The sequence below is a fragment of the Zalophus californianus genome, chromosome 12, assembly GCF_009762305.2.
Source record: "Zalophus californianus isolate mZalCal1 chromosome 12, mZalCal1.pri.v2, whole genome shotgun sequence".
NCBI lineage: Eukaryota > Metazoa > Chordata > Mammalia > Carnivora > Otariidae > Zalophus > Zalophus californianus.
In genome coordinates, this window is record NC_045606.1 from 39,344,430 (window position 1) to 39,488,608 (window position 144,179).

Below are 144,179 nucleotides of genomic sequence, written 5' to 3' on the forward strand. Positions count from 1 at the left end.
GAAATACCCCTTTACCCTCATGGTCCCAGCAAAATTGGGTAGTGGGTTCTATGCTTTTGGTGACTATTGTAGTTGTCTAGGGTGTGTAACAAACTACCCCAAAACTTAGTGGTTTAAAATAACAATATATTTTATAGTATTTCTTTTTTTTTTTTTTTTATGGTATAGCAATTTAAGAAGGGCTCAGCTGGGTAGTTCTGGCTCTGAATTTCTCATCTGATTGTAGTCAGACAGTGGTTGGAGCTGGAATAGTAGATGGCTAGAACATCTGAGAGCTGGCTAGTCATCCCTCTCTTTATATAGTATCCCAGGCCTCTCCCTGTGGATTCTCTCTATAGGTTTAATTTGGGCTTCCTCACAGCATGGCAGCCCTAGGGTAGGACTTCTTAACGTGGTATCTGAGGGCTCCAGCACAAGTGTTTCAGCAAATTAGGTGGAAGTTGTGTCTGAGATTGAGAGTTAAGAGGTATGCAGCTTCTGGCTTCTCTGATTGGAACCCTCCTTCTAGGACTCCAGTTTTTAGACATAATGTATTCCTGGCGAATATGCCATATGGTAGAGTTCTTCCTTGGACTACTAGGGCATTGTTGAAAAACCTCAAATGCATGCATTCATGTAACAAAAAGTTGACACTTAAGTCTGTGTTTGGCAAAAGAAAGACAAAATGAGAAAAGGCCAAAATTTGGTGGACTCATCCTAGAAAAACCACACTCTGTAACTCAAATAAAGCAATAGTTGGTAAAGGTGATGTGCCATGTCTCTATTATATTCTTAAATAGGTTTGTATATTGAAATCAATCCAGCCGGAAGCCAGATCCTGTACATAAGCTTCTGGAAAATGAAGTATGTGGTATAATCAAGGGACAGAGGTTTATTTTAACAAGTCTTATTTATCTGGAAAAGTATCTATATTAATTAGGGTAAAGGCTAAGTGACTCTCATAAAGAGATTTGAAAATACCATGGTTCAAATGAGATAGAATATTATATTTCCTTTATATATCAGTCTAGAATTAATTGGCAATTTAGGGTATGTGGGTTATTAAGCTTCATGAAGTAACTTAGGGACTCAGGGTTCCTTCTGTCTTGTTAGGCCATCCTTTTGTGTGTTGGTATGTTCAAAATTGGTTCATTAGTTTTATGCTCTGCATTTGAGCCTGGGCAAGGGAAGGGGAAATAAATTAGATAGAAAAGAATTCAATTCTTTTTTGATGAATCTGACTCAGAATATGCACACATCACTTTTGTTCGCACCCCACAGGTTAGGACTGAGTCATATGTCTCTGCCTAGATACAAGGAAGACCGGACAATATGATGTCAGCTTGGCAGCCATGTGTTTAGTTAAAATGTGAGATTTCTGTCTCTAAAAGGAAGAAGTGGGAATACTATTAGGGAACCATGAACAATCTCTGCCACAAAATTATCATGGAGTTACAGAGCCTACATGGAATTGTTAGTAGAAGAGATAATTATGCTGAAGACATTATGCTCTGTTCATTCCCACTTTTCTCCTCGGAACCACTGCAACCATATCTAGTTTGAGTATTGTTGAAGAATACTCAGTCTATAAAAGGGGTCTGGCTGAGGGTCCAAAAGGAATGGAGCCAGATAGCTCATCAGCTCCAGACTACAAGGCAAGTTTGTTTACTTGTGGTATTTCTATGGGGCCATTTTGGCATTGATAGTGTTGAATAAGAAATCAAGAAACACATATCTGTTGAGCACCTAACATATGCACAGTATTGTTTTGGGAGCTCTATTAGGTAAAAGGAGTATGAGATGATCCTTGCCTCCACAGAGCACAACATCTACTTGGGTAGACTCAATCTTGAAAAGTTGAAGAGCAATGAGATCATAAATAATAGTTTAACATTTCTTTGATTACTCATTGTGTGCTCTATAACCCAAAAGGACCCTATGGCCTGTTAAAGATCCATCTAAGCTCTCGGTTAGGTGGGCTGCCTTATGCAGGCAAAAGACAAAACAACATTACTGAATGGTAAGGAGCTAGAGAGAGAAGGTACTCCAGGAGTGGACTGGGGATTGACAGTGCCATTCAACCCAAACCATCTGCCCCCTTATACCAACTCATGGCCTAAGTAGCACAATGGAGTCTGAGGATGAAGGGCGTTCTTGGAGTTGAAGTTCTCTTAGGGAATTTCCTGAAGAAGTAAATGTCACCTATCCCTGGAGAATGGATAAAATGGAGAAAAGAAAGGGGATCTTTGAGGATAAAGAGACAAAAATGGGAAAGGAAGAGGCATGTCCTAGAACTAGCCAGTTACGCCAATTGCCTGGACTGAAAGGTTACACAGAAACAGACTGGGAGGAACAAGGGCTGGGATCAGTTTATGAAGGACTGTAAATGCCTAGTGAAGAAATCTTTTTAATGTGCTGTCTATTGTGGAAAGCAACAGGGTGGGCTTGGTGGCAGATGTTTTTATTTTTTATTTTAAAGATTTTATTTATTTTTCAACAGAGAGGGAGAGAGACAGCGAGAGAGGGAACACAAGCAGGGGGAGTGGGAGAGGGAGAAGCAGGCTTCCCGCTGAGCAGGGAGCCCCATGCAGGACTCGATCCCAGGACCCTGGAAACATGACCTGAGCCAAAGGCAGACGCTTAACGACTGAGCCACCCAGGCGCCCAGCAGCAGATGTTTTTAAATAACATGCTACACCTAGACAGTGAAGGAACATGACTTAGCTACATTAGAATTTAAATGTTAGCTGGAAGTTGCTAATCACAGTGGTTTCTTCTGGAACCTGGAGCAAACACAAAAGTTCCATTTTGGAGATCTATATTTAACTAGCTAAGCATCTTTTGCAGACTTTGGTCTTTGAGTGTTTGATCAGTTTTTGTTTATTGTGTTTCATGAGCCTGGTCTCACACAGCCTCCTTTGGGGCTTCCTAAATATGAGCGTCTTCAGGGGGAGAGGAGCAGGGGTTCACTGAGGCCTCCCCAGGCCTCCCCCTCCCTCAGAGGAGTGTGGAGGTTGTGATATCATTACTGGTTGTTGGCACAAAGACATGAAAAGACAGACGCAGGGCCTATACATGTGTGCTTTCATGGCCAAAGTCAGGTACTCCTGTAACATCTGGTGACATCACCTTAAAGATCCAAACGAAGTGATAAAAAAGCTTGCTTGGAGTAATTCAACTCTGCTGACATTACAGAAAGGTGGAAAATAAGGAGAAATTTAGTAGAGGAGCAGGTGTAACCTGGTGCCTGCCTTTCTAGCACCTTTCCATAGGTCAATGAAGAGCATTTGGCTGGACATTTGTTTGAGAAAAACATGTAATGTGTGTATATTAGCACATTCCCAATGCCAAGCACAGTGCCTGGCACATAGGAGATTCTTAATGAATTATGGTGGATGATTGAATTAGTGATCATGTAAAATAGTTGAGGGACAAATATCAACAAGAAAAATCATTGATTATGTGCCTGCTTGTGGAATAGCCTTTTTGTTTGTTTTGTTTTAAAAGGCTCAGAAAGTTTGGGGGGAGGGAGAAGTAAAGCATAAAGAAAAATATGAAAAATTACTTCTCATTTCACTTTTCCAAGATAATCACTTTTAACATTTAGGTGTATTTCTTCCATTCTTCTTTCTTTGTATGTCTTTGTTCATATATAAATTTTAGCTAATTTAAACCAAGTACGTAACCTGGAAAACAGAGGCATAGGTTAGAGAATACTGCATGGACTTACTAAGTTTTTTTCTCTGCTGCCATAAGACATAAAAAAGATATGCAAATATATACCTATGTCTTATTTGAGTCATGAAATTAGCATTTTTTGTGAAATGAATTTTATCAAAAATCATTTAAACATTAATTACTATTTAAACAATGATTGACATTTTTACACCCTTTTTACATTTTATTGTGTTAGGTCTGAGATATCTGATGTGTGCAATTGATCCTTGAACGACATGGGCTTGAACGGCGTGGGTCCACTTGTATGCAGATTCTTTTCGATAAACACAGTACAGGATTATAAATATATTTTCTCTTCCTTATAATTTTCTTCATAACATTTTCTTTTCTCTAGCTTTACTTTATTATAAAAATACAGATATAATACATATAACATACAAAATATGTGTTAAAATCAACTGTTTATGTTATCGGTATGGTCAACAGTAGGCTGTTATTGGTTAAGTTTTGGGGAAGTCAAAAGTTATACATGAATTTTTGACTGCTCAAGGGTTTGGCACCCCAACCCCTGTGTTGTTCAAGGCTCAACTATATTTGATTTTACATTTTTTTAAAGATTTTATTTATTTATTTGACAGAGAGAGACACAGCGAGAGAGGGAACACAAGCAGGGGGAGTGGCAGAGGGAGAAGCAGGCTTCCCGCGGAGCAGGGAGCCCGATGCGGGGCTGGATCCCAGGACGCCGGGATCATGACCTGAGCCGAAGGCAGACGCATAACGACTGAGCCACCCAAGCGCCCTGATTTTACATTTAATTCAGACCTGCCACATCCATATTTCAAAGTGCTCCAAAACTGTGCGTGTCACCATTAGCTTCATTCCACATGTTTGGAGCCCTACTGTATCAAAACACATACTTCACGATGTGCATATGCTTCTTTTTCCTCTAGATTTTTAGCAGCATTCAATTAAGGTCTAATTGATATTAAACTAAAAGAAAGCAAAATCCAAGAAAAAAAAGCAGACAAAAATTTAAAAGGTTTTGAAGCCACTCAGTAGTGTGTGTGCATTAGTCAAACTTGACTTTCTTTGCCGAAACTTTAACAAAATGAAGAGGGACGTTAGAGGCGTGTATCCTGATTGCCCCCATACTGGTTATTTTGCTAGGACATGATTGCAGCCTCTAAAAATTGGCTTCTAGAGGAGCCTTCAGTCCAGAGATCTATGGTGAAGATAGCACTCAGGCCAGCAAAGTGTTTGAATACATTGGCATTATATAAATTGGATGCTATTCTTGTTTTCCGTAAGCCCTGGAAGGCTGTCCACATACTTGAAGTTCAATGTTTTGAGTGTCCTCTGCTCTATCAGTATGCCAGGAAAATAATGGGCTTTTCTTAAGTACGATATAAGGCGGCTTCTGTGAAAGGCATTTATTGTGCAGTTGGGATGTTTTCCCCCTCTTCTTTCTTCGGCTTTCCTATCTACTGCACAGGAGGTACGATTAGGCGCCTGGGAGGCACGGGGGAGGCTGGTATGTGCTCTCCCAAACCTTCACCACAAACCCGGGCTGCCTAAGCTGAAGCAGCCACACAGAGAGCTAAGGAAACTTTAAAAACTTAATTAAGGGAAAAAAGGCAAACAAAATAATACTATAGTGGATTTACTTAGTGCTGTAGCCTTGCCAGGGAAACCGCAGAGCCTGCATTTATATGTTTCTTATATAAGACATATTTAATTAAAACAGGAGACGAGACAACAAGCTTTCTTCTAAGTTCATTTAAATACATGTTTATGTTTGTGTTTAAATTCCCTGTGGGGTAAAGTAACGCTGATCCAAAGGCATAAAAGCAATTTGATTAGGCAACTGTAGGCCGTCCCGAATACTTTTAGCCTTAAGTACTTAAGACTTAATCCCTCCCATACCCCACACAAAAGCTATCTACTGAGGCTGGGCAAGCCCCAGACCTGAAGATAATACTTCCCGGTTTGGACTGATTCACCTTCACCTTCGTAGTATCCTTTCTCTCCTGCCTTGGCCTTATTAACTCAAAGATTATACCTGAGCCTTATTTTTGTTCGTTTTTTTGCTCTCAATTATTTATGTTACCCTTTCAGATGAGGCTTTTCTTTAAAAAAAGATTATTTCTCTTTTCTTTTTCTTCTCTCTTTCTCTTTTTAAAGATTTTATTTATTTATTTGTCAGAGAGAGATAGCACGAGCAGGGGGAAGGACAGAAGGAGAGAGAGAGGCAGACTCCCCACTGAGCAGGGAGCCCGATGCGGGACTCTATCCCAAGACCCTGGGATCATGACCTGAGCCAAAGGCAGATGCTTAACGACTAAGCCACCCAGGGGCCCCTTCTTTTTCTTCTCATACCACTTTTTTTTTTTTTTTGAGAGCGATGAAAATATTTTAAATTGGACTTCAGTTTGGAAAAATTTTAGATAATGGCAAGTCATCCAAAATATCCACATTATACATATCTGAATAAGAAGATGCAGTTTGGGGGAGTAAGATGTCATTCTCTATTAGCTGAAGTTATGGATTATGTTTTAGGACCTCACTTCTTCAAGTGTGGTCCGTGGTCCAGCAACATCGTCATCACCTGTCATCATCATCATCGCTTGTTAGAGATGCAGAATCTCAGGATCCTCCCCAGACCAACTGGATCAGAATGTGCATCTTAGTAAGTTACCCAGATGATTAGTGAGCACATTATAGTTTGAGAAGCACCAGTGTAGGGTAAATGTTCTTTCTGGACAAATCATTCTTCCCGCAGGCTCATCTTCTTGAGACATTATATAGGTTCTTCAGTAAGAGGACTATGGAAAACATTGTGTGTGCTCAGATTAGGCATCTCAAGTGGCCTTTTATGGACCCATTAGGAGCCTGTTAAATAGAGTAAAAAATGAAAAAATTCCTGCGTAAGTTTTTAAGTCTTCCCTTTAATTATGTCTTAATTTATAATGGTGCTGGACTATAATTAGGTATCTTAAAAACTGATTTATTTTACATTTGTGAACACATTTAAATTGGGTACTTGTGAACAAATAAATTTCTTTATTTTTATTTTTATTTATTTATTTTTAAAAGATTTTATTTTTAAGTAATCTCTTCAGCCCATGTGGGGCTCAAACTTACAACCCCGAGATCAAGAGTCTCATGCTCTACCACCTGAGCAAGCCAGGTGCACCCCACAAACTTTTCTTTAATATCATGCATGTATACATAGCAAAGTAGATTCTCTATAAAATGTTTCTTCTGCCACAGTACTTGAGAGAGGCTGTAATTCCAACATATATCCATAAAGGAAGATTGGATTTACGTTCTTTTTCTTTTAAACAATTTTTTAATAATTTGATTATATTAAATATATTATTAAATATTTGATCTAATTTTGAAATGTATATTTCATTACCAGTTGCATATGTTGTGACATACTTGAGAAAGGCTATGATTCCATCATATATCCATTTTAAAATAATCTCATCTGCTTAAGAACATTATTGTGTACTATCCAAAAGGCCTTTTGAGATCCAATTAAATAAAGTAATTTAAAAAAATTATGATTTGGGGGCACCTGGGTGGCTCAGTCGTTAGGCGTCTGCCTTTGGCTCGGGTCATGATCCCGGGATCCTGGGATTGAGCCCTGCATCGGGCTCCCTGCTCGGCGGGAAGCCTGCTTCTCCCTCTTCCACTCCCCCTGCTTGTGTTCCCTCTCTCGCTGTGTCTCTCTCTGTCAAATAAATAAGTGGAATCTTTAAAGAAAAAAAAATTATGATTTGTTCTAAAATTGAGCCTAATTCTAAGACATCTGTGATATATGCTGTTATATTTTTAAAGAAATCCTGTAAACATTCACTGCCAAAGTCTTATTTTATGAAGGAAGAACAAATGTTACTTTGCTTAAACACTCTTAATGCAACCTTGAAAACAATTTCTAAGAAGTTACTGGTTCAGAATAATGTAGTCTCTAGAATTATCCAAACTCCCCTCTTCATTCCCTAGATAAATGATCCTCCTTCATCATCATGACTATAGAATGGTAGACAGAGACTAACCACTAATTTTCACTTAATTTGTCATTCTCAGCCAGCATGAAGAGTAGCAATTCAAGTGATTTCACAACACAAGTCCAAGACTAAAACGTTCTGTTCCTATCATTGATGCTGAGAGTCTGTCAGATATTGCAGTATTTTTAAAAATTTTTATTATGTTAATCACCATACATTACATCATTTGTTTTTGATGTAGTGTTCCATGATTCATTGTTTGCATATAACACCCAGTGCTCCATGCAGAACGTGCCCTCTTTAATACCCATCACCAGGCCAACCCATCCCGCCACCCCCCTCCCCTCTAGAACCCTCAGTTTGTTTCTCAGAGTCCATCGTCTCTCATGGTTCGTCTCCCCCTCCGATATCCCCCCCTTCATTCTTCCCCTCCTGCTATCTTCTTCTTCTTCTTTTTTTTTAACATATATTGTTGAATCACAGATTTGTACCTCTGAAACAAATAATACAATATATGATATTGCAGTATTGAATCAGTGAACTCGGTGCAGATTTATAAGAGATTATCTCTTTAAGAACAACTGTTTTTGTTGCTTAAAGGAAAGTTATCATGCGTTTGTATAGTAGGGGCCAAGGGATAAGCTCTGGTTTAAGAATTTAGGTAGTCATCAGGGGCGCCTGGGTGGCTCAGTCGTTAGGTGTCTGCCTTCGGCTCAGGTCATGATCCCAGGGTCCTGGGATCGAGCCCCACATCGGGCTCCCTGCTTAGCGGGAAGCCGGCCTTCTCCCTCTCCCACTCCCCCTGCTTGTGTTCCCTCTCTTGCTGTCTCTGTCAAATAAATAAATAAAACCTTAAAAAAAAAAGAATTTAGGTAGTCATCTAAATTGCATTACATTTCAGTTAATTTAAGTTTCATACATCTAAGATTAATGTTATGTCTAAAGTGTGGTAAGTTTAGGGGTGCCTGGATGGCTCAGTCGGTTAAATGTCTGCCTTCAACTCAGGTCATGATCCTGGCATCCGGGGAGTCTGTTTCTCCCTCTCCTTCTGCCCCTCTCCCCTGGGCTCGTGTGCTCTCTCTCTCGTTCACTCTCTCTCAAATGAATAAATAAAATCTTAATAAAAATACAGTGAGATGTTTAAAAAGACCCACTTCTTAAAATAAGAAGTGCAGTTTCTACTGTCCATCAATTTACATCATCATCATCATTGCTAACACTGATCAGCACTTTCTTTTTTTTTTCCTAAAGATTTTATTCATCTATCTGACAGTGAGAGAGGGAAAGAGAACACAAGCAGGGGGAGCGGCAGGCAGGGAGCCTGACACGGGGCTCGATCCCAGGACTCTAGGATCATGACCTGAGCCAAAGGCAGCCACTTAACCAACTGAGCCACCCAGGCGCCCCTAATCAGTGCTTTCTATGTGCTATGGACTAGCTAGTCTAAGTCCTTTTTGCATATTAAATCGTTAAAACACAGAAGAGGCTTTTGAGGTACAAAATTTCATTCTCATTTTAAGAGGTGGAAACAGACCCAGAGAGCTTCAACATTAGTCCAAGATCACATTATTAAAAAATGGCAGAGCTGGAATCTAGCTGAATATAAATATGATTTAGTCACTTTAAATTTGTGAGTATGAATAACACATATTGTGAACTTACTCTAATTTGGGGGCTTGGGGAAGAGGAATGACTTCCCTCGTAAGACAATTATTTTTTGCATTTGTTTATATATTTGCTCACTTTTGCTTTCTGTAGGTTAAAAGCATAATGGCATTATGAAGTTGAAATCTTTGTCTAAATTTATCATTTAGAATTTTCTTCTTCAGTTTTAAAGAAAATTGTATAATATACACTTGTACATTATAATGTATATTATAATAAAATTATATTGTATATTATAATAAAAATACTTTTATACATATATAATATAATGAGAAAGTAGATTAATAATAGTTTAGCTTCAAGTCTTGCCTTTGGTTTCAATGTGATTTTTAAATCTAATTTTATATTCTGTTGGGCACGGACTTTACCCTGAAGACAATGAGAAAGCTTTGAAGGCTTTGAAGAAATTAGATGACTGTGTGTGATCATTTAAATGAGGGAAAGAGTCTAGGTAGGTGGGTCAATGACATGGGAAAAAAGTGAGTGATTTACGAAAGAAGTTTCAACAGGAATTCTTCAATAACAAGATAGATGACAAGAGTGAAAGTTGTTTTAGATGTCTCTCCAGTCTTGAGTCTAGGTAAACTGAAGAATGGTAGAGAAAGAGGTCTTTGGAGAAAAATGATGAGTTTCATTGGGACATAAACTCTAAAGAATTGATGGGCCATCCAGTTTGAACTTATCCCATGGTTAGGTAGAGGGGAAGCCTGAAATTGTAGAGAGGTCAGTGGTGTGTGTGATTGGATAAAGTGTCCTGGCACTTTTCCAGGTGAGGGTACAGTGAGAACCCCCAAAGTGGTTAGGGGGCAGGTGGGGCAGGTGGGGGCAGCAGAGCATCACCAATCGCTGAGGACAGCTGGCCAGGACAAGGGCGCTGACTCAAAGCTGATATTTGGACTGAGCCTTTGGGTGTATTCACATTAGGGATGGGAAGAAGAACCACAGCTAGCTAAGGACACAGAGGAAATGGGACCCTACAGGTGGGGTCATCTGGACAGTACAGATGTATGGGAGCCAAAAGATTCGATTTCTAGAAAGATTTCTAGAAGGTCGGGAGACAGTAGGAATATAAACCTAAACCGAATGACTAGTGACTTTGAAGGAAGTGATTTTAGAAGAATAATGGGGCCAGTAATAGATTAAAAGGGATTAAGTGGGGGGATAGGAATGGAGATAGAGAAATATGTAATTTTTTCAAGTTTGCCAATGAAGGAAGCAGAGCAATAGGATGGTAGTTTGAGGGGGAGGCAGAATAGATGGAGGGTTGTTGTTGTTGTTTTTTTATGTGAAGTATTCTCATAAATGTTTCTGAGCCACACAGAATAATCTCATAAAGAGAATAATTGAAGATACCAGTGAGAGAAAGAATGAGTGGATAATTATGAAGCCACTTCTCAGAAGGATTGGGATATAATCAAGAATGCTGGTGGAAGTCTTGGGTTGGAGGAGAGGAAGAAGGAAGAAGATCAGATAATGGAGATTCTGTGGATCTTTATCAAGGGTGCCAACTTTGTATAGGTAAGCTGTGTTCTGAATGTTCATTAGTTATTTGGAAAGCTTACACCGTGTTCTGAGAGAAACACTCCGGCATGGTGGATGTGGCATGTGGAAAGTGGGACAGTTCTGGACTGAGCTCTCCACCTTCTGCTTTATCATTGTGGATACAACCCAGAGTTATATCAATCTCTTTTCACTCTTACTTCTCTTCCTCAGATACAATTTTTCCTTTTATGGTTTAAAATATTGTTAGCTATATAAAAAATCTCCATTTCTATCATCGTAGAAACTCTTCGATATTGAAGTACTGGTTCAATACCAAGTGATATTTAGGAACCAGTTTTTAACACAGTGTCTTAATATCTTGGGTACTTTTCCCAGAACCCACGTGTCTCCAAATTGGAAATTTAGACCATTGGTTCTCAATCCTGCCTGCACATTGGAATCATTGGAGGTGCTTCTAAGCAATATCAATGCCTCACCCCACTCTCAGAGATTCTGATTCAAGTGGTTTGGAGTGGGTCTTGGTTATCAGATTTTTTTTTTTTTTTTACTAGTTTTCCAGGTGATTGTAGTATACAGCCGAAGTTGAGAAGCACTGACACAGACCAATAGCAAATTCTACTGGTAGAAAAAGCAACTTTTCAATGCATCACGTAGGGCTGGGCTGTCCCTTCAAACTCAATGTGACTGAAGTATAATGCATTTCCAAAAGCAGTCCCCCCCCCCCGACTTTTCTTTGTTAGGTGTACCACCCAAGGGAGACTGGAGATACTCTTTCATTCAGCCAAGTTTCCCATTTCCCCGCTATCTGGTTGGTCCCTAAATCTGGTGTCCTCCAAAGTCCCATGCCTCTACTCCTAGATCTCTCCCTACCTCCAGCCGTCACCTCCTGGCTATCTCTTTCTCTCTTTTTTGACTCAAGTGCAGACAGTTGAGTTAATCATATTCTTCTGTGAGCGGCACTTTGTAGTCATGGGGTCACCACAAGGCCCTTCTTTCCTTCGAATGAAAGTAGGTATTAATTTATTCTTTTAACAGCCTATTTTGCACATGGCTGTTAGATTATTCTTTTTCAAGCACTGTTCTCACCATGTCCTTCTGGTTCAAAGTTTCTAGTAACTCCTCATTTCTTACCCTCTAAATAGTGAACAACTGTGGGGGCGTCTGGCTGACTCAGTCAGTAGAGCATGTGACTCTTGATCTCGGGTTTGGGGCTCAAGCTCCACGTTGGGTGTAGAACTTACTTTAAAAAAATGGTGAACTGTGTTGTATGCCTTTTAAGGCTCTCCATATTCTAAACCCATTCAAATTGCAAAGTCACCTCTCTGGTCCCAGTTTCACCAACTATAATCAGATGTTAAAAAATATATATATGTATAAAATATATCTATTATATATATGTATATAGATATATGTGCATATATATATATATCAAAACATATGTATATTCTCTTTAGCTCCAAACATTTTATTTTTTGACAATTTTCTACTACTGTCTAGACTATTCACAGTAAGACTATTCACAATTCTAATTAAGTTTGGCTCCTTCACTCTTTTAATGACACAAGTACAATGTTGCTTCTCATGTTGGTTTTCTCTTTTGAAGAGCTCTCAGTCTTTTCTTCCTGCCCATACTGTATCTGGCATTCAAGGCCTGGCTGAAATGCCACTCATCTATAATGTCTTAGATGAGCAACTGAGTATATGTATATAATATAAGATTTTATTTATTTATTTGAGAGAGAGAGTGCAAACAGGGGGAGAGTGGTTGGCGGGGGGGAGAAGGAAAAGCAGACTCTGCACTGAGCGAGGAGCCCAATGCAGGGCTTGATCCCAGGACCCTGAGATTATGACCTGAGCTGAAACCAAGAGTTGGACGCTTAACCAACGGAGCCACCCAGGCACCCCATGATCTAGTTTTTGATCAGTTTTTGTAAAGATTTTATGCAAGCTTGAAAATAATATAAACCCTTTTTTCCAATAGCTTTTAAAAATAGTAATGTAAAATAAAATAAATTTTGTATATAAAAGAGATAGAACTTGTTCAGAATTGGAAAGTACATCAGCAATCCTCCCAGAAACAACAGTGCTGCTAATATTTTAAATATGTATTTCTAGGTTTCCTTTTTACCTTAAAAAAAATTACTATCTCTCTACCTATCTCCTGTTTTTGGTACTTAACAATAATTAAGATGCACTTTCTCAGACCAAATATTGTCATAAGCATCATTTTCAAAAGCGTATTAGATATTCCATTGCATATATATATCATAATTTACTTAATCAATTCCCTGATGTCAGACATTTCAATTTGATTCTGATTTTTACAATGATAAATAATGCTTTGTAGTTCAAATGTTAAGATAATAGACTGGAAAAACAGTATAGTCACCCATTCCTGCTAATTCTTAGAAACGTGCTAAAAGGTATATTTTAAAAAGCTGCAACTGGATTGGGGGACGCCTGGGTGGCTCAGTCGGTTAAGTGGCTGCCTTCGGCCCAGGTCATGGTCCCAGGGCCCTGGGATCGAGTCCCGCGTCGGGCTCCTCGCTCAGCAGGGAGCCTGCTTCTCCCTCTCTCTCCCTCTGCTTGTGCTCTCTCTGTCAAATAAATAAAATCTTAAAAAAAAAAGCTGCAACTGGATTGGAAAAATAAAGGAAATTCATGATGTTCTAGGAAGTGTGAGGCATCCCTGAGACAAGGAGAGTAGATGGAATCTCCTTTAAAAAGGAAATTCAGCTCAAAAGGTGAGTAGAAGAGTAGTGCTAGCAGCAGATGAGAGTGATTCCAAGAACAGGTCATGCTTGGGGAGATAGAACTGGGAGCAGTGAGGGTCCTGGCAGCTAAGAAGGTGACTGGTTTGGGTGCTACAGCAGGAATGGCCAGGTGTCTGTCTGCAGGTGAGGGCAGTGAGTACGGGAGCTTGGATCAGAGAGAGAGGTGAGTGCCTTTGGTGGCTTGACAAGGACCCAAGGGGAAAGGAATTTTTAAAAGTGGAAGACTGCCCACTGAGATACCCAAACCGGCATGACAGCCTACTGGCACATCCTTTCTGTGCCCCTACTTTCACTGAAAATAGATGGGCAGACTATCCTTAGTAGCTTATCTTGCCTGTACCTCAAATAAAGCAGAGAGAATAGAAGCACGAATAGGGCATCTGAATACAAAAGTAAATCCCCAATGAGAATCATCCACATTTGAGGAGAACCAATATCAGGAAAGATAATGAACTTAAACCAAAGAACCTACACCTCAGGAAACAGTTACAGATAAGCAGAACAGGGCTTTAGAATAAGTACACAAGGACTTTGGGATAAGAGTATCCAAGAAGAGAAGAGAGGATAGTACATTATTAACTAAGAATAGTGAATGAGACAGAAAACTTAATGAGTAAGCTGTAGGGTAGATGAACACATCGGGATAGTCAAGGAATTCTTCCAGAAGAGAGTACCAAGGGATACACATATGTAAAGTAGAGATCTTAGTGAATGATGTAAAGTTTCAGCATCCATTCAGTGTAAATTCCAGAAGGCAACAATGGAGATAAGAGAGAGAAGGTAAATTTTAAAGAAATACGATAGACTAGAATGTCCCAGACTTGAAAATCACGTGCCCTCAGTTTGAAATAGATCAGAATTAAACCAAACCACAGCAAACCAAATAAACCCAAACCACCAGAAGCCTAGTCCAAGGTTCTAAAATAAACCGAGGAAGAAGAAATGGAATACAGAAGTAGTGGTAAGGCAAGAAATTCATAAAAATTAATGTTTAAATACGTATTGATTGTTAAGGAAGAGTACTTTTAAGCAATATTCTGAACCCACAATTCCAACTGATAACCACGGGGGACTTTGCAGAAGGTAGGCAGGCAGGGAAACAGAATCATGCCAATGTTCTTATCTTATTTAGAGGAGGACATGGCTACTGATTAACTTTAAATATTGTTTGAACAAAAACTTTCCAATTAATAGTTCAATAAAAGGAAATACAGTAGAAATAATCTGGACTTTGTGGTAAGCAGAAAACAAAATATGACAGCAGGGACTAGTTCAAAAAGGCCATTAAACACAATCAATATGAATAGGCTAAACTCATCTACTGAGTTAATAAAAATAAAATCTAGCTATAAATAGTGAAGAGGGGACAAAAGAGAATGACAGATGGTGGTTGACAATAAAAAGGTACCTGAAGCAAATGCTAACAAAAGGAAAGCAATTGTAATTATATATTAATATCAGACAAAATAGAATTTAAAACAAAATTTAAAGGGCCCAGAAGAACTCTTGCTGAAAGGTACAAGAAGATAGAACAGTCATAAATCTTAATATGTCTAACATAACTGACTTTCAAACTAACTTTTATGTCTAATATAACTGTCAAAACATAGAAAGCAAAACCAGATATAACCAAATAGAGAAACTGACAAATCCACAATCATACTTGGCAACTCCAATGCTCTACTTTCTGAAATTGAGAGATCAAGGAGGCAAAAACTTAAAAAATAGAAAATTGGAATAATTCAGATTGATCTAAGATCTATTTCACATATGTATTTTGGACCTGCAAAGTAGAAATGACATATTCTTTTTTAATTAATTTTTTATTTTTTTAGTGTTTTTAATTTTAACTCCAGTATAGTTTACATACAGTGTAATATTAATCTCAGGTGTACATTACAGTAATTCAACACTTCTATAAATGGCTGGTGCTCATTACCTATTTCATCCAACTCCCTGTCCCCCCCGAAACCACCGGTTTGTTCTCTGTAGTTAAGAGTCTGTTTCTTGGTTTCTGTCTCTCTCTTTTTTCGCCTTTTGTTTTGTTTTTTAAATTCCACATATGAGTGAAAGTATATGGTATTTATGTTTCTCTGATTGGCTTATTTTGCTTAGCATTGTACTGTCTAGATCCATCCATGTTGTTGCAAATGGCAAGATTTCATTCTTTTTTTTAAGATTTTAGTGATTTATTTGAGAGAGAGAGCACAAGTGGGGAGGAGGAGCAGGGGGAAAAGGAGAAGCAGGCTCCCTGCTGAGTGGGGAGGCCAATGAGGGGCTCGATCCCAGGACCCTAAGATCATGACCTGAGGCCAAGGCAGACACTTAACTGACTGAGCCACCCAGGTGCCCCAAGATTTCATTCTTTTTTAAGGGCCGAGTAATATTCCATTTTATATATGAATCACATCTTCTTTATCCATTAATTTACTGATGGACACTTGGGCTGCTTCCATAGTTTGGCTATTGTTGATAATGCTGCTATAAACATAGGGGTGCATGTGTCCCCTTGAATTAGTGTTTTTGTATTCTTTTGGCAAATACCCAGTAGTGGAATTACTAGAACATAGGGTAGTTCTATTTTCAACTTTTTGAGGAATCTCCATACTGCACCAGTTTGTATTCCCACCAACAGTGCAAGACGGTTCCTTTTTCTCCACATCTTCACCAACACCTGTTGTTTCTTGTGAAACAACATATTCTTTTAAGCATACTTAGAACCTCAAAAAATTGTGTAGAAGGGCTAAAGGAAATTTGAAGAAATTCCTTTTCCTGACAAGTTGATAAATTACAACTTTTTCTTTGATTACAATGCAGTAAAATTAGAGAACATTTATGAAAGAGAAGTAAACATCAATTTTTACATCAACTAAATAACTTTTGGGAAATGAGGATATAAGTGTAAGTGATGAACTATTTTGAACAAAACTCACAGTGTATGGCCAAAGCAGTGTTCAGCGATCATTCTTAAGGTTTGCTTTCTATATTAGTGTTAGCTTCTAAAAATTTTAATGTGATTTTTTTTCCTATGTAAGATATTTTCACTGCTCAAAAGTTGAAACTATATAAAAATGTAAACCTAGAAGCATCTCATTTCCATTCCTATCTTTTCTGCCTTGCCCCTCACCAAAACTCATCCCCATAGGTAACTTTAAGAAAAAATAGTTTTTGGTTTATCTTTTTGTATGAAGGAAATATTATATATGTTCTTTTCCCATTCCCTTTTATGCAAAAGTTTGCCGACTATATTAGATGTTTTCCTGTTAACTAAGATGATGGATTTTGTGTTGAGAAATCTATTGATTTCTGGGGCACCTGGGTGGCTCAGTCAGTTAAGCATCCGACTCCTGATTTCAGCTCAGGGTCATGAAATCAAGCCCGGCGTTGGGTTCCATGATGGGCATAGAGCCTGCTTAGGAGTCTCTCTCTCCCTCTCCCTCTGCCCCTCCCCACCTCTCTGAAAAGAAAAAAAAAAAAAGAAATCCATTGATTTTTATTATTTTGAAATCAGAAATGGATGTTGAATTTGTTTTCAGCTTCTGCAGCAATGGTCAGTTTTTTTCCTTTTAGAAAAAATTAGTATCATTAGTTCTTTAAATTATTATACATGACAGTGTATGTATCTCAACTTCGGTTGATTTTCTATCCTCGTCTATCAACAACTGTAAACATTTAAAACATTCCTTATAGTTAGATCTTTCTGTACAGGTATAAACACATTTAGTGCCTCTTTGATATTTCTTATGTAACATATTTCAAAAACTTAGGAATATACTAAAGGAAGACTAATATGTTTTCCAAAGTGACTTTCAAAGAATAGACTCTCCATGAATTTATTTGCTTCTCCCATTCTTTGAACTGTTATGTTTAAGCTTGAAATTTTGACTTTCAAGAAGATCTGCTTCCTTACCATTGCATTTCAGTAGTTAGAGATACTCAGACACCAAGTAAAAATGTTTAAAGGAGCCCTCCTTCTTACATTTTCACCTCAATGTAGTGACACTCCTATTTAGGACTCCAAGGTGAAATGGAAAATGAAAGACCATTTGTGGTGTTGTTTGGGGGACTATAGGAACTGACTGTGGTTAAATCTAGCTTATTCATCTCTCCAGGCCTCTAAGCATGTGAAGGTTGTTTGAGTCAAAGATATATCTTGTTCCAGGCATTTGCCTTTTCATTATTCTCAAAGATTGAAAATTTGGAATTTAGTAGCTGTAAATTAAAAAATGAGCCACTTATGCAGCCAAATCCAAGCCTGTGGGTGTGTTTCCATGACTAACAACATAGAGCAGTTTCCAGATCTTTCACCACCAGCCTCTCCCATTCACCAGCCCTCTCTCATGCCACTGTAGAGGACAAGGCTTTAACCTTATTGGCAAGTAAGAATTATTTTCATACTTCATGTAAACACTAGAGCATAATACAAAGTAACAATGCAGTATGCTCCACACAGGTGTTTCCTGTCTTTTTCTTTCAGTTTATTTTTTCTTTTTTTAAATTAAAAATTAAAAAAAAAATTTAGTACATTTTTTATTGATCACTAGAAAAAACTGAATAGCTTTTTCTGATGCATGTAAGTGCACAATTAAAATCTAAAAAAAAAAAAAAATCCAGCGACACAAGTAATAGAAAGCTATATCCTAATACATATAAATAGGAAAGGCCAATGTTTGGGGCACCTGGCTGGCTCAGTCGGAAGAGCATGTGACTCTTGTTCTTGGGGTTGTAGGTTCAAACCCCACATTGGGTGTAGAGATTACTTAAAAGTAAAATCCTTTTTTTTTTCAGTTTATTTTTTCTTACTCACTGATTTTTCTCTATCTCCTTTGACCTCAAAGTTCTCTGCTTGTCAAAAAACTTCTCTAGCAGCCTCTTCTATGTCTGTCTGTGTGGGAGTTGGTCTGCACAGGTACCACACTGCATAGAGCAATTGCTACATTGATCTTCTTTATGGGTATGGGTATATTGTGGTGGTTATGTTTTGTGTGCCCTGAAAGGCTTACATGATGTGTTCCACACAGAGTTTGGAGGAGTTTCCCCTTTCTCTTAAAAGTCCTTTCAGAGCAGGGGTGCCTGGCTCTTTTTTTTAAAGATTTTATTTAAGAGAGAGAGATAGAGAGAGAGAGAAGCAGCCTTCCTGCTGAGCAGGGAGCTGGATGCAGGGGTCAGTCCCAGGACCCCGGGATCATGACCGGGGCCGAAGGCTGACGCTTAACCGACTGAGCCACCCAGGCGCTCCGGAGCTGACTCTTGATCTCAGCTCAGGTCTCTATCTCACCATCATGAGTTTGAGCCCTGCACTGGGCTCCAGTTGGGTGTGGAGCCTACTTTAAAAAAAAAAAAAAAAAAAAAAAAAGTCTTTTCAAAGCAATTAGTTGTGTGTATAGGTGTCTCCTTCTCTTTTTACAAAAAAATTTTGGAGGGAATCTGAGAGAAATCATGATTAGATTAGTAGAAGTAGAAGGTACTGAGATTACCTAACCCAGCATTTGGCATATTAGGTAATTTCAGGCATAGAGTGGTTGAGTGACTTGCTTAATAACACACAGGAAAAAGAAACACATGGAGGAAAGATAAAAGAAAGGCCTACATGAAGTGTACAGATTCAGATTAATGGCCAGGAATATAACTCAGATGTTATTTTCAATTCATGGCTATTTTGACCACAAGAGGAAAACTGGTCAGCCTAAATTGGAAGGTCAAGGAATCAGAGAAAATTTTGTCCTCAAAACATACCTCACTGTCCAGCTCATTGTAAAAGAAATAAATAAATAAAGGCCATCTGTCATTATAGATGTTATTCCTTGATTCCTCTTCCCAAGGCCCAACCGCTATGTCTTGGCTTCTCTCTCACCCATCTGCCATTTCTGAGTATTGATTGCCCAATGTTCTGTGGACCTTTTCTGCTCCCTTTAGGCTGAATTAAGTCTTTTATTGTTATTTTTTATTAATTCATTGGCAGAATGTTTTTTCCACATTTTTATAAGAGCTCTGGCTCTGAAAGAAGTATTTATTATACATGTAATTTAGCCCCAAAGGAAACCAGAAAAAAAGTAAACTGGAACAAGAAATTAATTTTCAATTTATAGGGATATTAACAGGTGAAGTATGGTTCAAAAAAATTTCCTGAAGTAAAATAACCACGCTGCCATTCAATTCTTGCCATTAATGTGGTTTGTCATAATACCAAATTAAATCCATTTAAAAAAAAATGTTCTTTGCTCTTTTAAACAAATATTTTTTCTAAATTTTAAGCAGAAGGAAAAAGTCTATTCAAGGTAATCAATATTAGAGTACTTACTATTTGTCAGGCACTGTGGTGGGCCCTGAAAAGGACACTAAAAATAAGTCCCTGCCCTTGTTAGCAGGGTGTGTGTCTTCTTTGTCTTTCAAAAAGTCTTTGCACAGAAAAAAGTCTGTGAGGGAAGCACATAAATTCTTATACTCTTGCCCCTTCATCACCAGCGGGTCATCTGAGTCATTTGACACCCCCAAAATCACAAAATGCCCACGCTCATGGAATCTGTATTCTAGGGTGTGTGTGGGTGGGTGGGGGGGACAGACAATCAGCAAGTAAGCAAAATTTGTGTTTTAGAGAAAAATAAAGCAGAGAGGGGGCTTAGGGAGTTCTTGGCATGGTGATGTTGTAATTTCAAATATAGTCGCCAGGGAGGGTCTTAGAAGGAGACCTGAAGTAAGGAGCTGGGTGAAATGAAGGTGTTAGATAAGAAGATATATATGTGGCAGAGCATTCCAAGCATAGGGAACAGCAAGTACCAAGGTCTTCAGCTGGGAGTGTCCCTGGCCTATTCAAAGATGACTAGTGTGTCTGGAACTGGCCAACTAGGGAGAGAGCAGTAGGAGAAAATCTAGGGAGCTAAGAAGTGAAGAGACCTTGGGTTTTACTGAAGGATTTTGTTGAGCAGAGGAATAACATGATCTAATTTACAGTTTAGGTGGATCATGACCAAAGTTGATCATGGCGGGAAGCAGGAACACAAGCTACCACAGTATCAGGAGGTGTTGACTGGAGAGAGAGATGGTTGTGGTTGCCGGCATGGTGAGAAATGGTTGAGTTCTGCATATATTTTGTTGGTGGAGCCATCAGGATTTGCTGAAGGACCAAAGGTGTGATGGGGGAGAAGGAAAGAGGCCAAATTGCTGCCAGCTTTAGAAAGCAGTCACACTCTCAGTATCACCTTTGCTAAAGGTGGGGATTTTTTAAATGTCTCGATTTTATGTTTTCAGCTCAATTTAACCAGCATCTCCAGGATCGTGGCCCTGGAAACAATACATTTAAAATGTTTCTAGGGGCCCCTGGTTGGCTCAGTTGGTTAAGCCTTCCACTCTGGATTTCCACTCAGGTCATGATCTCAGGGTGTGAGATCAGATGGGTGTTGGGCTCTGCACTCAGAGGGAGTAGGCTTGAGATTCTTTCTCCCTCTCCTTCTGCCCCTCCCCCTGCTCACTCTCTCTCAAATAGATAAATCTTTAAAAAAAAGTAAGCAAAATGTTTCTCTATGATTCTTCTGCAGCCAGTTTGACTTGAGCTAATGAAACCTGCTGGCTCCTGAGATTAAGAATTCCTCATATCAGTGAAGTCATATGATACATGTCTTTCTCTGATTGACTTATTTCGCTCAGCATAATGCCCTCCAGTTCCATCCACGTCGCTGCAAATGGCAAGATTTCATTCTTTTTTTTTAATCTCAGGAAACAAACTGAGGGTTGCTGGAGTGGTGGGGGGTGGGAGGGATGGGGTGGCTGGGTGATAGACATTGGGGAGGGTATGTGCTATGGTGAGTGCTGTGAAGTGTGCAAGACTGTTGAATCACAGATCTATACCTCTGAAGCAAATAATACATTATATGTTAAAAGAAGAAGAAGAAGAATCTAGCAGGAGGGGAAAAATGAAGGGGGGAAATCAGAGGGGGAGCCGCACCATGGGAGACTGGACTCTGAGAAACAAACTGAGGGTTCTAGAGGGGAGGGAGGCGGGGGCGGGGGGGGATGGGTTAGCTGGGTGATGGGTATTAAAGAGGGCATGTACTGCATGGAGAACTGGGTGTTATATGCAAACAATGAATCATGGAACACTACATCAAAAACTAATGATGTAATGTATGGTGACTAACAACATAAAAAAAAAAAAAGAGACCTGCTGGCTCACAGCTCACTTGAGTTATATGAAAGACGCTGCACCTTCAAGGGTACAAATTAGGAGCACAGCACTGTGCAGAGTACGTGGGTAGGTGCTCCTGAATGGAGAGATTAATCCTAATCCCACTCTGATCGCCCTCGAGAAGACAGGAACACTGTTAAGACACCTGAAGTGGGTCTAGCCAACGAAGACTCCGGAGGAGCCCGATTTTGACGAAGGCTTTTTCAGGCCTTTATCAGGAGAGAAGGGTAAGATGAATGGAAAGGAAGATGCGGTGTGACTGAGGGGGTTACAAAAGGCCCACGCCAGACCTCTGGTTGGCTGCCTCTCTCGCTGGGACAAGTTAGGCTTTTAGCAGTAGGGCCGGACCGCAGGCCCATCTCCACCAAGGCCACGCCCCCTCCAGGCAAGAACCCGCCCATTTTCGCGTCAGCCACAGCTTCCCGGTTTCCGGAAGGTCCTGATTTTAGAGCGGACAAAACCGGATGAAGGTCGCGCGCCCTCCTCCGCTTGTGTTCCGGTATACTAACACCCGGCTTCTCAGTGCGGTGGGCACGCTTCGTTCCATTGCGCAGTCGCGGTGTGCGGTCCACGCGCGCGGCTATGCTGGCTCCGCACGTGTCGCGGGTCCGGGCCTTGTATCGGCGCATCTTGCTGTTGCACCGGGCTCTGCCCCCAGATCTCAAAGCCCTTGGCGACCAATACGTGAAGGACGAATTTAGGAGACATAAGACCGTTGGTTCTGACGAGGCCCAGCGTTTCTTGCAGGAATGGGAGGCAAGTGAATGCCACCTTTTCTTCGCCCCAGACCCTCAGAGGTTTCCCTGTTTGTCCCTGTGAGAGAGAGACAGCCTGTCCCTGCTGGTTTCCCCGGGCGCCACGCAGGATCCAATAGCTGCAGCCTGTTCCGTTTGAATTAAACAGCGCAAAGCTGTTCAAACAGTACTTCCCAAAGTTACATCCCGAGCGGGTCTGTTTCTCTCACCGGTTCCTGGCTGGAGCTGATCCCGTTACCTGGGCGTCTCCGATACAATTCACCCTTTTGAGCTCCTGCGCGTGCCAGGCGCTGGAGGGGTGAGGAGGGGAGGTTACAAAATTGAATAAATCACCTCAAGTAGCTTTTTGCCCCTCCCAGTGCCTTGCACGTAGCAAGCGCCTGTTAATAAGTTAATGGTTTTCTCATTACCTAGTTTTCAGACTTAGAGGATTGTTTCCATAATAACCGTTTTTTAAATTTCCGTGCTCTTTCTTGGGTCTTAATGTTCTCAGTTGACCGAGGCAGATATCGGATACGACCACAAGCGGTGGTGGAGAAAAATGCTGAGTTAAATCAGGTGAAAGTTGGATTTCTCCGGAGTCTCAGGTTCCGTTACTTTGTTACATTGCTCTGTCTCGTTGCACTAAATCTCAGGCACATGCATTAGGGATTAGCCCTTTTACTACCCACTCCCCCCACCTTTTTTTTTTTTTTTGAGTGAGGGAAAAAGATTTAGAGTATTTCGTGGGGTTGGGGGCCTAGCAGCATTGCTCTTAGTTATGATTTGCAAATATCAAGATATGAATGGAATTGGAAATTAGAGCGACATCTCAGGTATTTGAAAGCATGAACCAGTGTTGGTAAAAGAACAGAGGTAAGCGATTATTGGAAAGCCTAAATTGATGGCTAGACTCTTTTTTTTTAATTATAAAGTTTATGGTTAGGGTGAACACAGACCTTTTTCACTGAATCTTAGAATTCTTGATTGTAGCTTTCAAGAGGGTTATTTAAGACAGTCTTGAAATTTAGAACTTTAAAATCGTGTGTTAGCGGTAAGTAGCCTCCATGGAGCCAGGGAAGTTGAATCTTAAGTGCAAATTGCTTTCTTTTAATATGGTAAGTTAGTTTTAGAGCTAGAAGAACTGGATTCAAATTCAGATTCTGGAATTTGTTAAATGTCATATCACTTAATTTTTCCTAGTCTTATTTTCTAATCTGTGAAATAATAACAGTATTTATGGACGTCTAAATTAGTGTATGTAAATTCATTTAAAAGCGCTTTGTAAATTGCTAATTGCAGTGAATCTGTAAGAAGTTAGAGTGTTTAAGTGACGTCTTTTAAGCCAGGTCAGTTTGTGGCAGGACAAGAAGGAGGGTCTCTAGCTCTGTTTGAGAAGAAATAAGGGCACTTTGAGAGTTCCTAAAGTGTGAGAACTTGGAAGCTTTAGCAATTTATCAGAATAAATTGATAAAACGCTGGAGGAGAGAGATGCATAAAAAAACAACCGGGTAAATATGTTGATCGAACGAGGAGGCTTGGTATCAGGAATTCAGCTTTTTTTTTAATTAAATAATTTTAGACTTACAGAAGAGTTACAGAGACAGTACTGAGTTGCCCCCATACATCCTACATCCAGCTTCCCCATATGTTAACATGGTACATAACCATGGTGCAGTTATCAAAAATAAGACATTGACATAAAAAAGAAATTAACATTGCTGCAGTGATGTTAACTACAAGCTTTATTCACATTTTGCCAGTATATCCACTAATGTTCTTATTCTGTTGCAGGATCCAATTCAAGATCCCACATTGCATTTAGTCATTCTGTCCCCTTAATTTTCTCTGGTCTATGACAGTTCTTCAATCTTATCTTTCATGTGTTTGACACTTTTTGAAAAGTATTGGTAAATTACTTTGTAGACTATCAATTTGGATTTGTTAATTTTTTTTTTTTCCTCATGATTAGATTGATGTTGTGCATTAGTGGGAAGGATACCACAAGGGTGATGAGTTTTTCTCAGCACATCAGAGGGCACATGATATCAATATGATTTACTACTCATGATGTTAACTGTGATCACTTGGTTAAGTTTCTCCACTGTAAAGTGACTATTTTCCTTTTTGAAATTAGTATATATTTTGGGGAGGTACTGTGAATCTATGCAAATATTTTGTTTCTCAAATTTTGCCAACTAGTTTAGCATCATTGATGGATCTTGCCATTGTGTTCTCATGGTGATTTTTCTGTTTCCCTCATTCCTTTTGAATTTATTTATTGGAAAGTTTCAATAGGTAAGCCTTGTCCCTTCTTCCCCATTATTGATCTAACATTTCCACTTATTTTTTGGAATGAAGAAAAGTGTATTCCGTGGGGCTAGGGCTCTGTAATTAATAAGTTAGCAGCTGGGTAAAGTTTAGTTTAAACCTAGTAATTTAACTATTTGGATAAAGTAACAATTCTCACAGTTGCAAGGCAGCTCAGTCTAAGCCTGGAGCTGGAAGGGGTGGTGTGGATGCTGCCAAGAGAGTAGTTTCTCTTTTTCAAGGATGACTGATAGAGAAGATTCTAATGACTTTGAGGGGAGAACATGTTGGCTACGGCAGTGATACTGCAAAGTAATATCCTTCAGTCTTCTGGGCTTTTCCCTGCTACGTGTTCTTCAAAACATCTAATTTATGATTGTGTTATACATGTTGCGACTAGTTATGGCCTGGATTTCTGTTGTTTTGGTTAATGATGATTACATATTTGGCACACATGAATATCACTAGCTTGATGCTTATGTTTCTGTCAAGCTAATTGAGGGTAACACAGTTGTGGACTTCCTGTGCTTTGTGGACTTTGGGTTTTCATACTCTCTCACTTCTAAAATTACTTACAGACTGGAATGGATTCTGAATTTGTTTTACTTTACGGGGCAAACTTAGGTATGGGTCCCACTGGAGAAAAGAGAAGGGAAAGCTCAGGCATTTTAGAGGCCCCAGCATTAGGAGGAAAGTTCTCTGTTCTTTTCATTTGTAATCATGGAAAACCATGGCAAATGATAGAGGGAATTCAGCTGGGGAAGTTTCTGTTCCAGGACCATTTAGGGGAAGGTAGGAGAAAAGTATTTCATTTTATCTTAAGGATAAAAATGTATATGCTTATTTACAGAGTAAATACTGGATTTATATAGTATTTTACCATAAAAGAAAAAAGTGTAGGTTCATAAAGAGATGTTGGGAATATTTGAAGGAGAATGTTTGATATCTGGTTGGGTAAAATATTTATTGTAATCTTAAGTCTTTCAGGAGGCAACTGTTAGAAGTGGAATGGGGTCTGGGTAGATCAGGAGTCTTATTTATTATGGCATATTTAAAGTTTTGAAGAATAGCTGATTAGGTAATACTTTCCATATTTTTTTTCTTTGCCTGCCCAGTTGTGGAGAGAAGAACTTCTTGCCACTTATTTTCTGGGAAATTAGAATAAGCATTGAAGATTAAATAGCAAGTAAAACATGTTTGTGATAGAACCTGAGATGAAGGGTAAAAAAACAGCTCTCAGGAGCCGTTCTAAAGAGACTCTGTGCGTTTAATTTTTCCTTTTCTGCCCCATTTGTCTCCTTTCTTGCCTGGTTTCTTTTGCTTTTCTTAAGGAGCTGCTTTGCTCTGTGTCTGTTGGGGGATGTTTATAGTAGAACTTGTTTCTGGAAAAAGCCAAATGGCTTACACATTCTGTAAGTAGTTATTGATCACTTATTATTGCCAGGCAAAGTGCTAGGCGTTATGGGACACACAAATGAATAATAATTGTATTTTACTTTCACAGTGTCCAAAATTTAGTAGTGTATATTAGACAATTATAATACAGTATGAATGTGTGTCTGTTAAATGCGATGGGAGCAGGTAGAGAATGGAGGAAGTTGAGGGCCACATACAATGTCTGAGTTGAGCCTTGAGCAAGTCTAAGTTACCATGTCATGAAAAAGACTTTCTAGGTAGCAGGAGTAACATATGCAGAGGTATTGAAGTAAGAGACAGTATGACTTTTTCCAGGATCTTCAGTGATGTGTTTAAAATTTAGTGTCTTAGAGATTAGGAAGAGATAAAGCTAGAGAGGTGGCAAGAGACAGGATATTCTACTAAGAATTTTAGGTTTTTATTTGGAATCACTGAAAGATTTTAAGCAGTGGTGAAATGATTCAAATTATATTCTAGAAAGATCACTTTAGCAGCAATATAAAGGAATGATGGAAGAATGAATCAGCTTGAAGGTAGGGAGGACTGTTGGGAGAGATGTAGTAGAGATGTTATATATATATAAGTGTTGAGAGCGCAGGGTATGGATGTGTTATCTTTTATAAGGTAGAATGGGACTTAACTTGAGGACCCACAGAGGATTAGTGAAGGGGGGGAAATAGAATGGAAAACTCTCAGTTTTAAGAACATAATACCAGTAACCAGACTAGGTATTAGAAGAAGCAGGTGGAGAATGCGTACAGTATAGTATATTTTGTGGTAAGCATCCTGGTGGGACAGTCAAGTGGACATGTTCTGAGGTATATATTAGTCTCATACTCAGGAGAGAGATTGTGGCTGGAGGTAGAGAATTGAAATTCCTTATCTGTAGTTAGTTGCTGGTTCAAAGTTATGGCTGAAAGTGCCCAGGTTGGGTAAAATGTGGGGGAAGGTAGTCAAAGATAGACCACTAACATTCAGGAGTTAAGAGAATGAAGGTAGTAGTACAGTGTTGGAACTGTTCTGTTCTTTTCTTCTGTATCTGGTTGTTTCTGGCTACTTCTGCAAAGGAACATCCTTTTGTCCTTTTCATGTTTAATTCTTTAGATTTGTATGGCAGTCTAGGTATCATATATAACATTTGATGTTTTGTTTTCTTGTATTTGTTGGAGAAGAGGAAGTGCTTCATATTTCATGTAACCATCCATTTGTAACTCACATGGGATATTTTTGTCTTATTTAGGACTTTGAAGTAGATCATCAGATAAAACATGTATGATTAAGTTGCCTGTCACCTATATTTAAAGTTTCCTTAACTTAGGATAATTAGGCTTGGATTGGTATTTTGCAGTTTTTATAATTGTATGCTTTTCTTACCTAATTTGGAGACATCATTTGGTTGCTTTTGAACATCCTGATTTGTAGTTTGTATTTTAGCTTGCAGAAGAAAAGGAATGAATTACCTCTCTGTTCCGTAGACGGATCATATATGTTGGGGATGCATCTACCAAGTATGAGGGAGTCGTTTGTGAATCTCTCAGTTGTACTGTTTATTCAGCATGTTACTCAATGTAGTGTTTTTTGTGATGGTTTATTGGATGGTGAGGGTTTACTGAATGGTGATGTATGTTTTCTACATTAAGCTTTCCTCTTAAAAATTTTTTTAGCCATATTCTGGTCCTTATCTGGTGGTTGAAAAGGGGGTAAAGGAGAGGATATGAAACTGTCTATCATTGGAACATAAAACATCTTTGTTTTTCCATTTCTGAAGCATTTGGCTTTTTAGTGATACTTTTAAGATATTGTTTTTATTTAGGAATATTTAACTTTTATTGATGTCATGAGATGTGTTCTGACAGTGCTTGTGTTATAAAGGTATTTTAAAAATCCTAATTTGATCAATATTGTCTATATTGATGTTGTTACCAAAACATAGAGCTCTGTTTCTTTTATTTAAATGATTTAAAATTTAGGGCACCTGGGTGGCTCAGTTGGTTAAGCGACTGCCTTCGGCTCAGGTCATGATCCTGGAGTCCCGGGATCGAGTCCCACATCGGGCTCCCTGCTCAGCGGGGAGTCTGCTTCTCCCTCTGACCCTCTTCCCTCTGGTGCTCTCTCTCATTCTCTCTCTCAAATAAATAAATAAAATCTTTAAAAAAAATGATTTAAAATTTATTTGAATTTACAGATTTAAAATAATGGTGATAGTATAATAATATTAATATGCTAGTAGTTATGGTTCTAAAATAGATCTCTACACCCAGTGTAGGGCTTGAACTCAAAACCCTGAGATCAAGAGGTGCATGCTCTACTGACTGAGCCAGCCAGGAGCCCCTAAAAAAATAAAATAAAATAGATCTGTACATATTTATTTATGTTACATAACACACAGTCTTAAAAATTTGAAATAAGGTTTTGCATAGACTTTAAGAAGATAAAGGATTGTATATGCACAGTTTTACTGGTTTTTACCTACTATTTGAAATATATTTTACAGTTGCTTCATAAGAATAAATGTCTGAAATTTTACATAGAGAGTATTAGAATTGAAAGGGAGCTTCAGATTGCTATAGTAAACTCTTATTTTTTTCAGTTAATGTACTTAAACTTTAAAAAGAATCAAAGTAATGTTATGTGATTAAAAAATTAGTGCAATATTATTATTATTATTAGAGCAATATTTTCTATTCCTTATTTATCTATTTTTGAGGGGATTTCTCATTTTATTTTGATGTCTTTTATGTTTCAAATATCTTGTGAATTTTGGTTATCTTCCTTATATACATGTAAGGCAGTAAGAAACAGAACTCTGTTTACAGCTAGGCTTGTTGATTGGAAAATTACTTTTAGGCTTAGAGTTTCCATTATCTGCCTTAGATTTGCTTCTCACTCCTGATTTCCTTACCTACATGGTATTTGTGTTCAGTTGGCTCTGGCAGTTTGGCTTGATCTTCAGCTGTTTTCTCTTTTCTGTTCTAAGCTGTGGATCCCTATATCTGCACTGTTTTATGAGTTCACTCCTCTACCTGCTTTCTGTCTTCGCTGAAATCTCTTGGCTGCTAATGACTCTATTCTTGTTCTCGGTCATTATGGATTACTTCTTTTAAAAATCCTTTACTGTCAGTTCAAAGGGGTTTTGGGAGGGGAGGAAATAAGAAATATGCTGCTATGATTTCTCCAGTCTGTCATCTTAAACTGAAACCCCAGTTCTATCATTTTAAAGAGAAAGTAACTGGGACTTACCTAAGTAAAATGACTTGTTTGGCATCACACAGCTAGATAGGACAAAAATCTTGTGTTCTTAGCTCATGAAATTAATGTTTCCAAAAAACTATTAAACTTTTGCAGCATAAAATGGTTATCAGTATTTTTCTTTTGAATTTTGCTTGTTTGCTTACTACAATTTATTTGTGTATTGCTTCTCCATTTTTTGTATTTTTCCTAAGGGAAAGAGAAGCTTCTTAATCATGTTTTTATCCTCTACACCTCTAGCATAATAAACAAATGTTTAATTATCGTTTAAAGAATGATTTAAGTTTATTAGCCCAAGATGCTAATTGCCAAAATTTTTTCAGTAATGAAATGAGAATGGAAGTTGCTGTGATATAACTGTTAAACTCTAGTTAGTCAAGCACATATGTTTTCTGTGTAATTTTTGGAAGGTTTATTTAGGCCTCAGTGGTCTCAGTTGGAAAAATAATGTTTTATCCTTGAAGACAGGAATGAACCGGTAAGTTCTTTTACCTGTAAGATACGGTTATATTAGGTGAGTTAAAACTGTATCAAATGGCTTAACCTATTTTACACTTTTCATTGGTAACACTGATTTTTCTCTTTCACCTTTTCTGTTAGTTTTAGGGTAATATGTTTTTATAGTAATAGAATGGGTAAAAAAATATATTTTGTTTGTTTTTGTAATACCAATACAATTAACATAAAATTAATAACTCCTGAGTTTTAAAAAGTTAAAAAAACAAATGGAATATATTTTGAATTAATGTGATATATGCTTAATAGAATTAATATAAAAGGTTTATTAGCTTGGATTGGGAAAACACAGTTTTTAAAAATATGGGCAAAAGGGACTTTAGTAAAAGATCATTCTATGATTTATTTACAAGGATATTCATTGTGCTGCATGTATATGGTAATAATGACAAATCAAAAACAGCATAGATATCCAATGAGGGCAGAAGAATGAAATGATAGCATAGCCATACGATGGATGGGTTAGTATGCAACTAGAAATAGTGTTTCAGAAGAATTAATCCCTGGGAAAACTGTTCATGTTATAATTAAATGTAAACTGTTTATCTTTGGGTGATATGGTAAAGGATGATTGTAATTTTCTTCCTTGAACCACCTATTTTCCAGATTCTCTGCAAAGATCAGGGCTACTTTAGTAATTATAAGAAAAGCCAGTAAATGTTATTTTTAAAAAATGCAGTTGGATATACTCAATATTTTTGTTACCAGTCTCATGTCCTAAAGCACTTGAGGCAAACATTAAAAGAGTCAAATACCAGCACCTTATAAATACATTTCCTAATTTTGCCCTTTAAATTTTGTAAGTTAGGGGCGCCTGGGTGGCTCTGCATCACATCAGGCTCCCTGCTCAGTGGGGAGCCTGCTTCTCACTCTCTCTCTGACCCTCCTCCCCTACTTGTGCACTCTCTTTCTCTCTGTCTCAAATAAATAAATAAAATCTTTAGAAAAAATAAATTTTGTAAGTTAAACTTAGACTTCTTCATGTTTAATAATGTCAGCTATATATTTTATGCTTCTTGCTGAGTTTTGTAAATGAAATGAAAAAAATCTAAACATGTATTCAACATTGTAAATGGCCACTGAAATGAGACAGAAGAAATAAAAGGTACCCAGATTGGAAAGAAAGAAATAAAGCTGTGTTTATTCACAGACAATATGATTATGTAGAAAATTGGATGGAATCTACAAAAAAAATCTAAAATTAGTATAGCAGGGTTGTATGATACATGATCATTATACAAAAATTAACTGTACTTTCATATACTAGCAATGCAAACTTGGAAATTAAAATTTAAAAATACGACTTACCATAAAAAATATTAAATACTCAGGGATGATGCAAACAAAGGATGTACAAACCTGCACACTAAAAACTATAAAGCTTTGCTGAAAAAAAATGTGTAGACTCAAAATAAAACTTATCTAGTTATTCTCTTTTACCTAACCACGGAAGACATATTTTGAATCTTTAGTGCTCTAAACCGAGATCGGAAAAGAATCATCAGGACCATTTTCTGGTATAGTAGTAAGTTTGTTTATTTATTTTTAAAAGATTTTATTTATTAGTGCGCATGTGCACACAAGCAGGGAGAAGGGCGGAGGGAAAGGGAGAAGCAGGCTTCCCACTGAGCAGGGAGCTCAATGTAGGCTGGATCCCAGGACCCTGAGATCATGACCTGAGCCGAAGGCAGCCGCTTAACCGACTGAGCCACCCAGGCTCCCCATATTAAGTTTTTTTTTAAACAACATGAAGAATCTTCTCTTGCTTAATTTCCTACAAATTGTACTTAGTCATTGATTCTCCAGTAACTTAATTTGATCAAATTAAATTGCTACTTAATAACTTAAAAAATATAGTATTTTAATTTTTCACATTTTCTTTTTCTAAGTATTGTAGAAGTTGTGTCAGGCTGACAGGTGGGACTGGGAGGGAGATTGGTTAACTGTCTCCTGGTAGGTTAAGTCAGAGAGGATGGAAGACCTGTAAACAGGCTGACTTGGTGGCTTAGAAGCCAGTAGGTTAGAAAGGAGATTCCAGGTGGGTATGTGCCACTCAACATTGTGATTATAATTCCTGGTAATTGATCTTGTAGCTCTGGAATTAGACTTTATATACCAATATACCCGGAGACGATCAGGTGTTGCCATCAGACTCACATTAACTAAATTTATAAATATTGAAGTATAAACCAGAATGGTGATTGAATTATAAACTAGAATATTCATTTCTGTCAGTAGGGGAGTGGGGACTGGTGAAAGGGGCTCTTCTTTTCCAGGAATCAGAATATTTATATCTAGATCCAGGGAACTCTTTTTCAGATGTGTCTCACAATTCAGAATCTTTTATATTTTTAGAAAGATAAAAAGGAATATGATTGAATTTTAAGAAATACCACCAAGGAATCTGGGGTGACACCCTGTAATCGAATACATTAATATTTCCACAGTAAAACATTTGACTTTTAATATTAAGTGGAGTAAATAAAGGGTTTATGTCCATTTAGATCAGGATTTGCTGCCAATAAGTTCTGCAAAAGCTTTTGTTTGTGGAAACTTTTTTGACTTCAGAACTGTAAATAAGGGATTATGGACCTCTATTAAGCTTTCTCAGAAACTGAATTAGTGTTTAGAAGGTTGCTGAGTAACATGGAATTAAAATAATGGGAAGTAGGTAGGCATGAGAGATTTTTCATTAGGCTTCACTGTATCTACAGCAGAAAACATCCTGGGTTCTACTGTTTCACTGCTTCCCCCCCCCCCCGCCCCCCCTGGACAGTGCTGAACACATATTAGCAAATTTGCCCCCTCATAATAGTTTATTATTTTATTATTTTCATTGTAAGTGCTTTCTGTCAAAGCATTATTGCCATTAATGTGTTAATAGATTAAGCTACCAAATTTCTCATCGGGACCTGAGAGAATTCAGATACTTCCCATGGTGTGTGGATTTAATTAGCTTAATTCCCGAGGGAGGATCATATTTATCTTATTTACAAGTTTTTGCTCTTCTCAACTCCTAAATCACTACAACTCAGAAGCATTTCCAAAATAAACTGCATTTTGACTTCTCTGCTCTCAAACACTAAAATATTTATGCTTTATTTGAATAGATCTTAAATACACACACGGTTTATTTTCCTTTGAAAAGATATCGTTATTACAAATAAAAATTGTTGAATGTTGCTTATTGTATGTTTAGGCAAAGGTTTCTGGACTTTGATGCAGTGAGTCTTTGCTGAAGGTGAAGAGGTCTACAGTTTGTTTAAAGATTATTCCATTGAATAAAAAAATGCATACACTTCTCATAGAGGATTTCCCCCTTCCAAACTAAGAAAGGCAGTAGGGTGGCATGGCAAATACACATACACACGTACCCCAAACCAGCTACAATGACATCGGCATGTAGCATCAGTGGATACAGCTTCACAGTGCACATTCTAAACCATGACTCCTTCAAAAGGCCTCTTGTTCAACTGCCTCACACTTCCCAGCATGGGCCTCGATGGTTTGTGCATGTTACGTTTTCATTTTATAAGCAATGGATATATACAGTTGATAACTCAGGATTTCTAGCCAGTAACCCTGGGTAACACCACTTGTAAAAAATGCCGTGCACATCTTTAGATGCCTTTACAAGGCCAAGAGCAAGATGCACAGAATGAGAAAAACTTATTTTAAGATATTTGGAAATGTGTATAACTTTGATATAACTTTGAGCGCTCCGATACCCTTGGCTACTTCATTCATGTAAATCACTTAATATTTCTAGGATGTTTTTAGAAACTGCAGTGTGATCATATTCTAACTTTGTAATTAAATCTAATGAGGGCAGAGGCACCTCAAAAACGGTTGTAACCGTGTTTTCCTTACTCTGGAATTCATGTGGAGATAGATACGCAGTTTTCTCTATCTTCCTCCCTTCCTCAAACACCTCCCTCTCCTCCTCTCCTGTCATCCTCTTCACTTTCTTCTTCTTCTTTTCTTTTTTTCAGGCAACAAGCTCTCTCCTTTGTACCATCAAATTTTCCCAAGCTGGCTAATTTTTTTTTTCTATTTCTTTTTTAGCCTCACTACCTTATTGTGAGGCTGCTTTTTTGCTGTCATATTATTCCACATATGTTTGGTCTTCAGTGGCTATGCCAGGGTTTTTGGATTCGATCTCAGGGTGGAAATCTGAACAGAATGGGAAGAAATTAGCCAGTAATGACCATTTGGGGGCATTAGGATCTTTCCATCTTCCCTTTGTTGGTCCAAAATTGTCCATTTTTGGACCATAAAATTTGGATTTCCTTTTCCCAGATACTGTCTTCTACATCTCAGAGCATTTGGAACACTGCAGAGAAAAAACAAAACAAAAACTGCAATGCTGATTGGGATCTCTGGATTTTTCTTCTTTTGTACTTCTGGCTTACCTGCATGGAGAAGGCAAAACAGACTCTTTGCTCTTTGGTTTCATGGGTCACTGTTAGCCATATTGACTATTGTTTGCTAATCTCTGCATATAATTCTAAAGAAGAATTTGGTAGTTTAATGATTATTGTTAGGATAGTTACAAAAGTATGTAAGAACTATTTAAGATCTACATTTCTATGCCATTTTCAGCTGTTGTATTTAATTTGTTTCATCTAGATTTGACAAGCTTTTGGGACAAAGATTGTAATAGAAGTTTCTGGAGCTTGATACTTTTGTAACTACTTTTATACTATATTTCTGAAAAGTTGTTTATAAATTGATTTCTTTTGAAATTTATATTTTAAGTATACTGGCAAACTTACTATTAAAGGGAATTCTTTTGAGAATCCTTTTGTGAAGTGAATAATCAGCCTGTAATTTTGTTTCTTTGTGTAAACCTGCATTTGCATACATCAAATTTGTTTTAAATAGGGTGTGTCTACAAATGTCGATGGCGTGTGTCTAAAAAGAATAAAATCTAATTTCTGTTTGATGTGAAGAACAAATTTAGATTTGGCACTTTTGATGAGTGAGACATACCAGATCATTTTATTTCTATTCTTTTCAACTAAATGCTATCAAAATATGCTTCACACCCTAAATTAAGGAGGTGGCAAGTGTTCATGGATTAAGATTGAACTACAGTATATTTTAAACTATATTTTCTTAAATAGTAGCAGGACTAGTGTGAAGTTATCCAAAGTTTAAAAAGTTATTTAGTAGTTCTTTCTTTCTTAAAAGCAAACTGGATCCCAAATCCTAATGATTTGCTTTTCTTTTTGTTTTATCTTTGTAATTACAGAAGTGTATGTTGCTTTTAACTATAACACGTTTGATAGCTTTCTACTTTAGTTTGATTCCCAGCAGCTTATTGCTTTGCTTAATACTTGGAAGATTCTAATGATAATTCATCCTCCTTTTATGGATACTGAAATTCTTTTAACCAGAATTAACCAATAAACAGCTATTTAGTCCATAATACAGCATAAATATGGTATATTTATAATGAAAACATAAAATGTAACTGCTGTTGTGTAATATTCTAACTGTACTGTGGTTAAATAGACTTTTTTCTGCAGGACTATTTAGGCGCCTAACGACTATTTTACTGTTTCTCGGGGAAAGGATATACAAATCAAAGCTGAGAGCATTGGGGGGCGCCTGGATGGCTCAGTCATTAAGCGTCTGCCTTCTGCTCAAGTCATGATCCCAGGATCCTGGGATCGAGCCCCGCATCGGGCTCCCTGCTCCGCGGGAAGCCTGCTTCTCCCTCTCCCACTCCCCCTCCCCCTGCTTGTGTTCCCTCTCTCGCTGTGTCTCTCTCTCTGTCAAATAAGTAAATAAAATCTTTAAAAAAAAAAAAAGTTGAGAGCATTGGGAACTTGGCCCCATGTTTCAGATCCTGTGCACAGCCTACTGGAAAGTCCATCAAAGGAGAATCCTCTCATGATTGAACATGGGTACTGTTGGACCCCACGGAAAGTAAAGCCTTTCCTTGATAACTGAGGAGGGAGTCAGTGGGTTAGGGAACCTTTGGAAATGTCTTGGGATTTAGGAGAAATACCTCTTCTAACATAAATAGGGCTAGCCATTTGTTTTTCCATGGTTTTTACAAATTGAGGGTGTTGACGGTTTATCCAGAGGACATTCATAAGGTCAGAAACTGGAAAGGAAGCAAAGAATCAGGACAGAGTTTTCATCACATCCAAGGTAGGACGTGGAGAAATTGTTCCAAATGTGGGCCTTGAATTTTGTGAAGATGTTGGTCACACTGCACCAGGGAGGACGAAACAGAAGCAGCTCACCTGCGTTGATTTCATTCAGTGTCCACTCATTCATTCAGTGCCTACTGTATTTCAGGGGATTCAGAGGTTGATACATGGTCAGTATCTTTAAGGAGTTTATTAAGTTTGCTGCGGATCTGTATAAGATAGTATGAGACTCATTGTACCGTAAAGAATAGCGGTTGAGGGGCACCTGGGTGGCTCAGTCGTTAAGCGTCTGCCTTCGGCTCAGGTCATGATCCCAGGGTCCTGGGATCGAGCCCCACATCGGGCTCCCTGCTCGGCGGGGGAGTCTGCTTCTCCCTGTCCTTCTGCTCCTGCTCGTGTGCTCACTCTCTCAAATATATAAAATCTTAAAAAAAAAAAAATAGCAGTTGAGAATATTGTTCTTTTGTCAGTAGAGCAAACAATGGGTAATAAGAGTCCAGGGAGAGGAAAACAACGTTTTTGCCAATTGAATTCATGATTAGGCAGTTTTCTCCTCAGTGTATCTACCTTGTCACTTGTTCCTTCATATGGATCCATTCTGTTGGATTTTGAAGATCTTTTTATCTTTGAGTTTATTTATTTATTTTTTTTAAAGATTTTATTTATTTGACAGAGTGTGCGCGCACACGTAGGCAGAGTGGTAGGCAGAGGGAGAGGGAGAAGCAGGCTCCCTGCTGAGCAGAGAGCCCGATGTGGGGCTTGATCCCAGGACCCTGGGATCAGGACCTGAACTGAAAGCAGCCACTTAACCGACTGAGCCACCCGGGCGCCCCTCTTTGAGTTTGTTTTAAAAATGCGGTTTTTAAACCCTTTATGGGAGATTGCATTCTAAACTATTGTCAGTAACACTTTAATGATTATCTGACATTGGCTAACATCCAGTCACTTACCCTGTGACCTTGGGTAATTTAACCACTCCAAGTCTGTTTCTTCAACAGTAAAATGGGAATACCAGCAGTAGTTACCCCTTAAGGTTAAGGAGTCAGTAAGATAATATATTCATAACAGTTGCCTTGTACCATAGTACTCAATAAACGCTAGCTATTTTACCTCTAGTGTAGGGGAAGAAGGAGATTAAAAGGAAGGAGGCAAGATTTCCAGGGAAGAGCTTTGAGGGTGTTGAAAACAAATTTTGTGATTTCATTATTTTTAATTCTTCCTTCTCTTGTATCTTCTCTATCCAATTAGTTGCTAAATCCTGTTGATTCTGTTTCCTTTTACCATATCAGAATCCTGACTTATTGTCTCCATTCTCATTACCTCTGTCTGTAGTAATTTCATAAATACTCTTGCCTTTAGTCTCTTGTCAATTTATAGAACACAACTTTGACCATATTATTACCTCTGTCAAAAATCACTGTTTTCCCATTGACCTCTCTTTAACCTAGAGTTTAAAACTGTGCAAAATCTGGCTCAAATATATTTTTCCTATCGTTCATCTCAATATTCTCTGCCATGTATCCTATGTTCCAGTTCTCTTTGAGGGCTGTTCTCTGGCTGTGGCTGTAAGTTGTTTTGGCTTTCACTATTCATTTGGCCTAAATATTTTCCTTTTTCTGTATGGCCCAATCTTAAAATGTCTTCCCAACAGCTCCAGTACTTTCCTATCAACTCTTTCTTAACTAATTATTCAGTAAAAAACAAAATTCTATCTTCTAATTTCCTAAAACAGTATTTTTTTGTATTTTTGTTTTGCTACTTAATGCTTTCAACATTGTGTTATAGTTATTTGTGTACATCCTTTTGGCACTAATAGATGATAAGTTCCTTGAGGACAAAAATTATGTTTTACCTATCTTTGTGTACTTTAAAGCTCTTAGGACAGTATTTTGCTTATAATAAATGCTCAGTAAATCTTGTTTTTTCCCCCCCAAAAGAAAAAATGTGTGATTATATTTCAGATGAAGACCAAACATTCTGATGTCCATGGTTAGATTAAAAAGTAAACCAATTATTTGAATGTGTGAATTGTAGTCTTTATAAAGATTAATAGTTTAAGCAAAGGCTTTTACTCTGATATGAGAATTCTTAAATTGCATTTTATAAATAAGAATTCAGTGTTATATTTCATAGGGTACTAGGCTTATTCCAAGCACTTTAATTCATGTTTTTATCTAGATACATTGATAAGTCAGTAGGCATATGAATGTATGAATAGCTGGTTCAGTTTTTATTTTTTATTTTTTTTTGCTATGTAGCTGTTAATACGCTTCTGGTCTTTATCAAATTTATATTCAACATCTGTGGTTCCTAATTACTCAGGACAAGTTAAAGTAGCTTTATATCCCTGTTTCCTTTTCCATTGAATATAGTCTTTTAAGTGCCTAAAATGGGGGAAGAGATAAGGAATGAATATTTAAGGAATTTAAGATCATGAACTAGGAGAGACCTAGGATAGCCGTGATTGCTAAGAGTCTTGGAAATAAAAAAGAGGTTGAATGTCTGTCATGCAGTTTCCTTAAGCTGCATTGAACACCATCTTAGGAAGAAGACAGGAGCTAAGAGTTCCTGTGCATGATCATTTTCACTAAATTCTTCTAAGAATATGGATCTAGCTTATAACTAGATTCTAATATTGGGAAACAAATAGTCTAATGAGATACTGGCATTTTTTGGTGTAAGTGTAATTCCAAAAATTTCCACATGATGGCAGAAGATCCTTATATCTGGAAAGGCTAGCACATAAAATTCAGAAAAGTTGGTTTCAATTTTATCTGAAATAGTATTTATCTTTTCATATTGCAACTAGTAATTTTCGTGTTTGCATTGTCTGATATAGATATGTTATTGTTATTTTAAGTATTTTAAGTGGTTTCACTAATTTTAAAATGGATTTTTTTCTATTGTATACAGTTTAAATACATTTTTAAAGGTTTCATGGGTTTCCCTTGAATAGTGTTTAAAATAATTGGTGTCTTTTTTTTTTTTGATTAGTCAGTTTAGGGGAAATTTAGTACAGTTATTTACTATTTATAAATGTATGAAACTTGAATATAGAGTTGTCTTTATTTTAGAAATTGAGGAATTGCTGCAACATGCATTCTTTTATGTTAACTTGCTTAAAATTTTGAATGACTGTCTCATGCTTCCTGCTCTCTTTACTGTTTTCTTTATCATTGTCCGGTCTTCTCTGAAATCGCCCTTGTTTTAATTTAAGAAATTCATTCATTCTATAAATATTTATTAAATGCTTGCTGTTTCATATACCACCGTAGACAGATGATAATTCATAGTGGTAAAAATTTCAGATATAATCTGTTTTTTGTTTTTTGTTTTTTTTTGTTTTTTTTTTTAAAAGATTTTATTTTATTTATTTGAGAGAGAGAGAATGAGAGATAGAGAGCACGAGAGGGAAGAGGGTCAGAGGGAGAAGCAGACTCCCCACAGAGCAGGGAGCCTGATGTGGGACTCGATCCCGGGACTCCAGGATCATGACCTGAGCTGAAGGCAGTTGCCTAACCAACTGAGCCACCCAGGCGCCCTATAATCTGTTTTTTGGAGTTCACAGTCTTGCAAGGCAGATAGCTTCCCAAATACAGTGTTGTGTTTGAGTTAATGTTTGTGATTCTCACTAAAACAGTATACTTTTAGTAAAATTTTAAACACTGTGCAAGTTTTACATAGGTACAGCAGATTAACTGTAAAATTATGAATTACTCAAATGATCACTTGAAAAAGATCAAAATAAAGATTTGGAAAATCTGTGGAAACTTAAATAGGCCAATTGTTTTGTTTGTTTTGAACACTAGATGATTATCTAGTTAAAAAGGGAATAACATGACTTTTTTTACTTGTAGCTAGTAACATTCTGGCCTTTTTCAGTGTGTGTTTTATCTTATATATTATCTGTATAATTTGTCAAAACTGAGATGCTTGGGAGGAAAGCACTACATGAAATTGTACAACATACGTAAAATATAAATTTATTAACTTATGTATTTGACTTTTATTGATAGACCTATAAAATAGCTCTTTATGGGGATATCTGGGTAGCTCAATTTGTTAAGCATCTGACTTCGGCTCAGGTCCTGATCCCAGCGTCCTGGAATCGAGTCCTGCATCGAGCTCCCTGCTCAGTGGGGAGTCTGCTTCTCCCTCTCCCTCTGCCTGCCGCTCCCCCTACTTGTGCTCTTGCTCTCTCTTTCTCTGAGAAATAAATAAGATCTTTAAAAATAATAGCTCTTTGTGAAAACTTTCCAAAAATAAGGTGTCAAAATATAAAAATTATATATATGTTTACTTTAAGGCAAAAACCCCCCTATATATGAACAGTACAAAAAAAACATAAGTAGGATAATAACTCTTGGGATATATTAATATTAGTCCTTTTTAGCTTTTTCTATAATACCGTGTCCCTTTTTTGTGAAGAATATAGTTTTGGCAATATGGTTTTGTTATTGAAAGTTTTCCCTTAAAATTGCTTGCTGTAAGCCTTTTCAAAGTTATATTTTATGATTAACAGATTTCAATTGTTGACTTCTTTAAATGAGAAAACCACCTTTTTATAGGTGCTGAGATATCAAAGGAGTTAAAGGTAAATTCTGCTCAATGGAGGATATTTTCAGATCAACATTTTTTGAAATTTAAATGTATCAATATTTAAGCCCAAATATTTTAACAGGTACTATTTTTTAGTCTCCATTTAGAATGGTTTTCTTTAACAAATATTTTTATAAGACAGAACTTGTCAGATAAGTTGTCTTTATGATTATTTTGAATGTTTTGCCAAATTCAGATGCTCCAAAATCATAGGGCTTTTTAATTTTTATTCATTTTAGTATGAATATAAATACATCCAATTATAAATAGCTCCTTCAAAAGATTGCTGTCAGAAATTGTGATAGATATGTAATGATTGAATTTCAGAATTAATCTTGTATACCATTTGTGCTCTTAAAATTTGATTTGTTTCTTATTTTAGTAGCAGCAAATTTCAGTCTTCCTACTTACAAGCTTTGTTTTTAAAAAATGCCATTTGTTGGAAGTTAAAAGCTTAAGCTTTTTGCCTCTTTGTCTCATATGTTAAGAATTCCTACTGATTTGAACAAAATGCAACCAAAATTTAAAGACTTGTTTACAAAAAAGTTCAATATTATTGTAGAGTACTTAGGTTGATTTACAAATTAGTTTTTTTAAAGCTCCGATATTTTTTAAATCTGTAGATGATAGGCAGCATAAAGAGAAAGTTCATACTGCCATGCTGAAGTGTTGCATTCAGTGTCAGTTTTGTTACAAAATTTTGTGGATTACTCTTAATGTGTAACCTATAGATTTTTTTAAAACTTATTTATTTATTTATTCATGAGAGACAGAGAGAGAGAGAGAGAGGCAGAGGGAGAAGCAGGCTCCCAAGGAGCAGGGAGCCCGATGCGGGACTCGATCCCGAGACCCCGGGATCATGACCTGAGCCAAAGGCAGACACCCAACCATCTGAGCCACCCAGGCTAAACTATAGATTTTTTAAAAGTGTCAATTTTGACAACAGATTCTGTTTTGATTAGAGTATCACAGTTTGGGCACAGTTATAAATTATGTATGCACCACAACTGATTCCAAGTACATTCCTTCTCTGAGGGTCTCTAAATTTAATAATAACTGTTTCTTTGGCATTCCACCAAAATATATTCATATTATCACTGTAAAAATGATGTTGAACTTTTTTTATTTTTTTATTTTTTGCAGAATTTGCAGTAGCACTGACAATAATGTCAGATATTTCACCTTTAAGAGAGTGAATTCCTATCTACTCTAGACTGGAAAGTTAAGAATCTGGAACCACTGTGTGTGAGTGCCCTTGCTTATCAGTCAGGCCTTGCATGCTGTCTTCAGAAAGAACATGTTACTTACACGGCATCAGGAAAGGGTCAGGAAAGAGATGTGGGTTGTTAGTAGTCATCTTCTAGATTTAATGGCATCTTAAATTGAAAGCTTGTCTTTGTTGCATCTCTTACACTACTAGACTAGACTGGCAGAAGTTGGAAGTACAAAATGAAGGTATGCCAATACCAGCCCAGCTATCTTAATGCAACTGTTAATATTTTGGTAGAAATTGAAAAAATTCAGGACAAATTTTAAACTGGATGAAATGTAAAAACAATGGTAATAAACTAGGATGATCCTCTACCAACCAGAATGTGTGGTGGTTATATTTTTAGCCACTTAAAGTTTATCAGGCAATAGTTTTGATAGGGAAGTGGTTTACTATAGTTTTGGGAATAAAGTACTGAATTTAGTCAAGATTTTTAAATTCTTAACTCTGTCCACTGATTTGCTTTATCACCTTTGTCATGTTTCTTAGTTTAATTTCTCCATCTTCCAAATAAAAAGAATATTTTCTTCAGATCCATTTTGTTAGAAAGTATTACATGAACAAATTAGACCTGGCAAGACATTTGGGCCTTAAGAAATAAATCTAAACCTGAAAGAATTACTGGTCACATAAGGTGAAAAGTTAGGGCTGCCAGCAATAGCACTCCTAAGAGTATTACCAATGAAAATGTTCCACTAAGCTTAAGGGCTTAAATCCAGACCTTGCTGGAGGGGGCATAGCTATAACTCACCGGATGACAGAGAAGTTGCTGTGGTGCCATGCTGGCAGAACATGCTAGAAATCTGCCATTTGGAGCTTGCCAGAAATTAGCACCCAAGCTGTGTCCAGGGAAGTGTCTTACTGAAGAGGGGCGCTGTTGGCTGCTGGTTGTTTGGCCACTGGGCACTGCATGAGCTGGGTGTTCTAGAGGAGCTCTGCTGCAGCAAGCCTGAGGAAGCAAAGCCGTTTGCTCCTGCAGAGTCTCTCCTGTGCCCTCTCCTGACGAAGCTTAACATTGTGCCAGCTGGCAAAAGGAAATACTTAAAAGGGCCCAGGTCCGTTTCACAGAGCAGTCTTCGAGTGAATTTGGAGCTGTAAAATAATAATTGGCACAAAACCAAACAACTTCCTCATTTTGCTCTGCTTTGGTAAATTACAGTTGCCATTCATCATGAAATTTGTCATCGCTTCTTCCAGGTTTTTTTTTTTTTTTTTTATATTTTGTCCTAGTTCTAGCTTTTGAATGTACTCAATTCTGCATCAATAGATCTTTCTTTTACATTTAAAGTTGTCCATACTATATTTTTAAGTTGAAACAAATTTAATTATATATAATTTAAAAAGCAGGCATTTTGATTTAATTACCAATTAATAGGTATCCCTGTAAGTCATGCTGTCTTGCATATTCTCATATGCATGACACTGGTGCCTAGACGAACATCACTTGAGCTGAAACAGTCTGGGGACACTAACTAGACTGGTTGTGTGCCTGTGTGTAGTACTAAAGTAATGCTTGCACTTTCCTCTCTTAGTACAGCACAACAACAATATCTTACACAATGCAGTTGTTAAAGTAAAATGTTTCCTATCAAAACAAGAAGGTTGTGTTTACAGGGAAAATATTTTATGCAGCTCAAGTCTGTTTGAAAGGAATTGCCAAACTATATTCCAGAGTGACTGTACCATTTGACATACCTACCTGTAATGTATAATTGACCGGTTTGTCTACATCCTTCCCAGCGCTTATTGTCACTATTTTTTTTTTAAATTTTAGCCATTTTGATAGTTGTGTAGTGGTATCTCATTATGTTTTATTTTTTTATTTTTTTATTTTTTTATTTTTTTAAAGATTTTATTTATTTATTTGACAGAGAGAGACACAGCGAGAGAGGGAACACAAGCAGGGGGAGTGGGAGAGGGAGAAGCAGGCTTCCGGCTGAGCAGGGAGCCCGATGTGGGGCTCGATCCCAGGACCCCGGGACCATGACCTGAGCTGAAGGCAGACGCTTAACGACTGAGCCACCCAGGCGCCCCTCTCATTATGTTTTAATTTGCACTTTCCCAGTGACTGATGATGGTGAACATCTTTGCATGTGCTTATATCTTATCTGTATGTTGTCTTTGAAATGTCTGTTCATGCCTTTTGCCCATTTTCTATTTGGATTTTTTTTTCCTATTGAGTTTTGAGAATTCTTTTTATGTATTCTAGATTTTAGGCTTTTGTCAGATATGTGGTTTGCACACATTTCTTCTAGACTGTAATTTGATTTTCATTCTCTTATAACAGTCTTTTTCAGAGCAAAGGTTTTAAATTTTGATGAAGTCCAATTTATCATTTTTTCCTTTTATGGATCATATTTTTGGTGTCAAGTCAGATGACTCCCATGTCCTGAAGATTTGCTCCTATGTTCCCCCCTCCCCCGGAAGTTTTATAGTTTTACATTTAACATTTAAGCCAAGTGAGCCATTTTGAATTAACATATGCAAGCAGTGTAAGGTTTAGTTCAAGGTTCATTTTTTTTTTTAGCCTATGGATGTCCAATTGCTTCAGCACCATTTGTTGAAAAGACTATTTCTCTTTCATTGAATTGCTTTTGCACCTTGTTAAAAAAAAATCAGTTAGGCATGTTTGTATGTGTTTCTCAGTTCTCCAATCTGTTCCATTGATCTGTGTGGCTCCACCACAGTCTTCTTTGCTGTAATATATAGTAAGTCCTAACATGAAGAAGAGTGATTCCTTACAGTTTATTCTTCTTTTCCAAAATGGTTTTGACTATTCTAAGACCTTTTTTTTCCCTCCATATACATTTGAATATAAGCTTGTCTATGCCTACAAAAGCATTTATGGGATTTTGATAGGAATTGTGTTAAACTTGGGGGAGAATTGATATCTTGACTATGCTGAACTGCTTCAGTCTTTAAATGAAATAAAGTTAAGAATTCAGGTTCCCCGTAATCATATTTCAAGCGTTCAGTAGTCATGTTGGTTAGTAGCTCTGCTCTTGGACAACATAGCTCTAGACTCCTGTACATGCTGGTCCGTTTTTCTGGAACATCTTTCTCCTATTTAGTTTGACCAACTTACTATACTTTGAGAGTAAGTCTAGACGGCACCTTATTTCAGGCATCTTCGTTTCATGTCTCATTTCTCAGCCCAAGTGCTCCCATTGAACTCTATATTCATTTCTATTTGTGGCAGTTATTCTTTTACTGCTTTTTATGATTACATTGTGTGCTAATTACCTTTTTACTTGTCTGTTTGATCACTAAATTATAAGCTGCTTTGAATCAGAAATTGTAGGATTATCCTTGTATCTCTAACACCTGACATTTAATGCATACTCAATAAATAATTGGTGATATATTAACAGTAGTATCACATCTAATTAACCTACTCATCATTTTCTAGAATTGTGGTCTCCATGCTTTGGGGGCATAGATTTTTATATATACTTATTATTTTATAACTTCTGAGCATGTTTTATCATTAGCTAATATCTGAAACACATTATTCACTTAAGGCCAAATGTTCATCATTAACAATAGTGAATATAAATTTGTATTGCAGGTAGTCTTGATGATTTTGAAAATTTTGGGCTGAGGTTTTTAGGCCTGAATATGTTGCCATTTTTCAAAAAGTAAGGCATATTTGTCACAACCAAAGAACTTCATTCTTTATTCATATTTGCTTAGTTTTTAAACCTGATGACCTTTTCTGTTCCAGGATCTCATCTAGGAGACCACATTACATTTAGTTGTCCTGTTTCCATACCCTCTTCTGGACTGGGAGAGTTTCTCAGACTTTCCCAGTTTTTGATGACCTTAACAGTTTTGAGGAGTGCAAGTTGGGTATTTTGTAGAATGTCCTCCAACCGGGACTTGTCTGATGTTTTCCTCATGAATAAACTGGGGTTCTGAGTTTTGGGAAGGAAGACCACAGAAGTAAACTCTATTCTTATCACATATCCAGGGGACATTTTTGCCATTGTTTTTACTTCATTAATCTGGTCGATGTACTAGTAGTACATGTACTATTAGTGTGATGTACTAGTAGTTGGAAAAGTGTTCTCTTTGCTGTATCTTCTTTGTTGGTGCTTGTGGTATTAATAATTGTGTTCAGCCAGAAGATTCTTCATAGGCATCTTTTAAAGCCACCTGTCCATTTTATGAATTAGTTTAATTAAGCTAGATAATATAAATTGAAAATCTGTTTAACTGGCTTATCAAACTAGCACATCCAAATACTGTACACCAGAAGCAGACGTAGAGTGTAGAGGGAGAGGTCTCTGTCAGCTTTGGTGGCATGGAGGAACTAGAGAACTAACCTCATGTATTACTTGAATCTTACATGATTCCGTTACACAGTTAAGAGGATGTCAATGACAGCCTGTAACTTAAATACCAATAAAACAAAATTTCCCTTATTTTTAAAATAAACTTACATGGAGATTCTGATTATTCCCTTACTCTGGTGGATGGCCTTGCTGTAATCCTGTATCCTTCAGGTGCTCACATCTCACTCTGGAGACTAATGGGCTAGTGAACTAAAAAGAATTTCAAAGATCATTTTACTGTCTCCCAAATTTCCTTCTCTATATTCTTCAGACTTCTTCAAGTTATTATTCCTTTGTGCATGATATCCTTTTTAGGACAATTTCCTTCTATTTCCTGATAACAAGACTGAATGTTTTGGTTTCTACATTCCAGTTAGTTAGAACTGGGGAACCCTTCTAGAAGTCACAGCCATTGTTAGATTCCTTGGTTTCCTTTTCAGGGTGGGTTAATGAGGAGATTATTTCTAGGAGGCTGACATTTATTTTCTCTAGGAATATAGAATTTGAATGCTGTCATTCTTTTTCCTTTTTTTCTTAAATCTGCATTTCTTTTAATCTCATAACCACTTTCCTAGTTTCTTTATTTATAAATACTTCTTTGAAATGGGAAGATACATGTGCTATAATGCTAGAAAAAAGTAATTAGAAAATAATAGAGAGCAGAATCATTTTAAGGAAACCCAGTGTGCAGAATATGAACGTAAGCTGTGATTAATAGGACTGATGATTTTATTTCCACAGGGATCTTTTAAACATTAACAGAGTTTTAGGAATAAACCCTTTCATTCTGTAGTTCATTTAATAATTCAACTTATAAAATTAGGTGCATGCAGCTTTTTCAGAAATGCCCATTACACAGTAAGGTATATATCTTTAGGCATTTTTGACAGATTCCTATTGTTAAGAAATTCCAGTTAATAGATTCTGTATAAAGCAGTATTTGGACAATCTGTGCTGCCATAGATTACAAATGTAATAGTTAATGATGCATATTTTTGGTGGGGGGGGGATTTGGGTGGGCATCTGTAATGTTTTTTTTTTGGCATCTGTAATCTTTTTAAGGAGAACATTTACCTTATGCATTTAGTCTATAATCTATTTTATATAATACTATATTTTGTACATATTAATATATTTTTACTTTTACTTATTTTAGCATTTATGGACTACATAATAATGAGAAAATTGAATGTACATTAACTGAATAATACCAAATACTAAAACTCCAAATAGGAGAGGTAAATTGGAAAATTCAGTAACTGGCATTTTGATGCTGCTGTAAGGAAAAGAAATTCATGATACTTTTAAATAAGGCATATAGCAACATGCTCAAGGAAGTTAATATTTTATGTCTATTTGACATTTTTTGAGATGCTGCTTCCAAAATTTTTTTTTGCTGTATATTTTTTAGAGCATTTTGTAAAAGTATTGTTAATTTTTTTGTTTAAAAATGAATTCAAGATGAATGCAGGCTTAGGGCTTTGGTCATTCCAGGTGAACTGTTAACAATTGCATGTTTTTCATTTGTTGCTTTGCCTTCCCATTGTTTCAAGAGATTCTCTTTTTATTATTCACAGTTGTTCTTTGTCATATAGTTCTCATCTGAAGCATTATCATTCAGAAGAATAATTGCATGGATTTGAATATATATGAATAGATTTGTATCGACTGTGTTTTTCTTTTTAGCTTGAAACTAGTTCATAGTTGTTATTTTCAGTTATTGCTCCTAGGTGTTAATGCTAAAACTCTCTGACTCAGGTGAAACTCACCTTATAAGAAAGATGTATTCTAGGGTGGGGGGATGGGTTAGCCTGGTGATGGGTATTAAAGAGGGCACATTCTGCGTGGAGCACTGGGTGTTATGCACAAACAATGCATCATGGAACACTACATCAAGAACTAATGATGATTATGGTGATTAACATAATAAAAAAATTAAAAAAAAGAAAGATGTATTCTAGCAAAGTTAAATTTGAGTACGTGAAATTCTATTTACCTAACAATATGTATTATGAAATTTAAGATGTGGGGGGCTAACATGTACTGCTAAATAACTTAGAGAAAAATATACCTGTATACACATATGAAAACAGCCTATTTTTTATATTTTTCTTTTTAATGTTTGTTAGTGATTCAGCAATACAGAGATAATACATTTGCTGAGAGCCTAAGTGAACAGAACATAGTATAAAAAAGTCACTCATTTTTCTTTAAACAAATTCTTCATTTTACAGCAAAATAGCATGCATATCTTCTTGGTTCCTTAGATTCTAGGTCTTTAATATTCACATAATTAATGCCAACTTCTGTAACAATCCCAAAGCCTCGGTGGTTTATGATAAAAATTTATGTCTTGCTCTTGGAAAAGTGTGTGTGGATGTTCCTCTTCAGGCAGCCCTCCCGGAGGGCTTTCCTCAAAGCAGTAACACAGAATCCAAACTCCTTCAACATTTTAGACATGTGGCCATTGTATGTGACCTTTAAATTCCCAGAAATATGTGGGTGCTTTTCAAAACCTTTATTTTGCAAAGCATTTCATTCATAAGCCTTTTATTCCAAGTTTTTTGGTTAGTCTGTTGTTTGCCTCAACTGTTATTTCTTGCCGCAGGCATCAGTAACTAGTATGCTTGCCTGATGTATTTTTGACGTATGTCGCTGGTGGTCCCCCCCAGCACTGGGAGAGTTCTGAGAGGACAGATAAGAGCAAGCCCTTTGAGCTGCTCCTTTAAGGAGTCACCAAACAGGTCTCAACAAAAAAATCCTAATTGAGAATAAGGTCTGTTCTGTTGCCTCTGATACCTGATACCTGTACTGGGAAAGTGACCTGATATCCTCCACCACTGTTCTTCTAGAGAGCATGGGACAGGACCAGAGTGAGTTCAAATATCACAGAGCTCCCTGACCAAGATTGGACTATTTTTTTCTTGGCTAAACGTTTACTTGGTTGCTATAAGCTTTCCATTAGTTTCCAGAGTTCTGAAAAAGTTGGTTTTGCCAGTTTTTGCCAGTATATTTGTTGCTTTTGTGGAGGGATGAACTATTGGAGTTTCCTACTCTGCTATTTTTGGTGACATCTGTTTGTATGATTTTTAATGTTTGAGAAAGTTTGTATTCTGAGGACACTGGGAAAGACAAGGACATGTTACTCACTGGATGCTGATGGAAAAGTATCCAAATGGAGAAGAACTGTAGGCAGTTGTCAATACAGGATTGTAGTGAAAGGCAGAGATGTCAGGTTTTGAGATTAGGCTTTGGACTTGGTAGTGCTGAACCTTTGGAATTTAGAAGTAAATTTGTAGAAAGAATAGCAAAGGGCTGCTAAGGCCTTCGGTTTGAAGAACAGTATACAGTCATTGTGTAAAAGGAAACCTGTGAAACTGGTATAGTAGAACTTTTTTTTTTTGAATGGGAAAATTTTTGGAATTTGGTATAAACTAACACATTGTGCCAGTTTTTTTTATTTCTGAAATTTATGTATTTATTGAAGTGTGATTAAATACATTATCCTATTAGTTTCAGGTGTACATCATAGTGATTCAATATGAAATGATTCCAGCAATAAGTCTAGCTACCATACAAAATTATTACAATATTATTGGCTATATTTCCTATGCTTTACATTATATGTCCATGACTTATTTATTTTGTAACTGGACCTTTGTACTTCTTAATCCTCTTTACTGATTTAGTCCTTCCCACCCCCTCCCTCCTCTGGTAACCAACAGTTTGTTTCCTGTATCTGTGAGTCTGTTTCTATTGTGTTTTTTTTTTTTTTTTAGATACCACATATAAGTGAAATCATATGGTACGTCTTTGTCTGACTTATTTCACCTAGTACAGTACCTCCTAGATCCATCCATGTTGTCACAAATGGCAAGATTTCATTCTTTTTTAATGGCAGAGTAATATTTCGTCACACACACACACACACCTTCCTTATCCATATATTTATCATTGTACACTTAAGTTGCTTCCATATCTTGGCTACTGTAAATAATGCTGCTGTGAATCTAGGGTCTTTGTCATCTCTTAAAAAAATAACTAGCATGTGGTCTATGGGACTCTGTAATTAGCTGCTGTTAGTTGGGATTGGAAGAAGGAATGATTACAATAGCAGTGTTTCTTTACTTAGTTTTTAATCGGAGAATCACTAATTTGTACTAAATAAGAAAGACCTAAATGCTCAGTGTCATCTTTATTTTTGTTACCTTTTTTTTTTTTTCCACTTTGCCAATTCTTTCTTCCTCCCAGAACTCAGGTAGCTTATTTCTAGTTACCATTAATACCAGAGCTTTTTTTTTTTTTAATTTTTATTGTTATGTTAATCACCATATATTACATAATTTGTTTTGGTGTACTGTTCCATGATTCATTGTTTGTTCATAACACCCAGTGCTCCATGCAGAATGTGCCCTCCTCAATACCCATCACCAGGCGAACCCATCCCCCCACCCTCCTCCCCTCTAGAACCCTCAGTTTGTTTTTCAGAGTCCATCATCTCTCCTGGTTCGTCTCCCCCTCTGACTTACTCCCCTTCATTCTTCCTCTCCTGCTATCTTCTTCTTTTTCTTTTTTCTTAAAATATGTTGCGTCATTCGCTTCAGAAGTACAGATCTGTGATTCAACAGTCTTACACAATTCACAGCGCTCACCGTAGCACAGGAGTCAAGTTGAACAACCAGTTTAACAAATACTTTCTACTATCCTGTCCTTCAAGTAATCAAACTGATCTTAGCCTGTTCTCCATTTCTTCTCCTTCCCATCTTTACTTCTCTCATATTTAACAGTTTGTTACAAGCCTGCAGGCATTTAAGAAAAGGCAGTGAGATGAAATTTATCAAAAATTCCAATATACTTTGCCAATTACCAGGGTGGAATACCAGAGGCTTTAATTACTTGGAACTGAAAAAAAAAATCCCATTAATTCTCAAAAGCATAGTTCATAAATATAATATAGACTCAATCAAAGCCCCTTGGGAATTTCAAAATAATTTCTCTCTAGTGACTTGTAAATTATTTGTCTTTTAAAAATCAATCCATAATTAGACTGGAAAGGGAAGGATCTATCATGAAAGTTTTAATTGCTCCCAGAGTGTGTTTTACCAATGTAGTAAATTTTTTTTCTTAAATTGGAAAAGGAGGACACTATTTTCTTAAATTGGAAAAGGAGGACTGTGTTATTGAAATCAGAAACACCAAAAGCATCTTCCCTAGCATAGTGGTTTAGTTAGTGTTAACAATTTGTATATCTACTAATGAAGTGTAGAGATTTTAAGGAAATTCTATTTAGGGCTAAATATTTAATTATGTGCAAATGTATTCTTTAAAATATTCTTGTTCTATCATTGTATGAGGATTAGTATAAAAACTTTGTGCACTGGAGATTATGTATACGCTTTGGAAGCTGGTCTCATTACAAAGCCAGGCCCTAATTCAGTGAAATGGGGAAACTTGTTAAGGGAGGTAGGAGCATAAATCCTGTGGCATGCAGCATCTCCACTTCCCTGCATTTTTTCTTTTTTTTTTTTTAAAGATTTTATTTATTAATTTGACAGAGAGAGACACAGCGAGAGAGGGAACACAAGTGGGGGGAGTGGGAGAGGGAGAAGCAGGCTTCCCGCGGAGCAGGGAGCCAGATGTGGGGCTCGATCCCAGGACCCTGGGATCATGACTGGAGCCAAAGGCAGACGCCTGACAACTGAGCCACCCAGGCGCCCTTCCCTGCATTTTCTTACTGTGTGAATATTACCTTCCCAAAGTGGGAAATGAAAAAGATGAGAAGTAGAGCATGCTGGCTCAGTTCCCCTTGACTCAGTAGGCAGCATGGGAGACAGGTCCAACATACTCAATCACTGTCTCATTCTTCTTGGAACCTGTAGTGATTAAGATTCTTAGTAGCTGTAGTGGTTCTGATCTCCACTTGTTTAAAACTATAGCAAGTCATACAGTGTTTGGAAAAATAGTCTAAGGTCCCGTTCAGCTGAGCAGAGTATACATCAAATTTAACCTTATGTGACTTGTATTATCTTCATTCTTGTATCTCTTTGTTATTACGGCAGTTGAGAACTATTTGTTGTGGAAATTAATAATTTTTACGTTTTATTGAGATTTTGTGGTTAAATTGTGTTTAAGAGCCTTTTAAAAATAGAGTCCTATTTGTTTGAGAAGTTACTTTATTTAAAAAGAATGGGTAAGACTGTATATGAAATGGCAAATTTATTTGTAAAAGAGAATTATTTTTCTTAAATTGATTCTACTACAGTATGGTATAACATTGAGAAATGAGCCAGAGTTTACAGTTGGTTTTACTACAGTATGGTATTATATTTATGAGAAATAAGCCAGAGCTTAGAGTTGGATGTACTGTGTAGCCAGGTGCATTATAAATGATTAGAAATTATGTCTTCATAGTTTTCACCTTGAGTCATTTTATGGATTGGCCATCATAGAAATTTGTCCAATTTTTCTTTATTTTGATTAAAGCCTAGAATTTTTAAGGTGAAATTATTTGCTATATGTAACACAATATGGACCTCTTGTTTCTAGTAAATCTAGGCTAACATGTTCTGGTTGATAAAATTTCCCAGAAATGTTACTTTGCTAAATATGATATATATAAAACGTTTTTGCAAAATATTTTCCTTAAGTTGATAATCATTTATAGGTCTGTTATTTTCATCCTGAGATCATACTGAATACATTAAATTTCCATTTTGGGGTGCCTGCGTGGCTCAGTGGGTTAAGCCTCTGACTTTTTTGTTTTTTTAAGATTTTATTTATTTATTTGACAGAGAGAGACAAAGCAAGAGAAGGAACACAAGCAGGGGGAGTGGGAGAGGGAGAAGCAGGCTTCCCGCTGAGCAGGGAGCCCAATGCGGGGCTCGATCCCAGGACCCTGGGATCATGACCTGAGCCGAGGCACGACTGAGCCACCCAGGCGCCCCAGGCCTCTGACTCTTGATTTCAGCTCAGGTCATGATCTCAGGGTCCTGGCATGGAGGCCTGGGCTCTGTGCTCAGCAGGAAGTCAGCTTCAGGATTCTCTCTCTCACTCTGTCCCTCTCCCTGCTCATGCATGTTCTCTCTCTCCCTAAAATAAATAAATCTTTAAAAAAAATTCTATTTTAATACAATGAATAAAGGTTTTATTAAGGAAAGTAACCCTCCTCCAATTCTGTACCACCTGAATATATTAATATATTTGTGTTTGCTTGAAAGTGTTTGCAGTTTAAGATATACCAAAGTAGGATAAAATTACAAAAATTCTTGCTAAGACTCTGACCTGTATAGTCACTTTAATTTTAATACTGATTAATTTTTAGAAACTAAAACTAGCTACACATCATGGTTCCTCCTATTGAAATTTACTTTGGTACTAAGCTAAGCTCCATTTAACTATATTGTTTTTTCTTCTTCTCCAACAGACATTCAGTTGATTTCAGTTTTGTTCCAGGGTCCATATTAGCTTTTCATCATTAGAATGACAGTGACAATCGGTATTTCCAAATACTTATCACTGTGAAGAATTAATCGTTAGAAGCTTCATTTTGGTTTATTAGCATTTATGGACATGTGCTATAGAACACATTCTATTTTTTTTGATTAAGAATTAAGAGAGGATGAGTCAAAGTGATAAAAAGTGTGATATTGTAAGTACATCTTTTTTTTAATGTTATGGTAGTTGTTTTTATTGTAATTTATAGTTAAGAAAGATACTTTTATTTGGTGAAAAGGTCTTTAGGGCATCCCTTCCATATTATTTCTTTTTGTGCAACACTTAAAACATTGCAAATTTATTATTAAACACCTATCAGTTTCTGGATATTAGAGGGCAGAATAAAGAGCAGTGTTAGTGATAATTGGTCCCCTTTCCCCAGGTATTTATGTTAAATAGAACCAATCTTTTGCAGGGGCTGTGCATGTATATCTGTGTTTGTATGGAAATTGTTAGGATGTACCTTTGTGAAGGAAGGAGTCAGGAAAAGAGAATGTTAAACCATTGTAGTAGTGGTTCTTAAACTTCAGGGTACAGAAGAATCATCTGGAGGGCTTCTTAAACCACAGATTATTGGATCCCACTTGAAGTTTCTGATTCTGTAGATCTGAGGTGAGACTAGAAATTTGCATATTTAACAAGTTTCCAGTGATGCTAATGCTGGCTCTTTCTGTCTTAGAGATTTAAGACCGATAAAGCTGACAGAAAAATCAGAAGACAGACTTCACTTTAGGAAATGAATGCAGATTAGAAATCTAAGAAGCAGGATATATGGTCACCTGCCAGAAAGACATAATCATCAAATATTCTTTTTATTTTTTCAAAGCTGTAAGTTTACACAGCTTCAAAAGTCAAGTAGCACCAAAACATTTATAATAACCATTGCTGTCCCATCCCATCCTTCCCATTGCTGCTTTTTTTTTTTTTTTTGCTTCCTAAAGGCAATCACTTTTAATTGTTAAGTCAGGTGATCTGATACTCACCAGATCTCTCTCTCTCACACATGCACACACACACAAAATGCCTTTTTAGTGTTTGCACATCACCTATACAAAACAAAATAAATTTGTAAGCATCTAGTTGGAAGTACAGAAAAGAGAAAGCATAAACATTTCTAATGTACAAATAAGTAGAATTGAACAAATTATATTAATATATAAAATATCATTGATACTGACCTTACTCAATTTGCTGTCTAGTATTTTTTTAAATGTGATTCTTAAAATATAAAGAGCTTTTATAGCTATTAGTTTCAATGTTGGTCTACCTATAGCTTCCCTGCAAGGTTTTAGATTGATAAGAAATAGGAGGCCATTTCAGATGGAAAGAATAGCTGGAGTAGAAGGTTAGAAGCAGGAAAAGGCAGACATAGAGATGGATCTAAGGAGAAAGGTGATTTGGTATTTCTTTTCTTAATTCATTGATCTTTCATTATCTGTTTGAATGAAATATCTTCCCTGCTAAATAGCAGCTTCTAGTGGCCGTGATAGATACATAATTAATAAACCATGATAGATACATAATTAATAAAACTGGTACATGCCAGCTTAGAGTTGGATACACACACACACAGTAATATATATTACTGTGGGAGTAGGGAATACCTGTTTAAGTTGAAAATAATTTTGGGGTTGGTTGATAGAATTTAAATTTGATCCAGTGGGAAATAGGACACCATTGTGGTTTCTAACGTAAGAGAATGACTGTATTTAATGTCATTGTTTCTGAATATATAGTGGCAAGGTAATAATTATCCCCAAACTAAAGGTATGTTGATTCATGGTTCTTTTATATAGCTATGACTGTTGTGCGGCTAGTCCTCATGCTGAATTGTTTGAATAACCAGAAGTGAAGTTTTGGAGTAAAAATTGTCTACCAATTTGGGGATGGAGGAGGACAGACTAACATAATTTCTCATAATTTGCTGTACACTGAAGCCATATACTATTATCATATAAACAATTGAATAGTGAACTTAAACTATAAGGAAGATGGCAAAATAAATATATTAGGAAACATAGTTAAACTGTTGTTATATCTATGAGGAAACTCTAATGGAAAACAGTAGCTTGGAGTTCTTTTTTTATTATTTTTAACTTATTTTTATTTTATTATGTTAATCACCATACATTACATCATTAGTTTTTGATGTAGTGTTCCATGATTCATTATTTGCGTATAATACCCAGTGCTCCATTCAGTACGTGCCCTCTTTAATACCCATCACCAGGCTAACCCATCCCCTCTAAAAGCCTCAGTTTGTTCCCCAGAGTCCATCATCTCTCATGATTCGTCTCCCCTCCTGATTTCCCCCCCCTTCATTTCTCCTTTCATGCTATCATCATCATCTTCTTCTTCTTCTTCTTCTTAACATATATTGTATTATTTGTTTCAGAGGTACAGGTCTGTGATTCAACATTCTTGCACAATTCACAGCGCTCACCATAGCACATACCCTCCCCACTGTCTATCACCCAGCCAACCCATCCCTCCCAGCCCCACCACTCCAGCAACCCTCAGTTTGTTTCCTGAGATTAAGAATTCCTCATATCAGTGAGATCATATGATACATGCCTTTCTCTGATTGACTTATTTTGCTCAGCATAATACCCTCCAGTTCCATCCACATCGTTGCAAATGGCAAGATTTCATTCCTTTTGATGGCTGCATAATATTCCATTGTATGTATATACCACATCTTCTTTATCCATTCATCGGTCGATGGACATCTTGGCTCTTTCCAGAGTTTGACTATTGTGGACATTGCTGCTCTAAACATTGGGGTGCACATACCCCTTCAGATCCCTACATTTGTATCTTTGGGGTAAATACCCAGTAATGCAATTGCTGGGTCATAGGGTAGCTCTATTTTCAACATTTTGAGGAACCTCCATGCTGTTTTCCAGAGTGGCTGCACCAGCTTGCACTCCCACCAACAGTGTAGGAGGGTTCCCCTTCCTCCGCATCCCCACCAACATCTGTCGTTCCTGACTTGTTAATTGTAGCCATTCTGACAAGTGGGAGGTGGTGTCTCACTGAGGTTTTGATTTGGAGTTCCCTGATGCTGAGCAATGTTGAGCACTTTTTCATGTGTCAGTTGGCCATTTGGATGTCTTCTTTGGAAAAATGTCTGTTCATGTCTTCTGCCCATTTCTTGATTGGATCATTTGTTCTTTAGGTGTTGAGTTTGATAAGTTCTTTATAGATTTTGGATACTAGCCCTTTATCTGATATGTCATTTGCAAATATCTTCTTCCACTCTCTCGGTTGTCTTTTGGTTTTGTTGACTGTTTTCTTTGCTGTGCAGAAGCTTTTTAATTTGATGAAGTCCCAATAGTTCATTTTTGCCCTTGCTTCCCTTGCCTTTGGCAATGTTTTTAGGAAGTTGCTGCGGCTGAGGTCGAAGAGGTTGCTGCCTGTGTTCTCCTTTAGGATTTTGATGGACTCCTGTCTCATATTGAGGTCTTTCAACCATGTTGAGTCTCTTTTTGTGTGTGGTGTAAGGAAATGGTCCAGTTTCATTCTTCTGCATGTGGTTGTCCATTTTCCCAACACCATTTGTTGAAGAGACTGTCTTTTTTCCACTGGACATTCTTTCCTGCTTTGATGAAGATTAGTTGACCTTAGAGTTGAGGGTCCATTTCTGGGCTCTCTATTCTGTTCCATTGATTGATGTGTCTGTTTTTATGCCAGTACCATACTGTCTTGATGATGACAGCTTTGTAATAGAGCTTGAAATCCAGAATTGTGATGCCACCAGCTTTGCTTTTCTTTTTCAACATTCCTCTGGCTATTCCGGGTCTTTTCTGGTTCCATACAAATTTTAGGATTATTTGTTCCATTTCTTTGAAAAAAGTGGATGGTGTTTTGATAGAGATTGCATTAAATGTGTAGATTGCTCTAGGTAGCATTGACATCTTCACAGTGTTCTTCCAATTCATGAGCATGGAACATTTTTCCATTTCTTTGTCTTCCTCAATTTCTTTCATGAGTATTTTATAGTTTTCTGAGTACAGATTCTTTGCCTCTTTGGTTAGATTTATTCCTAGGTATCTTACGGTTTTGGGTGCAGTTGTAAGTGGAATTGACTCCTTAATTTCTCTTTCTTATGTCTTGTTGGTGGTGTATAGGAATGCCACTGATTTCTGTGCACTGATTTTATATCCTGCCACTTTACTGAATTCCTGTATGAGTTCTAGCAGTTTTGGGTTGGAGTCTTTTGGGTTTTCCACATAAAGTATCATATCATCTGCAAAGAGTGAGAGTTTCACTTCTTCTTTGCTGATTTGGATGCCTTTGATTTCTTTTTGTTGTCTGATTGCTATGGCTAGGACTTCTAGTACTATGTTGAATAGCAGTGGTGATAGTGGACATCCCTGTCGCATTCCTGACCTTAGGGGGAAAGCTCTCAGCTTTTCCCCATTGAGAATGATATTCGCTGTAGGTTTTTCATGGATGGCTTTTATGATATTGAGGTATGTACCCTCTATCCCTACACTCTGAAGAGTTTTGATCAAGAAAGGATGCTGTACTTTGTCAAATGCTTTTTTCTGCATCTATTGAGAGGATCATATGATTCTTGTTCTTTCTTTCGTTAATGTATTCTATCACGTTGATTGATTTGTGGATGTTGAACCAATCTTGCAGCCCAGGGATAAATCCCACTTGGTCGTGGTGAATAATCCTTTTAATGTACTGTTGGATCCTATTGGCTAGTATTTTGGTGAGAATTTTTGCAACCGTGTTCATCAAGGATATTCTGTAATTCTCCTTTTTGATGGGGTCTTTGTCTGGTTTTGGGATCAAGGTAATGGTGGCCTCATAAAACGAGTTTGGAAGTTTTCCTTCCATTTCTATTTTTTGGAACAGTTTCTGGAGAATAGGTATTAATTCTTCTTTAAATGTTTGGTAGAATTCCCCTGGAAAGCCATCTGGCCCTGGGCTTTTGTTTGTTGGGAGATTTTTGATGACTGCTTCAATTTCCTTAGTGGTTATAGGTCTGTTTAGGTTTTCTATTTCTTCCTCGTTCAGTTTTGGTAGTTGATACATCTCTAGGAATGCATCCATTTCTTCCAGATTATCTAATTTGCTGGCATAGATTTGCTCATAATATGTTCTTATAGTTGTTTGTATGTCTTTGCTGTTGGTTGTGAACTCTCCTCTTTCATTCATGATTTTGTTGATTTGGGTCATTTCTCTTTTCTTTTTGATAAGTCTGGCCAGGGGTTTATCAATCTTGTTAATTCTTTCAAAGAACCAGCTCCTAGTTTCGTTGATCTGTTCTACTGTTCTTTTGGTTTCTATTTCATTGATTTCTGCTCCGATCTTTACTATTTCTCTTCTCTTGCTGGGTTTAGGCTTTATTTTCTGTTCTTTCTCCAGCTCCTTTAGGTGTAGGGTTAGGTTGTGTATTTGAGACCTTTCTTGTTTCTTGAGAAAGGCTTGTATTGTTATATACTTTCCTCTCAGGACTGCCTTTGCTGTATCCCAAAGATTTTTGAACAGTTGTGTTTTCATTTTCATTGGTTTCCATGAATTTTTTAAATTCTTCTTTAATTTCCTGGTTGACCCATTCATTCTTTAGTAGGATGCTCTTTAGCCTCCATGTATTTGAGTTCTTTCCAACTTTCCTCTTGTGATTGAGTTTGTTTCAAAGCACTTGTGGTCTGAAAATATGCAGGGAATAATACCAATCTTTTGGTACTGGTTGAGACCTGATTTGTGACCTAGGATGTGATCTACTCTGGAGAATGTTCCATGGGCACTAGAGAAGAATGTGTATTCCATTGCTTTGGGATGGAATGTTCTGAATAAGTCTGTGAAGTCCATTTGGTCCAGTGTGTCGTTTAAAGTCTTTATTTCCTTGTTGATCTTTTGCCTAGATGATCTGTCCATTTCACTGAGGGGGGTGTTAAAGTCCCCCACTATTATTGTTGTCAATGTGTTTCTTTGCTTTTGTTATTAATTGCCTTATATAATTGGCTGCTCATATGTTAGGGGCATAGATATTTAGAATTGTTAGATCTTCTTGTTGTATAGACCCTTTTTTAGGATATAGTGTCCTTCCTCATCTCTTTTTACAGTCTTTGTTTTAAAATCTAATTCGTCTGATATAAGGATTGCCACCCCAGCTTTCTTTCGGTGCCCATTAGCATGGTAAATGGTTTTCCACCCCCTCACTTTCAATGTGGGGGTGTCTCTGGGTCTAAAATGAGTCTCTTGCAGACAGCATATTGATGGGTCTTGTTTTTTAATCCAATCTGATAGCCTGTGTCTTTTGATTGGGGCATTTAGCCCATTTACATTCAGGGTAACTATTGAAAGATATGAATTTAGTGCCACTGTATTGCCTGTAAGGTGACTGTTGCTGTATATTGTCTGTATTCCTTTCTGGTCTATGCTGCTTTTAGGCTCTCTCTTTGCTTAGAGGACCCCTTTCTATATTTCTTGGAGGGCTGGTTTTGTGTTTGCAAATTCCTTTAGTTTTTGTTTGTCCTGGAAGCTTTTTATCTGTCCTTCAATTTTCAATGACAGCCTAGCTGGATATAGTATTCTTGGCTGCATATTTTTCTCGTTTAGTGCTCTGAAGATATCATGCCAGTCCTTTCTGGCCTGCCAGGTCTCTGTGGACAGGTTTGTTGCCAGTCTAATGTTTCTACCATTATAGGTTACATATCCCTTCTCCTGAGCTGCTTTCAAGATTTTCTCTTTGTCTCTGAGACTCATAAGTTTTACTATTAGATGTCAGGGTGTTGACCTAATTTTACTGATTTTAAGAGGGGATCTCTGTGCCTCCTGGATTTCGATGCCTGTTTCCTTCCACACATTAGGGAAGTTCTCCGCTATAATTTGCTCCAGTATACCTTCTGCCTCTCTTTTTCTTCTTCTTCTGGGATCCCAATTATTCTAATGTTGGTTCGTCTTATGGTATCGCTTATCTCTCAAATTCTGCCCTCGTGATTCAGTAGTGGTTTATCTGTCTTTTTCTCAGCTTATTTTCCATCATTTGGTCTTCTATATCACTGATTCTCTCTTCTGCCTCATTTATCCTAGCAGTTATTGCCCCCATTTTTGATTGCATTTCATTAATAGTCTTTTTGATTTCGATCTGGTTAAATTTTAGTTCTTTTATTTCTCCAGGAAGGGTTTCTCTAATAACTTCCATGCTTTTATCAAACCCAGCTAGTATCTTTAAAATCATGATTCTGAACTCTAGGTCCGACATCGTACTAATGTCCGTATTGAGTATATCCCTGGCAGACAGTACTACCTCTTGTTCTTTTTGCTGAAGTGATTTTTTTTGTCTTGTCATTTTGTCCATAGGAGAACAGATGAATGAGAGAACAAAATGGTAACAGGTTAACAACGTCCCCAGCAAATATATTCTAAACAAATCAGAAAAGACCTGAAACCTGGGGAAAAGAAAGGGAAAGAAAGAAAAAAGAAAGGGGATAAAAAAAAGAAAAGGATAAAAACAAACAAAAACAGAACAAAACAAAAAAACCAGAATATTATCAAATATGATCAGGCTAGTGCATAGATCATTGCCACACACTAGATTTTGGGTGTATTTTGGTCTGTTAGAAGAAAGTGCCTCCTAAAATTTTAAAGAAAGAAAGACTTATATATGTACAAAATAAGGGTTGATACAATGAAGGGATGGAATATGACTGTAAAGATGAAAATTATAAAAGATTTTATAAAAGGAATTGGTAAAAAGTTGTTTGAAAGAAGAAGATTTAAAAAAAAAAAAGAATGTGATCAGGCAGGAGACTAGAACAAAGCCATACACTAGTGATTTAGGGTATATTTTGATCTGTTAGAAGAAACTGTATCTCAAAATTTTAAAGAGAGAACAACTTTATATATATATATGCCAAAAATAAGGGTATCTACTATGAAGGGATAGCATATGACTCTAAAAATGGAAAATGAAAAAAAAATTTGTTTTAAAAAGGGGTTGATAAGATGTTGGTTGAAAAAGGGAAAAAGAAAAATTCAAACAAAAAACCAGTCAAAAAAAATAACTCTGAAAAACTAATGAATCATGGTAAAAAAAACCATGAATTCTATGTGCAGTATTCCCCTAGCGCTGGAGTTGTTTGGTTCTCCTTGATTGGTAAACTTGGTCTTGGCTGGCTGTTCGTGTTGATCTTCTGGGGGAGGGGCCTGTTGTTGTGGTTCCCAAATGTCTTTGCTGGAGGCAGAATTGCCCCGCCCTTGTCAGTCCAGGTTAAGCAATCTGCTCGGGTTTGCTCTTGGGAGCTTTTGTTCCCTGCAAGCTTTCCGTACAGCTTTGGTGGACGAGAGTGAAAATGGTGGCCTCCCAGTCTCCGCTCAGAGGAGCCAAGAACTTGGGGCCCCGGTCCTCAGTGCGCCCCCAGAGAAAAGCAGTCAGTCACTCCCGTGTCCCTGGTCTCCGGCCGCACTCCGTGCTCACCTGGCCTTTCACCGTGCGTTTCTGTCTCTGGCATCTGACTCAGTGTGGAGTCTCCAAACCCAGCAAATCCCTGCGGTGCGCTCCCGCGCCGCTCCTCCTGGGGGAGGAAGGGGAGTCTCCCCGTATCTACCGCTTGTTGGGTCCCTGCTGGAGAAGCAGTGGCCTGACTGTGTCACTGGTCACAGTTTATGGCAACCCCCGAGCCGAGAGCCCGCACCTCGGCTCTGTTTCTGTAGCTGGCTTCCCCGCTCCGATACGTGGGAGCTCTGCCACACTCAGGTATCCCCGGTCTTTCTGTGACCCCGAGGGTCCTGAGACCACAGTGTTCCACGAGGGTTCCAGCCCCCGCTTAGCCATTGGAGTGACGTCCCTCAGTGGAGCCGACTTCTAAAAGTTCCGATTTTGTGCTCTGCGGCTCTATCACTTGTCAGAAGCGGCCGAAGGAGGCCCCCTCCCCTGCCGTTTATCCTCCCGAATATCGCCTTGGATTCACTTCTCCGCACGTCCTACCTTCCAGTAAGTGGTCGCTTTTCTGTTCAGAGAGTTGTTGCTATTCTTCTCTTCAGTCTCCTGTTGAGTTTGTAGGTGTTCAGAATGGTTTGATCCCTATTCAGCTGAATTCCTGAGACCAGATGAAATCCAGGTCTCCTACTTCTCTGCCATCTTGCTCCGCCGATTGTCCGAGCCTCCATTTTTTATTGCACCTCATTAATAGCCTTTTTGATTTCAACTTGGTTAGATTTTAGTTCTTTTATTTCTCCTGAAAGGGTTTCTCTAATATCATCCATGCTTTTTTCAAGCCCAGCTAGTATCTTTAAAATCGTCATTCTGAACTCTAGTTCCAACATCTTACTATGTCCGTATTGATTAGGTCCCTGGCAGTTGGTACTGCCTCTTGTTCTTTTTTTTTTTTGAGGTGATTTTTTCCATCTTGTCATTTTGTCCAGAGGACAATAGATGAATGAGAGAACAAAATGCTAACAGGGTAACAATGACCCCAGAAAAATATATACTAAATAAATCAGAAGAGATCTGAAACCAGGGGAAAAGAAAAGGAAAGAAAGAAAAAAGAAAAAAAAAAGGAAAAAGAAAAAAAGAAAAAAGAATAGAAAAAAAGTTAAAAAAAAGAATATGATCAAATATGATCAGGCTGGTGCATAGATCAGTGTCACACACTAGATTTTGGGAGTATTTTGGTCTGTTAGAAGAAAGTGCCTCCCAAAGTTTTAAAGAAAGAAAAACTTATATATGTACAAAAATAAGGGTAAGTATGATGAAGGGATGGAATATGAATGTAAAGCTGAAAATTATAAAAGATTTTAGAAAAGGAATTAAGAAGTTGGTTGAAAAAGAAGAGGAATTAAAAAAAAGGGGGGGGAGAGAATGTGATCAGGCAGGAGACTAGAACAAAGCCATACACTAGAGATTTAGGGTATATTTTGATCTGTTAGAAGAAACTGTATCCCAAAATTTTAAAGAGAGAACAAATTATATATATACCAGAAATAAGGTTAACTACTGTGGAGGGATAGAATATGACTCTAAAAATGAAAAATAAAAAAGATTTTTAAAAAAGGGATTGATAAGATGTTGGTTGAAAAAGGGAAAAAGAAAAATTCAAAAAAAAAAAAAAGAAAATTCAAAAAATTAACTTTGAAAGACGAAAGAATCAGGGGGGAAAAAGCCATGAATTCTATGTGCTGTATTTCCCTAATGCTGGAGTTCTGCCGTTCTCAATGATCAGTAAACTTGGTCTTGGCTGGCTGTTCTTCCTGATCTTCTGGGGGAGGGTCCTGTTGCCGTGGTTCCCAAATGTCTTTGCTGGAGGCGGAATTGCCCCGCCCTTGCCGGTCCCGGCTAAGTAATCTGCTCGGGTTTGCTCTCTGGAGCTTTTGTTCCCTGCAAGCTTTACGTGCAGCTTTGGAGGACGAGAGTGAAGATGGCGGCCTCCCAATCTCTGCCCCAGAGGAGCTGAGAACTGGGGGCCCTACTCCTCAGTGCGCCCCCAGAGGAAAGCAGTCAATCACTCCCATCTCCCTAGTCTCTGGCTGCACTCCGTGCTCACCCGGCCTGTGACCGAGCATTTCTGTCTCTGGCACACGACTCTGTGTGGAGTCTCCAAACCCACCAGATTCCTGCGGTGAGCTCCTGTGCCATTCCTCCCTGGGGAGGAAGGGGGGTCTCCCCAGATCTGCCACTTGTTGGGTCCCTGCTGGAAGAGCAGTGGCTCGAGTGTGCCGTGGATCACGGTTTATGGCAACCCCGAGCTGAGAGCCCACTCCTCGGCTCCGTCTTTGCAGCCGGCTTCCCTCCTCCCATACTTGGGAGCTCTGCCACACTCAGGCACCCCCAGTCTTTCTGTGACCCCAAGGGTCCTGAGACCACACTATCCTAGCGAGGGTTCCACCACCCCCACTCCCCGCCGTTTAGCCACTGGGGCGATGTCCGTAAACAGAGCAGACTTCTAAAAGTCCTGATTTTGTGCTCTATCACTTGCTGCTAGTGGCTGTTGGAGGCTCCCTCCCCCCGCTGTCTATCTTTCCTAATATCACCTCGGATTCACTTCTCCGTACGTCCTACCTTCCAGAAAGTGGTCGCTTTTCTGTTCAGAGAGTTGCTGCTGTTGTTTTCTTCAGTCTCCTGTTGAGTTCATAGGTGTTCAGAATGGTTTGATCGCTATCTAGCTGAATTCCTGGGACCAGATGAAATTTAGGTCTCTTACTCCTCCGCCATCTTCTGGAGTTCTTTGATCAGTGATGGAGTAACTCACTTTTAAAAAGATTAAACTGTAGTTGGTTGAAAAAGAAAGAGATGGTATCTCAGTGAGAATCATCCTCTGAAAACAATGGTTTCTATTAAGCAGTCTTTAAATTTTAATCATCATTTGAGAAACTTTACACATATATAAAATAGCTACATTTTATCCTTTAAATGAAAATGAAAAGCTAAAGGAAACTGATGTGATTAATTATTTACTGTTGAGACTATTCTTTTAAGATGCAGGTTTTACATATATAGAGAGGAAGGGGGGGGAAGTTATGGATGTCCTTAGAACTGCCCTTTTTTTTTTTTTAAGATTTTATTTATTTATTTGACACAGAGAGAGATAGCGAGAGCAGGAACACAACAAGCAGGCGGTGTGGGAGAGGGAGAAGCAGGCTTCCCGTCGAGCAGGGAGCCCGATGTGGGACTTGATCCCAGGACCCTGGGATCATGACCTGAGCTGAAGGCAGACGCTTAACGACTGAGCCACCCAGGCGCCCCTTAGAACTGCTTTTAAGATTAGTTTTAACAGACCAGGTTATACTTGTATTTGTATATTGGCAAAATACATTTCTTGATTTCAAATTAGGATATCTGAAAGAAATTTTCCTGTTTTTGTTGCTTTTCTTCATTTTGGTTACTGTTAAGTATTTTTTTGGATGGTTTTTAAAGTGTTTTATTTGAAGATTAACATTTGACTCCTAAATATAGAATTAAAGAGATTTTTCCTTTTAAATATTTTTTGATTAAAAAATTAAGATCTTAGGGGACATTTTGTGAAACAGTATAAAGGAGCCATGAAAACCACCCCTAAATAATCACATTTTTATTAATCCTCACTGAATATCTTCGTTTTATTGGGATAAATTAGTGTCTGAATTCTGATATTTAGATTTGCAAGCTCATCCATTCAAATTTGTCAAGTTCTGTAGGTTTTGTGAAATGTAAGTGGTAATATACGGACTGCTAAATTGGCTGTTTCCCTTGTGAGACAAAATTTGTCAGGTGATTGAGAACATAGATTTTGGTAGGTCAGCACATTTTATTTCTTTCTCCTGCCTGTTTTCTTTAATAACTATATATTGAAACTTGGTGATGCTAGACTCTGAAGGCATGAGTGCCTAGGTCTGCTCCTTTGCCTGCAGGTCTTTAACTTCAAAGTCTACATAAAGAACATAATAACATAAATAACGTGCTGTAAGATGTGTGTTAGAAGAAATGTGTATGGAGTGCCAGGGGAGCACCACAGGCACATGGGGTAGGGATACAGATGTAATGGAGAAGAAGGTGACACACGAGCTGAGTCTTGAAGTCTTATGCCGTGAAATGAGTAAGGACATTCCAAATAGAGGGAATATAAGTCTGTTGATGCATGAAGAGAATGGGATATATTTGGGTCATTTGTAATGAGTTGTTTGTAATGAGTCTGGTGACATAAGCGGGTACCAGATGATGGAGCATCTTGTAGAATAGAAATAATGGTCACCATCCTTGCAATTTGAAGAAATTGCATGTCTTCAAGTTATTAAGCATACTCAGAGTGACATATAAGGGCTTTTATGACTAAGCTTTTATAGTGGTATAACTTTCTTCACCATAAGGTCATACTTAGGGGATCAAAATACTCATTTGACTGATCCAGGCACTCTGTCACTTGAAAATGCTTGATAACATTTTATAAAATGTAGTGCCCTTTTCACACCAAAGCAGTTAAAGAGGAGTGTTGAGGATGGATTTACACTTTGGCTTTGTGTTTTCCTCGTGCCTTTTGCTTTTTTTTATTGTGTTGTTTATAAACTAATTTTTGTTTTCTCTTCCTGTTACTTCTCTTTTTGAACCTAACAGTAAATATCCTAAGTTCATTTTTTATATATGCTTAATCATATAGTCTCTTTTAGTGATTGAGTTGTGTTTTTTTCTTTTTTTCTTTTTTGGTTTGTTATAGATAAATGGTTTCTGGGTAATTCATGTAGTATCATTGTGACAGTGATAATGCCACACTCTCTTTTTTGGCTCATTAGAATAATGTTTAAATGCAGAAAATAACTTTTTAAGACCTAGTGTATTCTAATTATCTGTTAAATTCATCTTCCAGAAATAAAGTAGTATTTGGATCACGGCACATGACCCCAAATTGAAATGTAAAATTACTGTCAATTTCATATGTGATTTAAAAAATACCTTATTTAGCTTGATCAAGAGTAACTCACCTGATCTTTTGATAGATTACTTTGGAGACTGAGAATTATGTAAATTGTTTTGGATTTTTTGGATGCAAGCCAAAATATAAATTAGTAATTAGAAAACTCATTTTCTAAAAAGATTACATCAAAGTATAATTTGAATGCATCATGTTCTTCTTAAGTTAGTTTATATAATTGTTTATTTAATCTATTTTTAAAATTGGATTATCCTGCACTGTAGATGAACAAGTAGTAAAAACAGTAAAAAATTTTTGGAAAAATGTATAGAATTTAAACAGCTTTTATTTACCAAATACAGTGCTGTAGAATAAAAAAGAAAAATAATTATAAAAATGTATCAGTTTATTTTTTATAAAAAATAAAAAAGCATAAAGTTGAGCTCTGTACATTATCTTTCTAAAAGCCTGCCTTTTTTCTATTTTCTTGTTAATTATTAAACTGAAAGTAGTCCTTGATGCCTAAAAATTTTAATGGTACAGTATTTGGTAAAGAAAAGAGGGTTTTTAAAAGTGCTTTTTGAAGTCTTGTCTTAATGATATCAATGTATCACCCACATAAGCTGTTTCTGTTCCCTATGAATTATTAAATCAGTTATGTATATAAGTTCATATTTCACTGTATCCTTGCCATCTTTAGATATTTAGCTAATTTTACCTCCTTGCTGATTTCTTGGACTCTCCCTCCCCCAATGGCATTGGGTTGTGAGGAGAGAGTAAGTAAGGAGGAGGTTGGCTAGTTGTTTTTTTTTTTTTTTTAATAGCTTTACTGTGGTGGTATTGATGTACAGTGATTTGCACATATTAAAGTGTATATTGGATGAATTTTGACCTATGAATCCATTACCACTATCAAGGTGACAAAATATCCATCACTCCAAAAAGTTTTCTTGTGTCTCCTGTTCTGTTCTTTTTATTGCTTTCCCCCTTCCTCCTTGGCCCAGGTCAACAGTGATTGTGTCACTATGGATCAGTTTATATTTTCTAGAATTTTATATAAGTGGTATTATACAGTAAACACTTGTTTTTGCCTGGCTTCTTTCACTCAGCATAATTAGTTTTGGGATTCATGGATGATGTAGCTGTGTAATAGCTGAGTAGTGTTACATTGTATGGCCGTACCAGAATTTGTTTATCTCTTGTTGAACAATTTGAGTTTCCAGTTTTGGTTATTACAAAGCTGTTTTGAACATATGGGTACAAGTCTTTGTGTGGACATATACTTTTTTCTTTGGCAAATATCTACAATTGAAATAGCAGGGTCAATTTTTTTTTTTTAAGATTTTATTTATTTATTTGACAGAGACAGGGCGAGAGAGGGAACACAAGCGGGGGGAGTGGGAGAGGAAGAAGCATGCTTCCTGTGGAGCAGGGAGTCTGATGCGGGGCTTGAGCCCAGGACTCCGAGATCATGATCTGAGCCAAAGGCAGATGCCCAACGACTGAGCCACCCAGGTGCCTAGCAGGGTCTTTTCTTTTATGTTTTAAGAAACTACCCAACTGTTTTATAAAGTGGTTATATCATCTTCCATTGCCACCAACAATGTTTGAGAATTTTGGTTGCTCTGCATCCTTGTCAACACTTAATATGGTTAGTACTAGTATGTATGGTTAGCTATTGTAGATGGTGTGTACTCACTGTGGCTTTAATTTGGATTTCCTTATTAATGATATGGAACATTTTTCCATGTTCTTATTGCAATCCCTATTCTCTATTCAAATCTTTTTCCCCTTCCTTTTATTGTTGGTCTCTTTATTATCGAGTTATAAGACATTTTTGTATATCCTATTCAAGTTGTTTGTCAGATCCATGTTTTGCACATATATTTGCCCAGTTTGTAGCTTACCTTTTCATTTTTCTAACAAATCAATTTATGAACTTTTACTTATATGGATTGTTTTTAGTGTTGTATATAATAAATTTTTACATACCCCAGGGTCACAAAAATATTTCCCTATGATTTTTTTTCTAAAGTTTTATAAATTTTTGTATATGGTGTGAGGTATGAATTGAGTTTCACTTTTTTGCACTTGAATGTTCAGTTACTCCAGCACATTTTGTTGAAAAAATGACCTTTTTTCCATTTGGTTGCCTTTGCACCTTTGTAAATAATTATTTGGCTGTGGGGGCTATTTCTGGATTCTCTATTCTATAATTCTGTGTCTTTTTGCTAATACCACATTTGTCTGGAGTATTGTAGCTTCATAGCAAGTCTTGAAATCAGGTAGTGTAAGTCTTCCAACTTTGTTCTTGTTTCTCAAAACTGTATTGACTATTCTAATTTTTCTGACTTTTCCATATAGGTTGTAGAATCAGCCTGTCAATTTCTACAAAAACTCTGCTGGAATTTTGATTGGGATTACATTGAATCTATAAATCAGTTTGGGGAAAATTGACATGGGTTTATTTCTCTAAATTATCTTTGATTTTTATGTGTGTGTGATGCTGTTAATTTAGGTATTAACTCATTTTACGGAGCACCATGTTTTTAGTCAATCTTTCAAAGTTTTCTTGATTGCTAACTCTATTATATGCAAATCATTTTGCCTGTTTTACTGTAGTTTTGTCTTATTTGTTTCATGTCTTACTGAGTTGACGATAGATTTCTTCACATTTTGACATGTTTTCTCCCAAAGAGAAATTATAACAAGTTAGTCTTGTTTTTATAGATTGTATTTTTGTTAAATCCTAATAGCAGTCAGATAATTGACAACTAGAGTAAGGATTTAATGAAAGAAAAATGCAAAGTCAAAAAGAAGAGTGACTCTTCTATGAGGCAAGTTGGAATCTTCATATTAAAGATGAAGTTTTATAGTTAGACTAATGTTTTCTCAAGTATGTGCTTTGAGATCTGTTTAATCTCTTCATTAAAGAGGTTCTGTAAATATGTTTTTGGAATATTTGTTAAACAGTTTTATAGTTTTCTTTTTTTTTTACTTTGGTACTTTTCAAATCCTAATATAAAATGAATAGAGTTAATTTCTAAGAGGGCATATAGTATGCAGCATTTTCCAAATCTAAGCAGAGAATTCTCATATCTAAGGAAGAGCATATAGTCAATGAAAGATACTTTGTGAAAGGCTGTGCTCTAAAAGTGCAACTGATCGTTTAGAACCAATGATGGGTAAAACTGCTGGCACTTGAGCACAAATTGAGGCCATTGCGCAGGTAGAATTGTATTCATCACTGCTTTGCACTTGCAGTTTTCTTTTTTATTGAAGTATAATTAATATACAATGTCATGCTGGTTTCCTGTATACAATTCTGTACGTTACTTATTGCTTACCACAATAAGTGTAGTTATCATGCAACATTATTGCAGTATTCTTGACTGTATTCCCTATGCTGTACTTTTAATCTCCATGACTTATTTTATAAGTGTAAATTTGTACCTCTTAATCCCCTTTATCAGTTCCACGCATCCTCTACCCATCTCCCCTCTGGCAACCACAAGTTCTTTGTATTTAAGAGTGTTTTTTTTTTCCTTGTTCATTCTGTTTTTTAGATTCCAAGTATAAGTTAAGTCATATGATATTTATCTTTCTCTGTCTTACTTCATTTAGCATAATACCCCCCTGCCCATCCATGTTGTTGCAAATATCAAGACCTCGTTCTTTTTCATGGCCCAGTAATATTACATTGTGTGTGTGCGTGTGTATATACATATGTACGTACGTATATTCATATATATATATGTGTATATATATATATATATATACACACCATATCTTCTTTTCGTTTATTGATGAGCACTTGAGTTGCTTCCATATCTTGGCTATTGTAAATAATGCAGCAGGAAACATAGGAGTGCGTAGGTTTTTGAATTAGTGTTTTCATTTTCTTTGGATAAATACCCAGTAGTGGTTACTGAATCACGTGGTATTTCTATTTTTAATTTTTTGGGGACCCTCCATACTGTTCCACAGTGGTTGCACCAATTTACATTCTCACCAACAGTGCACAAAGATTCTTTTTTCTCTACATCTTCATCTACACTTTTTTTTTTTTTTTTTTGGATACTAGCCATTCTGACTGATGTGAGGTGATATTTCACTGTGGTTTTGATTTGCATTTCCCTGATGATTAGTGATGTTGAGCATTTTTTCATGTGCCTGTTGGCCATCTGTGTGTCTTCTTTGGAAGAATGTTTATTCAGGTCCTCTGTCCATTTTTAAAATTGGATTGCTTGGTTTTTTTGCTGTTGAGTTGTAGGAGTTCTTTGTATACTTTGGATATTAGCCCCTTAGCAAATATATCATTTGCAAATACTTCTCCCATTCACTGGATTGCCTTTTTGTTTTGTTGATGGTTTCCTTTGCTGTGCAAAAGCTTTTTTTATTTTGGTGTAGTCCCAATGGTTATTTTTTACATTTTTACAGATTTTATTTATTTGAGAGAGCATGAGCCAGGGGCCAGGGCAGCGGGAGAAGGAGCAGCAGACTCCCTGCTGAGTGTGGAGCCCAAAGCAGGGCTTGATCCCAGGATGCTGAGATCATGACCTGACCCAAGTCAGATGCTTAACCTATTGAGCCACTCAGGCACCCCTCCCAGTAGTTTATTTTTGCTTTTGTTTCCCTTGCCTTAGGAGACATATCCATAAATAAATTGTTAAGGGTGATGTCCAAGAGATTACTGACTGCCTGTGATTTCTTTTAGGAGTTCTATGGTTTCAGGTCTCACATATAGGAGTTTACTTCATTTTGAGTTGTGTATGGTGTAAGAAAGTGGTTTAGTTTCATTTTCCATATAGCTGTCCAGGTTGCCCAGCGCAATTTATTGAAAAGACTTTTTTCCATTGTATATTCTTGCCTCTTTTGTCATAGATTAATTGACCATATAACTTTGGGTTTATTTCTGGATTCTCTGTTCTGTTAACCTATGTATCTGTTTTTGTGTCAGTACCGTACTGTTTTGATTACTGTAGTTTGTAGTATATCATGAAATCTTGCATTGTGTTACCTCCACTTTTGTTTTTCTTTTTCAAGATTGCTTGTGGCTACCCAAAATTGTGGGTCTTCTGTGGTTCCATAGAAGTTTAGTATTATTTGTTGTAGTTCTGTGAAACAATTGATATTTTGAAAATACTGGTATTTTGATAGGGATTGCATTGAGTCTATAAATTGCTTTGGGTAGTTTTGACATTTTAACAGTAGTCTTCCAATCTATGAACATGGTATACCTTTCTATTTATTTCTGTTGTCTTCAATTCCTTTTATCATGTCATATAGTTTTCAGAGTATAAGTCTTTCAACTCCTCAGTTAAATTTATTTCTAGTTATTCTTTTTGGTGCAATTGTAAATGGAATTTTCTTAATTTCTTTCTATTTCATTATTACTGTATAGAAATGCAACCGATTTATGTATGTTCATTTTGTATCTTGCAATTTTATTGAATTCATTTATTCTAATAACTTTTTTGGTGAAGTCTTTAGGGTTTTCTATATACAGTATCATGTCATCTGCAAATAGTGACAGTTTTGCTTCTTCCTAACCAATTTGGATGACTTTTGATTTCTTTTTCTTGTCTGATTGCTATAGCTAAGACTTCCAGTACTATGTTGAATAAGAGTGGTGAGAATGGACATCCTTGTCTTGCTTATGATCTTAGAGGAAAAGCTTTCTGTTTTTCACCATTGAGTATGATGTTAGCTATGGGTTTTTCATATATGGCCTTTATTATGTTAAGGTATGTTCCCTTTAAATCCAGTTTGTTGAGAGTATTTTTTTGTTTGTTTTTAATTTATCTTATTAACATACAATGTATTTGTTTCAGGGGTACAGGTCTGTGATTCATCAGTCTTAAATGATTTACAGCACTCACCATAGTACATACCCTCCCCAGTGTCCATCACCCAGCCACCCCATCCCTCCCACCTCCCTCCACTCCAGCAACCCTCAGTTTGAGTCCTGAGATTAAGAGTCTCTTACAGTTTGTCTCCCTCTCTGGTTTTGTCTTGTTTCATTTTTCTCTCCCTTCCCCTATGATCCTCTGTCTTCTTTCTCAAATTCCTCACATCAGTGAGATCTTATGATAATTGTCTTTCTCTGATTTACCTATTTCGCATAGCATAATACCCTCTAATTTCATCCCCATCGTTGCAAATGGCAAGATTTCATTTTTTGATGGCTGCATAATATTCTATTGTGTGTGTGTATATATATATGTATATATATATATACACACATATATATGTACATATGTATACATAGTATTCCATTGTGTGTGTGTGTATATATATATGTATGTGTATACGTATGTGTATGTATATACATGTGTGTATACATATATATGCATGTGTGTATATATATGTGTGTGTGTGTATATACACACACATACACACACACACACCACATTCTTTATCCATTCATCTGTTGATGGACATCTTGGCTCTTTCCATAGTTTGGCTATTGTGAACATTGCTGCTATAAACATTGGGGTGCATGTGCCCCTTCGGATCCCTACATTTGTATCTTTGGGGTAAATACCCAGTAGTGCAATTGCTGGGTTGTAGGGTAGCTCTATTTTGAATGTTTTGAGGAACCTCCATACTGTTTTCCAGAGTGGTTGCACCAGCTTGCATTCCCACCAACACTTTAGGAGCGTTCCCCTTTCTTGGCATCCCCGCCAACATCTGTCATTTCCTGACTTGTTAATTTTAGCCATTCTGACTGGTGTGAGGTGGGATCGACTTGAGGTTTTGATTTGGGTTTTGATTTGGATTTCCCTGATGGTGAGTGATGTTGAGCACTTTTTCAGGTGTCTGTGGGCCATTTGGATGTCTTCTTTGCAGAAATGTCTGTTCATGTCTTCTGCCCATTTCTTGATTGGATTATTTGTTCTTTGAGTGTTGAGTTTGATAAGTTCTTTATAGACTTTGGATACTAGCCCTTTATCTGATATGTCATTTGCAAATATCGTCTCCCATTCTGTCGGTTGTCTTTTGGTTTTGTTGACTGTTTCCTTTGCTGTGCAGAAGCTTTTTTTGTTGATGAAGTCCCAATAGTTCATTTTTGCCCTTGCTTCCCTTGCCTTTGGCAATGTTTCTAGGAAGAAGTTGCTATGGCTGAGGTTGAAAAGATTGCTGCCTGTGTTCTCCTCAAGTATTTTGATGGATTCCTGCCTCACATTTAGGTCTTTGATCCATTTTGAGTATTTTTGTGTGTGGTGTAAGGAAATGGTCCAGTTTCATCCTTCTGCATGTGGTTGTCCAATTTTCCCAGCACCATTTGTTGAAGAGACTTTTTTCCACTGGACATTCTTTCCTGCTTTGTTGAAGATTAGTTACCATAGAGTTGAGGGTCCATTTCTGGGCTCTCTATTCTGTTCCATTGATCGATGTGCCTGTTTTTGTGCCAGTACCATACTGTCTTGATGATTACAGCTTTGTAATAGAGCTTGAAATCCGGAATTGTGATGCCACCAGCTTTGCTTTTCTTTTTCAACATTCCTCTGGCTATTTGGGGTCTTTTCTGGTTCCATACAAATTTTAGGATTATTCCATTTCTTTGAAAAAAGTTGATGGTATTTTGATAGGGATTGCATTAAATGTGTAGATCGCTCTAGGTAGCATAGACATTTTCACAGTATTTGTTCTTCCAATTCATGAGCATGGAACGTTTTTCCATTTCTTTGTCTTCCTCAATTTCTTTCATGAGTATTTTATAGTTTTCTGAGTACAGATCCTTTGCCTCTTTGGTTAGATTTATTCCTACGTATCTTACGGTTTTGGGTGCAGTTGTAAGTGGGATCGACTCCTTAATTTCTCTTTCTTCTGTCTTGGTGGTGGTGTATAGGATTGCCACTGATTTCTGTGCACTGATTTTATATCCTGCCACTTTACTGAATTCCTGTATGAGTTCTAGCAGTTTTAGGTTGGAGTCTTTTGGGTTTTCCATGTAAAGTATCATATCATCTGCAAAGAGTGAGAGTTTGACTTCCTCTTTGCTGATTTGGATGCCTTTGATTTCTTTTTGTTGTCTGATTGCTGTGACTAGGACTTCTAGTACTGTGTTGAATAGCAGTGGTGATAGTGGACATCCCTGCCATGTTCCTGACCTTAGCGGGAAAGCTCTCAGTTTTTCCCCATTGAGTATGTTACTCGCTGTGGGTTTTTCATAGATGGCTTTTATGATATTGAGGTATGTACTCTCTATCCCTACACTGTAAAGAGTTTTAATCAAGAAAGGATGCTGTACTTTGTTAAATGCTTTTCTGCATCTATTGAGAGGATCATATGGTTCTTGTTCTTTCTTTTATTAATGTACTGTATCACATTGATTGATTTGCAGATGGTGAACCAACCTTGCAGCCCAGGAATAAATCCCACTTGGTCGTGGTGAATAATCGTTTTACTATACTGTTGGATCCTATTGGCTAGTATTTTGGTGAGAATTTTTGCATCCATGTTCATCAAGGATATTGGTCTGTAATTCTCTTTTTTGATGGGGTCTTTGTCTGGTTTTGGGATCAAGGTAGTGCTGCCCTCGTAAAATGAGATTGGAAGTTTTCCTTCCATTTCTGTTTTTTTGGAACAGTTTCAGAAGAATAGGTATTCTTCTTTAAATGTTTGGTAGAATTCCCCTGGGAAGCCATCTGGCCCTGGGCTCTTGTTTGTTGGGAGATTTTTGATGACTGCTTCAATTTCCTTAGCGGTTATGGGTCTGTTCAGGTTTTCTATTTCTTCCTGGTTCAGTTTTGGTGTTTATATATCTCCAGGAATGCATCCATTTCTTCCAGATTATCTAATTTGCTGGCATATAATTGCTCATAATATGTTCTTACAATTGTTTGTATGTCTTTGGTGTTGGTTGTGATCTCTCCTCTTTCATTCATGATTTTATTTATTTGGGTCATTTCTCTTTTCTTTTTGATAAGTCTGTCCAGGGGTTTATCAACCTTACTTAGGCTTTCAGAGAACCAGTTCCTAGTTTTGTTGATCTGTTCTGCTGTTCTTTTGGTTTCTGTTTCATTGATTTCTGCTCTGATCTTTATTATTTCTCTTCTCTTTCTGGGTTTAGGCTTTATTTCCTGTTCTTTCTCCAGCTCCTTTAGGTGTTGGTTTAGGCTGTGTATTTGAGACCTTTCTTGTTTCTTGAGAAAGGCTTGAATTGCTATGTACTTTCCTCTCAGGACCACCTTTGCTGTATCCCAAAGATTTTGAACAGTTGTGTTTTCATTTTCATATGTTTCCATGAATTTTTTTAATTCTTCTTTAATTTTGTGGTTGACCCATTCATTCATTCTTTAGTAGGATGCTCTTTAGTCTCCATGTATTTGAGTTCTTTCTGGCTTTCCTCTTGTGATTGAGTTCTAGTTTCAAAGCATTGTGGTCTGAAAATGTGCAGCAAATGATCTCAGTCTTTTTGTATCGTTTGAGACCTGATTTGTGGACCTAGGATGTGATCTATTCTGGAGAATGTTCCATGGGCACTAGAGAAGAATGTGGATTCTGTTGCTTTGGGATGGAATGTTCTGAATATATATTTGTGAAGTCCATTTGGTCCAGTGTGTGTTTTAAAGCCTTTATTTCCATGTTGATCTTTTGCGCAGATGATCTGTCCATTTCAGTGAGGGGCATGTTAAAGTCCCCTGCTATAATTGTAGTATTGTCAATGTATTTATTTGCTTTTGTTATTAATTGGTTTATATAATTGGCTGCTCCCATGTTAGGGGCATAAATATTTACAATTGTTAGATCTTCTTGTTGGATAGACCCTTTAAATATGATGTAGTGTTCTTCCTCATCTCTTATTATAGTCTTTGGTTTAAAATCCAATTTGTCCTGATATAAGGATTGCCAGCCCAGCTTTCTTTTGATGTCCATTAGCATGGTAAATGGTTTTCCACCCCCTCACTTTAAATCTGGAGGTGTCTTTGAGTCTAAAATGAGTCTCTTGCAGACAGCACATCGATGCGTCTTGTTTTTTTTTTATCCAGTCTGATACCCTGTGTCTTTCGATTGGGGCATTTAGTCCATTTACATTCAGGGTAACTATTGAAAGATATGAAAATAGTGCCATTGTATTGTAAGGTGACTGTTAACTGTATATTGTCTGTGTTCCTTTCTGGTGTACATTACTTTTGGGCTCTTTCTTTTCTTAGAGGACCCCTTTCAATATTTCTTGTAGGGCTGGTTTGGTGTTCACAAATTCTTTTAGTTTTTGTTTGTCCTGGACCCTCTTTATCTCTCCTTCTATTTTCAATGACAGCGTAGCTGGATATAGTATTCTTGGCTGTATATTTTTCTCATTTAGTGCCCTGAATATATCATGCCACTCCTTTATGGTCTGCCTGATCTCTGTGCATAGGTCTGTTGCCATTCTAATGTTTCTACCACTGTAGGTTACAGACCTCTTGTCCCGCACTGCTTTCAGGATTTTCTCTTTGTCTCTGAGACTTGTTTTACTATTAGGTGTTGGGGTGGTGACCTATTTGTATTGATTTTGAGGGGGATTCTCTGTGCCTCCTGGATTTTGATGCCTGTTTCCTTCCCCAAATTAGGAAATTTCTCTGCTATAATTGGCTTCAATATACCTTCTGCCCCTCTCTGTCTTACTTCTTCTGGGATCCCTATTATTCTAATGTTTCACTTATGTCTCGAATTCTCCCCTTGTGATCCAGTAGTTTATCTCTTTTTCTCAGCTTCTTTTTTTGTTCATCATTTGGTCTTCTATATCACTAATTCTCTCTTCTGCCTCATTTATCTTAGCAGTTAGAGCCTCCATTTTTGATTGCACCTCATTAATAGCCTTTTTTACTTCAACTTGGTTAGGTTTTAGTTTTTATTTCTCCTGAAAGGGTTTCTCTAGTATCTTCTATGCGTTTTTCAAGCCCAGCTAGCTAGTATCTTTATAATCATTATTCTGAACTTTAGTTCCGACATCTTACTAATGTCTGTATCGATTAGGTCCCTGGCAGTCAGTACTGCCTCTTGTTCTTTTTTTGAGGTGAGTTTTTCCATCTTGTCATTTTGTCCAGAAGAGACTAGATGAATGAGAGAACAAAATGCTAAAAGGGTAACAATGACTGCAGAAAAATACACGCTAAACAAATCAGAAGATACCTGAAACCGGGGGGAAAGAAAAGGGGGGAAGAAAAAAGAATATGATTAGGCTGGTGAATAGAACAGAGCCACCCACTAGAGTTTGGGTGTATTTTGGTTTGTTAGAAGAAATTGCCTCCCAAAATTTTAAAGAAAGAAAAACATATATGTACAAAAATAAGGTTAGATATGATGAAGGGATGGAATATGACTGTAAAGATGAAAATTTAAAAAGATTTTAAAAAACGGATTGATAAGTTGGTTGAAAAAAAATTAAAAAAAAACTGTGATCAGGTGGGAGACTAGGACAATGTCATACATTAGGTTTAGGGTATATTTTGGTCTTTTAGAGGAAACCATATCCCAAAATGTTAACGAAAGGAACATATATACAAAAAAGGTTAAATACAATGAAGGAATAGAATACGATTGTAAAAATGAAAATTAAAAAAGATTAAAAAAACAAATTGATAAGATAATATGTTGGTTGAAAAAGGAAAGAAGAAAAATTCAACTAAAGAAATAGTAAAATAAAAAAATTAACTTTGAAAGACTAAGGAATCATGGGGAAAATACCATGAATTCTATGTGCTGTAGTCCTCTAGCACTGGGGTTTTGCAGTTCTCATTGATTGGTAAACTTGGTTTTGGCTGGTTGTTCTTGCTGATCTTCTGGGGGAGGGGCCTTTTGCAGTGATTCTCTAATGTCTTTGCCTTTGGTGGAATTGCACCTCCCTTGCCAGGGACCAGGCTAAATAATCTGCTCAGGTTTGCTCTCAGTAGCTTTTGTTCCCTGCAAGCTTTCCGTACAGCTTTGGAGGACGAGAGTGAAAATGGTGGCTTCCCAGTCTCTGGTACCAGAGGAGCTGAGAGCTCGGTTCCCACTCCTCAGTGGGCCCTCGGAGAAAAGCAGTCAATCACTCCTGTCTCCCCCATCTCTGGCCGCACTCCGTGCTCACCCGTCCTGTGACTGAGCATTTCTGTCTCTGGCACCTGACCCCGCTTGGAGTCTCCAATCCCAGCAAATTCCTGTGGTGCGCTCCCATTCCGCTCCTCCCGGGGGAGGAAGGGGAGTTTCCCCAGATCTGTCGCTTGTTTGGTCTCTGCTTGAGCAGTGGCCCCACTGTGCCACAGATCATGGTTTATGGCAACCCTGAGCTGAGAGCCCACTCCTCAGCTCTGCCTTTGCAGCTGGCTTCCCTGCTCTGATACCTGGGAGCTCTGCCACACTCAGGCACCCCCAGTCTTTCTGTGACCCCGAGGGTCCTGAGACCACAATGTCCCAACAACTGTTCCACCCCCCGCTTAGCTACTGGAGTGACGTCCCTCGTGGAGCAGACTTCTAAAAGTTCTGATTTTGTGCTCCACTGCTCTATCACTTGCCAGTAGCTGGCTGACGGAGGCTCTCTCCCTGCCCCTGGTGTCTATCTTCCCAAATATTGCCTTGGATTCACTTCTCCGCACATCCTACCTTCCAGAAAGTGGTTGCTTTTCGGTTCATAGAATTGCTCCTGTTGTTTTCTTCGGTCTCCTCTTGAGTTTGTAGGTGTTCTGAATGGTTTGATCCCTATCTAGCTGAATTTCTGGGACCAGACGAAATTTAGGTCTCCTACTCCTCCGCCATCTTGCTCCTCCCACTGGGAGTTTTTATCATAATGGATGTTGTTCTTTGTCAGATGCTTTTTCTGCATCTGTTGTGATGATCCTATAGTTTTTATGCTTTCTCTTGTGAATTTGGTATATCCCATTGTGAATATTGAACCACCCTTGCATCCCTGGAATAAATCCCACTTGATCATGGGTGAATGATTTTTTAAATGTAATTTTGAATTTGGTTTGCCAGTATTTAGTTGAGGATTTTTGCATCTTTGCATACCAAGGATATTGGCCTGCAGTTTTCTTTTCTTTCTTTCTTTTTTTTTTTGTAGTGTGTTTGTCCAGTTTTGATATTAGGGTAATGCTGGTTTTGTGGAAGTTTTCCTTTCTCTCTTTTTAGAAGAGTTTGAGGTGTTTGGTAGAATTCCTATGTGAAACCGTATGGTCCTAGACTTTTGTTCAGAGTTTTTTGATTGCTGATTCAATTTTGTTGCTAGTAATTGTTTCAGATTTTTTTTTCTTATTCAGTTTTTGAAGATTGTATATTTCTAGGAATTTATCCATTTCTTCTAGATTGTGCAGTTTGTTGGCATATACTTTTTCATAATATTCTTATAATTCTTTGCATCTCTATGGTGTCAGTTATTTTTCTTTCTTCATTTCAGATTTTGAGTCTTGGTTTCATCAATCTTTTTAAAATTTGTGTGTGTGTGTGTGTGTATATCTATATATACACATAATTATAATTTCCTTCCTTCTACTAGTTTGGGCTTTGTTTTTTCTTTTTCTGCAAAGTTAATTCGTTTGAGATTTTTTGTTTTGGTGAAGTAGGTCTGTATTGCTATAAACTTCTTAGAACTGCTTCTGCTGTGTCTCAAAGATTTTGGATTGTGTGTTTTCCTTTTTATTTGTCCTCATGTATGTTTTGATGTCCTCTTTGATTTATTGGTTAACTCACTCATTGCTTAGTAGCATGTTGTTTAGCCTCCATGCATTTGTGTTCTTTCCAGATTTTTTAAATCTCTAATTTCATATCGTTGTGGTTGGAAAAGATGTGTGACATTTCCATCTTCTTAACTCCACTTTCTCCTCCAGGTTTTATGTATATGACCTCATATCTTACATCTTTTTGTGTCTCTTGAGTAATTTATTGAGCTTTATTTTGTGGTCTAACATGTGATCTCTCCTGGAGAATTGTCCATGTACACTTGAAAATAATGTATATTTTTGGATGGAATGTTCTGTATATACATTTGGTCTATTGTGTTGTTCAAAGCCACTGTTTTCTTGTTGATTTTCTGTCTGGGTTATCTATCCATTGAAATAAGTAGATGTTAAAATTCCCTAGTATTACTATATTGCTGTCAAATTTCTCCCTTTATGTCTTTTAACGTTTGCTTTATCTATCTAGATGCTCCAATGTTGGGTGTTTAGATATTTATACTTGTTATATCCTTTTGTTGGATAGATCCCTCTATTACGTAGTGTACTTCTTTGTCTTGCTGCAGTCTTTGTTTTAAAATCTATTTTATCTGATATAATTTTTGCTACCCCAGCTTTGTTTTTTTTTTCCATTTGCATGGTATGTGTTTTTCCATTTTTTTCACTTTTAGCCTTATGAGTCTTTAGGTCTGAAGCAAGTCTCTGGTAGGCAGCATATAGATGGGTCTTGTTATTTGTTTGTTTGACAGAGAGAGAGAGACAGCGAGAGGGTAACACAAGCAGGGGGAGTGGGAGAGGGAGAAACAGGCTTCCCACTGAGCAGGGAGCCTGATGCGGGTCTTGATCCCAGGACCTGAGCTGAAGGTAGATGCTTAACAATTGAGCCATCCAGGTGCCCCATTGTTGTTTTTTAAATCTATTCAGTTACATATATTTTATGGTTGGAGCATTTAGTCCATTTACATTTAATTTTTGATAAGTATGTATTTTTTGCGAGTTGTTTTCTAGTAGTTCTTGTAGTTGTTTCTCTTTTCTTACTCTCTTGCCTTGTGTTTGATGGTTTTGTGTGTATCTATAGTTTTTTTATTTGTGGTTACATTATGGTAATATACATGTGTATATTTGTCTATATTAAGTTGATAGTCACTTAAGTTTGAACACATTCTAAAAGTGCTACATTTTTATCTCCCTCTCCATTTTATGTATATGATTGCATATTTTGCATCTTTTTGTGTGTCTTGACTAATTTTATAGACATACTTCATTTTACTGCCTTTACATTTTAACCTCCATACTGTCTTAAAAGTCCCTTTAACATTTCCTGTAAGGCTGATTTAGTGGTGATGAACTCCTTTAACTTTTGTCTGCCTGGGAAACTATTTCTCATTCTATTCTTAATGATAATCTTGCTAGGTAGAGTATTCTTTGTTGGAGGTTTTTTCCTCTCAGGACTTTGAATATATCATGCCACTGTCTTCTGGTCTGCAAAGTTTCTGCTGAAAAATCAACTTATAGTCTTACAGGGTTTCTCTTGTATGTAGCTTTTGCTGCTTTTAAAATCTCTTTATCATTACTTTTTGCCATTTTAATTATTCTGTGTTTTGGTGTGGACTTTCTGGATTAATCTTGTTTTAGGGGCTTTCTGTATTTCCTGGATCTGGATGTCCATTTCCTTCCCCTGATTAGGAAGTTTTCAGCTATTTCTTCAAACATGTTTTCTGTCCCCCTTCTCTCTTCACTTCTCTTTTTAGGGATCCGTATAATACAGATGTTATTACACTTAATAGTGTCACTGAGTTCCCTTAACATATTCTCATTTTTTATTACTATGTCTTTTTTTTTTTTTTTTTTTTTTTTTGCTGTTCAACTTATTTGCTTTCCATTATCCTGTCTTCTACATTGCTGATCCATTCTTCTGCATCCTCTTTTCTGTGGATTCCCTTTAGTGCATTTTTTCAGTTCTTGAATTCTTTAGCTCTATGGATTCTTTTTAATATTATCTATCTGTTTAAGTTCTCACTGAGTTCTTCCACTCTTAAGTCCAGTGAATATCTATGATCTTTACTTTGAATTATCAGGCATTTTGCTTATCTCCATTTCATTTAGCTCATTTTCTGTCATTTTGTCCTATTCTTTCATTTAGGACATATTCCTCTGTCTATTCATTTTGTCTGACTCTTGTGTTTTTAACTATGTATTAGAGAAGTTGGCTCCATCTCCTGGTCTTGAAAGTAGTGGCCTTGTGTACAACAGGTCTTGTGGTGTCCTGTAGCTCAGTCCCATTTGTCACCAGAACCAGGCACTCCAGGGGTGTCTTCTGTGTGGAGTGCATGCACCCTACTGTTGTGGCTGAGCTGTGTTTGCTTTCAGCCCAGTTAGCTGCAATGATCTGATCTGCCTGCTGTGGGTGCACGTGTCAGGGTTTTGTCCCTGCACTATTAAGAGGCTTTGCTGAGGCCACCACAAGTTTTAGGTGGATGGGGCCAGCAGCCAGACTAGGTGTCTGCCATTAACCTCCCTGACACAGTTGCAGGTGAATTGAATGGAAGGGCTTGCTCCCTGTGCAACCAGCTAAGAGGCTCAGCTATACAAGAACTGCAGACATGCTGGTGTGTGGGGTTATCTTCCCCTCTCCTCAGGGCAATAGTCACTTTGGAGGGGTGGTCTCTGCTGAGGCTGCTTGCAGGGTGTTTTGGAGCTGGAGCTGCGTTGGTGGGAAGTCAGCCAAGGTGGACAGGTTAGATGGGAGGGTCCTTAGGAGAATGTAGGGGCTGGGCATGTTGTACTAGCAAGATAGATACCGTTAGGCAGACATTCTTTTTTTTAAAGATTTATTTTTTTGACAGATATAGACACAGCGAGAGAGGGAACACAAGCAGGGGGGAGTGGAAGAGGGAGAAGCAGGCTTTCCGCTGAGCAGGGAGCCCGATGTGGGGCTTGATCCAGGACTCTGGGATTATGACCTGAGCTGAAGGCAGATGCTTAACCAACTGAGCCACCCAGGTGCCCCTAGCCAGACATTTTTGAAAGTTAGAACTATCTAGTTTGGGGAAAGGAAACAACAAAATGCCAGCATTTCATTCCTAGAGAAATCTCCTGAAGATCCCTGCCCTGCCAGCACAGGTTCTGAGATTAGTAAATAAATCTCCTTTGTGTGTATCCCAGGCACTTTTCAAAATGGTGCTTCTCTTTGTGTCTCTGGCCCAGTTTATTATGCTGGCTCTTTAAGGACAGGGACTTGATTTCCTATCAACCTTGGCTCTCCCTGCTGTTAAACCCAATGAGGTTTAAAGTACCTGGAGTTAAGTCCTGCTTATTTAAAAAGCTCCTGGTGTGGTGTCTGATCTTCTGGCTTCTCTGTGCTTGGGGGTGTCCCTTCCATTTGTGTTTAGTCTTGCAGGAGTCTCTACCTCTCCTGTCTTTTCAATGTGGCCCCCTCTCTGTGAGTAACTGTGAATAACTACACATTCTGCTAGTCTTCAGGTCATTTTCAGAGCCAGTTGCATAAATGTAGTTGTTATCTTGTTGTGTCTGTGGGATAAAGGGAACTCAGGATCCTCTTCTGGATCTTTCCTGAACTCCCCTGCCTTTTTTTAAAAGCCAATTTTGTTGAATATCTTTAATGAAACAGTAAATGTTATTAATTTTATTAAATTTTTACCTTTGAGTATGTCCTTTAATTAGTCTGTGTGAAGAAATAGGAAGTATCATGAAAAACTTTAGTTTCATACCAAAGTATGATGATTGTCTTGAATAAAAGCACTTATAAAGATACTTGAGTTGAAAGTTACATTACTCATTTTTTAAAATGTATAGTTTTTACCAAAAAGAATGACAACAAGTAATCATTTCTTGGACTTGGGAATTTGCAGACATTTTCTCAAAAATGAGTGGAGTGAGCCCATCACTTCATGGAAAATTATTGACATTGTTTGCTAAAGATAAAAATTGAGCTTTGGGGCAAAAATTAGGATTTTGGAAAACTATCCTCCCTCCATCCTCCAATTGGAAGACAGTTCCCAAGACAAAGACTTTGCTCATTTTATCAGTGGAGATATTAATAAATGTAATTTTTAAAATATTGTAGAGTAAAACATCAGCATTTGGGAGATCAGTATAGCTTAGTGAAAGTAGTGATTTTACAAATGACCAATGCATGGTATTATAGAACCATGTATAGATAAAAATTTCATTCAAATGGTAAACTGGAGCAATGAATTTTCATGTAATAGAGTAGGAAAAGTTCATTGATATGGTACATTGCAACTTCCCCAAAACTACCACTTGTTTAGTTTTGGTGTAGTATCAAAGAATATCCACAATTATCAGAAAAAGTATTAAAATTGCTTCCCTTTTACAAATGTTAATCAGTGTAAGGTTAGATTTTCTTCGTATACTTCAACCAAAATTACATATCACAATAGAAAAGAGAATCCAGAGGTCTTTGTAATAAACCAGTCATTAGATTTGCAGACCTATAAAACAGTACCATTCTTCTAAGATTTTTTTAAAGTTATTTTTCATAAAAATGTGCTATTACTTTGAGTTTATTGGTAATATATTTTTAATGAATTTTAAAATGTTTTAATTTTTAATACGGTGAATATTGGTAGATATAATTCACATGAAAACCTCTTTGTATTTAAGAATATGAAATTCTGAGACCAAAATATTTGACAACCGTTGAGCAAAGATACCTTTGACAATGTCATCAGTAAGAAAAAAGATTTTATATTTTCACTTTATGAAAAAATCCATATTCCCTTCAATATCTTAAATTATGACTCCTTAAAAAAACTAGATAAAGTAAGCATATTTGAAGATTATGCATCAACCTTGTGCCTATAAATACCCTGGGTGAGTGGTTTCTGGTAGATGTTTGGACAGCATTCATTCATTCATCACAAGATGGTAATTATTGAGCACTTTCTTTGATCTAGGCACCATGTTAGATGAAGGGAATTCAGTAGTGAAAAATACACATGTGTCTCTATGTTCATGGACTTTTCATTCTAGTGGGGGAAATAAAAATACCAGATTAGGCTAAGTACTGAGCAGGAAACTTAGAGTACTGAGAACAGGAGTAACAGTTATATAAGAAAGAGTCAGGAAGGCCTTTCTAAGGAAGAGACATTTAAGCTATGATGAGGGTAGGAAGCCAGGCATGATAAGAGCATTCCAGGCAGGAATACAAAGACACATAACCATGAAGAGAATTCTATGGTATTTTACAGACTGAACGCAAAGACCTTTTAAAAATATTAACTGTTTACAATTTAATTCTTACAATAATCCTATACTATACATATTTGGTAGTTCTGATTAATAAAGATGTCCAGTTAGAGAGCTTGACAAGTTTTTATCATTTTAAAATATCCTGTGTTAACCGATAGTATTACTCATTTAATTCTATATCTAGAACATAATGAGATATTATAAAATTTAAATTATATTACAAAAGAATAAAATTGCTAAGTAAAGCATAAAATGTACATATAATGCATTTACCTTCATAGTCTTAAAATATGACCAGGAAAAAAAGAAATTTTTTTTTTTAATCTTATGAATGTTTTGGGGTGATGAAGAGTTGCCTTTAAGTAAGGTATCTTATGTAATAATATTTACCTTAAGTACAATGCTAATAGTAAGCTTCTAGGAACCAGGATGAATTTCATAAACAGAAATTTACTTATTTATTTGTACTGACTTCTCATTTCTGCCATTATGAAACACTTGATTTGTATGGGACTAATGTCAAGGACGTACAGAATTCACAGTAAACAAGTGTAAAGAGCATTTGTGAACCAGATCTTCTCTACATTTCCTTACTGCATCCCTAACCAGGAACCTTCCATGTTCATGTGTTCAGTCTCTTTTTTTGCTCTGCTTTGAGTAGCAACTAACACCTTTTTTGCTAATTCCTGGAGTCACAGGTGTGTCCTGAGTCTGCTTCCCTGGGCAGAGGAACCTTAGGAAACTTGATTCCAAAGAGGCCCAGCTTCATGGCCACCTGAGAAATATGTATTGGTGACACTGGTGCTACTTTCTATTCTTGTTGTTTGTGTTCTGTGAATCAGTGTGATGTTTTATAACTATTTGGGTGCTGAGAAACAGCATAAGTGGTATTTGATATGTTTTGTGCTATAAAAATGGATCTGTCATCACTGATACGAAAATCATAAAATCTGTCAGCCAAAAGATCAGATTTATTATTGACAACATAGATTCCTTTTTTCTGTAATATAAAATATTCTGTATTAATGACTTGGGCAGCTGTGCTTCAAATCCCTAAGGTGTCTTTGAATTTAGTTACTATAATTCCGGTAACTTTCAGGTTTCTTACGGAGGGGGTTGTTTTTGTTGTTTTTGTTCCTCCAGGAGGCATGGCATTTTTAATCAGTTCTCCAGGGAAAGCTTGACTAAATGTTCCAAACTTTGTTGGTTCAATGTTGCTAAATAAAATCTTACAGTAATTAATTTTTGGGAGAAAGATAACTTTCCTTCTGGATCTACTAGTTTTCTTTTTCTTTGGGAGTTTACACTGAAGGAGTAACAAATAATTTAGCAAAACTCTGAAAGATTACTCTTATTTTAGCTTTCCAGGAAATTGTGGGCATGGCAGCACCATATATGCCTACAAGGGGAATTGATATGAATAATAATAATACATATAATATGTAGTTCAAAAGAAAGATTAGGCTTGTTAAGCCATTTGTTTTCACTTTTCAAAGGGGCCTATGATAACTGCTTTTCTAAATATGAATATCCTCTTGTGAAGCAATTTTATTTAGGCTTTGACAATTTACATTATCATATCATGATTTCTTACAGAATTAAAAATGTTTCTGACTGCATTTTTGGGCTTTTCAGTTGTAATTTTGTTTTAAAGAACAAAGGGCAAGTAATAGATGTGTGATTAAACAAAGTGAGAATTTGAGTTTTCTTTTGTTAATCTTTATAGCAAATTGATTTGGTCTCTGCTGTTAGGACAAATCATGAAAACCAGAGCTATAATTTCCTCCATTCTAAAATTTGTCCAGTAAAGCTTCTCTTTGCTTTGTTTTCTTTCCATTTAATTACTTTAATAATTAATGTTATAAAAGATCAGAACGTTACAGAAGTGAAATGTTCAGAACAAAATATAAAAGATCACCCCCAAACTTTTGTGAGCATCCTTTCAGCTTCTTCATTTACATGTATAAATATATAAGTATTCGGTTACCTACATAATTGTGTACATATTCTAAAAACATATACAAATGACTTTTTTTTGTTTTACATAATAGTCTGCAAGTTGCTTTTTTCACTTAGGGAGCTCTTTTTAACTGTTGCATATTTTAGATGTACTATATTTAATTTGATTAATCCTTATATCTGTTTCTATATACAGGTGAGACTTTTTAAAGATATGATGGGTCTAGTACTTTTTCTGCCCTGTTATTCCTATGATTCACAATTATAGTCGAACTGTCTGAAGTCCATAGCTTTACTTACTTGATTCCTGGCTTTTTGTGACTCTATCACTGTCCCATGTTCAAATCTTATTCTTACCAACAGTGTTCATTATTGGCATCTTAAAAAAATTGTGGCCCAGATTTGTTCATAAGAACTAGTTAGTCTCAATTTTTGTATGCCAGGTTTATAAGGAATCTTATTCCACTTTGATTCTAGCCTGGAGGGCTGGTGGTGCAAATCTAATGATTCACATTATAAATACAAGTGGTATTTAATGGTATACTAAGTGAATTTAATCAGGGTTCACAAGCATATACTAAAGTATCAAGTTGAAATCCTATTCTTTTGGTAAGGAAGTTGTTGTGAAACCTATTTAAAATTCTTGTTATGTTTTACCTAGATTTTAAAAAATATGTATGGCTTAAAAATTATGGTCATAGTAAGGTATTTAAGAAATAGTTCCAGAAACAGAAAGAAGAAAAACTGCTGGTAAAGGTAGGGGTTTTTTCATTAAAGAACCTTAGTGTGTTCTCTAATGAACACTTACTAGAGAGGAAGGAGAAACTTAATTAATATTGTCTCATCCTCACTCTCTTGCCAATTAACCATTTCTTTAACAGGAAATAAAAAGGACAAAACTTTGTTACCCAGGTAATCATTATGACCTCATTAGAAATAAAGATCTCGGAGGGGGGGGCGGTGTGCCTGGCTGGCTTAATAGGTGGAACATGCACTCTTGATCTTGGGGTTATGGGCTCGAGCCCCACGTTGGGTATAGAGGTCACTCAAGATACATTTTTTTTTTGTAGTTTAACAGAAGTTTATTTCTCATTCCCATAAATTCTCATTCCCACAGGACTGTGGGACTCTCCACCTGCTCTCCACATAGGGGGCTCAGCATTCCAAGGGGCTCAGCATTCCAAACTACTTTGAGTTTCTGGCCCCTTTTTCTGTGTGGGCTTCCATGACTGAGGCAGGAAAAGCACTATAGTCTTGCACCAGCAAATAAAGGTGTAAGCCCAGAAAAATAAAATCTTTAAAAAAAATTTTTGAGGGTAGCCTCAGAGCAAACTAGTTTTCTTCTTTGAACCCTGATGACTGTATAAGAAAAAAAAACTGTTATAAGTTGACATGACAAAGAACAGTTAATATTAAATCTGAAAAAGTTTGTTTTTCTTTGATTTATAAAAATTAAATTTAGCAGTCAAAACACTTAGTATCCTTTATTCATTAAAACAAAAAGAATTAAGAGCTATGGTTTTTGGTTAGAGAAGTTAATATGAGAGCAGATTAGTCTAGATTCCACAGGCTTGTGCTTAGATTAGGCCAAGGGAGCCTTCCAGTGCTTTGGGAAGCTTTGTAGGTAAGTTTAGGAGTGATTGAAATAATGTTTTTTTTTTTTTTTTTTTAAGATTTCATTTATTTATTTGACAGAAGAGAGAGAGAGGAGAGCAGGAACACAAGCAGGGAGAGGGAGAGGGCGAAGCAGGCTTCCTGCTTTGCAGGGAGCCTGATGCGGGGCTCGATCCCAGGACCCCAGGATCATGACCTGAGCCGAAGGCAGACACTTAACTGAGTCACCGAGGTGCCCCTGAAACAATAGTTTTAGTAGAATTGTATTTGTACACGGCTAATTCTGTTTAAATTGTGTTGTATATGTGCACGCAGTGTGTGTATATAATTTTTAGTTAATAGAAAAAATTTCAAACATATACAAAAGTAAAGAATATAACGAACCACCACATCCCTATCACTTGGCTTTAGCATTTTTCAACTATGGCCAATCTTGTTTCATTTTATACCTTCATCTACTTTGTTCCCTCACCCTCAGATTATTTTAAAGCAAATCACAAGCCGTAATTTTATTCACAAATACTTTAATATTTATCTCTAAAAGAAACTCTAAAATCGTGATCATAATACCATTACTGTACTTCCAAAATTAGCAGTAATTCTTAATATCAAACATCCAGTTTTTTAAATTAGCATTTTTGTTTGAATAAGAATGCAAATAAATTGATACATCATAATTGAGGTCTGTTAAATCTTCCTTTTCTTGAAATTAAAAATACTTTAGCTTTTTAATTTGAATTAACTTTAGATTTACAGTGGCAAAAATAGTATAGCTCCCCTACCTGTTAATATCTGGCATAATTATAGTACAATGATCAGAACTAAGAAATTAACATCAGTACAATATTATTAACTACTTAGTATATCCAGTCTCACCAGTTTTTATGCTAATTTTCTGTTTCAGGGTCTAATCCAGTGTTCTACACTGCATGTGGTTGTCATGTTATCATTGTTTCCTCTGATCTGTGACAGTTCTTTAGTCTTTGCTTTCATGACATTAAAAGGTTTGAAAACTACTGGTAGTTATTTGCTGAAGAGTCCCTTAGTTGCAGTTTGATGTTTTCTTATGATTACATTGAGGTTGTACATTAATGGGAGAAATATTACGGAGATGACATACCCTTCTCAGTGCAGTATTATCAGGGGGTACCATGCTGTCACTATCACTTATTACTGGTGATGTTAACCTCGATCATTTGGTTAAGGTGGTATCTTGGTTTCTCACTGTAAAGTTATTTTTCCTTTATTAGCTCTTAGATTGGGGTTGTTGTTGTAGCCTAGATTTTGCTGATTGCGTTCCCGTAGTGATGTTTAACATGTTATTATGAAATTGGGTTAGATGTATAGGCTTCTTAGGTACAGGTTGATTTTTGGTATAGGTGATAAGTATCGGGGTACATCTCTCTGGTTGTTTATCTTTTTAGGTTTTCCGTTTAGTTTTATTAATTTCCAAAACTGGTAAAAAAAAAAAAAATCCCCTACAGTTCACTTCTATTCTTTAATAAAAACCCTGTGCAATAGAAGTCAGTTTTCTAATAAGAGATAAACTGTCAGTTTAGTAAAATTATCTTTTACATATGTTAAAGTCCTATTCTAATGGATTCTATCCACTTTGTTATCAGCATTTCAGTGGTATCAACTGGATTCAAGTTTAATATGAGAAGATACAGTGAAGGCAGAACTAGTCTCAAAATATTTTAGTTGTTTGGTCACTGATAAACTGGTACTGTAGGTCCTCTGCCTTTTCAAAAACTCTAGTGAGAAAAGGAATTAGCAAGCTACAGCAAATTCCCCTTTTGATAACAGTTTAAGTTGTTAGCATAGCATGAAGGGTAGTTTTTTCTATTAGACTTTTCTAAAACTTTCAGTCGTTTCTTGCTGTCACAGTTTCCTGATGCTGCTGTAATAAATTAGCACAACCTGAGGGCTTAACACAACAAAAGTTTCTTCTCATAGTTCTAGATGCCAACTGTCCTAACCAAGGTGTTGGAGGCTCTAGGGGAGAACCTGAGCCTGCTTCTTCCAGCTTTGGGTAGATGCAGGCATTTCTTGACTTGTGGTCACATCACTCCAAACTTTGTCTCTATTTTCACATCACTTTCTCTTCTGGTGTGTCTAATTTCTCTCCACTTCTCTCCTAGACGAACATTTCTGGTGGTATTTAGAGCCCAACAGGATAATTTCCTCATCTCAAGTATTAAACTTTTAATTACATCTGCAAATCCTTTGCCATACAGAATAACACACATTCCAGGGGTTAGGACTTGATGTCTTGGGGGACACCATTAAGCCCACTATATCTGCTCTCACCACTATCATGAAGGGATAAATTTTGTCAAATGCTTTTCTTGATATGATTTTTATCCTTCATTTTGTTAATGTGTATCACACTGATTTATGGATATTGCACCATCCTGTATCCCAGGGATAAATCCCACCTGATGATGGTATATGATCCTTTCAATGTATTGTTGAATTGGGCTTGGTAATATTTTGTTGAGGATTTTTGCAGCTATGTTCATCAGGGATATTGACCTCTAATTTTCTTTTCTTGTACAGTGTTGTTGTCTAGTTTTGGTATCAGGGTAATGCTGGCTTTGTAAAATGAGCAAAATAGGAAATATTCTGTACTCATACATTTTTGGAAGAGTTTGAATTTACCAGTGAGGCCATTTGGTCCTGGACTCTATGGATTCTATTTCCTTATTAGTGATTGGTCTGTTCAAATTTTCTATTCATGATTCAGTCTTTGTAAGTTGTGTGTTTCTAAAAATTCATTTCTTCTAGGTTGTCCCAATTTGTTGTCATATAAATTGTTCATAGTAGTCTTTTATCTTTTGTATTTCTGTGATATTGGTTATAATGTCTTTTTTTCTTGGTGAATCTAGCTAAATATTTGTCTATTTTGTTTGTCTTTAAAAAAAAACTCATAGTTACATTTAACTTTTCTATTGCCTTTTTTTGGTCTTTATTTCATTTATTTCTGCTCTGATCTTTGCTATTTCCTTATTTCTGTGAACTTTGGGCTAAATGTTTACTTTTTCTGGTTCCTTCAAGTGTCAAATTAGGGTTTAAAATTTTTTTTTTATTTGAAATGTTTCTTGTTTCTAATGTAGTTGTTTGGGGCACCTGGGCAGCTTAGTTGGTTAAGCATCTTCTTTCGGCTCAGGTCATGATCTCAGGGTCCTGGGATTGAGCCCCGTGTGGAGCTCACTGCTCAGCAGGGAGTCTGCTTCTCCCTCTCTCTCAAATAAATAAATAAAATCTTTAATGTAGTTGTTTTGAATTTCCCTCTTAGAACTGGCCTTTCTGCATCCCATAAGTTTGGTGTGTTGTATTTCCTTTTTTTCAAGATATTTTTTGATTTTATCTTTTCATTTATTCTTTGACTTATTTTATTCAGTTGTATGTTGTTTACACATATTTATGAATTTTCCAGTTTCACTGTGGTCTGAAAAGATGCTTGATGTGATTCAAGGCCTTGTAGACTAACATGATTTATGCTAGAGAATTTTCCACATGTGCTTGAGAAGAATGTGTATTCTGTTTTTAGATGGAAGGTCCATCAGTGTAATGTGTAGTTTAAGTCCAGTGTTTTATTATTGATTTTCTTTCTAGATGATCTATCCAGATCCAGGTATTGAAGTTTCCCACTATTACTGTATTGCTGTCCGTTTCCCCTGTACGTCTATTAACATTTGCTTTATATGTTTAGGTGCTCCTATGTTGGCTGCATAAATATTAACATATCCTCTTGGATTGACCTTTTTATTATATAATGACCTTCTTTGTTTTTTATCAGTTTTTGTCTTGATGTCTGTTTTATCTAAGTATAGCTACCTTAGCTTTCTCGTGATTTCCATAGGCATACTGTATATCTTTTTCTGTCCCTTTAGTTTCAGTCTATACGTGTCCTCAACTCTAAAGTGATCCTCTTGAAGACAGCATAGTTTTTTTTTTTTTTTTGTAATCCATTCAGTCATTTTGCATCTTTCTATTGAGAAATTCAGTCCATTTATATTTAAAGTTATTAATGATAGGTAAGGACTTACTATTGCTATTCTGTTAATTATTTTTTGGCTGTTCAAGTCTTTTGTTCCTTTCATCTGTTGCTCTATTCCTGTGTGATTTGATGATTTTCTGTAGTGGCTTAGATTCCTTTCCCTTCATCTTTTCTGAGTCTGTTTATTTCAGTCTCTTTTAAGCTGATAATATTAAATGCATACTAAAGCTTTACATTTTTACTTCTTCGCCCTCATGTTTTCTATTTTTATTTTCACAACTTACAACTTTTTATGTTTTGTATCCATTAATACTTTTGTGTTTAAACTTCATGTTGGATTTATGTGATTTACTGACCACCATTATTCTGAATATAACTATATACCTTTCCTGCTCAGATTTGTACTTTCATATAGTTTTCCTGTTACTGTTTCTCCCTCTGTATTCCCATCAAGCAAAATATGTAGAATGTATTGTTCACTATTCAAGGTCAGGGGCTCTGGGGGTGGCCAACCCAGAGCGTCTCCTTTGTAAGGAAGAGTCCTAAATGGCAGGCCTAGATCTCTTTGGAACACTGGCTGTGCAATAAGAAGGGCTATAGCTGGCTGCAGGGCTCAGTTGCTACATTATAAAAGTTTGCTACATATAGATACTAGCAGTGAATGCTTTGTCCAGTCAGCTGCTCCTGAACTCCCTGTATGTAAGTTCTCCCAGTAAACCTATGTTTCAGTTGCTGTCTCTGGGTCTTTTCTTTGGCCTCCCCAGACCATCACCCACCCTGGGCTTACAGTCTACAGGGGTGCCGTTTGACTATTGGCAGGCCAGCCAGGAGGCTGGAAAAAACCCTGTGAGTGCCTAGATGTGGGAAAGGGGGAAATTCTGGGCTGACCATCCACATCCACTTTGGCCTTAGAGCGGCAATCTTTGATGGATGGGGCCCACACTGTGAGTACAGGGACACCTTGAAAATGCTTAAGTGTCTGGAGGAAATTTTGATTTAGAGGATGGATACACAGGTGAGCAGCTGCCTCTGGGGTTGGGTGGCCCCTCCTTACAGCTGTCCTTGGGGCAGAAGCAGAATTAGCTGCCTCGGAGAAAATGTACCACGTGCAGGAGGAATTAGGCTTAGAGAGGAACACTAGCACAAGCAAAGACTGTAGAGAACTTGATAATCTGCTTGAGGAAACAAGATGATAAATTAGAAACTCTAGCATGCAGACTGGTCCTGGCTGAGGGGTTGTAAGTTTCCCCAGCAATGAGTCTGGGTGGTTATCTCTAAGCCCACCTGGGACCAAGTCATGCAGCCCTGTTGAGAGCTCATCTGAGGAAGAGATTGACTGGGATGAGTCCAGAGACATTCTCATTCCCTCAGCTCAGCTGGTTGTAACCACCAAAGTGAAAGCAGAGTAGCCACGCCACAGGGTGTGGAACCCCAGAACCACAGTGAGCAACTATACACACCCAAACTGGTGGAATTGGGGAATAAATTCAGACACAAAGGAAGGGAGTCCATCACAGCATGGTTGTTCTATCAATGGGATGTGGGCATTGAAGGCATTTTGCTTTTGGAAACAAAAGTGTCCAAGATGGTGTCCATTATGACACATATTGATTTAGAGCAAGGTCTGCATGAAGCCATCAATGAAGATCATGTGACTGCTTTACTCTCCTGGCTGGCATGGGGCTGTAAATCAGCTTGGCCTAAAGAGGGAGATATACGCACCTCTCCCTTTATGATGGCTGACCATGGAAGAGATATTGCCAGAGGAGATATGCCATAGAAGCATGCCATCTATGCTGAGCATTATAGAGGTCCTGATAATAAACTATGTACTGTACTGTAGGTATGAAAGATGTATTACAGTTTGCCCCCAATCATTGGTATGGGGCACTTGTGTTCATTTTGAGGCCTCTAGTGGAGCTGCCTATACTGACATTTTACAGGATTTGCATTAGATCAGTCTTTTAAAAAGACATTAAGAGTGCAGATAAAACTTTACCCCAGTCTTTTCCCCTTTCTGTGTCCTTAGAGATAATCAGTATCTTGACATTGGTGATGGTCGTTTCCATGTTTGTTTTGATATATTTTGCACATATATATATATAATGTTTGTGAAGAATATATTTTTAAAATGTATGCAAAATGGTCATACTATTTATAAATAAGATTTTTGCTTTATTGGTCCTTTTTAACATTTTGCTCTGATATGGCTAGGAGTGGCTTCATTATTATTACTTTTTAAAGTTTTTATTTAAATTGAATTAGCCAACATATAGTACATCATTAGTTTCAGATGTAGTGTTCAATAATTTATCATTTGAGTATAACACCTAGTTGGAGTGGCTTCATTATGTAATTATCTTGCTGGGAGCTTACTAAGCTTTTTGAATCTATACATTTTTAAGATAATTACTTTTCAAATATATTTTCTGCCTCATTCTTTTTCTGGGATTCTATTTAAATATATAAATGTTTTGACATTGTCCCATATAACATTGATCTTAAAATTAATAGTTTTTTTCTTTCAGATTGGATAACTTCTGATTTATTTTCAAGTTTGTTGAATCTTTCTTCTTTCAATTCTAGTATGCTATTAAGACCAGTGAGGTTTTTTTACATTTCAGATACTGCATTTTAGAGTTCCAGAGTTTTCATTTGGGTCTAACAGTTTCTCTCTCTCTCTCTCTTTTTTTTTTTTGAGATTTCTCATCTATGCATTCTTTGTGACCAAATTTTCTTTTACATACTTGCACATATTCATAATAGGTGGTTTAAAATCCTTTTGCACTGGAGGAGCCGGGTTAGCTCAGTCAGTAGAGCATGCAACTCTTGATGTCAGGGTTGTGAGATGGAGCCCCATATTGGGTGGAGACAATACTTAAAAATAAAATTCTTTTCCAGTAATATCTGAATCATTTTAGACATTGTCTTTTCTTTTGAATTTCTTCATGTTTCTGGTAATCTTGGATTTGTTTCCTGGGGACTGAATGTTACATTGAAGAGACCTTATTCCACTATTTTCTTCCAAAGCTTATTGATTTTATCAAGCAGTTACCTTGGCAGGACTCAGATCCCAAACTCTGTCTCCTCTGACAAGAAGCTGCTGAAATATCTATTTCTTGCTTTCTTTTTTGCCAATTTTTGTGGGGGGGGAGGGGCTGTGTGAGTCTGTTCTGAGCATTCATAGTTAAGGGGTTAGCCAGAGATTTTGGCAGAGTTTATTTACAGAATTCAGAGTTCCCTTTCTATAGCTCTTTTTTCCTGTGATTTCCCCTTGTCACTTTCCAATTACTGTGGTTATCCTACAATGTCTGCTGATTCTTTAGTTACCTCTTGGCACCAACTGGGATCGTAGACAAAGAGTCATAAAAATGGGAGTCTAACCTAGTATTTTCTGTCATTTTTCTGAAGAGTCAACTCCTTTCTATTTTCTCTTTGACTTTGGTTGTTCTCAGGTGCCTTGGGGTTGTTGTTTGATTATATTTGTCCAGAGTTTACAAGGTTATTTGCAGGAGGGTTGGTCTGATAGAAGTTACTCCACCATTAATTGATACAGAATATCTTGCATAACCTTTTTCTTAACGTGATAAAAATATATATAACATGAAATTTGCCATTTCAACCATTTTTAAGCATATAATTCATGAGCATTAATTGCATTTACCATGTTGTGCATCAGTTACCACTATCTATACCCAAAACCTTTTCTTAACCAAACAGATACTTTGTGTTTATTATGCAATAAATCCCATTTTCCCAACCCCTGGTAACCTCTGTACTATTTTCTGTCTCTCTAAATTTGCTTATTCTATATATTTCATGTAAGTGGAATCCTGTAATATTGATTGTGTCGGCTTATTAGCATAATGTTTTCAAGGTTATCCCTGTTGTAGAATATACCAGAACTTCATTACTTTTTTTAAATTTTTAATTTTATTGTTAGTCATCATACATCATTAATTTTTGATGTAGTGATCCATGATTTTTTGCTTATAACACCCAGTGCTCCATGCAATACGTGCCCTCCTTAATACCCATCACCAGGCTAACCCATCCCCTCACCTCCCTCCCCTCTAAAACCCTCAGTTCGTTTCCTGGAGTCCATAGTCTCTCATGGTTCATCTCTCCCTCCGATTTCCCCCGCTTCATTTTTCCCTTCCTTTTCCTAACATCCTCCATGCTGTTCCTTATGTTCCACGTATAAGTGAAACCATATAATTGTCTTTCTCTGCTTGACTTATTTCACTTAAGCATAATCCCTCCAGTTCCATCTATGTCGATGCAAATGGTGAGTATTCATCCTTTCTGATGGCTGAGTAATATTCCATTGTATATATGGACTACATCTTTTTTATCCATTCGTCTGTTGAAGGGCATCTTGGCTCCTTCCACAGTTTGGCTATTGCGGACATTGCTGCTATGAACATTGGGGTGCATATGGCCCTTCTTTTCACTATATCTGTGTCTTTGGGGTAAATACCCAGTAGTGTAATTGCTGGGTCATAGGGTAGCTCTATTTTTAAATTTTTGAGGCACCTCCACACTGTTTTCGAAAGTGGCTGTACCAACCTGTATTCCCACCAACAGTGTAAGAGAGATCCCTTTTCTCCACAACCTCTCCAGCATTTGTTGTTTCTTGCCTTGTCAATTTTTGCCATTGTAACTGGTGTAAGGTGGTATCTCAGTGTGGTTTTGATTCGAATTTCCCTGATGGCTAATGATGTTGCACATTTCTTTCATGTGTCTGTTAGCCATTTGTATGTCTTCTTTTGAGAAGTGTCTGTTCATGTCTTCTGCCCATTTTTTGACTTATTTGTTTTTTTGGGTGTTGAGTTTGAGAAGTTCTTTATAGATCTTCGAAATCAGCGCTTTTTCTGTAGTGTCATTTGCAAATATATTCTCCCATTCTGTGGGTTGCCTCTTTGTTTTGTTGACTATTTCCTTTGCTGTGCAGAAACTTTTTATCTTGATGAAGTCCCAAAAGTTTATTTTTGCTTTTGTTTCGCTAGCCTTTGGAGATGTATCTTGAAAGAAGTTGCTGTGGCTGATGTTGAAGAGGTTACTGCCTATGTTCTCCTCTAGGATTTTGATCAATTCCTGTCTCACATTGAGGTCTTTCATCCATTTTGAGTTTATCTTTGTGTATGGTGTTAGAGAATGGTCGAGTTCCATTCTTCTGTATATAGTGGTCCAAATTTCCCAGCACATTTATTGAAGAGACTTTTTTCCATTGCATATTTTTTTCTGCTTTGTCGAAGATTATCTGACCATAGAGTTGAGGGTCCCTATCTGGGCTCTCTATTCTGTTCCATTGGTCTATTGGTCTGTTTTTGTGCCAGTACCATGCTGTCTTGGTGATCACTGCTTTGTAACATAGCTTGAAATCAGGCAACGTGATGCCCCCAGCTTTTTCTTTTTCAACGTTTCCTTGGCAATTCGGGGTCTTTTCTGGTTCCATACAAATTTTAGGATTGTTTGTCCCAGCACTTTGAAAAATGTCATTGGAATTTCGATCGGGATGGCATTGAAAGTATAGATTGCTCTGGGTAGCATAGACATTTTAACAATGTTTATTCTTCTGATCCATGAGCATGGAATGTTTTTCCACCTTTTTGTGTCGTCTTCAATTTCTTTCATGAGTGTTTTGTAGTTCCTAGAGTATAGATCGTTTACCTCTTTGGTTAGGTTTATTGCAAGGTATCTTATGGTTTTTGGTGCTATTGTAAATGGAATCGTTTCTCTAATTTCTCTTTCTACAGTTGTGTTGTTAGTGTATAAGAAAACAACAGATTTCTGTGCATTGATTTTGTATCCTGCCACATTACTGAATTGGTGTATGAGTTCTAATAATTTGGGGGTGGAGTCTTTTGGGTTTTCCACATAAAGTATCATGTCATCTGCGAAAAGAGAGAGTTTGACTTCTTCTTTGCCAATTTGAATACCTTTTATTTCTTTTTGTTGTCTGATTGCAGGACTTCTAGTACTATGTTGAACAATAGTGGCAAGAGTGGGCATCCTTGGCGTGTTCCTGATCTTAAGGGAAAGGCTCTCAGCTTTTCCCCATTGAGGATGATATTCTCTGTGGGTTTTTCATAGATGGATTTTATGAACTTGAGGAATGTTCCCTCTATCCCTATACTCTGAAGAGTTTTAATCAGGAAAGGATGCTGTATTTTGTCAAATGCTTTTTCTGCATCAGTTGAGAGGACCATATGATTCTTCTCTTTCCTCTTATTAATGTGTTCTATCACATTGATTGATTTGCAAATGTTGAACCACCCTTGCATCCCGGGGATAAATCCCACTTGGTCATGGTGGATGATCCTTTTAATGTATTGTTGGATCCTATTAGCTAAGATTTTGTTGAGGATTTTGGAATCCATATTCATCAGGGATATCGGTCTGAAATTCTCCTTGTTGATGGGGTTTTGCCTGGTTTGTGGATTAAGGTAATGCTGACCTCATAGAATGAGTCTGGAAGCTTTCCTTCTGTTTCTATTTTTGAAACAGCTTCAGGAGAAAAGGTATTATTTCTTCTTTGAATGTTTGGTAGAATTCCCCAGGGAATCCATCAGGCCCTGGACTCATTTTTTGGGAGATTTTTGGTCATTGCTTCAATCTTGTTACTGGTTATTGTCCTGTTCAGGTTGTCAGTTTCTTCCTGTTTCAATCTTGGCAGTCTTGGCAGCTTATAGGTTTCCAGGAAGGCATCCATTTCATCTAGATTGCTCATTTATTGGCATATAGTTGTTGTTAATAATTTCTAATAATTGTTTCTACTTCCTTGGTGTTAATCGTGATCTCTCCCCTTTCATTCATCACTTTATTAATTTGGGTCCTTTCTCTTTTCTTTTGGATAAGTCTGGCCAGTGGTTTATCAATCTTATTCTTTCATAGAACCAGCTTCTAGTTTTGTTGATCTGATCTACTGTGTTTCTGGTTGCTAATTCATCGATCTCTGCTCTAATCTTAATTATTTCTCTTCTAATGTGTGGCTTAGGCATCGCTTATTGCGGTTTCTGTAGTTCTTTAAGGTGCAGAGTTCATTGGTGAATTCGGGATTTTTCTGCTTTTTTGAGTGAGGCTTGGATGGCTATGTATTTCCCCCTTAGGACTGCTTTTGCAGTATCCCATAGGTTTTGGACCAATGAGTTTTTGTTCTCATTGGTTTCCATGAATTGTTTAAATTCTTTGATTTCCTGGTTGACCCAAACATTCTTGAGCAGAGTGGTCTTTAGCTTCCAAGTGTTTGAATTTCTGCCAAATTTTTTCTTGTGATTGAGTTCCAGTTTTAAAGCATTATGGTCTGAGAATATGCAGGAATCTGTCTTTTGGTATTGGTTGAGACCTGATCTGTGGCTCAGTATGTGGTCTATTCTGGAGAAAGTTCCATGTGCGCTTGAGAAGAATGTGTATTCTGTTGTTTTAGGGTGGAATGTTCTGTGTATGTCTATGAGGTCCATCTGGTCTAGTGTGTCATTCAGAGCTCTTGGTTGTTGACTTTCTGCTTAGATGATCTATCGCTGAGAGTGGAGTATTGAGGTCTCCTACAATTAACATATTATCATCAATATGACTCTTTATTTTGCTTAACAGTTGGCTTATACAGATGGCTGCTCCCATATTGGGGGCATAGATATTTACAATTGTTAGATCTTCTTGTTGAGATACCCTTTAAGAATGATATAGTGTCCTTCTGTGTCTCTAACTACAGTCTTTAGTTTAAAATCTAATTTGTCGGGTGCCTGGGTGGCTCAGTTGGTTAAGCGACTGCCTTCGGCTCAGGTCATGATCCTGGAGTCCCGGGATCGAGTCCCGCATCGGGCTCCCTGCTCAGCAGGGGGTCTGCTTCTCCCTCTGACCCTCTTCCCTCTCGTGCTGTCTCTCATTCTGTCTCTCAAATAAATAAATAAAATCTTTAAAAAAAAAATAAAATCTAATTTGTCTGATATAAGAATTGCTACTCCAGCTTTCTTTTGAGGTCTGTTGGCATGGAAGATGGATCTCCATCCCTTCACTCAGTCTGTGTATCTTTAGGTTCAAAATGAGTCTCTTGGAGACAGCGTATGGATGGGTCCTGTCTTTTTTATCCAATCCGCAAACCTGTGCCATTTTATGGGAGCATTTAGGCCGTTCACGTTGAGAGTGATTATTGAAAGATATGAATTTATTGTCATGTTGCCTGTGAAGACCTCGTTTTTATAGATTGTCCCTGTAAATTTCTGTTGTATATCACTTGGGGTCTTTCTCCTTTTATAGAACCCCCCTTAATATCTCTTGCAGGGTTGGCTTAGTGGTCACATATTCTTTCAGCTGGTCTTGGAAGCTCTGCATCTCTCCATCCATTCTAAATGACAGCCTTGCCTAATAAAGTATTCTTGGCTGCATGTTGTTCTCATTTAGTACCCTGTATATGTCTTGCCAGGTCTCTGTGGATAGGTCTGACGTTATTCTGATGTTCCTCCCTCTGTACGTAAGGAATCTCTTCCCCCTAACTGCCCTTAAGATGGTTTCCTTGGTTCTAAGATTTGCGAGTTCTATTACATGCCAGGGCATTGGTTTGTTCTCCTTGATCTTGGGAGGTGTCCTCTTGCCTCTAAGACATGAATATTTGTTTCATTCCCCAGATTAGGGAAGTTCTCAGCTATGATTTGTTCAAATATATCTTCTAGTCCTCTCTCCCTCCACCCCCTCAGGGATCCCAATAATTGTGACATTGGAACGTTTCAGAGGGTCACTTATTTTTCTGATTCTGTTTTCATGGATTTTGAGTTGTTTCCCCCTGGCCTCCTCTTTATGCTTCTATCAATTGGTCTTCTAGATCACGAATTCATTCTTCTGCCTCGCTTACCCTAGCTGTTAGATTATCTAGATTAGATTGGATCTCATTGATAGCATTTTTAAATTCTGCCCTTAGAGACTCTTTGTTGCCATTAATCGATTTCTCTGTTCTAGCTATTGTCTTCACAACTGCTACCCTGAATTCCATTTCCGACATCTTGGTTATATCTGTATCCATTTGTAAATCTGTGGCAGAAGTCAGTCTCTGAGTCTTTCCTATTTTGGGGGTCCTCTTCCTAGTCATTCTGTTGAGGGGTGGTTCAGAGAATGTACAGAATCCAAATTATTGACCACAACCCAAACAAGACGCACCTGTTTTCTAGGGACCTTAGGGTTGTTGGCCTCCTGTTCTCCCAGCCTGTCTTCTGGGGGGCGGGGGCTGCCGAGCTGTTACTCAGGCAACCCTGTTTGGGCAGAGTTGCCCTACCCACTGTGGTGGGGGAGGGATGGGCTCAGTGAAAACCGGTTTTTTGGGGCTTTTGTTCTCTGGTGGCTTTCCGCATCTCTTCTGAGAAAGCAGAAGAGACTGTTTCCAACTCTCTGCCTCAGAACAGAGAGATCACAGTGAGCTCTCCAGGCCACATTATTTCCGTTTCTGTATGTGCTGCTATAAACTTCAGTGTCCTGGGTTGTGCGCCCCTCAGCAGGACTCCCAGTCCTTGTCTCCAGGTTGGGGCACAGGAGCTTGTATCTGCCCTTTGTGCTTCTAAAACTGTCCACCGCCACCAGTTCGCATGTGTGGCTCCACCACTTCAGGTTTCAGTCTGGGGGCTGCCCTAAAGTGCTTTCCCCACCACTACCAGTCTGCGAGTCTGTGCCCAGTGTGGGAGGCTATTGCTCACCAGCGGTGTAGGATCCCCACGGCTCCCTTCCCCTTCCATTTTATCTTCGGATATCTGCCCACAGAATCATGGCTCCCCACTTCATACCTTGAAACCAACTGCCTGTGATATTCTGTTTGTAGAAATTCAGCTATATCTTCTTACATCTCATGCTGGTTTCATGAGTGTTGAGTGGTCTGGTAGATATCCAACTCAATTCTGGGGACCAGTTGGAATAGGGTCCCCTACTCCTCCACCATCATTTTCCATCCAGCTTCATTCCTTTTTAAGGATAAATATTTCATTTTACATCTGTACCACATTTTATCTGTTCATTTCTTAATGGACACTTGGGTGTTTCCACATATTAGCTATTGTGAGTAAGGCTGTTATGAACAGAGGTGTAGAAGTATGAGTTCCTGCATTCATTTATTTTGGGTATATACCTATGAGTAGCATTGCTGGGTCATATGGTAATTCTTTAACCTTGTGAGGAACTGCCAAATTGTTTTCCACAGTGGTTATACCATTTCATATTCCCATCAGCAATGCCCAAGGGTTCCATTTTCTTTAGATTCTTGCCAACACAACAGGGCTTTGATTTGCATTTCCATGATGATGTTGAGTATCTTCTAATGTGCTTGTTGACCGTTTGTATATCATCATTGTAAGTCTTTGCCCATTTTTAAATTGGGTTTTTGTCCTCTTGTTGAAATGTAGGAGTTTTTTATATAAGTCTGGGTTTTTTCATCATATAGATTGTGAATATTTTTTCCCATTGTGTAGTTTGTTTTTTTCACTTTCTTAATGTTTTTTGCTACACAGAAGCTTTTGATGAAGCCCAGTTTATTTCTTCTTTTATTGCTCATGTTTTGGGGTCATATTTCAGAATTCATTACCAAACTCAAGGTCATGAAGATTTATCTATATTCTTCTAGGAGTTTTATGACTTTATCTCATATTTAGGTCTGAAATTTCATGGATTTTGTGTTAAGATGGGAGATCCAGTTTTCCCCGAAGTATCTCTTGAAGAGATTGTTCTTCCCCCCATTGAGTGGACTTGACACCCTTGTTGATAAACAATTGGCCATATATAGAGGGTTTACTTCTGGACTCTCAGTGTTATTCTGTTGATCTATATCACACTTTTTTGATTATTTAATGTAGCTTTGTCAGTTTTGAAGTTGTATGCTGTGAGTGCTCCAAATTTGTTCTTTTTTAAGGATGTTTTGGCTAACAAGGGCCCCTTACATTTGAATTTTTTCCATTTTCCCATTTCTACAAATGAATAACTTTTTAAAATCCACTTTTTGGATGCTGTTTTGGACTTTCATCCATGCTAATAGGCATTTAGTTCATTTACGTATTAATGGGTTGTAAAGTAGTATCTGAAATTCTAGTCCAGGATGGCAACATAGAAGACCTTATCGCCAACATTGATACACCAAATCCATAACTATTGATAGAGCAATTCCTCCTGAAGAAAACCTGACAGGTGGCTGAACAGCTTCTGCACAAAAGATAGCTATACCATGTTTCCATTTCTCTTACTGTTCTTTACATGAAAACAAAGGGAACCCCCGCCACAGCCACTGCTAAGTATAGTGGGGAGGGATCGTACTGAGGGACAATAAGCAGATATGTTTGCTCTAGACCAAAGAAAAAAGCTGTGGTTTAAAAGGGCAACTAGAATATAAAGGAACCATCCCTAGAACCCTGCCAAATGGCAGGAGAGCTGTTGGTGAGCACCAGGCTTTATGCTCTCTCTGGGTGAGAGGCTTGGTGCTTTGATCGGCCTGCTGCCTGAGTGAACCCCAGGCCATCTAGCACACACCCGCACCAGATGCCTTGGGGCACAGTAAAAAAGGCTGCCATATAAAAGAGCAAGTACAAAACAAGTTATATTACAAAGTGGGAGCAATTAAAACAGTATGGTATTAGCATAAAAATAGACATATAGATCAATGGAACAGAACAGAAAACCCAGAAATAAACCCATGATTATATGGTTAATCTGTAACAAAGGAGGAAAGAATATGCAGTGGGAAAAAGACAATCTCTTCAAGAAATGGTGCTGGGAAAACTGGACAGCTACATGCAAAAGAATGAAACTTAGACCACTTTTTTTGCTATATGCAAAAATAAACTCAAAATGGGTTAAAGACCTAAATGTAAGACCTGAAACCATAAAACTCCTTGAAGAGAACACAGACAGTAATTTCTCTAACATTGGCTGTAGCAACATTTTTCTAGATATGTCTCCCAAGGCAAAGGCAATAAAAGCAAAAATAAACTATTGGGACTAGAGCAAAATAAAAAGCTGCACAGTGAAGGATACAACCAACAAAATGACAATCTACTGAATGAGAGAAGATACTTGCAAATGATATATCTGATAAAGGGCTAGTATCCAAAATATATAAAGAACTTATCAAACTCAACACTCAGAAAAACCAAATAATCCAGTTAAAAAATGGGCAGAAGACATGAACATTTTTCCATGAACATTTTTCCAAAGAAGAGATCCAGATGGCTGACAGACACATGAAAAGATGCTCAATATCACTCATCATCAGGGAAATGCAAATCAAAACTACAATGAGATATCACCTCAGACCTATCAGAATGGCTAAAATCAAAACCCCAAGAAACAAGTGTTGACAAGACTGTGGAGAAAAAGGAACTTTCATGCACTGTTTGTAGGAATGTAAGCTGGTGCAGCTCCTGGGGAAAACAGTATGGAGTATCCTCAAATAGTTCAAAATAGATTCTACAATCCAGTAATCCCACTACTGGGTATTTACCCAAATATAAAATACTAATTCAAAGGGATACATGCACCCTATGTCTGTTGTAAATAATGCTGCAATAAACAAAATATGGAAGCAGGCCCAGCATCCATTGATATAGGAATGGATAAAGAAGGTGTGGTATGTATATACAGTGGACTATTGCCCAGCCATAAAAAGTGGAATCTTGTCATTTACAACAACCTGGATAGAGCTAGAGAAAACTATGTGAAATAAGTCAGAGAAAGACAAATACCATATGATTTTACTCATGTGGGGCGGCGGGGGGAAGAGAGACACCAAGAAACAGACTCTTAACTGTAAAGAACCAACTGATGCTTACCAGAGGGGAGGTGGGTGGGGGAATGGGTGAAATAGGTGATGAGGATTACGGAGTACACTGTCATGATCAAAACAAAACAAAAACCAAAGAACAACTACAATATAAGGGATCCAAACAAGAAGGGAAAATCTGCCAAACAAGAAGGGAGCTGCTGAAATTCTCTTTGGGTAGGAGGGGCTGGCAAGAGCCTTGGTTTACATTTTCCCTCTACCTTAATAACATGGACAGGAGAAGGGTCTGGGTGCCCTAGCTGACCTACCACCCCAGTGAGCCCCAAGACCCTAGCCCACACCAGCCCCAACCATCCCATCAAGGCCTCAGAGCAACATAAATCAGGACTCCCATCGTTAGCACTTACTGCAGTTCCAGCCAGCATGCCAAGGTGACATAGGAACAAAGCACCCTGGAACACTCTAGGCCCATACCACTCAGCTCCAGATGGCTTGCTAGGGCCATCCTACCTCAGAGTGCTCTGGAACCTCCTATCTTACACCTACTGTACTGAGCACCCTGGGACTCACCCAGTATGTACTCCACCAGGGCACCCTCTGCATTGAATACCCTAGGACACCCCACTTTTCTTTCACTTTAGCTGTCCTGCCAGGGTACCCTCTGCACAGAGAGCTTTGGGACCCCCAGCCTACACCAGCCATAGCTCCAGGCAGCCAAAGTCACCAAGCACACATAGCTTCTCCTGGGGATGACCATATATAAGACCATTTCTTCAAGTTTGGGAGAATTCTAATTCATAGAAAGAAACACCAAATGTCAAGCAAAATGAGACAGAAGAAAATGGAGATAAGCAATACATGTGATAGAATTTAAAGTAAAGTAATGATCATAAAGATGCTCACTGGACTGGAGAGAACTCAGTAAGAACTTCAACAAAAAGAAAATACAAAAAAGAACCAGTCAGATTTGAAGAATAACTGAAATGAGAAATACACTAGAGGGAATCAATACATTAGTGGATGCAGAGAAACTGATCAATGATCTAGAAGACAGGGTCATGGAAAACACCCAAGCTCAACAGCAAAACGAATTTTAAAAATGAGAGGTTAAAAGATGTTTTGAACAATATCAAGTGCACATTCACATTATAGAGGTCCCAGAAGGTGAAGAGCGTGTGAAGAAAATAGGCATCTTGGTCGAGGAATCACAGAGAGTTCCAAACAAGATGAACCCAAGAAGGTCCATATCCCTTGACACTTAGTAATTGAAATGTCAGATATTAGAGATAAAGAGAAAATTTTAAAGCAGCAACAAAGAGAAACTCCATAAAGCCTCTGTTGATTTTTCAACAGAAACTTAAGAGCTGAAAGAATATTCTTGGTTGTAGGTTTTTTTCCTATTTGGCAAAGACAGTTTCCCAGACAAAAGTTAAACTAAACCAAGATTACAAGAAATATCGAAGGGACTTCATTAAGTGGAAAAGAAAAGGCCCTAATTGGAAGTAGGGAAATATGAATAAAAAGATGTAAAATATGCCAACATTTACATGAACTGTGGAAGTGGGAGTCAAAAAGTTCTTTTAGAATGTTTTCAAACCTAAGTGGCCACCATTTTAATATAGATGCTTTATACTTGGAATGCTACATATAAACCTCATGGTAACCACAAACTGAAAACTTACAATAAATACACAAAAAAATAAAGAGAAAGGAAGGCAAGTATAACACCATAGAGTCACTAATCACAAGGGAAAAGAGTAAGAGAAGAAATGAACAGAGAACTACAAAAGCAACCAGAAAACAGTTCAACAAAATGACAAGTACATAACTATCAGTCATTATTTCAAATGTAAATGGTCTAAATGCTCTAATCAAAAGACATTAGATGACTGAATGGATGAAAAAACAAAACAAGACCGATCTATATGCTATGTATAAGAGACTCACTTCAGAGCTGAAGACACATATAGGCTGAAACTGAAAGAATGGAAAAAGATATTCCATTTAAAAGGGAGAAAAAAAAAACTGGGGTAGCAATACTCATATCCAACAAAATAGACTTTAGAACAAAGACAGTAACGAGACAAAGAAGGGCACCACATAATGATAGAAGGATCATCCAACAAGAGGATATAACAATTGTAAACATCTATACATCCAACATTGGAGAGCTAAATACAGAAAGTAAGTATTAGCAGATACAGAGGGAGAAATTGAGAGTAATACAATAATAGAAGGGGACTTTAATATCCCACTTACATTAATGGTTAGATTATTCAGGTAGAAAATAAGGCAACAGTAGCTTTGCATTCAAGACGAGATGACTTAAATACACAACATTCCATCTAAAACAACAGAATACACATTCTTTTCAAATGCACATGAAACATTCTCCAGGATAGATCACATGTTAGGCTACAAAACAAGTGTCAATAAATTCAAGAAGATTGAAATCATATCATGCATATTTTTTGACCACAAAGGTATGAAACTAGAAACCAGTCTCAGGAAAAAAATGGTGAAGACACAAACACATGGAGGCTAAACATGCTACGAAACAACCCATGAGTCAACAAAGAAATCAAGAGTAAATTAAAAAAAAAAAAAATGAAAACACAACAGTCCAAAATCTTTGTGATGTAGTGAAAGCAATTTCAGAGAGAAACTTATGAGTGACACAGGCCTACCTCAAGAAATAAGAAAAATCTCAAACAACCTAACCTTACATCTATAGGAGCTAGCTCAGAAAAGAACAGTCAAAGCCCAAATCTAGTAGAAGGAAGGAAATAATAAAGATCAGAACAGAAATAAATGAAATGGAGATGAAAACAACAATGGAGAAGATCAATGAAACCAAAAGCTGGCTTCTTGAAAAGAGTATAGGGAGGATAGAGGGAACATTCCTCAAATACATGAAAACCATCTATGAAAAGCCACCAGTGAATATCATTCTCATTCCCTTAAGATCAGGAACATGACAAGGATGCCCACTCCTGTCACTGTTGTTCAATATAGTATTAGAAATTCTAGCATCAGCAACCAGACAACAAAAAGAAATAAAAGGTATTCAAATTGGCAAAGAAGAAGTCAAACTCTCTCTTTTTGCAGATGACACGATACTTTATGTGGAAAACCCAAAAGACTCCACCTCCAAATTACTAGAACTCATACAGCAATTCAGTAATGTAGCAGGATACAAAATCAATGTACAGAAATAAGTTGCTTTCTTATACACTAACAATGCAACTGTAGAAAGAGAAATTAGGGAGTTGATTCCATTTACAATAGCACCAAAAACTATAAGATACCTTGGAATAAACCTAACCAAAGAGGTAAAGGATCTATACTCTAGAAACTACAGAACACTTATGAAAGAAATTGAAGACGACACCAAAAGAAGGAAAAACATTCCATGCTCATGGATCAGAAGAATAAACATTGTTAAAATGTCTATGCTACCCAGAGCAATCTATACTTTCAATGCCATCACAATCAAAATTCCAGTGACATTTTTCAAAGTGCTGGAACAAACAATCCTGAAATTTATATGGAACCAGAAAAGACCCTGAATCGCCAAGGAAACATTGAAAAAGAAAAACAAAGCTGGGGGCATCACGTTGCCTGATTTCAAGCTATATTACAAAGCAGTGACCACCAAGACAGCATGGTCCTGGCACAAAACAGACACATAGATCAATGGAACAGAACGGAGAGCCCAGGTATGGACCTTCAACTCTATGGTCAACTAATCTTTGACAAAGCAGAAAAAAATATGCAGTGGAAAAGACAGTCTCTTCAATAAATGTGCTGGGAAAATTGGACCGCTATATACAGAAGAATGAAACTCGACCATTCCCTTACGCCGTACACAAAGATAAACTCTACACAAAGATAAACTCTAAATGGATGAAAGACCTCAATGTGAGACAGGAATCCATCAAAATCCTAGAGGAGAACATAGGCAATAACCTCTTCAACATCAGCCACAGCAACTTCTTTCAAGACACATCTCCAAAGGCAAGGGAAAAAAAAGCAAAAATGAACTTTTGGGACTTCATCAAGATAAAAAGCTTCTGCACAGCAAAGGAAATAGTCAATAAAACAAAGAGGCAACCCATGGAATGGGAGAAGATATTTGCAAATGACATTACAGATAAAGGGCTGGTATCCAAGATCTGTAAAGAACTTCTCAAACTCAACACCCAAAAAACAAATAATCAAGTCAAAAAATGGGCCGAAGACATGAAGAGACACTTCTCCAAAGAACACATACGAATGGCTAACAGACACATGAAAAAATGTTCAACATCATTAGCCATCAGGGAAATTCAAATGAAAACCACATTGAGATACCACCTTATACCAGTTACAATGGCAAAAATTAACAAGGCAGGAAACAAATGTTGGAGAGGATATGGAGAAAGGGGAACCCTCTTACACTTTTGGTGAGAATGCAAGTTGGTACAGCCACTTTGGAAAACTGTATGGAGGTTCCTCAAAAAGTTAAAAATAGAGCTACCCTATGACCCAGCAATTGCACTCCTGGGTATTTACCCTCAAGACACAGATGTAGTGAAAAGAAGGGCCATATGCACTCCCATGTTCATAGCAGCAATGTCCACAATAGCCAAACTGTGGAATGAGCAGAGATGCCCTTCAACAGATCAATGGGTAAAGAAGATGTGGTCCATATATACAATGGACTATTACTCAGCCATCAGAAAAGATGAATACTTACCATTTGCATCGACATGGATGGAACTGGAGGGGATTATGCTTAAGTGAAATAAGTCAAGCAGAGAAAGACAATTATCGTATAGTTTCACTTATGGAACATAAGGAACAGCATGGAGGACATTAGGAGAAGGAAGGGAAAAATGAGGGGGGGGGGATTTGGAAGGGGAAACAAACCATGAGAGACTATGGACTCCAGGAATAAAACTGAGGGTTTTAGAGGGGAGGGAGGGGGGGAATGGGTTAGCCCAGTGTTGGGTATTAAGGAGGACACGGATTGCAATGAGCACTGGGTGTTACATGCAAACAATGAATCATGGAACACTACATCAAAATGTAGTGTAGGGTGACTAACATAACCTAATAAAAAATAAAAATAAAATTTATAAAGTATAGACCAAAAGAAAAAAAAAAAAAGGAGATGAAGTATCTGAATAAACCTTAGTGTATTTGTCCTTTCTCCTAATGAAAAGTACAATGACATTGTTTCCAGTTTTTGCTTTAACAAGTAATACCACGCTTCCTGTGCTACTCATTCATATGTTTGAAAGTCTCTTTAGGACCATAGTTCTCAACCTGGGTCAGTCTTGCCTGCCAGGGAACATTTGGCAATGTTTGGAGACATTTTTGATTATCAAGACTGAAGGGAGTTGTGCTCCTGGCATCTAATGGGCAGAGACTAGAGATACTGCTAAAACATCCTACCCTGGGAGAACAGACTCCCACCACCCCACTACAAAGCATTATCCAAATTATTCAGTTTGTTAATAGTGTGACGGTTGAGAAACCTTGCTCTGGGCCTATACTTTGAGGTGGGATTGCTAAAGCTTGGGGTACGTGCAACTCTTTTTCAGTTATATGAAACAGATTTCTGGAAAAAAATATTTTCAATACAGGTAAAGGTTGGAATGTTTTGAATTAAAGTTTCTTTGGTGATAATGGCTATCCAGCAGTTACAAGCAATTTAATTAAACCAGATAGAGTTAGTGGCATTACATAGAGTTAACTAATTTACTTACCTAGAGGGTGCATATAATATTTTAACTTCATGAACTAAAATACATTGTTACTTCCTGTCTGATTAAAAGATTGATTGTAGAGTGAGAGTCTGCTTAAAAAGTATCACTTTCAACTACAACAGTAGTTGGAATATTAGGCTGCAGATGCCTATTGAGAGAAAAATGAGAGCATGAAAAGTGTAGAAGTTTTTCCTGACAGAGATTATTATTAAATATAGAAGGGTTAAAGGTTTGAAAATGTTTAGTGTGATTTAAATTAGTCTTTTAATTGTAAGCAAGGAAATTAACAATGAATTTTGCACCCCACTTTTAAGTCTATAAGACCCCTTCCCCTCCTTAAAAACCTGAGGTAAGTTCTAGCCCCACAACTATCTGCAGTGCTTGTGTACATACATTTTAGCATATGACTTTTGGGTGGTTTATGCATGTTCTTCGAGTCTGTTCATGGGTCACACCCAACCCCCAGATTTCCAGGTTAAAAACTTTGCTAAAAAGGTATATTTGAAATTTTCACTGAGTAGTAAAAACACAACTATATTGTTTGTATCTTCAGTGATGGAGAAAAATAGGTGACTTAGAATTTTTCAAGTCCTCTAACATTAAATGGATGAATGCATATCTTAATTTTATATATATAACCTTCATTTTTTTTTTTTTTTGGTCTTTTTATTAGGTGTATGCAGCAGTGCTATGGCAACAAACTAATCAAAACGGACAAAATTCAACAGAAAAAGTATGTTTTGGAGCTGCCCTACCAGAAGAAAAACTTAATCACTTTCGTGATGAACAAATTGGACAGTTGCAGGAGCTGATGCAAGAAGCCACTAAACCCAATAGACAATTTAGTATTACTGAATCTAGGAAACCAACATTTTAGTCTACACAATAAAGCTTAACAAGCATTTTAAGTTCAGAACCTCTTATTTTAAGTATCAAGAAATAAATTCCTAAAAACCATAAGATTTTAGGTTTTGAGAATGCCTGGTATTAACGAAATATTTGGGGATGTTATTAATGGTGTCTACAATATATAGATCAATATGACTAGTACACAAAACTGTGCATTTAAGTAACAGTACTTGCTGGATAGGATTTGATTTTTTGGACTAAACAAGAAAGAATGACTCTAAAATTCCACAAAGTTGTGGAATTTTGCCAAAATTTTTTTTTTATATATAAATTTAATACTGTTCTTTTTTTTTTTTTCCAATCAGGCTACAGGGTTTTTTTTTTAATTAAAATATAATGTATTATGCTGTTCTTTTTCAAGCATTAGCCTCATGGTTTTAGCTTCAACAGATAAGTATATTGTGATAATGACAGATGTGGAATTCCAACAGGGTTGTTAGTTATATACATTGTCATTCTGAAAGTTTCATCATTTCTACTTTAATAATATATGATTATTCTTGTAAATATCCATTCTCCCTGAGTCATTGTTTAGATACAATGAAAGATTAAAAAGGAGCTTTAACATTCAGTGTCATCATCATACATTATAAAATCTATCATACAAATGAGAATCTCATTTATTGCCTCAAAGTTGGGGAGATATAAAAACACTTTCATAAATTTTTTAAGTTGATTATAAACTGAAAAAATCAAGTGGTAATCCCATGTACATCCTAAAATGTTTAATTTAAAAAAAATTACTAAAACGACTTGTAACTTTAGTTATGTATGTCTACTTTGAGATTGTGAAGTGATCATTTTTCAGATGCTATTGCATTTATTCAGCTCTTTAAAAATTGATTCATATTTACTCTTTTGCCATATTGGGCTTTTTGTCTGTGTATGGCTGCCAGACTCCTCACTCCTTTTTAGTATTGAGTCTGCAACCCTCAGTGTAAATTGATGTACCCACTGTAGAAAAAGAGTATGGAGGTTCCTCAAAAAATCAAAAATAGAAATACCATATGATCCCATAACCCCACTACTTGGTTTTTACCCAAGAATACGAAAACATTAATTCAAAAAGATGTATACACCCCTATATTTATTGCAGTATTATTTGCAATAGCCAAGATATGGGCCCTAAGTGTCCATTGATAGATGAATGAAGAAGACACAGTGTGTGCATGTGTATATATAAAATGAAATATTACTCAGCCGTAAAAAAAGAATGAGATCTTGCCCTTTGCAACAACATGGATGGACCTAGAGGGTATTATTCTAAGTGAAATAAGTCAGAGAAAGACCAATGCCATATGATTTCACTTATATGGGGGACTAAAACGCAAAACAAACAAGCAAAAATAGAAATAATCTCATAAATACTGAGAACTGGTGGTTGCCAAAGGGGAGGGGGATGGGGGATTGAAAATAAGTGAAAGGGATTGAGAGGTTTAAACTTTTGATTATAAAATAAGTCATGGTAATGAAAAATACAGCAAAGAGAAAACTGTCAATAATATTGTAATAACTTTGTATGGTGACAGAGGGTAACTACACTTACATACATGACACAGTGTTCACAATGATAATTGTTGAATCACTATGTTTTTCACCTGAAACCAGTGTAATAATATACATCAACCAAATACTTCAACTAAAAATAAAAAAATAGTGTGGCTTGTATGAGAAGAGAATAAAGGTAGTATAATTTAAGTATAAATGTGATTTCTAACGTGTAACTCATTTTTATATAATGACCATTTTAGTGGTTACATGTTATATAGAATTGGTTTTCTAATGCAAAACCAACCACTAAAATGATTGTTTTATAGAAATGAGTATGTAACTTCCAAGTTAGTAATTGAGGATAAATGAGATAGAAAAAAATTGAGATAATAGAATAACCAAAATATGTCAGTAACACAGCAAATGTGTGCGGACTATTTTATTGACAAATAAAACCACTTATATGCGCTTATATGCACACCTAAAGCATAAAATACAGAAAGTTATACCAACCAAAATTAATCTGATATATTTATATCTGAAAACACTGTAAAGCCAGAAACACTGTTGGAGATAAAAAATTTATAGGCTGTATCTAAAACAGTAGCTGGAGGAAATTCATAGCTTTAAATGTGTCTAGCAAAAAGAAAGCCTGAATATTAATGAGAAGCATCTATTTTAATAAGAAAAATACAAAATAATCTCAGATAAGGATTAGAGCAGAAACTAATAAAAAATCAAAAGCTTATTCTTTGAAAAGGACTTTTTTCAGTGACAAATCTGGTAAAGTTGAATAAGAAAAAAAATATCAGGAGTGAAAAAGAGGACATAACCATTTCTTTTCTGACATTAAATAGATATGATATTATGAACAACTCAAAGCCAGTAAATTTGTGGTCTAGAAGGGCTAATTTTTAGAAATTATATAGCTTAGCAAAATAGCCAAAAAAAAGCTTCCATAGCTTTTAAATTAATTTTATCAATATTTATAGAAAGAAAATTTGAGGCCTAAACAACTTCTTTGGTGAGTACAGCTAAATATTCAAGAAATTAAACAAGCTTTTCCAGAGAATAGAAAAAGAGGGATACTTCTTCCTAACTCATTTTATGAGACCGTCAAATATCTGATACCAATAATAATGGTATGAGTAAGGAAAATTACAGGCCAATTTCACTTATGATATAGATGCATAATTCTAAACTAAGTATTAGTAAAACAAATACAGTAAAGCATAATTCATCATGACTTGGTCAGGTTTATGTTAGAAATCCAAAGTTGTTTTTACATTAGAAAATCAATTACTATGATCCACCACATAATCAAATTAGAGTGTAAATGTCATCATCTCATTAGATGTATAAAAAGCATTTGCTAAGCATTCAACATCTATCCATGATAAAAATGCTCTTAACAAACTAGATATAAAGGGCACTTCATCAATCTAATTAAAGGGTTTCTACCAAACATCTGCAGTAAACATAATGATGAATCCTTGAAAGCTTTCTCTTTGAGATTGGGAAAAAGACAAGAATATTTGTCATCACTGCTTTTCAAGTCAAAACTGTTAGTCTGAGACAATATTAATGTATATGTTGAACATCCAAAATAATCTATAAATTATTAGAGTAAGAATTTAACAAGTTTGTTAGATGCAAAAATTGCTGTACAAAAATCAGTTGCATTTCTATATAAGCAGCAACAATGTGAAAATTTATAAAAATATTATTAAAATAATATCACCAAATAAACACAAAGCAATTTCACAAAAGGTATTCAAAACTCTCTGGAGAAAATTTTGAAATTTTTCTTAAAGACACTAAAGAGTGAAAATGTATTCTTTTGTTCACTTGGTTACATTTGTATACAGTTCTGATTGCCAGGTGCTCAGATAGTAAGTGACAAAGCAGAATTCTTTAAAGCATTGAAGTTCCTTATACCTAAGGCTAAATCTTGAATACATTATTGAATTCATTCATATCCTGATGGCTAGCTGATCAACATCTGCACATTTGGCATGCTTCATTTTTGTGTAATTTCTCATTGCAGATTTGTCAATGTACAGTAAATTTTGTAAGCTTGCATCAGGTTTATGAATAAAGAACCATTTAAAAAGTGTTACTCCATGCTCAAAGATTAGAAGATTTAGAATTGTAAATATAATTATTCCTGAAGCTTTATAGTTTCGATGTAATCTTCATCAAAATTCCAAATGGTTTTTTAATTGAAAAAGCTTAAAAGATTTATATGGAAGTGGAAAGGACCAAGAATAGCCAGTACACTAAGAAGAATGTAATAGAATTTTTTCTGCTGGCCAGATATTGAAATACATTATAACTATAGTTATGAAGATAGTGCAACATTTTATTATATGGAGGCTTAGCTTATCCAGTGGTGGTACCATCCTACAGGGCAGAAAGGACTGCTTTTCAACAAATGGTTCTGGGAAATTTAGATATTTTTATGGAAAAAAAATCTTGGGTACCTAGAATTGGTTGTAGATTTCTTAAAGATCAAAAGAAGGCAAAGTTATGACACTGTAAGAACAAAATATAAAGAATATCTTCAAAATACTGGGGTAGGAGAGGATTTTTTTAAAGTAAGTTTCACATCCAGCATGGAACCCAATGCAGGACTTGAACTCACAACCCTGAGATGAAGACCTGAGCTGAGATCAAGAGTCAGATGCTTAACCCACTGAGCCACCCAGGAACCCCAGGAGAAGATTTTTTTTTTTTTTTTTTTTTAGTGCAAAAGTGAGAGAGAGAGCCCAAGCAGGGGTGGAAGTAGAGGGGCAAAGGGAGAGGGAGAGAGAGAATCTCAAGCAGGCTCCACACCCAGTGCAGAGCCCAATGCAGGCTTGATCTCACTACCCTGAGATCATGACCTGAGCCGAAATCAAGAGTCAGACACCTAACTGACAGCCACCCACATGCCCCAGGAGAGGATTTTTTTAAAGACACAACCAGCTCTAGCTGTAAAGGAAAAAAGTAAACATCTATAAACACATTAACGAGTTACTTTTTCCATCAAAAGCAATAAACAGTGCAAATGCATGCCTCAGAATATGAACAGATAGTTGTAGCACATCAATAATGCTCAAAGAAATAATATGCAGAACATCTAAAGAACTATAGATCAGGGTTGCCTGGGTGGCTCAGTTGTTAAGCATCTGCCTTTGGCTCAGGTCATGATCCCAGGGTCCCGGGATCAAGCCCCGCCATTGGGCTCCCTGCTCCACGGGAGGCCTGCTTGTCCCTCTCCCACTCCCCCTGCTTGTGTTCCCTCTCTCGCTGTGTCTCTCTCTGTCAAACAAATAAAATCTTAAAAATACAAACTAATCAATAAGAAAGATATAAAATCCAAAACAAAATGGAGGAAAACCTTGAACAAGAAATTTACGAATAAGGAAATTCACATTGTCAGTAAACAAAACAAAATCCTTTGTTTCATTTGTAATAGAGAAATGCAAGTATAAATCACAGTGAGATTGTATTACACAACTTTAAAATTGAGTAAAATAAGGAAGCTGACAACAGGTGTGGAGAATGATAGAAAGTAATGGAAACTCTCATCTTGCTAATGAGAGTGTTAATTAGCATAACTTTGGAAAACAGTTTGACGTTCTTTAACAAATTTGAAGATGTTACACTGTATAAATACTATTGCATTATGATGTGGTGGTTGAGTACCGATTCTGTTACAACTACGTGGATTTGAATCCCATCTTTTTACTTCTATGACCTTAAGTACGTGACTTCAAATATAAAAAGAGTAAGATTTTTACTCTCTTACTCCCAATTCCTGCCCCAGGAACTAAGTTTTGCCCTCATGGGAGTTTTTTGGTGAAGATTAAATGAGTTAATCTATGTGAAATGCTCATAACAGTATCCAGAACATAATAAAAACTATAAAGAATTTTCTATCATTGTTATTGCTATCCTTGTTATTAATATTACTTTACATCCCACAAAATCACTCTGACATATGTACACTGGATAATCGTGTGCATTTGTAGATTAGGATACTATGCAAGAATGCTCATATAAGAATGATTTTAGCAGACCCAAGCCAGAACCAATCCTAATGTCCCTCAAACAGACTGGCTAAAAAGTTATGGTATAGGGCGCCTGCGTGGCTCAGTCGTTAAGTGTCTGCCTTCGGCCCGGGTCATGATCCCAGGGTCCTGGGATCGAGTCCCGCATTGGGCTCCCTGCTCGGCGGGAGGCCTGCTTCTTCCTCTCCCACTCCCCCTGCTTATGTTCCTGCTCTCTCTCTCTGTCAAATTAATAAATAAAATCTTTTAAAAAAAAAGTTATGGTATAGTCAGAGCAATGAAACTGAATAAACTACAGCCTCTCATAACTACGATACTGATGGAAAGAATTTAAGTCAAATCTAAACACATACAGTATGAATTCATTGGTACAAAGTTCAAAACCAGGCAAAGTGAAACAATAGTGTAAGGGATGCAGATATTAGTGGTAAAACTATAAAGAAAAGGAAGAAAATAACAGGCACAAAAAGTAGTTACCTCTAAGGGAGCAAACAAAGGATTGGGAATGATACATGGGGCTCTTTAAGGGTCCTGGGTGACAGTGTTTTATATTTTGACTGGGTAAGGTTTCTGTGAATGTTTACCATTATTCTTGGCCTCTCCACTCCTGACATATGGCATAGTGGACCTTGTTTAAAAAAAGAGCGTTTCACTATTGAGCATGCTGTTGGATTTAAAAAAAAAAAATACAACAGGTGCCCACACTCAATACTCAATAAAGTTGGAAAATAATCATTTTGTTAATCAACCACAGGTTTTCTTTCATTTGATATAATTAGCTCCCCTCTTTTTCTTTTTTAGCGTAATCCAACTCTCTACAGTTTTGATTTATTCATAGTATTTCATGAATGTGTTCAGTATGTACTGTAGGAACACACTGGCTTGAGAAGGAAAATAAAGATAAGGGTTAGTTTTGTGTTTGCACTCGTTGCTTTTGTTTTTTATAAAGCTCTTTATTTTCTAGCCCTTGGCACTATTTTATGTTGATGTGTTTCAAGTAAACTTGGTTTTGCAGTGACCGGCAGGTGAGGTTGTTTGCATCTCCTCTTCAGTCTCTAATTTATTCTTTAGTAAGAAACCTGATAGACAAAAGATTATAGGACCTTTGTAATGTCAATTAGATTCATATAAAGCTATTCAGTTTGAAGAGGCAGATAAGTTTATCTGGTCTAACCACATTTTTCACCTTTTCATTTTTAGAATTTATTTGATCAAGAAATGCATCTTCACTCTCAAGATTAGTGGTTTTGAAACACAAATTTATTTATTTCAACTAGTTTTGTGCTCTGAATATCTCTAAGTCTGATAGAAACATGTAGAAATCCTGGGCTCAATCAGCAATTATTAAGGGCTTTAATGTGCAATTTCCGTACACACTCTTAAGACTGCATTTTAGCAAAGAAATAATGGAGTTCAATGCTAAATACCTGAAATAGTACACCCTTTTCAGGGTTTCAAAACATCTTAGTGCAAAAGCTAATAGAAGCTCAATGTTAAATAATTGTTGCTAAGCAACTTTAAAATAATAACTACCTGCAGAGTAACGGCACATCTAGTGAATGCCACCACTCACATTAGATGACTAAAAAGACAACCAAGCACCAGGATAAGAAGAGTAAAATTGTAAATTTAAAATGTATATCACAATGGACTTGTAAGACAAGCTCACTCAAAAGCAATGGGATTTTTATTTTTATTTTTTTTAAAGATTTTATTTATTTATTTGACAGGGAGCGAAAGCAAGCATAAAGCAGGGGGAGTGGGAGAGAGAGGGAGAGGCGACACCCTGCTGAGCAGGGAGCCCGATGCAGGACTCCTCCCCAGGACCCTGGGATCATGACCTGAGCCAAAGGCAGACGTTTAACCAACTGAGCCACACAGGCGCCCCAGCAATGTGATTTTTAAATGATTAAAAGATTATGGTAAAAACATTTGAATGAACTAGATTTGAATGAGTTGATCTTTTGCACCAGCTTTCCTAATGTTAAGATGTGAATTTGATCTCAAAGTTTTATGAAATGTGAGGGGTATCTTCTGCCTTCTAGAGACAGACATCTCACATCATTTAACTGGTGTCCCAATCTGTCTTCCTAGAGAATGCAAGTTCCATAAGGGCAAGAATTTTGTCTTGTTTATTGCAGTTTCATCAGTATGCACAACAGTGCCAACCACACTGCAAGAACTCAATGTTTGTTGAATAAAATAATGATATCAAAAATAGTGCATTAGTCAAGATCCATTATGGAAACAGACATCACCATTAATTTGAATATAGAAGGTTTAATATAAAAAAGTATTAAATAGAGAAGGAACTAAAAAGATCTAGGGAGAACTCTAAAGGATACACTATCCAAGGAAGGACCGAGTTGGAATGCGGGGCCCTCCCCAAGGCCGGGATTCAGAGCTCACTGGAAAAGGCGTGCTTGAGGCCTGGGGGCCAGCAGAGATGGTTGTTGTTTTTCCCAGGCTAGAGGTAGTCTGTATTTGCTGGGCAAGCAGGAAGCTTGCAGGAAGCGTACCAAGCAGGTATGCTGAGGCTGGCAGGTGGGCTTGCAGAGAGAGTTGGGGTAGCTGGATCCCATTCATCAGCAGAGCAGTGTGCAGCCTGGGGTACATGGTGTATGTATCTGGAGGACCTGGTGCAAGAACTTTGGTAGCACAGGCAGGCTGAGGCTGGCAGCAGGCACAGAGTGAGTCAGGTGCCATGAGGCCTGGGATGCCTGGGGTCCATGTTGGGAGGGCCATGGGAAGTGTTCACCAGTCTGGGCCAGGCTACAAGCTTGACAAGAGACTACAAATCCTGGGTGTGCAGCCAGGGCAGAGCACCCTTCGATATCCCAAGACCTGTGCCGCTGACCTCTACACAGCAGGAGCCAGAAGCAAAAATGGCAGCACACTAGAATCAGGGAGAAAAATCCTTCCTCCTGCAGTAACCATCCATCGACAAAGCTCAATACTGTGCTCAATGCAAGGAAGTATTTAAATCTGCATTAGCACAGAGCTGGTAATGCAGGATGACTTTGGAAAGGAGAGGCGATAAACTGGTAGCTAGCACATACAGCTAACACAGAATGCTCAGTTGGGCTTTATATGGATTCTCTCATTTAAACATCAACTCTCTTATGATTTGGGTTGCTATTATTTTCTGTTTTATAGATGAATAATCTGAAATTTAAAAGAATGAAATAACCAGCTAGAGGTGAGACAGCTGGTAAGTACAAGAGCTGGGATCGTTTATGAGTTTGCTAGCACGTGTGCCTTTAACCACTATACTGTTATACTTCCTCCCAAAGGAAAATGGAACTGAATTGGTAAAGGTGACAGACAGGTCCCCTGTTGGGTCAGCACTTATTGGTCATGTCCTCATCAAGTGACACGTTAGACATTTGCTTTTCAGTGGTCTTACCCTCTCAGAGAGTCTCATTTTGCTCACCAGGTTCTCATCATGCTTTTAGGCACCTGTGCATCAATTCCTCCTAGATGAGTGCCCCGCACTGGCCACCTAGTAGTCATGCCAACACTCAGGGCAGTCCTCACTAGCGTCCCCTATGCAGAGAGACACGGATAGCATGGCAGGAAACACTATATAACAGCTCTCTCAAAAGGAGGAGACTGTGTAGCAAATTTCCCGAGATCCTGAAGTCACACAAATAGCCCCTAAATCTCAACAGAGCTGTTAGTATCTTTCAAATTCAGGAATGGAGAGAAATACACCTGTTTACTCTGAGAACCACATGCAACATCCTTTGTCCTAAAAGCCAAAGACCACAGTTGAAAACCAAATTCATTTGACTGCCTTAAACCTGATTACCCCTCAGTGTTTGGGCTTCTTTTCTATGAACTGACTTACCCAGCTGTCATCACCAGAGACTGTCAACCTTGATAGCTTCCTCTTCGTCACTTCCGAAGGAAATAAATTTCTTTCCCTCCTTCCCTACCTTTATCCAATCCAGACTAAGTCCTTATGGTCCTAACTACTCAGTAGCAACTACTTCATTTTTTTTTTAATCAACACTTTCACTTCTTCAGTTCAAGGCACTATCTCACCTGGATTTCGGCAATCCCTTCCTAAGTGCCTCTAGTACTGACCCCTCCGATGTATTCTCCAGAGTGCAGCTGGGGTAATTTTTCTCAAGTCCAAATCTCATTGTTACTTTCTTGATTTAAAAACCCTTCAGTGCCATTTTATTGAGAATAAGTCCAAACTTCTTAACGGTTATTATAAGATGATTTATGATCCAGCCTGTGTTGATTTTTTTGGATTAGTTGGGGGTTAGTCAGGGGACAGAAACCACACCAGTCACTGCCACTGAGAGAACCGAATATAAAAACTATTAACTAGTTACTGAAGAACTGACAAAGCAGAAAGAGAATGCTAAGATGGCGCAGAAGCAGAGATTGCAAGAAACGGCTATTAATCTGCTGGAGGGCTGGAGGAATGAGGGAAGAAATTGAAGTGACTCAACTTTAGAAGCTTGGAGGTGGTGCCCTGAGCGGCTCAAGCTCCCCGCCCCGCAGACAGGGCAGAGCACAGCAGGTGCTGGTGGCTCTGAGATGGAGCAGGAGGAGGCTAGTTTGCAGCTGGTGGAGAACAGGCTGCTACTTCCTGAGGGAAGAGGTGAGGCCAGGGGACTCTGAGTAACAGGAAGGAGCAGCCTCTTCCGCCTTCGATCTAGCTTTCCTGTGATCCCCTATTGGCAGAGCCAAACAAAGCCTTTTGGCAAAGCCGAAATGTGATTAGTAGAGTCCCCGCCGCAACATCACAAACCGGGTATAGAAGGGTGGATTTGAAGCTAACCGAGAATAACTTAATAACCGGCAAAATCTGTCCCTTTGGCTGGTCAGCGCACACACACGCATCCTTCCTGTGCCTATTGGTCTTCCAAACAACAACAGAAACAGCTCTCCATTTTCATCTAGCAAGGTAACCATCCTTTGTACAAACGAAGACGTTCTCATCCTTTTCTCAAAATGAGGAACTCAAAGTCTCAATAAATGTATCCACCTTCATTAATAACCCTACCATTTATCTCTGGGCTATAATATCTGGTCCTCAAATTCAGTCACAGTTCTATTTGAATATTTAATTGCCTAAAGTCTAAGTCGTAAACTGCCAAAAAAACTTGTATAAGATAATAAAGGTTAGGATGTAAGAGAAAAATAAATTTATGTTTACAATTATACAAACATATACCCATTCATATAATCAGCAAAGAAGAAAAAATTTATAGCCATTAGTCATTGTTTCTATAGCCAGTCACAGGGCCATTGTTTATATTGATAACCTCCTTCTTCCTCTACCCAACCCATGTTTCCTTTCCTGACAGCCATAACTTTAGCAGGTCAAGGTATTTTAATTGGTGAGGTGTTCTAAATCTTCATTCTTAATGGGTCTGATTCTTTAGTGGACCTGCCATTTTTTTGGCAGAGAAATCCCTGGATTCCACAAGTCGTCCTCCCTGTTTCAAACCAATTTCCTTCTAGTAATCAGAGATAATCATCTCACCCAGTAGATCAAGTCCACCTTCACCTATTGAATCAGTAGCCTGAGGAACTCTCAATGGTCAGGCAGTAGTCTCAGTTTCTAATTCAACAGAACTGTCGTTGAGACTCCTGATGGAAACCTTTCCCCCTTCTAAACTGGCAAACCTCAGAGTTGTAGGGACAGAAAGCAGAAATTCTGCACGTGGATTATAAGTAATGAGGGGAACCTCATGCAATTCCATAGGTTGATTCCTGGACCCATGTATTCTAACTGTGGGTGAGGCTGTTTTACTTATTGGTCACTGATTCAAAATATGAACTGCATCCTATAAAATAGAATCCTGTCCTGTCAGGATATCATTTCCCAACTGGCACCATGACAGTCTTCAGTAGGTTGTTTCCCCATTCTACTGGGCAAACTGCTGCTAGTGATGGCTATTGGAAGACCAGTGAACTCCACTGGCATGAGCCCACTGTATGCCTCTTTTGCTCTGGAATGAGTTACCTGCTTAGAAGTGATATTTGACTGATATGATGATGAATGAAGCATTTCAGATGTTCACAAATTGTGGTGCTGGCAGGTCATTATAAATAGGGATGGTCCACTCATATCCAGAATCATGTCTATTTGATGAGGATAAATTCCTGCCTCCTCCATATAACCAATGTAAATTCATCCCTGGGGAATACTGGCACACCAGGGGGCTCAATCTCTGATGTTGGTAGGTTAGGCACTCAACAATAGTGGGAGACAGGTCAGCTTTGGTGAGGGGAAGTCAATGCGTACTGAGCCCATTGATAGCCTCCATTCCTGCCCCCATGGCCACTTCGTACATGGGCCCATTGAGTGAGCACTGGGATGACTGGGGAGATATTGACATCTACAAGTCATTTGTTCAACTGATTACTGAGAACTTCCTCTGCAATAGATGTTTTTTGATGACCAATAACATGGCATAAAAATGTTTTCACACTCTGTGCCCATTCTGAAAGTTTCATCCTCATACTTCTTCCCCAGACCTCACTGGAGGGTGTTTTCCAATATTGTTCTTTCCAAGTCCTTGATCATCCAGATCAACTGTTAACAACTGTCCACGAATCAATGTAGATACATATGTCTTCTGGTGCAAAGTGAACGATCAAATAAACTGCCCACTGGGAAAAATTTCCTTTACTGCTACTAGTAGCCAGCCCTGAGAAGGATTGTAATGCTGCCACCATTACCTCTGGTTGCTGCTAGAATATCATGCAGAAACACCTGTAAACCAGGATTGAGTTTTTCTCTCCTTGATCAACTGTCACAGGAATTCCCATGGGGCCTTAAGTATGGACTGGAGGAAATGGGGTGATTCAACCAAAGTAGGTGTCAAAGAAGTCTGAATCATCTTCTTGTGGAACGTGCTGGTAGATTGCTGTCGCATACACCCGGCATCTAGGTTTCATTGGTAGCTCAGATCACAGGGTCACTTGATATCTCACGATTAGGCATTTAATCTTTATCAATACCTCATAGCAAGCCAAAACCCGTTTCTTGAAAAGATAGTTTTCTGCAGAAGAGGGTGTGAGTTTGCTTCAAAACCCCTAGTTCTATGCTGTGACTCTCCTTTCGTTGCTTCCCAGAGGCTCGTACCTCACCCCAATTTGTCACAGACATTTTGCATCTCATCGAATCTGCAGAGTCCTAGGGCCCAAGAGCAGCTTGCATTGCAGTGCTGACTTGCTGCAGAGCCTTTGGTTGCTTTGGGCCTCACTCAAAAGTGGCAATTGTATGTGTTACTTGGTATGGGTAAGAGTGGAAACCTCATGTCCCCTTTCCCACTTGGACTTTCTGGTGAAATTTGTGAACGTCATGCAGTTTCATTAGTGGGGTATGCTTTCTTTCTCAATGCTATGACTTTACACACAATGCTCCATAGCTTTGGAATGTCTTCCTACACCTTTCCTGGCCCTTCCTCACCATTTTGGCCTCAGCAGAGGGGTCAATGCTGAGAGACTGCAGGGCAGTCTTCCTGTCCCCTAAAGCCCAGGTTGGGTGTCTCTATTTTGTGTTCCCACCATCCACTTGGCTTATCACAGCATTTATCACATTGTGTTGAAATTGCTTGTTAAATTGTCTATATCAGTGTTTCTTAATCCATTTTTAATATCATCCCCCCAAACTTTCTAGACATTTTAATCTAATCACTATGCCTCCCATAAAATTTTCATACCACATAGTCATATCTGTTCATGTACTGCATGTATATCTGTGCCTTATACACTTAAAAACAGATTTTTTTTCACCCTCACAAGAGCCAATTTTCATCCCCCCCTTGTAGGTGATATTACCTCTCCTCACCCCATCCTCCTTCCTGAGAATGCCTGGTCTGTGGGCACCAACCCCCACCAAGGCAAAAGCTGTGTCTTGTTCTTTTTTGAATTACCAGAGCCTAGCATGGTACTTGGTATGCAGTAAAGACTCAGTATTTTGTAATAATGACTGATAACAACCTACAAAGGACAACAAAGATCAGAGATCAAAGCAGATTGGTATCCCTATTGTCTTTCACCTTTGATTCACTCTTACAGAGTTTGCTAGGCTATGATTTTTTTCTCCTTTATTATAATTTTTTAATATTTTTCTTCTCAAATTATAATTTTCTTGAAGGCCAAGGCATTTCTCATCCATTTGTTGACTCTTTCTAGTAAGATGGACTATGGTGTTTTGCACATAGGAGATAGTCATGACTAGTTATTCCAGTGTTGGAACGAAATTAAGAAACTTGTCTTGTCTGAGAGCAACAGTTGCCAGTTAAGCCCTCAGGAGTGGGTCAAGAAAGAGGGTGGGTGGGTGATTTCCCTAAACTAATTCCAGGACCATGAAAGACTTTTCTACAAACTGCAGCCTATTCGATTTCTTCTTCCTCTGTGTTCCCTTAGTGTTTCTTTTCTGTGTTTTTCCATATGTCAGGCCCCCAGAAAGACTGGGAGTTCCCCTTAGGCAAGGACTGTTTTTTGCTCCTTCTTGTGTTGCCTGTCCCTCACATGCTATCAGACATTAAAGGAAGAAGCAGAAGCATATCCATGTGTGAGTTCTCCCTTTGCCTCTGACTGGCTTTGTCATCTTTGGCTAATCATTTAGATTCCTAGGTCACCATTTTATCATAAATGAGAGTATTAACATTAACTACCTCAAAGGAGTGAACATCTCCTCTCTGAGGTGGAGTGTATACTCACACCCCCTCTGGGTCTCCAGCCCAGGCCAGGTGAGGGTAATAGAGAGGCCTTTGGTAATACAGAGAGAAGGACAAATGTTCTGTAAGCCAAATAATGCAATAGGTTATACTAAAAGGGGGTCATTCTTAGAATTCGAAGAGTTTATCTTGAAATATTTTATCCTCAAACTGACTCATAAGGACTGATTTCTTCCTTTTGGGCCGATCTCCTACATTCAGCATCTCAGGATTCTGCTCCAGCCCTTTTCCTTATGTTCAGATTTTTTCCTCCTTCTGCCAAGTTAATGCTCTGCCTTTAAGCAAGCAGGTCCCCTCACTGACAGTTTTCCCAGCTACTGTGGGCCAGAACTGTGTCCACGTCCACATCAGCAAAGGAGGCAGGGAAATGCAGCCTTGTAGCACCCCCAGGACCAGAAGGGTTCTATTAGTGAGAAAAATGGGAGGCAATTATGTGTATCAGCTGCATACATGAATGAATTCTGTCGGATACATGTAAGTACTCAGTTGCAATTAGTAATTAGTTATTATTGGGTACTCAGTGCTTATTGAATGAACGTACGGATGGAAACATTCCCATATCCACAAGAGGAAGAATTAGACATAACCTGTATTATTCTCTTCATTTCACAGCGCATAGCCCGTGCTTGTGTATTTATGGTCACCCAACATGAGTCCTAAGTTCTGAGACATGCAGGAGGCAACTGCACAATGAAAAGCAGCCTTAACCTGCTGCTTTTATTGCCTTTCTTCATTTGAGGACACCAGAGCAACAGCGGAACTCAAGATTTAGGATGCTGTTCAAGCCCCTTTCCTTTATGTTCTCAAGGACCATGTTCTTTCTGCTTCGTTCAGGTAACCATCGCTCCTTAAGCAAGTAAGGCCACCCACTGGCAGTTCCGTCTCCCTTCCTACTTCCTTTATGCTTTGTTTGCCCCATTGCCTTCCTGCTTAGAAAGTTGTCTCTCCCACCCCCGCCCACCAAATGATGCCTCTTCATTTTTAGAGCTTCAGGGTCCCTACCATCCCTGGACCAACCATTCCTCCCTCTCTGACTATCTGCCTTCCACCCTGACCTATAACTTCCTCCCTGGATTCCTCTAACTGCTGAAATGTGTCATAACAGGCTTGATTTTCTTCCTGTACATTAGTTCCTGCGAGCAAGAATTGTGTCTCTCTCATTCTTTTTCCCTTTGCAGCTTTTACAATGTCCCAATACCCATTAGATGGTCCATAAACAAATTTGATCCATTGGTCAGTTGCTCCATTGACTGTGGTGAAGCCTGGGCCTTGCTGCTGTGACAGGTGATGGTTGACTAGGCTCAGAGGGAGACACCTTCACCTTGGCCAGGTGGATGAGAACCCCCATTGCACTGGCTCTCCAGCCTCCTCTGTTGTGTGAGCAAAGCAGGGTCTCGGTGAAGCTTCTTGTTCCAAACCTTCCTTTCCCTTGGCTGTTTAATATTCATAAGGCCAGACAGGCCAAATTATCCCAACCTTTCATGGCCATAGGGACCCAAGCAGAGTTAACCACAGGTCCAGTCTTCCTTCCTCTCCAAGGGATGGTATCTCACTGACTGAAAGACGGGTGGGTGGTCAAGGATTTTGAAACACATCATAGGCAGCTTTGTGGGGCTTCTGAATTTTAGGCAAAAGGCTATAGAAACAAATCTTGCCCCTTATAGCCCCTAGGGAGGATGGGTTTAACTCTGATCAGGGTTTTACACAGAAGCCAAACTGAAGTAAAATGCTCAGAACAATCCCTTCAATGCGAAAGACAAGAAACCCCTAACAATAGTGATCAGGATTCTTGAGAGCAGAAAAAGAATCCACTCTACGTGGTGAAAAGATGCATATTTGAATGGTTCGGTTGGCTCATAGAACAGACATATTCAGGAGCAGGGTCTGAAAATGCATCCCACCATCTCTTACTTATTTTGGAAAAATCCCTGCTGCCATAGCTTGCTCCTTGCACCCTCTGTTGCTAAAGTCTGGACAGTAGAAAGACAAGGACATTGCCCCAGAAAAGCCAGATACTTCTGCCACTGTGCCTCCTAGAAGCTTTGATGGCTTTGCCCGTGTCATCACCTGGTGCTCACATCCGCCTCCAAGCATGTAGGTGGTTCTGCTTGGTAGTAACTCAGTGCAAGATCACCAAGGTGGGTTTCCACTCTGGATGATCATTCAGACTTTCAAGGCACAACAGGCTTACCCAGGACAATGTCTACTTATCTTTAAGAAAGTTTCCAGAAAAGAGGGCGTCCAGGGCAACAGCATCACAGAGACCTTGGCTACTGTTCCCAATGTCCCCAGTCACGGGCATTGCTTACGTTCTGCCCACGGGAAATGAAAAGATGCTGAGTGAACATGGATCACATCAGCACAGGGAAGCCACAGAGTTCAGAATCCCTGAACTTAGACACTTTGTTAAATCACCTAGCACCCCAGAGGTCATGTGCCAACCTCCCACTCTTTCTTGTAACTATAGTCCTTCCATAAATGACAAGTTATACAGCAAACAATCTTGGATAACTAAGTACAACATACTTAGGAGATTTTTGGTGCTCTCGACTGACCACAATGGATATTTCAAGAAGTTTGACTACAAATTTAACTGTGCTCAAACATCTCTGAGGCTGGAGGAAGATTTATACTCCAGGTGTTAATTCTTTCCTTTCACCAGGTCACGTGTAGAATCCTGGCTGAAAGGGACTGTGGGAAATAGCTTTCCTATCATCTGTGGCCCAGGGAGCTGAACGAGAAGAAAGTTGGGGCAGAGCACAGTAGGGCCTACTGCCTAACTGGCCAAGGGCCTAGGGATCTGACGATAGGCCTCTAACCCACCTGCCCTAAGTTGTGACTTTGGACAAATCACATAATTACTGGGGTGCCTGGGTGGATCATCTGGTTAAGTGTCTGACTCTGGATTTTTTTTTTTTTTTTAAAGATTTTATTTATCCGACAGTGAGAGACACAGTGAGAGAGGGAACACAAGCAGGGGGAGTGGGAGAGGGAGAAGCAGGCTTCCCGTGGAGCGGGGAGCCCGATGCGGGGCTCGATCCCAGGACCCTGGGATCATGACCTGAGCCGAAGGCAGACGCTTAATGACTGAGCCACCCAGGCGCCCCCTGACTCTCGATTTTGGCTCAGGTCATGATCTCAGGGTCCTGGGATCCAGCTCTGCGTCAGCCTCCGCACTGAGTGGGGAGTCTGCTTGTCTCCCTCTTCCTTTGCCCTTCGCCCTACTTGCTCCCTCTCTCTTAAATGAATCTTGAAAAAAAAAAAATCACATACTCACTTGGGTTTTCTTCTTCCTGACTGCCACAGAGACTTTTGGACTGTATTGCTTTAGCAATTAGTCTTGCTGTAACATTATATAATTCCATAATTTGGGGCAAATCTATTCCAGATTCATTGAGCTTTAGCACCACGGAGGACACATAAATAGATAGGCCATGCGTTAATGCCTTTAAATGAAAAATCCATCCCACGTCAGAACCTTTGCTCTTATGCATCATCATGCTATTTTTAGATTTTTAAAGTATTTTTCCTGCTCTTATGCTAATGGGACTTGTATAAAATCAGTTGGCTTTAATCACATTCATAATATTCAATTTCATAAGGTTAAAATCTCTTAGTATGTTTTTAATTATTTTGGACACATTTGATTTCTGGAAAAAGAATCATTTTTATAAAGAAAATAGCATCACATGATATTGTGTATGGATTTTACATACATAAAACATTGTGTCAGGTGGCATTTACCAACTTTTGAGGTGAAAATGAAACCACCTCAGTGGGACCTAAAGAGAAGTGTCAGTTTATTACCAGCTAAGCCAAAACCCCTAAAGGAGCGACCACCTGGATATTCTCTCTATTTGGCTTGGCTTTCCTCACAGATTTGTTTAAATCCTTGCCAGAGGGACAATAAAGCTCTATGCACTTCATTACCTCTTTAGAATGATACAAACTTCAGAGAGACATTGAAAGGGCATAATGATTACAGAAGCAGAATTGAGAGAGGTTCTATGATTAAATTAATTTAGAAATGAAAAATCCTCTGACAAGTGATATTCACCTCACTGCAGTGGTTACCAACACCAACCACCCCCCCCCCCCCCCCCAAGTTGGTGAAGCCTATTTTTACAACCTTAATGAATCCAGGTCTTATTGTGTCCAATCATTTAGTCCAGATTACAAGGATAACTAAGAAGAGATTAAAAACATCAACCTACTTTGGCAAGTTCTTTAGAATAGTTCTCAGGGGCAGTTTATCTCCTGCCTTTGAGGGTGGGATTGATTTTGGGAGAGTCAGGTGGAGCAAATACTGGGGATGATTAGTCTGATGGTACACATCGACTCTACAAAAATGGTAATGGTAAGTAGATGGATTTCTGGTGCAGCTGAGACCCAGTTCTATTGAGGAGTCGGACACACGATTGATAAAGCTTGTACGTTGAGAAGTTTTGTTCCAATTCTTTCTTTCACAGTTCTTCATGTGCCACCCTAATTCCCAACCCTCACAGTTTTGAAACCAATACACGTTATAGGTCTTGAATTATTTACTTCTCAATATGACCACCAGCTCTCTGGCTTTTTCCTCTTAGTTTTATAACAATGTGATGATAGAAGAGGCTAGCATATGCTTTTACCTGAAAAAGTCCGAGAGCTGTTATTGGCAGGGGTTGGAGAGGGGGTGGGAGGCAAGAAGAACTACGTGAAACCTTAGCAACCTCTGGGGAAAACAATTACAAAAATCGTCCCTTCATGTGTCAACCTCCATGACATAAAAACAAATCACCAAACCTTCCAGAGGTCCACGGGTCTATTCTTGTTATACTCAGAAAGTGCCCAGAGGTCTGATGTGATGTCCTCATCAAGCCTGGGGCTGAGCAAATATTTCTTATTTTATGATTTTGGCTTTAAAAATGTTGTCACAAAAATTCAAATATAGAAAAGATGGCAACTGTGTCATCACATAGTGTCTGTTTCTAATGAATTGAAGGACTAAAAAAGGATGCTTCAAGATTGAATCACATAAAGAGAGTGAGGTGAGTTGCAGCAAAAAAAAAAAAAAAAAAAAGAAAGAAAAAGCAGCAAAATAAAGTTGGGAAGTTGGGGAAAGACTTCTAAGCACAGCAGTAAGAAGATGAGGTTGTGCCCCGGAAGATGATGGTGCCAAGGAAGGAGTCACAGGAATAGCATTCCTTCACTAAGTTATTCCTGTTTAAGGATTGTTCTCATGTTTACCTTGGTGACAGGAGAAAGGGTAAAAATTAGTAGAGAGGTCTATTATTACTATTATATCAGAAAAAAATGGACAGAACATTTCATTTGTCCACTATAGAACTACAGTGAAAATAGGGACAGTAGCTCCAGAGAGTGGGTCCCTTTGGGAAAGAACACTGAGCAGGTCCTAGCAAAAGGTGAAACACTTGGTCTCTGATATTTGAGCAGGGGGGAAAGATATCTCAGAGGTAGGGTTGCGAGATTTAGTAACAAAACAAAACATATAACAACACACAGGAACAACACACACACAAAAAACACACACACACAGGACAGTTAAATTTCAGTTTCAAATAAAAACCAGTTCTGTATACTAAAAAACCAGTATTTTTAGTTAGCCCCAAAGGACATACTAAATGAATCCAATGAATACATACATTGCCCCTAGGAGTGTGTGGAAGCAGAGCTGGACAGTGTAGGAAGAACTGGACCCTGTGGTACTATTTTTGGCAAGGGGGGGGAGCAGCCACTGGAAGGGGTAAGAGGAGGAGCCAGAACTGGGCACCTTTGGAAAACACTAGGTTTTCTGCAATCCTGAAGTGTCCTGTCCTCCTTTATGGTAGCTGTCCTGCCTGGCCAGAGGCATAAAGGACAAAGCTTCAGGAGGAAGGAGTTCTATATAAAGCATCTGAAACTAAAACAATAATTGGGACTGGGCAGTCAACAAATACGTGTCAAACTAAGTGATTGCTCTCATCCACTTTTCAGAAACATGAAGCTTTTTCTGGTCTTTCATTTTCTCACTTTTGATAGAGACATGAGTACCATTTTTTTTTTTTTTTTAATAAGAAAAACAACAGAGCTCACCTGATGATAAATGGCAGACACTGGGGAGACAGAAGGATCTGGGGAGGGCTATGGGGATCTCCAGCCTATGAGTCTTGTCTGATACCATTCTATGGTATCAAAATCTATAGAATAGGGCCGCCTGGGTGGCTCAGTCGGTTAAGCGTCTGCCTTCGGCTTGGGTCATGATCCCGGGGTCCTGGGATCGGGCCCCGCGTTGGGCTCCCTGCTCAGCGGGAGGCCTGCTTCTCCCTCTTCCACTCCCCCTGCTTGTGTTCCTGCTCTCGCTGTGTGTGTGTCTCTCTCTCTGTCAATTAAATGAATAAAATCTTTAAAAAAAAAATCCATAGAATATACCACCCAAACAGTAACCCTAATGGAGACTATTGACTTTTACTTAACAATAATCAATATTGGCTCCTCAGTTGTAACAAATGTACCACACTAATGCAAAATATTAATAATAGGGGGCAAAACTAAGTGTGTGAGGAGAGGCTATATATGGGACTCTACTTTTTTGTGGAATTACTCTGTTAACTGAAAACCTCTTCTAAAATGTGGAATATATTAATTTCAAAAAATGAGTACTCTGCTAGAAATGACTTGGAGTTTCTTGGAAATGCAGAATCACAGGTCCCTACGGAAGCATGCTGAATCAGAATCTGCATTTTTGGAAGATCTTTGCATGGTCTCCATGCATGTTAAGTTGAAGAAGCACCAGCACAGTCATCAGAAATTTGGGTTATCATGTCTGATGGATTTGGTTTTCACTTCTATCTGTCATACCTTTTTTTAAATGGGATCCCTGTGGGCAAGTTACCTAATGTCTTCAAACCTCATGTTTTTTTAAATTCCTGACACAGGGGAATGAGAATACCTATCTCAAAGAGTTATTAAGAGGAAGAAATGGGTATTAAGGAGGGCACGTATTGCAATGAGCACTGGGTGTTATACGCAAACAACGAATCATGGAACACTACATCAAAAACTAATGAAGTACTGTATGGTGACTAACATAACATAATTTATTTATTTATTTATTTTTATTTTTTTAAAGATTTTATTTATTTGACAGAGAGAGACACAGCGAGAGAGGGAACATAAGCAGGGGGAGTGGGAGAGGGAGAAGCAGGCCTCCCCGCTGAGCAGGGAGTGTGATGCGGGGCTCGATCCCAGGGCCCTGAGATCATGACTTGAGCTGAAGGCAGACGCTTAACAACTGAGCCACCCAGGCGCCCCTAACATAACATAATTTAAAAAAAAGAGGAAGAAAGGAGATCCTGCTTACAAAGCTCTTAGCATGGTACTTGGCAAATAAGAAGTAGTTGGTAAAGGTTAAGGATTGCTTATCCCTAACAATGTCAATGGTAGCAAACACCCAGGAAGAATTTGAACTTCTTAAGTTAGAGTTTTGCCTTCTTAACTTTCAAGATACTTTTTTTCTAAGGAAGGAAGGTAGAGGGGAGAGGAATAAAGAAGGAAGATATTTCTTATTCCTTAAAGGAATAAGCATGCTAAAGTCACTCCTCAGATAGCTGGATCGTTCCGTTCTATTTGTGGAAATAATTGGCATTGTTCTCTTGGAACTCTGCATGAAAACCAAATGAATCAATCTGCTAGACTGACACGACATAAATGAACTCATTGAGTTCTCATTTAGTCCAGATGACTTGTTAGCTCCTCATCCTGACTTTCCTGTTACACAGAAGGAAAGGCAAGGTCCCCTTCTAGTCCTATTAGGAGCCAAAGTCCTAGTATGTCTCAGCACTGGAATCTGTTACTGGCACTGGTGTATCTTTGGGATTCTATTATTTCTAGAAGATATTTAAGGCTAAGATAGTTTCCTTAACGTGGACAGTTTAGGAAGAATTGCACCTTATCTGGCTGCATTCAATTATAAGAAAGGTGTTTGTATTAATTATGCCTTTTTATTTTCTGTGTTTCTGATGCTTTGACATTTTGAGGCCTTGTTGACCCTGGAGAGTCAGTCCCTTTTAGGGCTAACCAGTTCCTATAGACAGTAAATGAAGTAAACCCAGGGGCATGCCTTTGATATGCAAACTGACAAATCCAGAGCTCCCCACACCCTGTCTCCTGTTTCTGGACCCTTTGCCACCTGCTCTCATCACCCAAGGGCCAGGTACCAGAGGACCAGGGCCTGCCCCTACACCACAGAGCCCACTGAAAGTATTCAAACTAGCCAATCCTAAGCCTGCTTCCCTGGCCTGGCTTGTTTCTTCCCACAGAAACCACAACAAAGGTCCTTGCCCATGTTTTTCTCCTGCTCCCTCAGCCTCTTGACCAACCCTGGGGCTTCCACACATGGCCCCTGTGGCCTGGTGTGCGTCCTACAGAGTGTCTGTAAGACACTCTGTATTCAGTGGCATCTATCTCCTGATCTGTTGGCTTCACCAGACCTGCATAATAACACCTACATTTTAAAATAGTGTTTTGAAAGGTGTTTTACAGATGACTCTATTTGACAACAGAGTAGTCTGTTTTGAGCAAACAAATGGACACCTTAGGGTAAGTGCCCGTAATATCAAAACTCAAAGGGTAAATGGTTTGTTTTCATGGATAGGAGGTCATTCCTGTGGATTTGAGTGCAGAGAATAATTCAACTCGCCATGCCAGTAAAGTATGATGATGCGATCCTTTCCAAATGCTATTTGTTCTGTTTCAAAAGTTTGTTCTTCTCACTTCCTCCTGGTTACTCAGATCCAGCCTTCAAGGCCACCTTCTCTGTGAAGTCTTCTTCAATTACTTTAGCTGTAGTTCATGTGTTTGCTCTCCTGTTTGGTCCTTCTCTCTATTGAATTCCATATATCTCCCTGGTTAGTGCTGGTTGTTGGTGGGTCTGCCTCCCCTGGCCCTGCTCCCCTAGAATTACGAGTTCCTGGAAAGTGGGGATCATGCCATTCATCTGTGTATTCCTAGAACTCAGCAATGAGAGACAGTAGTGAACACTGAAGCAGTGGGTGTTGACTACATGAGTTAGCAGTCGAGCTAGTTTTCAGATAGTGTTTATTAGTGTGTTATCGCTGCTAACATGAAGTGCTCCAAATTGGGTGGCTTCAAATGACAGAAATTTATTCTCAGTTCTGGAGGCTAGAAGTCTAAATCAAGGTGTCAGTAGGGCCCTGCTTGCTCCAAAACCTCTAGGGAAAAATCCATTCTTGCCTCTATGGCTTCTGGTAGCCCCAAGCATTCCTTGTCTTGTGACAGCAAAACTCCGTTTCCGCATCAGTGGTCACACGGCCATTTTCCGTCTGTGTCTGGGTCCACATTTCTCTCTTGTTATAATCCATCATCATGGATTAAGCACCCACCCTACTTCAGATGACCTCATCTTAACTAATTACATCTGCAACAAGCCCATTCCTAAATAAGGTCACATTCCAAGGTACCAGGGGTTAAGACTTCAACATATCTTTTGTGGGTGACACAATTCAACCCCTAAGAAATAGTAAGGATGTTATGGGAAATCCCACAGAAGGTGTGGTCTGTCCTTCCATGTCCTTTTATAGGTTAATTCCAATTTAGAGCTAAGATCATGGATAACTTTAATAAATAGCAGCTGGAAATTGAATGTTAGCTAAACAGGGTGAAAAAACTATAGCTGGAATTTCATTATTCTCTCAAATGATATAAAAGTACCTCTGACCTAAAACTCCCTAACATTTATTAAATGAATGAAAATTAATTAACAGACATCTTTATAATTGTCAATGGAACGAAATACCATTTACTCTTTACACAGGTCTGATCCAGATATTAGAATAATAAATAGTCACTGCTATTTCATGTTAACTAAAATTTATTGGACAATTTACCAAAATGTTGGCAGCTTGCATTCTAATAACTTTAGTAAATAACAAGAGAAAAGCAGGTTAATTAATTCTTGAGGACAGTTTGGGAATATAATGAAAAGGATGGTGAGAAGTTGAAAGCCTAAGATGTCAGCAGTGTGTGTGTTGGCGTTGATGCCGGATGGCATCCCCTGGGGGAATATCTGTATCTTTGATATTTAGTCACAGGCAGCTCCCTGGGTAGGAGCAATGGTGGGGACATTGTGCAGACCCTGCCAGGGGGGTCCCAGCAGTGATAGAAAACACCATGCAGGAAGGCATGAGGAAGAAAATGGCAGGTTCCAATTGGTAGCAAAGAGGCCTTGACTTGACACACAGCAGACACTCTCTCCAGGTCCCGGGATCATTTGGAAAGAATTAGAGCAGCCATTCGGTAGTTCCGGCAGAATTGTGAGGCAGAGCCAGACAACTGTGGAGTGGAGACATTCACAGGGACATTCCTTTACCTCCAGACTTGCCTATCAGATTCTACAAAGAGAGCAACAAAGATCAACCAGAAGGCCCGAGGGAGGAAGAAAATGAACCTCGTGAGGGCAAGAGAGAGAGAGGTGATATAGGGGAGGAAGATGATCGACTAAGAAATGGGAAGAAAAGCCCCCAGCGAGAATCATCAGGGATGATTCATCAGGGATGGTTCATCAAGGATGATCTGAACAATAGTGTAGAGAGTCTCAAGGATGGTCTGGAGAAAGGGTGAGGCTGGGAAGATGTCTGGAGGCTTTCTAAGAAGTGTGTCAAACAGAGGGAAAGATGGGTGAATAACTTTTTTTCCCAGAAGGTGGGAAGGGTGTGGGGAATATTTAGGTGGCTTCGAGAGGGTAGAATGGTGGCAGAGGGCTGGTGGTCCAGGGGCAGCTGGTATGTGGTGATGGGATGGCTAGGGAAGGTTGTAGGATGTGGCATGAGGGTTGCTGATGTGCTGTCCTGAATGTCCGGGTATGCCAGAGGTGGGGCTGCTGTGTACAGTTGTTCAGGTGGGACCCTTACAAGGGAAGCTGGCTGAGAGCATGTGTGGGGTTTAGAATCCTCTGAGCTGTGGGCGCTACCTCAAGATGGCACCCCCTTTGGATGAAGCAGGGAGGCTTTGCAAAATTCACAAAACACCGTATGGACTGGTGTTCCCTGATGAAGAATATTTTCTTTGGTCATTTCTGACACCTGGGCCACTAATATATTTTCTTCTGTTTACCTCCCTGCTTGGAAATAATCATTCATTCTGTAAAGTTTGGGGCCTCTTAATTTTCCCCAGCAGCTCTGACAGAAGTCATCAACACAAACTTGAGAAAGCTTTATGTTGCATCTCCCCTTGAGCTTTCCCTGTCAGTTACTGCTAAATACTTTTCTCGCCTTCATACCCGGGCCTTGCTTTCTGCACGGACCAGAATCTTCACAGTAATGAGTCTGTTCGGGACTCGGTCATTCTTCCTTCTTGACAAGCTCTTTGTACATTCATTCCCAGTTCATGCACAAGCTTCTCTGAGAGGGAAAGGCATGAAGTCTTTCTCTTTACCTTTCTCAGGCTAAAGCTTTCCCTTTTGGTTCTTGAAACCATTTGAATATTTGTAAAACTATGAATTATCTCTCCATAAAAGTGCACACAATTACATCAATATTTTCAGTAGTTCCTGGATTCTGTAAAACTCATTCATTGCCCTGCTCCAGAGACCATTTGAAGGCGTTGTAGATTCCTGTATGTTGTATATTGTAATTATTTTCTCTTTTGTAGGACTCAGTCTCAAGTGCAAAACAAAACCTTGATGTAACCAAATGTCTATGGTACCTAGAGGTATCTGTATTTGCTGCCACTGCTCCGAGAATCCTGTGCTATGATTTTGCTCTAGTCTATCTCCTGGTCTCCAGCTTCATTCCCTGAATTCAGGCCTTAATAATTTCTAACCTGGTTTATTACATGTGGCCTCCTTGCTTATTATCTTGATTCTTACCCTGCTTCATTCCATGTTCCACTCTGGCTTCCAGAGTGATCATTGTAAAATAAAACTCAGGTGCCATTTCTTTGCTTAAAGGCATTCAAGGACATCCCTGCTGCTTATAGCTAGTACATGATCAGACATCTGTGACCACTAATCCTTCATAGATCATAGTATAAAGCTTCAATCAATGTATAAAATCTGGTTTTACTCCATTGAGATGATATGATGATCAGAGAAAGTGGGAGCTGAGAGGGTCATGTGATTCCACATAGACTGGGGTCCAGCTTGCTCTGACACTAACAATAAACCAGGACAAAAGAACAGTCATTGTTTCCTGGAGCTGCGGTACCCTTGTCTCAGTAGGTGGAAGGAAGCTTCAGAGTGAGAACAGAAGATAATTCTATCCAAAGACCACACAGTGCTGATGGATGGCCAGAGTTTTGCTCTGGTTGTTGTACTATAGTTTTCTGTCCAAATCTCTACAAATAGGGGTTCATAAGTCTCACGATCTTCTATAATTTTATGATGTATGAAAAAGAGAAAAATGAGTTTTCTGGAACATGAAATGAGGCTTATTACTTTTTCCTAACTTTGCTAAAATACATAGAATAGGTTAACATCCTAGACCCCGAGACAAGGATTATTTGGGGGGTGATTGGAGGAAGCATGGTGAGGGGTGAAGCAGGGAGATGGGGAAGGAAAGAGAGCCATGAACGGGCATGTTGCTGTGCTGTTATCGCTGTCTGCAAGGGGCTTCTGGAAAAAGGTGTTAAAACAAAACAAAACAAAACAAACAAAAAAAACAAACCCCAAAACAAAACCCTGAGAATAGTCTTCCTGGGGGTTGAAGACACAGGAATATTTTCTAATACTCTTCCTTCATTGTTTGAGGGGCATTCTGGCTCCCCTAGGCACTTTTGGCTTCCCCCTTGTACAACCTGAAGAGTATTTTTTTTTTTTTTTTTACCACCAGGAAAAGCCCTCAGATGACAAAAAGATGTTGGGGTTTGAGGGAAATGTCTGATGGTGAGTTCCCGAATCGCCTGAGGGGACAGGGGCCAACCAGTTGGCTATAAATAGCTCAAGATTCATCACTTTAAAATGTAGATGAATTTACAATTACAGTTTAGAATAATTATGGTACTTCATTTAGTAGTAGCGGTATATAGATATATATATACACACATACACAAAGTATTGAATATCTTTATATATTTTAACCTGCTGTGATATCATGTTATTTTCCATTCATTTCTCTACTGGAGACTCAAAAATGATAGAAAACCATTGGCTTAAAGACTGGTGACCAAACTGCTAACATGACATTCCAGTCCCTACTGATCTAGCCTCCTCTATGTCCTGTGCCTCATGTGCATTATGGCCCAGCATGACAAAATCCTGTGTTGTTTCATGCTCCTGGGCCTTTTAACATGCTGTTCCTCTCCTACACTGTTACTGACTCCATCCTTCAAAGCCCCATTCATTGTATCTTCTGTGCAGCCTTCCCTGGCTGTCTACCTCCCAACACTCTTTTCCTACTTGGTTCCACCACTCCACCTTGCGTGGACTTCTTTCTGCATGTATCTCATTGGTCTCTCACTATTAATTGGCATATGTGTCCCCCACCAGCCTGCATGATTGTCCATGTTTTATATAAATGTAAATCCCCATCATCTACCACAAACTTGGCCCATGACAGATACATGCTGATTATTATTTAACTAAATTGAACTATATTTCCTGAATCTCTGTAACGAGGTACATGGCTGCAGAGCTGGGTAGATAAATTCATTCAGGCTTATAAGACCAAGGTCAAAAGAAATAACAAAGGCAGGCACATTTTTTTCTTTTCCACTGTGGTAAAGAGTTTGGATTTAATTCTAAAAGGAAAGCCATTGAAGGGTTTTAAACAGAGGCATCACGTGATCCAATTTGCATGTTAAATACATCACTCGGGTATGCTTTCATTTGGATACTAAAGAAAGCATTGTTCGTGGGTACTGAACCATTTATGCCACACACATTATGCAAAAACAAGTCCACATCATTGAAATCGTCAAGGATGATTAGAGAAATTTAAATGTGGCAAGTCAGACAAAGACAAAGAAATTACCCTGCCACCTTCCTATATATGAATTTTCTGTTGAGAATCATAACCTTCCCCCAATAATATTTCAGTTAAAACATAGAGGTAGGTCTTTTAAGTCTCTGGCAGAAAATCCGATGGCAGTTCCCAACCAAGGTAAAAAGTATACAATGTCCTAATGATAAACTTGTTGGAAGTTTAGAAAATGGGCAGGGTTTTTTGTTTTGTTTTGTTTTGTTTATTGTGTATCATCATCAGGCCCTCTGGCAGGATCCACCAGATGAGCAGCTAAGTAGTAGACTGGCTGCCTGATCCAGGCATCCCATCCTCAGGAAGGTGAACCTCTACATTGTTTCTGAAGCCAGACAGAACCTTTGGATCCTCCATGTCTAAAGTCGCCTGTCTTAAATTCCCCGCTCTGTGACCAACTCTGAGTGGACACCTCTCTTGACCCTTTGTTCACTAGCATTTACCTGGGCTTAGACATTTCTATTGCAATGCCTGGAACCACGGCATTGACTGGGATTTCAGAATGAAAACCATTCTTCAAGGAAAACTGAACACAGTTCAACTTCCAATATACTTTACTACATGACTCATGTAGAAATGTCTCCTTAGCTTCAGGTGCTCTGGTGGCATTCTGGAAGCAACAGATGGAGAGATGGAGAGGATTAGGAGTCAGTCAGATTTGCTGCTGTGTGATATTGGTTATGTTTAACTTCTCTGACTCCAGTTCTGTCATTTATAACATGAGGATAATAATGCTTATCATATAGGGCTATTAGAAAGTTTAGAGTTAGTGTATATACAGTGCCCAGCACATAATAGATACTAAACTAATAATAGTGTTTATTACTTTTATATTTGCTGATTTCTACCTCTCCATGGGATTAACAACTTTCTACCCATCAAGGAATAAGTTAGAGTTGCAGTCTCTTTTTTCTCTTTGGAATTTTTATTCTGTCATCTACTTGGTGAGACATCTTTTCTTTTCTCACAAAAGAAGTCATCCCTCCCCCACGGAGATGTCAGGACTCAATTTCCAAACATCCTTTGCAGCTAACTTATATCAGATTGGGATGCTGTAAATGGAAACTCCACTTTTTAAATTTTCAAAAAATCAACTAACTAACTTATTTATTTTGCAGGTGACAGGAACAGCAGGGATGGTGATTTCCTAGTATTTGCAAGGTTGGGTTTTGGAGGAAGAAGCAGTCCCAGTGATAGAGCTACCAGTGGTTGCAGTAAAATCAAGTTAGTAAAATTTCATGGGGTGATTTGGGGCTTCGTTCCTTTACCTAATATCCCTATATTAAGGTGATATAGGATATTACCCGTTCTGCTTTATCTAGCCAGAGCAGGTTCTATGATTCTGGGGTTGTTTTCAAATAAACTCTTTATTTGGAGTAATTTTAGATTTACAGATAATTTGCAAAGCAAGCTGCAAAGTTAGGAAACATTACCCAAAATCACCCTCATTCTTATACCAGTTGTAAGTTCGGAGTTCCCCAAGACCACTCTCAATTTTGATGATTCACTAGAAGGACTCGTAAAACTCACTGAAATCTGTTATACTCTCAGCTATAGTTTATTACAGCAAAAGGAAATAGATTAAAATCAGCCAAGGGAAGAGACCCATAGAGCGGAGTCCAGGAAAGTTCAAAACATGGAGCTTCCGCTTGTCCTCTCCTCAACATTCTGATTGCATTAACTTTCCCGGCAACAAGGTATGACTTGCTCCCCAGGGAAGCTCACCCAAGCTGGGGTATCCAGAAGTTTCACTGAACACATAGACCTGGCTGGCTGTCCACATGGCTCATCTTACTCTCCAGCTCATTGGAAGGCTGAGCTAATACTGTGTGACCAAAGTCCCTATTCTTTTCTTTAATCTTATTTTATTTAAATTCAATTAATTAACACATAGTGTATCCTTAGTATCAGATGTAGAGTTCAGTTATTCATCAGTTACATATAATACCCAGTGCTCATTACATCATGTGCCCTTAATGCCCATCTGCCAGTTACCTCATCCCCCACCCTCCTTTCCTCCAGCAAACCTCAGTTTGTTTTGTAGAGTTGAGAGTCTCTTATAGTTTGTCTCTCTCTCTGATTTTGTCCTATTTTTCCTTCCCTTCCCCTGTGATCCTCTATGTTTCTTAAATTCCACGTATGAGTAAAACCATACGATAATTGTCTTTCTCTGATTGACTTATTTCACTTAGCATAATACCCTCTAGTTCCGTCCATGTCGTTGCAAATGGCAAGATTTCATTTTTTTGATGGCTGAGTAATAGTCCATTGTGTGGTATATAGACCACATCCTCTTTAGCCATTCATCTGTTGATGGACATCTGGGCTCTTTCCATAAAAGTCCCTATCTAAATCACATTGTTAGACCATCTTTGTGCACCAAAGCCCCCAGGTCAACAAAGACACTTTTATTAGGGCATTCTTCAGGCCTCTTTGGTCTAGGTCAAATTCTTCACAACACATAAATCTAAAAAAAAAAAATGTGAATATACTTCACATCAGTTTTGACATTCAGCTACTCTTTGGTTGCATTCAAGTATCTTACATATTCCAGGCCATTTACAAGCATTATTTCCAATCATTGCAGTAGTAGTTTTTCAGGCACTAGGATATTTTATAAATGAAGTAACTGGGGATATTTTAAAAAGAAGTATAAATATGCCCAAAGTCACCAAGCTAATAAGTCATAGAGTCATATTTCAGAACCAGCCCTGATGCTGAAGTCAATCTTCTTTTCATTTGGTCCCTGGACTCCCACAAGATGCTGGTGTTACCATGTGATAGGAACATTTGCCCTGGCCTCTGCCAGGTACAGGCAAGACTGATGGACTACTGCCCACTCCAATAAACTATGACTAGACATAC

At 37.9% G+C, this 144,179-nt stretch overlaps 1 protein-coding gene across 1 annotated transcript; it reads left to right on the forward strand.

Annotated features, from left to right (window-relative positions):
- Positions 1-22,259: 22,259 nt before the first annotated feature.
- SDHAF3 (succinate dehydrogenase complex assembly factor 3) lies at positions 22,260-113,668 on the forward strand. The gene is made up of 2 exons (XM_027574415.1): positions 22,260-22,550; positions 112,846-113,668. Exons 1-2 carry the CDS (start codon positions 22,377-22,379, stop codon positions 113,047-113,049), a joined length of 378 nt encoding a protein of 125 aa, XP_027430216.1. The 5' UTR covers positions 22,260-22,376; the 3' UTR covers positions 113,050-113,668.
- Positions 113,669-144,179: the final 30,511 nt, after the last annotated feature.

Coding starts and splice junctions, on each gene's coding strand:
- SDHAF3 (XM_027574415.1), top strand. CDS start 22,377: ATGCTGGCTCCGCACGTGTCGCGGGTCCGGGCCTTGTATCGGCGCATC. Junction 22,551..112,845: donor GTTTCTTGCAGGAATGGGAG/GCAAGTGAATGC, acceptor TCTTTTTATTAG/GTGTATGCAGCAGTGCTATG.